Source organism: Pimephales promelas, chromosome 8 (genome assembly GCF_988280905.1).
Source record: "Pimephales promelas chromosome 8, fPimPro1.hap1.1, whole genome shotgun sequence".
NCBI classification, from domain to species: domain Eukaryota; kingdom Metazoa; phylum Chordata; class Actinopteri; order Cypriniformes; family Leuciscidae; genus Pimephales; species Pimephales promelas.
In genome coordinates, this window is record NC_142776.1 from 19647098 (window position 1) to 19751933 (window position 104836).

General features: G+C 39.2%; 4 protein-coding genes across 10 annotated transcripts; 1 reads left to right on the forward strand and 3 right to left on the reverse strand.

The window, feature by feature from the left end:
- Window positions 1-28616: 28616 nt before the first annotated feature.
- znf326 (zinc finger protein 326) lies at window positions 28617-37383 on the reverse strand. The gene is given in 14 exon segments (XM_039691419.2): window positions 28617-28997; window positions 28999-29067; window positions 29160-29255; window positions 33946-34076; window positions 34243-34342; window positions 34442-34589; window positions 34937-35018; window positions 35123-35168; window positions 35238-35254; window positions 35419-35584; window positions 35663-36026; window positions 36248-36320; window positions 36434-36480; window positions 37103-37383. Coding segments are annotated over 14 exon segments (1398 nt in total). The 5' UTR covers window positions 37108-37383; the 3' UTR covers window positions 28617-28943.
- Window positions 37384-39122: 1739 nt separating this feature from the next.
- Window positions 39123-47581, reverse strand: lrrc8db (leucine rich repeat containing 8 VRAC subunit Db). 4 transcript variants are annotated; one of them, XM_039691641.2, is made up of 3 exons: window positions 47447-47581; window positions 44382-44513; window positions 39123-43374 (listed from the first exon to the last, which is right to left on the reverse strand). In XM_039691641.2, exon 3 carries the CDS (start codon window positions 43370-43372, stop codon window positions 40847-40849), a length of 2526 nt encoding a protein of 841 aa, XP_039547575.2. In that variant the 5' UTR covers window positions 43373-43374; window positions 44382-44513; window positions 47447-47581; the 3' UTR covers window positions 39123-40846. The 4 variants fall into 4 exon arrangements, with proteins under 4 accessions (XP_039547575.2, XP_039547574.2, XP_039547577.2 ...); XM_039691640.2 differs by lacking the exon at window positions 47447-47581 and adding an exon at window positions 46897-47419; XM_039691643.2 differs by lacking the exon at window positions 44382-44513.
- Window positions 47582-54519: 6938 nt separating this feature from the next.
- On the reverse strand, window positions 54520-72577 carry lrrc8c (leucine rich repeat containing 8 VRAC subunit C). Its single transcript, XM_039691357.2, has 3 exons — window positions 72358-72577; window positions 62668-62809; window positions 54520-56950 (listed from the first exon to the last, which is right to left on the reverse strand). The coding sequence occupies exons 2-3, from the start codon at window positions 62803-62805 to the stop codon at window positions 54710-54712; spliced, it is 2379 nt and encodes a 792-aa protein (XP_039547291.1). The 5' UTR covers window positions 62806-62809; window positions 72358-72577; the 3' UTR covers window positions 54520-54709.
- Window positions 72578-77455: 4878 nt separating this feature from the next.
- Window positions 77456-85840, forward strand: LOC120493176 (kynurenine--oxoglutarate transaminase 3). 4 transcript variants are annotated; one of them, XM_089134124.1, is made up of 13 exons: window positions 77456-77610; window positions 81279-81343; window positions 81432-81576; window positions 81659-81808; window positions 81896-81982; window positions 82060-82185; window positions 82255-82375; window positions 82473-82549; window positions 84706-84795; window positions 84889-85075; window positions 85208-85281; window positions 85353-85439; window positions 85646-85840. In XM_089134124.1, the coding sequence occupies exons 2-13, from the start codon at window positions 81285-81287 to the stop codon at window positions 85700-85702; spliced, it is 1260 nt and encodes a 419-aa protein (XP_088990250.1). In that variant the 5' UTR covers window positions 77456-77610; window positions 81279-81284; the 3' UTR covers window positions 85703-85840. The 4 variants fall into 4 exon arrangements, with proteins under 4 accessions (XP_088990250.1, XP_088990249.1, XP_039547614.2 ...); XM_089134123.1 differs by lacking the exon at window positions 77456-77610 and adding an exon at window positions 81011-81078; XM_039691680.2 differs by lacking the exon at window positions 77456-77610 and adding an exon at window positions 81028-81207.
- Window positions 85841-104836: the final 18996 nt, after the last annotated feature.

A 104836-nucleotide genomic window follows, 5' to 3' on the forward strand; every position in this document is an offset into this window, starting at 1 on the left:
GGGAAGGCCAGTGAGGAGGCCATTACAGTAATCCACCCTGCTGGTAATGAAAGCATGCACAAGTTTCTCTAAGTCTTGACTGGAAACAAAGCATCTAATTCTTGAAATATTTTTCAGATGATAGTATGCTGATTTAGTTATTGCTTTGACATGACTATTGAAACTAAGATCTGACTCTAGTGACACACCAAGATTCCTGACTTGATTTTTAGTTGTTAGACCCCTAGCGTCAAGGTATGCATTCACCTTGAGAACTTCATCTTTGTTTCCAAATGCAATAACTTCAGTTTTGTCTTTGTTTAACTGCAGAAAGTTTTGACACATCCAACCGTTTACTTCATCAATGCATTGGCACAGGGAGTTAATGGGGCTGTAATCGTTAGGCGATAGGGCTAAGTAGAGCTGTGTGTCGTCTGCATAGCTGTGGTAGGCTATTTGGTTCTTTTTCATTATTTGGCTCATTGGGAGCATATACAGGTTGAACAGGAGTGGCGCAAGAATCGAGCCCTGAGGGACTCCGCAAGTCATGGATGTCCACTCAGACTTATGTTCTCCCATACTCACAAAATAACCTCTCCCTTCTAAGTATGACCTGAACCATTTTAGGACAATCCCAGAAAGCCCCACCCAGTTTTCCAGCCTGTCAAGAAGTATGTTGTGATCAACAGTGTCAAATGCAGCACTGAGGTCGAGTAGTACCAACACGGATAATTTGCCTGTATCAGTATTTAAGCGAATGTCGTTTATTATCTTTATGAGAGCTGTCTCCGTGCTGTGATGCGATCGGAAACCAGATTGAAAATTGTCAAAATATCCATTTGAGCTTAAGAATTTGTTCAGCTGATTGAAGACAACCTTTTCAATGATCTTGCCTATGAAAGGAAGATTTGAGATCGGTCTATAATTGCTCAAGATGGTCTTATCCAGATTGCTCTTTTTCAGGAGGGGCTTGACAACTGCAGTTTTCAGGGAGTTCGGAAAATTCCCAGAGCGAAGTGAGGCATTTACCACTTCTAGGAGATCTGCTTCTAAACAGTTTAACACACTTTTGAAAAAAGATGTGGGAAGTGTGTCAAGGGCGCAGTTTGATGTTTTAAGGTGCTGTACGGTTTCTACCAAAATTGTGTCATCAATTTCTTCGAAATCAGACATAGTAACTACTTTCTCAGGTTGTGGTCTGATCTGCCTGACCCCAGAGCAACTCAAGGATGTGCTGATCACCTTTCTGATGTTATTGATTTTCTCAGAGAAGAAAGAAGCAAACTCACTGCACTTGCTGTCTGAGAGCATTTCTTTCGGAATCTGGCTCGGGGGGTTTGTCAGTCTCTCTACAGTAGCAAAAAGAGTGCGTGTGTTGTTTATATTGCTGTTTATAATATTTGAGAAGAAAGTCTGTCTAGCTTTGCCTAGTTCCCTATTGAAAGCGTGGATGCTGTCTTTGTAGATGTTATAATGGACTACAAGTTTTGTCTTCCGCCACATGCGTTCTGCTTTTCTGCATTGTCTTTTCATATTTTGCACAGCTGTTGAGTTTCTCCAAGGTGCTTTTTGTCTGCCACTATTCTTCCTGACTTTCACAGGAGCAATATCATCAATTACACTCTTAACTTTTGAGTTAAAAGAATCAAGGAGAAAATCAACAGAGTCAGCAGATATGCTTGGTTTTAAAGATATAGCCTTCATAAATAGCACACCAGTGTTCTCATTTAAGCATCTCTTCTTGACAGACACAGCTCTAGCTTCAACGGCAGGAGAGATTAATATATCAAAGAAAATACAGAAATGATCAGACAGTGCTACATCCTTAATAACAATCGATGAGATGTTTAAACCCGTACTGATAAGTAAATCTAGAGTGTGTCCACGATTGTGTGTGGGACCGTGTACATGCTGTGTCAGATCAAAAGTTTTTAAAACGGTTTTGATTTCTTTTGCCATATTGTTTTCTGCGTTATCTATGTGAATGTTAAAATCTCCAGCAATGGCAAAACAGTCAAACTCAGAGGCAACTGTTGATAGCAATTCAGTAAAATCCTCAGCAAAGGCTGGAGAGTATTTTGGAGGCCTGTAAACAATGATGAGTAAAATACGTGGAGCACCGTTTAACACAATACCCAGATATTCGAAAGAGGGGTAATTCCCAAATGATATTTGCTTACATTGATAAACATCTTTAAAAAGAGCAGCTAAGCCGCCACCTCTCTTACCCGCTCTGCAGACACTCATATAAGTAAAGTTAGGAGGGGATGTTTCGTTTAGGACCGTTGCACTACAGCTGTCTTCTAGCCAAGTTTCAGTTAGAAACATGAAGTCCAGGTTGTGTGTGGTTATTAAGTCATTGACTAGAAGTGATTTATTTTTAATGGAGCAGATGTTTAAAAGTGCTAACTTTATAGTCTTACTTTTTGTCCCCACAGCAGTCTTAGTTTGGCGTGTAATGGGCACAAGATTAGATGGGTTTGCTGTACGGCTGTTGAAGGCCTTAGATTTTCTATCATGTAAATGAACAGCAATAGAGAAAGATTCAGGCACACTGGGTTCCCGCTTGTTCTGTAAACATTTGATAAAGTTATTGTTTTCATAGCAAGGAACCGAGATATTTCACTTAGAGCTGGTATCAGTTGTTTTTGGTTCACCTCGAGCCGATGGGGGAGGCTGTGGGCCCTGGCGCTGTGGCAGAGGCCGAAGAGCTCTCCGAGGAGGGGGAGGGGGAGGGCGAGCTGGGCCCGAAAGCTTTGGTGGTTTTGGGGCCTGTCGTTTTTTGGTTGGAATCTGGGGGCTTGCAGCAAAAGAGTGTGATAGTTTGGTTCCAGCAGACACCAGTTGTTCCATTTTCTCTGAGAAGCACAGAAGTGGAGATGCTGGAGAGAGTGATAACGTGTCAGGTGAGATGGGCTGTTGCTCTGGTGTTATTGGAGGGTGTAAAATGCTGTCCTGGTTTCCCTCGTTGTTTTCCAGAAAGTCGTCCTTGGGTGCTGAATCTGGGAGCAGTTCTGATATGTCACAGTCTGTCTGTGGTGAGCTCTGTGGGCAGAGCTCTGCTGAGATTGTATCCGTGAGCAGAGGTTGTTGTTGTGGCTGAGTGGTGTTATCATTGTCCTTGTGTGATGTGTCAGCAATATGTCCATTCAGGTGCTGAAATGAAGTCCTGTGGTCGTTCATACTATGTCCAGGTGTGTGAGTGCCATTCAGGTTGAATTGATTGGCACACACAGCAGAAGGATGATGGAGGGAGAAGTAGATATTGTCCTTTAGTACTCTTGAACCAAGTTTGTTTGGGTGATGGCCATCCCGTTGAAACAGTTGCCTCTGACTCCAGAAAAGATTGAAGTTGTCAATAAAGTTCACTCCTTTTATATTGCAGGTTTTTTGCAGCCATGTGTTGAGCCCAAGCAACCGTGAAAACCTGTTTGTTCCTCTTGCTGGGAGTGGTCCACTGATGAATGTTTCAACTTTCAGTCTTTTAAGTGTTTCAAAAAGTTCATTGAAATCCTTCTTAAGGAGTTCCGACTGCTCTTTATGAATATCGTTCTTCCCCACATGAATGATGAGTCGATTTGCAGTTTTATGTTTCATCAGAATGTTCTGAAGTTCCCTGTTTACATCAGAAGTTGTTCCTTGTGGAAGGCAGCATGTAGTTGTATCCCTGATACTAATGTTTCTGATTATGGAGTCGCCCACTATCAGAGTCCTGGGCCCCGCTGTGCTCTGAGCTGAGTGCCGCTGTCTGCTCGACCTTGAGCGCCGGTTAGCATCAGCGTTAGCTACAGGCTGACTCAGTCTGTGTTCGATCACATTCGTCAAATTCAGGGATTCCTCATTCATTAATACTTCGAATCTGTTCTCAAGATGAATAGGCGGTGGTAGGAGACCAGTGGTTGCAATCCTGGTCAGAGTCATATCTGGGGTAGATGATGCTACTGCTGAAATATGTGGTGCTCGTGACAATCTGATGTCTCGAGTGCCTTTGGGTCTCGCTCCCTGTTTGTGCCATCGATTTGTAAGTCGATCGGCTTGTTTCTCTACAGTCAGTATAGCTTGTCGAGGAGCACTAGATTCATGGGACTCACCGGCTGTGCGCTGAGGGCGTCCACGACGGAGCTCTGTTGTGCCTTCCGTCTGGTTTGTCGGTCCCGAATTTAACTTTGTTTCAAGAACTGCAATCCTTTGTAAAAGTCTGTGGCAGTTAGAGCAGCAAGTAGATTCCCGAAGAGGCATTTTCTTATCCTTATGAATGTAGGGAGTTGTGTTTTCTCTTCCCCGGAATGTAAGCAGTGAGAGGCTGGTTGAATAAAAGTGTGAAGTACTTTTTAAGTAATCCCAGCGTCTGAGCACTGTGCTGATTTGCTGAAGTTAAAATTAGGTGAAAAGGAGATAAAATATATAAAAAATATTAAAGCGATAGAGCAAAGCGCGGAGCAGTAAGCAGGAGCGTCCGAACAGTAGCTGAGCAGGAAGCACAATAAAAAAATAGAAGAACAATAAAAAAATATCGAAGTAAAAGTATTAAATTCATCGAAAATATCTACTGAAGTAAAAGTAGAATTATGAGGAAAAAAAACAATACTCTAGTAGAGTACAGATACAGCATTTTAGTACTTAAGTATAGTACTTAAGTAGCTCTACTTCGTTACTATACATCTCTGCAGACCTGCACATGAGACGCGTAGAACACCTTCCCCTCTGAGCTCTGAGTGAGCGAGCTGTGTCAGTGTGTGTATCTGTCAAAATAGTGAGAGCGATGGAGAAGAAACGCAAGGAATTAGTGCAGAGAAATAGCATGAAAAAAAAGAAACGTCAAGGCACTTCAAGTGGTTGATGAGGATAGTGAGGACGATAAGGAGAGAGATGAAGAGTGAGTGCAGAGAACTGTGGTAAGCAGAACTAGGCTACTTTCATAACAGGCTATCGTAAAATTTCAAATAATAGCCTGCGGGCTTTTATTTCCCCAAATCGTCAAACTGCAGAGACTGCTCATATAGGCTAGACATCTAGCCTATATGAGACTGGCCATTATAATTTAGTGTTGAGATGTTGTTCATACACTCTAAAAAAATGCTGGGTTGTTTTAACCCAACTTTGGGTCAAATATGGACTAACCCAGCCGTTGGGTTAAATTTTTACATTACATTTTTAACCCAACATTTTGGGTTTGTCCATATTTGACCCAAAATTGGGTTAAAACAACCCAGCATTTTTTAGAGTGTAGAGTCTCTGATCTGACGGTTTTAAAAGATTAACAACTTGAAACTAAAAAAACAGACCCGGCCTCTATTTGAGACCGGCCTTTATTTACCCAAACCTGCGGCCACACCAGGCTTCTATTTGGGACTCGGCTATTATTTGAAGTTTTACGTTATTTAGGAACCCACACTACCCGCATTATTTCCACATCTGCATATTTCACGATTACGCATTTTATTAGAATTGTAATGAGAAAAGTCTGTAAAGTGTCAACCATGTTTTTCGCCAAAATAAAAGATTGATGCCGTTTCCGTCAAAATAAATATCATGTGCTTGTCTCTTTCAAGTATAGAAATTAGTATGAAGCTAATTATGACCGTTGCTTTTATTTTTCAGTGCATTTGTTTTACAACATAATGGCTATTACTGCCATGGGATTAACATTATAACTAGTATTATGTAGTTTAATGTAAATAATAATACATTTAATTTATAATGCACTTTTCTTAAACCCAAAGCGCTAGACAGACACTATATCACAACTAAAAGAGTTTTGAGTTTTTCTTTGTTCAATTTGGGGAGCATGCCCCCAAACCCCCCTAGAGGGACAGAGGTGCACTCACCACATATTTCACAAAATACTGTGGGAAAAATAGGTATTGCCATCCCAATGCAGCTTATAGCTTGTTTTAGGATGACTGTGCCTATAGTTCAACTTAGTAGCTATTTCATCTGTTAACTTTTACTCACTCCTATTCACTTACACATATTCAAGGGCATGCAAAGTTTGGTTGTGTTTATGATCATAATGTAGTGGGCCAGTCTGGGCCAAAATGCCATCAATTTTTTTGTTCCAGTCCAGCCCTGGTCCGGCGTATAGGCAATTATATTTTATGCGATTTATGCAGCAAATAATACAGAGACAAAGGAAATCGTGAAAGAGATGGGAATGGAGATGTAGTTGTACAAATTAATTCTAAACATTACAAACATATTTTTTTATTAATTAAAAAATGCCTTTCTGTTCCGTTTAAACATGTTTAGAGTTAAAGAGTTTCAGTATGTTATGTGAGCACTTCTTGTGTCCTTGTGCCTAAATCAGATTACATTTCTTCACTCATTTTTAATTCTGGGCTGAGGCCAGAGTAATTCAGGAGAAAAACATCTGGCACAAGGACGACACCGCAACAGTATCCCACCTGGGATCTCATCTACACAATCCATTACATGCCTTTCAGTCCCACAACAAGCAGCTTAAATTACTAAACACATGCCAGAGCTTGCAAACAATAACACCAATAGTCAGCGACGCCTTGACATGCACAATTATCTTCATTGGCCATTGTCGGTGATGACACACACTTCCTCCTGTAGTATTGATTTGGTCTTCATCCTATGTTTTTTGAAAACCAACCAAGTAATATTAGCTGTCAGTTGGAAATCATATTCTTTTTGGCCACAATTCAAAGCATTCCTACTGTATGATGTTGGTATTCTGTTCAAGTGTCAAACTCTTTACCTATTTTGGCTCTTGCACATGGTTTAATATCACATTTCAAGAATCAGACTGAATGTAGGGTGGGAAGACATGCCTTGGCAAGCTATGGCCAGGTTTAGACTAGTATGGTCTTGTATTCATAATGTGACTGATAAAATGCAGCACTACAGGCCATTGATTTTAAAACTGGTCTCCCTGAAGGCCACAAGAAGATTCTAGGGGTTCTTGGAAAATTTGAGAGAGAGAAAAAGAGACTGGAAATAGCTATTACAAAATACATTTTAATGCTGTCTATAGAGAGTAACCCTAAAACGGTTAAAACATTATTTGGTGTGAAATAGGGCTGCACGATTTGGGCAAAATGTCATATTGAGATTATTGTGGTCAATATTGTGATTGCGATATGCGATTGCGATATGATAAACAAATGATATCATGAGTCAACTTGCTTGGTTCTCAAGGGAAAAAAATGCACACACATATAACCTTTGGCTTTAAAATTGTCGACCAACCGGACTACGCCACCCCCAAACAAAGGACCCTAACAAGTTTTTTTATTTATTTTTTTTTTTTCCTTTTCCTACACAGGCGGTTCAATTAAATGATCCAGAAGCCAAAGTACAAAATGTTGAGTTACTTTATTAAATGACAAACACCGTCCTTCTCTTATAACAGCATACTTGGTTGGCAACAATGTTAATCAATTAAATAAAAAACCCAAGCAAATTGAACAAACTACCACAGTTCACTCCACTCTCACCCAAGTTTCACTCTGAGAAAAAAATAGAAACTTAAAGGAAACTTCAAAAAAAATGAAAACAATGTTCAAAACCAACCAAAAATACAATTAAAGAAAATAAATCAATAATTTACACCTCAGATTAATGAATCTGACCAATCATAATTTAAAGAAAGAACAAAAGAAACAGGAATAACACTTAAAGTAGCACAAATCAATCTGAAATAATGGATGTGTACAGAGCAATTGAAGGGAGGGGGTGCTTCGCTCTCTTTCTCTATCCCTCACTCACAGAACAAAAGAAAAAAATTAAAGAAAAGTTAACTCTAATGCTTTTCAGTATTTTAGTTTTCTTTTTAAAACTCAAAACGGTTTCTTTTTTTCCCTTTCCAAATATTTTGGATTTTATCTCAGATTAATTTCTTTGGTATTTATTTTTTCCTTAAAGTTAACTCGGGTCAGTCTCCTCAAATATTTGAACAGCTTTACGGTCAGGTTCAGAATGCCCGCGATCCTAGCTAGTTACAAGGGCGCCTTTTATACTTGTATAACTTTAGCGTGTTACAATGTTTTAGGGATTACTCTGCCATCATTTTTAAACAGTCCCGCCACATTTAACCGCTTTGGTCAATCAAGTATCGCTTGTGTCACAGTTTCCTTGAAACGAATCTTCGGTGTGTTGGATGTTTTAGGGATTACTCTGCCATCGTTTTAAACAGTCCAGCCACTATCCAACCACGTCGCAGTTGTAACCAAGCCAATTTTACTAGCTTAACCGTCTTACAGCTAATTCCAAATTTTTCTAAAAAAGATCCACCTCTATCCCAGCATTTCAAATGTTGTTTGAGGTTTACTTTTCAGAGAAACTTAAATAAGCCAAATTAATTCAAATTACTTAATTTATATTCATTTTGATATATATATATATTTTACTATGTCTTATATTCATTGGAAAAACAACTGGTGCCTAAAATCACACAGTTCTTTTCAGCAGTTTCAGTCACTGTCTCTAATCATCAGGCAGACTTAGAACTTTTTATAAAGAAAAAAGTCTTACCTGCAATGACTAAGACGAATTCCTGGACATGCAATCCTGTTTGTGACGCCAAATTGTAGATTTAAAAAAAAAAGAAACTTCTTTTTGCTTTCCCCTTATTGTTGATTAATTTCATGAAAAGAGACAACAGTGATTTTGCCAAGAGATCTCTCGAATTGAGTTATAATATTTAGAAGACATAGGAGGAAGAGAGACAGAGGTACTACTGACCAAGATACTTACATACTTACCACAAGAACATGTGGTTCCCATGAACAATGGAATGTATATCCAATCCCAGTGGAAACTATACTCTGCATAAACTTTCAGTCTCACTCCAACATACATTCTTTCATACAGTCTAACTTATCACAAAGTCTCCTAAAGTCTCTCTCTCTCTCCCACATCTTCAAAACATTATAATTCACAAAATGCAATGATTACAAATGATTATGTGTGTATACATGTATTAAAACAGATACAAAATACTTCTGATTATGAATATTAATCAAAAGTAATAATAGTACTAAAAAACAACATTAAATTAAATAAAGAGATTTTCAATCTTCACTTCCACTATAACGTAGACGAGACACACCTTGTATGCGTTAAAGTCGAACTTCTTCATCAACTGGTGCAATCAATGGAGATTAAATTCCTGTCTATGAAGACAGCTCTGCTGGTTGTACTGGCCTCCATCAAGAGGGTAGGGGACCTGCGCACTTTCTCCGTTGACAAAGCATACCTGGAATTCGGGCCGGCTTAATCTCACGTGATCCTGAGACCCCGGCTAGGATATGTTACCAAGGTTCCCACCACTCCATCCGGGACCAGGTGGTAAACCTGTAAGCACTGGATAGTGGATGACATTGCTTTGGTATACCAGCAGCAAGCTCGACCGTGCCCCCTTGGTGTGACTGCCCAATCCACCCGGAGTGTGGTGTTCTCTTAGGCTAGTGCATGGAGCCTCACTAACAGACATCTGCAGAGCTGCAGAGGTGACACCCAACACATTCCTGGATTCCTCCTGTCTGCCCCGCTGCCTGCTGTGCTGTGTGTTTGTTTGCTTCAAGGCTGTACGCTTCGTCTAAACCTTGTATAAGCTTTGTATTTCTTTATATTTTAAACTATCATTTCTGGTTGTTTATAACACTAAATAGATCTTACCCAACATCTCAGATTAACCTTACACCGCTAGCTTCCGTTATTGTTAGCACAACACACTAGTAACTCGCTAGCCTGTTAATGTGCCACCCGTGTGCTTATTTATTTATTTATTTATTTATTTTATCTATCTTCCCACGCCTTTAAGTTCAGAAAAGTCTGAGTAAGAACCAGTTAACAAACACTGTGATTAAAGTCACGTCCTGTTATTGTCACCTGTGTCACGTTATATGTTTAGAATAGCCTTATCCGATGGCATTATAGGATAGACAGTACGGCTGACGGAGAAGATTTCAGAACTAGTGACACGCATCCAAACTTTAATTGAGGATTGTAAGAATGCTAGATCTTTAGATAGCATTTTGGATGCGCCTAGCATAGTGAACTCTTTCGATGATTTTGGTTCCGGCTGAAGTGCAGCAGGGCAGATGGGTGACGGTTAGGGGTCGCCGCTCTAGTCGCGGATCAAAGAACCACTCTTCCGTTCCGATTTCCATAACAAATCGATTTGCCCCACTCAGTGAAACACTCACTGAGAATCCTGTTGAATGTGCCCTGGTAATTGATGATTCGAACACACGGAACGTGAAAATAGAGACACCAACCACCATAGTCACATGTTTGCCGGGAGCCAGAGCACTGGCAAATTTAAAAATGCTGGCTTAAGGCGGGCATACACTGTGCGATTTTCGTCCGATTTTGAGCCGAATTCTGATTCGTGCGACTCTTTTTCGTGTCGGACCGATTTTCAGCTTTGTCGTGCGTCGTTTGCCGTGCAGTGTTCGTGCAGTGTACAGGGAGAAACGAGAGGCGATTAACCTCTCTCGATCGACAATCGGATGGTCGGATGAATTTCTGGCATGTCAGAAATTTTGGTCGCTCCTCGTGACTATATCGCACAGTTGAAGCAAAGCTACGAACCGATTGCCCTAAACTCAGTGTTTTTTCCCTCAATGCACCTGCGCGAAAACAGAAGTTTAACCATTCCACCTGCAGCACGAATAAAATTAAAATAAAAACGAAAAGAGGGAGATCTTTAAGTTCTGTAGTTCAAACTAGCTACAAATTACTGTTGCTTACCTCCAGTTCGTATTGCAAAATGGATAATATTACCCACGTCTTCCAAGCCACCTGCGATGTAACGCCTCTTTTATTATTTTGTCAAACAACGTTTTTGAAATAAACCTGTTTTTAATTTTCATTGATTATGGCAATGTTCGGACATATAGACTGCTAATAGTTATTTTATATGCCTATAATTCATTGTAATCGACCTTAAAGTTTTTGACAATTTTTAATGAGGAGTAAGATTATGTAATATTTTATTATCCTCACAGCACGTTGGTTATGTGTGAAAATATTGCGTGGCACATTAATTATAATAGTGGATCAATTTAATAATAAAATTAGCCTATAGGCCTCCCCTAATAATGATAATACAATAATACTACTAATAATTAAATACATAAATTGAAAATACTAAATCATCATGATACTGATAGCAGATTCTTGTTTTGACAATATCTCTGGATACATAGACGTAATTACGCGCGATAAATAGGCGCAGATATTACACGTATAGTGTGAGCAGTGAAGTCGCAGCTCGACGATCGGACCGTACAGTGTGAGCACATAAATCCTGAACTTTGACTTTGCATCGCATGCGATTTACTCGTTGAGTGTGAGTAGGTACCTTGCTGAAATCGTACAGACATCGCACAGAGTATGCCCGCCTTTATGCTAATCATAAAATCTCTAAGATCATTATTCATGTGGGCACTAATGATGTTCTACTCACTAAAATTAATATTAAAGAGGTGTGTGAACTCGTAAGTACGATGTCAGGCACTGTAATTTGCTCTGACCCCCTTCCTGTTTGCAGGAGTGATGAGATAGTTAGTAGACTATCCTCACTTAAAGGAGCAAAACGCAAGTATCTGAGTTTTTGCAGAACTACGCCCCCACTGACAAAAAGCGAAACTGCGTGCGCGCTCACACACACATACACACACGTTTGCACAAGCTGTTCATAACCAAAGGAGCATCAGCCGCACACTGTGCGGCACACATCTTTTGTTATAGTCATAATGAGGTAATACAGTTATAAATCTGCAGGTCATTTAAAATATATGAAAGGAAATGCATTCGAGTACACACTTATGTGTGTGTGAGGGTTTTTGTTTCCATCTATCTCCATATTGCTCCATATTGATTATGTGCTTACTGTATCCACGTATGATTGTATAATTATGGAAACACGTTCATGAACAATATAAGTTATTATTTTGTATAGGACCCTTTTGAGCACTAGAGCAGACCGGAGATCTCTCCGTTTGTTGAAAGCCTTCCCGATGTTGACTCTCGTCTTATTCCGACGACTGGCACTGGACAGACAGAAGTTGTTTTTTCTTTGTCTCATGTGGAGTTTGCGTTGGGGTTTGGAATGAACTACAAGCCGGTCTCTTTGGGGCTGTTTACACCTGGCCACAATGCGTTTTCTCAGATCAGATGCATCAAAACGATTCCATTACACCTGGTCACATAAATGTGTTTTTGCAAAACGGATATAATCTGATCTACAATTCCCGTGCTATATACAGAATTCATGAAGTGCACGTCACCGAATGCAACAGATATGAGCTGCATTTTGTTAATCATCGGCTAATTTCAAAATCAGCAAAGACAGCAATAAGAGAGAGCGGCAACAGCCCTGGTAAAGATCAGTTCTTTTCTTTACTTTTAATGAAGATGGTAGTGTTAAGAGTCTGCGACTTACTTTCACTTTGATTTGCGATAGGTTGCGGCGCGCTGTCTTGATGAATAGGCGCTCAGCTGCTCATCTGAGGTGATGCGCGTCGTCATATATGACTAAAATAACATGACATAACCTATAGCATGCTTTCAACAACCAGATGCATTTACACTTGTCCAGTTTTGTCTGGAATACGGCCCAGACCACGTCCTCAAGTGATTTGAGCGATTTTTTTTTTTTTTTTGGAAAGTTGACTAAAGTTGTGTTGCTCGAGTTGTCTTCTCTGACACAGAGAATGGCGGCGAATACACTACCTGCAAGACATAGGCATATACCCAGGCGAGCATGAACGCGTATGACGTCACGGTCAGTCTCAGATTCAAGCCCGAATCCCTCTTATTTATTTTACTGTACAGGATTATAGAGGAGATCTCAGTGATCAGAGAAGGGCTCATTCAGCCCATCAGGCTATTGTTTAAGCATGTATGGGTTAGAAAACGGCTATTTTTAACATGAAATGTTGCGCAATGCACCTTTAAGTCAACAGCATTCATAAACACGCTGTTGATATGTGTGTTGATAGCACGCCAAAAATGAAAATACGAATTGGCGTGTCATACATACGCCTTTTCATGAGATCAGTCTGTGGAGGTTGACGCATCAGAGGTTGGGGTTTATGCAGTCCTCTCCCAGGACTTCTCTGTGGATGGGAAGAAACCTTATTAAACCCAATGTCTTGTTTTGTGTTTTTGAACATTCTGAGTGCCTGGTCTTCCATTCTGCCCCAAAATTTGTGGTTTCAATGGTGAGTTGGGACTATTTCTGCACGGCCATAGAAGGGATAAAGCCTCCGTCTGGTTGCCCACTGGTTTGTTTATGACTAAGTTTGACTGTAATAAAACCTGTAATAGCTTAAAAGTTCAGGCAACTCACAAGGCATGAAAGAATAGGGAAACATTTTTAAATTAAAAGTAAATTTGTCCAACTACAGGAAGTTTCTGCAACAAACATAAAAGTCCTTTTTTTACAGTATATTATCTTCCTTATTTTTTGTATATTTCTCAGAAGCAATGTATATTCCTCATTCCAGTTGTTTTGACTGCGGTAGACCGGTTTTCAAAAGTGACTCACTTTATTAATCTGCCCAAATGACCTTGAGCAGAGAGAGACAGCGTTTGCATCATTGACGCATTCATGGCCTCTCGATAGACTTGGTCTCTGACAGGGGACGTCAGTTTGTGAACAAATTTTGGAAAGAGTTTTGTCCATTGCTGGGGGTGACTGTCTTTCCTATGGGTTTCACCCTCAGAGCAACGGTCAGACTAAAAGGGCCAATTAATATCTGGAGATCTCAAAGTTATTAACTAAGGATTTTTACAATGGAAATGAATCAATCAAAAAACTTAATTAAGCTCGACAATGACTTTCTCCTAGAGCTGTATACAGCCAAAACAGTCTTTGTTGGATTCAATTCTTATTATGAATGTAAAGCTGCTTTGAAACAATCTGTATTGTTAATGAAGGTGACTTGACTTGACATTCCTCTCCGCTCCATTTGTCATAAGCTTGCTCCTAAATTTATTGGCCTGTTTCCTGTCACCAAAATCATTAATCCAGTGGCAGTCCACTAAAACCCCCTCCAGCATACAGGATAATTTATCCCATCTTTCAACCCATCTCTCATGTTCTGACGTTTTCTGTTACTGCCCAGTTTCTGAGTATGGACTTGGACTTAATCGCTTGGATTACCCATTTGCTGTGTGCTATTCTTGGATTTCACCGGTCTGTTGGTCTGCTTACCTGCCCAATTCAGGCAGTCACCACGAACCCAAAGCCTGCTTCATTCATCTGTTTTCAAAATCTGACCATATGAGTTTCTGCACTGTTTCCAAAAAAATAAAAATAATTAAGAAAAATCTATTAAGTAAATCAAATAAAAAAGCAAATACAGATATTTATTTATTTTATTTAAAAAGCAGATGTTGAACAAAAACCATTTCAGGAATGGTGGAAAGGTACGTGATTTTTTCAAGTCTTTGTGTTTAGATCAGTGTGCTTAATAATGTGCCTCTTTGTCCTTTATTAGGTTTATTTGGATTAGGTTGTAAATAAAATGCAACAAATCAAAAAGCTATTCTTTTAATCTCCTTACATTCTTTCTTCTATAGTCCCATCCAGATGATAGGGCCATTAAAGGGGAGGGGCTCTTTGTCTTCCCAGGTATGAAGCATCAATTTTCATGATCATTCACGCCTCACCACATACAGCCCTTAAGGCCCTTGCACACTGAGTCCGAAATTTTCATATGCTTTTTTTTTGTATTCGTGATTCGGTGGCTCTGAATTGTCAAAACACCATTCAAAACTGCTTGTTACGGATGCGAAAAACACAGAAAATCGAACCCGATGGAAAATTTCGGATGCAAATTTCAGAATCAGTGTGCAAGTACCTTTACTTACACAAAACAAGTCTTACAAATTTTACAGTTTTTTTCAGTCGCTAACAAGCATTTGTCCAAACAGTTGTCACATTTTCAAAACTCTGAACACAATTAGCACAACATCAATCTTTTGTGGCCATACCATTCACACATTTCATGTTGTTTTCACACAATATGCAGTCAGTAAACAAATTTCCACAATGCTTACATTTTCTTAACAGACAAGCTATACCTCCCAACAAAATTATGGATTGATTTTGTAGTATTTACAAATGTTAACAAACACCATCCCAAAATAGCAAAAACAATATTCCAAACCTTAGATACAGTATAAAAATCCTCTGCTTCTGCAATGATATCAGTTCAAAAACAATATATCTCAGCTGATAATGAACAAATGATTGAATAATTGACAAAAGCTTATTTATGTTGGGTAAATTGGGCCAACCACAGCTGTTTTCAGTCTGGCTTAGATGCAGTGGCGGGGGTTATTTTTGTTCCCTTTCGTAGTCACTCCGAGTTACATTGGAATGACGGAGAATGGGGGTTTCGCATAGAAAGCCAATCCTCTTCGAGTATTTAAAAACGAGCCAATGGCATGAAAATGCCTTGGGTCTGCGAAATTTGCAGAGCATATCTCCGCCCCACCTCATGGTATAAAAGGAGGAAGCGGACGCAGCCGCAGTATGTTTTCGCTTCGGAGCCAAGAGAACTTTTTCACTCCACAAGCCACACAATCTGAGTTTTCTACGGTGACTCACCTCTTCGAGACGAGCGAACTCTCTGGTGTTGGTGTGACGGCGGTACCCAGCGAGTTTCACATTGCCTGCGAACTGAGCAGTGGTCTGCCAGTGTGTGTGTCTCTCCCTGGTCGCTTCAAAATCCACAGAGTTTTCTCCTCTCACTGAAAGAGTGTGCACGCGGCACGTCTTTTTAAAGACGCGTCTTTTTGAAGACGATCTGCCCGTGTATTCCTGAGTGTGGTATTCTGATAGAATCAGCTGATGGGCGCGAGCGCTGTTTGACGTGTTTGGGCTTTGATCACGCTCGGACAACGCTCGTGGGTGTGTCACGTTCTCTCAGTGGGAACGTGATCAACGCAATGTATAACGGTTGAGTGAGAGCTCAGTAGAGTGAGAGTCCCCTCATCCACAACCCAAACTATTTTCTCCACGTGAGATAATGTTTTGGCTGGTGGCCAGGGTGACCAAAAAGACGTCAGGTCTGGAACTAAACCGACGAAATTTCTGTCCACACCCCGTCTTTCACGTTGCAACCCACGTGGTCCAGAGTGAGTGGGCGGGGCAGTCCGCGGGCCCGCGTTCTCATTCGGTCCCCCAGCTGATGAAATCATGTTTATCGCCGCATCACAAGGTGAGCTGGAGTCCTCTGGAGATGGCTCGTCTGTGCTGCTGTCCTCGTATGTGCTAGCATAGCGAGTTTGATTCAGGGCTCACAGCTATGCTTCCTGGGCTGCCACGAGTATTGGGTTTGTGTGGAAAATTCTGCCATATCCCGTGCACTTAAGGCTGATGATTGATTTTGGGGGCTGGCGAACCCAAATCCTTTCTTCCCGGATGTGCATGAAGAGGCCGTGAGATCGTGGAAGTCTCCTTTGACTTATCACGATCACTCAGCATTCTCTTCCGTTTTCTCTGCCCTCGTAGAGGCCGCAGTCTAGGGTGCACTGGGGTTCCCCCCTGTGGAGTGTTCTGTGAAAACACTTATGTGTCCCCACAGTGCCTCCACCTGGTGTGGCAGCCCTAGGCACCCCTCCAATGCCTGTAGGTTCTTGTCTACTCCGGTGGCGGGGACCTATAGAGCTGCGGGGAAGGCTGCCACCTCACTGTATGTTATTGTCATTCTCATGGGTGTTCAATGACATGCACGAGGGTAGGGCTGATTCAGGGCTCATCCTTGAGCTGCCCGTCACCGACCTTGCTCTACGAGCGACGAAGGTGACCGCATGCTCCCTGAGTCAGGTGATGTCCACGCGTGTGGTCAGACATTTTTGGCTTAACCTGGTCGATGTGCGTGAGGCTAAGTGAACCAGTTCCTCAACTTTCCCATATCCCAGGCTGGCCTCTTCGGCAGCGCGGTCGAGAACACTGCCCAACAGTTCTCGGCCGCCCAGAAGCGGACTGTGGCTTATCTGACTCTGCGGTTTCTGCTACTACTAGCCGCCGGCTCAGATGCTTCGGTCCACTTGCCGCCGAATGCGCCTTCCTGCGACTTCCGCCCCCTCCCGTCCGGTCCCAGCAGCACCGGGCCGTGCCATGGAGGTGGTCGTAGGGAGGCGCCCCTGCCCGTACCAGCCCGCTGCATCGCTCCCGTTACGGGCAGCTCGGGTATGGCTTGCAGTTCTTCAGCGAGTGGTCGCAGGCCCACTCCTTCCCCCGGTGGAGGGCTGGGGGAGAATCTTTTCTTCAAAGAGCTGCATTCCATCTCCGAGCACACAGAGCAAGGTGAAAGTGCGCAATGGCCCCGTGCCTTGCCACTCTCATTCTCCTCTGTCTCTGAGGGTGCAGATGGGAGTCTGTCATCCCTGGACCACGCCACTCCCATCCCCCTCTATCGCCAAGCCCCCGGCAGAGCAGACCCCCGTGGAATGCTGGTCCTTCCCTGATCTTCTCTGTCGGGGCGCAGAGCTCGACTGTGCACCCGCGGGGGGGTAGCACCTCCGCGTCTGCTGGTCTCTCCGCCCCGCTGCCCCTCCGGGGGGACGTCTGTGGCTCGGATATCCCACTGCATCGGTTCTGGGAGCTTGGTTAGAGCTCCCCGGCCTGTCCCGCTGGGTCACCCGAACGATCAGACTCGGCTATGCGACTCAGTTCGCACGATCTCCTCCCCGTTCCGGGGAGTTCGCTTACGGTGGTCGGTGGCTATGCCCGATCATGAGAGCGGAGATTGCCGCCCTGCTGGCGAAGGGTGCAATCGAGACTGTCCCTCCAGCCGAGATGAGGTCTGGGCTTACAGCCTTACTTCATTGTCCCCAAGAAGACCAGTGGATTAGATCCTAGATCTTCGCGTTTTGAACCGTGCTCTGCCGGTCAAAATGCTCACGGCCAAACGCATTTTCGAGTGCGTTCGGCCTTAGGATGAGCCTTGGTTTGCAGCGATGCACCTGAAGGACGTGTACTTTCATGTCTCCATCTTATCTCAAAATCATGTGTTCAAAAGTCTTGTGAACAAATATTCAGTATGGGGTTATTAACTTATTTCAGGGGTATTTTTTCACTTCCACACAAACATAATTTCCTCAAAACAAAAAACTGTAACATATATGCTCCTCGCATATTATTGTAGCAGAGTTTGTGCTGAATACAATTGTATAAGTAACAGAAATAAGCACAAATGTCAGGGCATGTCAAAACACCTCCAGGGCCCAGAAAATACCTCAGACCCTATAGGGTTAAAAAAAAACTTTAAATACATTTGATTTTCTATTCAGGCAAATAAACTTGATAACTTCAAAGTGTTTTGAGAATGTCTATGTCCAATGGGAAAAGTCAGGCTGCTCTCCTACACCTCACAATTAGGAGAGTCATTCAAGGCATAATGAAGAAAGAGCTTTATACTTCACACGGCCAGTCAGTCAGAGATAATACTAACCAGAACACTCCTTTTTCCCCTCTCTTTCTACCCTTTACCTCTCTCTCTCTCTCTCTCTCTCTCTCTCTCTCTCTCTCTCTCTCTCTCTCTCTCTCATATATTCCAACACAGTCTCATGAAGATGCGTATCTATATCACGAGTGTCATTTCTCGTGGCATTTAAACGCCAAAAGTGTTTTTTTCGTGTATATGGTACGCACTAAAAAACCCTGGGTTAGGTTTAGGGGGGAGGGGGGTGGGGAGTTCGTGCGTATTATACGCAAAAAAGTGCGTATCATATGTACGCGAAAATCGCGTGCCAAATACACGCAAAAACTGTTTTTGGCGTATAAATGCCACGAGAAATGACATTCGTGCCATAGACACGAACTTTCATGAGATCGGGCTGTATATTCTGTCTGGCTCCCAATCTTTTCACATCAGCAACACTTAGCTTCCAGGCCTCGCTAAGGCATGAGACTCCTTGTATACTTTATTGATAATATATTTATGAACCGAACCTTAGAGGGAGGAGTATTAAACGAGTGAACGAATCGCAGCAGTTCACTTTGCCAAGCTGGCATATCCTTTTCATCAACAAAAATAACTCTTCAAAGGCAGTAAAAGCATGCTTAGAAAGTAAAGGGACATTTCAGCGAGTATAGAGAGAATTGTAGAGGTGGGGGTGGGACAGATATGATCCAGTATGAAACACCCCCACTCTCATCTAAAAGCTAAACCCAGCCTTTGAAAAACATACAGAGCCTTTAATAATTCAGTCTTTGGAGAGATTGAGTAGCTTCTTTAGCGTAAAAATCTGCAATCTCCTGACATAAGATCAGTCCCCACGGGGGCATCTTGCTGAGTCTCATGCAGTCTCCTTGAGTTCTCACATCACATCTAAGCACTGCGTTCCAAGACAGAATTCTGTTCTTACGGCATTCCCAATATTCCAAGATTACCTTCCAGATAAATAAGTATTGTTATAAACATTGACACATTTCAAAAATGGTAACAAGCTAATTCAGTGAAAAAGTTTAATGTATTGACAATTATTGAAGTTGACTGCCAACTTAATTGCTGTGCCCCTCCAATACTAGGCTGTAAATATTTTACAAATTTGCACCCTAAACACATTCATATTTTATCAGGTTTTTCAAGCAGTTTATTCTCAAAGCAAAGTGTTGGACTGCATAATTATTTCAGTTTAGCATTTTTTTTTTTGACCTATTACTTACATAAATACAAGAATTTTACTTATTGCTCCTTGGAGGGCTAATTTGAGCTAAGGCATGCATTAATTAATATAACCTAGATGTAAAAAGGATATCTCTAAATAAGCTCTTGGTGAACATCCAGGATGATTGCCTTCTTCAAAGGAAATTGGGACAATTATTGCACAGAAAGGTGGTTCATATTTTATGCTCTCAGATTCGCCCTCTTCAAATTGGTAGGTAGCCTGCCTTCTTGCAAATCTCAGGAGAACATGTTTCACATCTATCAGTAACCACAAATAATTACATTTCATTGGTGACGAAGGAGGTCAGAAGATGCTTGCAAAACACAGAGGGCCACATTAAGTTAGGGACCAGTTCAAGGACACACTACAAAACACTACCATGTGTTATTTAAAAAGTCAAACTGCTGATTAGGACACAAATAAATTTGCAAATGAGATGCATTCAATCTTAAATACTTCTATAAAAATATTCAGCCATTTTTAACCCTTTCTTTCCCATCCTAGTTTAGCATATTTTAGTGCCAACTGCCAGTGGAAGGCTTTTCTGCCAGACCCTGTTTTCTCTTTCTTTCTGTAACAAATGCATTGTCTGCTCATGCTAACCCAATCCATCACTCCTATTCTGGCCATGATAAAAGCACTTTCCTGGGGTGTGTTTTTTATTTTTGCCAGCACTGCTGTTCCTACAGCACTCGAGAGACCACACTGATGGACACTCTGGTCAACGTAGGCAAGGTGCAGAGGGATGGAGGAATACACTTCCTATGTGCGTCGCCTCCAAATATCACTCCAACACTCCCTCCCCCAGCCAACAGCTCTCCCTACAGGCCACTTCTATGTCCCTTGTGTCTCAGTATACTGACTCATCCTTATGATAACCTGTACACTATTAAATCCCCCAAAGGACCACAAGTCTGTCAATGTGCTGCTGTGACAAACAAGAGGGATGCTTTCAAGAAAAAAAAGTGGTGTTGAGGTGTTTATGAGTAAGCAATCAAGAAGCAAACAAAAAACACATTCTAACCAGAATTTACTCTGATAGCCTAGAATACAACTAAGGCCAGTGACATAAGAGTGTCCATTATTAAAAAATATTGTGTTCACATATGTAAGTGCATGCAACCAATGTATTCTTTAAGTTAATTTCCAGATGATTATTTTTTACCAGACGATTATCGTATCAATTGTCACCCTGGCATTTTAATTAAAATACTAAAATGTATTAGTCACTGTATATATAAATTGCATTTTAATGCATTTTTAAATAAAGATTAAAAAAATTGTCATGTCAATGAAGGGACTCTGTCTGAGATTTACTCCCATCTAGTGGTGCTCTCCAGCACCTCGCTTTTTCAAACGTGTGTTGCATCTACGGTAGCCGTCATGTACCAAAAACCTATGACAACCTATGTCTTCTAATAGCACTTTGTCGAGTTTTCCTTCAGGTGAACAGGTTTGTAATTTCAAACAAACTGCAACTTGACACAGCGAACAAACAAATGTTCCAGTATGAATTACTGACTGTGAAAAACATGAACTATTGTAATTGACGTTAGTCACACAGAAATAAATTAGGTCTGCTGTTAGGTTTCACAAAAGAAAGAGGATACACTTCTTCAGTCTCTGTTTATTTGGTAACTTCTTCTGTTTCTGTTTATATGGTAACTTAGTTACAGGACTTCTTTCTAAATGTGATTTAAATATGTCCTGTAACTAAGTTGGAGCTTTACCACTCTCTCAACTCCCAGTAGGCTACAGATATTTAGGCTACAGGAAACTCCTAAAAAGAAATTTGCTTTTTTTTTTTTTTTGGTAGTCAGGTATAAAGTGACGAGACGTAGGCTATCTGAAAAATAAAATAAAAACATGATTGTGATAGCCTTTATTACTGGTGTGATTTTTTCAAACGTTCACCATGTATTTTTTTTTTTTTTTACTATGCACAAACAGTGCAATAACACTATTCTATATTAAAATATATTCTTATCAAATTTTTAGGTTACAGAAAGTAAAATAACAAACCTTGTTTTTAATACCTTTAATACCTTACCTCTACTTTAGTCAAAAGCTGCTAACCGTTATTCATAATAGTCTGACGCTGGCTCTGAACGAAACCGTGTTGTGGAAACACGTTTGCCTAGTACTTTTTGATCCTCTCTGCTATTATAGTTTTTCAAGATGGTGGAATGACATGTATATAAAGATAATTAAGTCTTCATTTAAGAGGATAAGTCGGATAATTTGCAGAGGTATCTGTACACAACTGAGGACATAGTTATGAATAAAAATTGATTTTAGATAACAAATGACATAAAGTTACACACAGTCCCTTAAAATGGCCGCTAAGGATATTGCTAGATAATTAAATGGAAGCATGATCACAGAACTCTACAAAAAAATCTATGATAAGGCTATACATTTATGTAGGCAATTGCTTTACAAATTCTTTTGGCATTGTTTTAACAGATATCATTTAGACGTTTTAAAGCTTGTTTTTATGTGCAAGCTTTGAGTGATGTGGAGAGATGTGTGACTATGTATTTGCAGCAATTATGCTCTATTAAATCTATTCAAATTAGAGTCTGTTTCAGGTTCCCCCTGACAAAATGAAATGTGATTTCTAAAATGTTCTCTCGTATTTGCTGCACAAAGAAGCCATTGGGGATAGCGAGTGATCGCTGGAGAGGGAAGTGGGCTGGAAGGCAAATCTAGGTGATGTGTATGTTCTTATAGTGCCCCTGGGTCTATCTTGGGTAGGCAGGATCTGACAAAAAGATCTGTAAGGAGGAAAAAAATCCTCCACTCTGCTCAAGCACGGTAAATTAAGCCCAGCTAAAGATTCTTACTTAAAGCACACCCTCAACTCTCGTTTTCTACACCCTTTCTCCCAACAGTCGCAGGAGAAATTACCAATTGTTTCATTATATAAACTCCCAGAAGTACCTGCCGTTAAGACCTGTAGGTTCTGGCGCTGTCCCAGGCTGGCCTCCCTCGGGTATTTGTTCAAAGGGAAACTCCATTGAGCCTCCCGGGGATGTTTAACTGATTGCAACAATACGTATTTAGACTATTAACTTCTGTGGGAATTCAACAAGTTTGGTTCTGTCAGAAGCTGAATTTAACTGTCAGTTAGCTTTGCTTTCAATTGGCAGGTGTTTTTTTTTTTTTACTTGTATTTCTTCTAATAAACATGCGATTACCATTGGTGTGGTGAGACAGAATTTTAAGTTGAGAATTCTCAGTTTATCTCAATCAATTAGATGATGGTCAAATATTACAAAAATGGAAATTGAAAGCCTTATTTGATTCTTCATATCAAAGGTTAAGGTATTTTTTATGAGAGGAAGGATCAATTATTAAATGTTTTCAGGGGTGAAATATTAAGTTGAAGTATATCATTTAGGGTTTCACATGCAGATGTAATTCATATTGTTTAGGTTCAACATCTTTAAATATAGCAATTTGAAACTGAAATTGATTAAATTGAATTTATTTAAACCTAATTGTGCTAGTTGTGGATAAATGGATTGAATTCCCCCCTGCTATGACAGTGACATATGATGGAATATAACAAGAGCTTTACAAAAGAGAACAGTTATGTGTCAGTTGACATCAAAAGACAAAAGCCAGACTGACACTGAAATGAATCTTTGAATATGTTCAAAAAACTCTTCTGCTGAACACCGCAAAGCTATACTATAGCGCCCTCTGTCTTTTACAACTAGAACACAAATCTTCCAGCTAATAGAGACCAAAACATATTACAAATCACATTTTGATACCAATAAAAATATTCTCTTTATAGCTACTCCAGCTTTCTGACCTCACACAACCATCAAAGGAAAGCAAACTTACCACTTTGTATCCTTGAAAGTGGAGCGATGCATGCATGAAAACTGTTAGTTTGGTTCCATAATTCAATAAGTTTACATTTTGAATAATTTATGATGAAAAATGTAAAAGTTTAAGAAGCCATACAACACAAACAAAAGTTATTTCTGGGGGGAGGGGGGGAGCATGTCTGCATGGTGCCCTGCTGGTGTGTAATTTGTGGTGAGCTGTTCTGGCCTTTTCCAGGCCTGTTTGGGCCAATGATTTTCTCTTGTCTCTGTGTAGCACTGACCTTCTGAAAGGCAGCTGTGTGGTTAAAGCAGTCAATTTCCAAGGCCTTGTATCTGAACTGAAAACTCCATTATAGATTTTACCTCTGGGGGAACCAGAGGCCTTGCAAGGTTTTTCACAATTTTACCTGTGGAAAAAAACTAAAAGGACGGGCCACTCTCGAGAGGGCTGCTTAGGGTTGATAGGGGATTGTGAGGGACTGAGGGTGCCAGGTGTGTACCCCAGGACACCAGCCTCATCTTCATGTGATAAGAAGGGAGGGAGGCAAGAGCGAAAATGGAGCTTTAAAAACATTCGGATGGCACTGAACCCTTGACATGACAAGGCCAGCACCTGAGGGAGAGAACAAGAACATAGCTCAGAATCTGATAACAGCTACGTGGAGTTTAAAACACCTCCTAGCAGGAGCAAAAGAAGAGAGACGGAAAAGGATATATATATATATATATATATATATATATATATATATATATATATATATATATATATATATATATGAAGAGTTCAGATGCAAAAGCCTAAATGCCATTTGAAATTTTCTTCTTTAAAGGAACACTCCGATTTTTTGGGACTTTAGCCTATTCACCTTACCCCCCAGAGTTAGATAAGTCCATACATACCTTTTTCATCTCCGCGCGTGCTATAAGTCTGTTTGACGCACCCACCGCTAGCCTAGCTTAGCACAAAGACTGGATGTGAATGGTTGCAGCTTTCATACTAATCCAAATGAGTGACAAAATAACGCAAACGTTTTCCTATTTACATGTTGTGGTTTGTATAGTCACAGAGTGTGCAAATATCAAGGCCATATGAGACACAGACATCTTTTGACCGTATAAATACTATATTTTCTGAAGGCGAAGCACTGCTACTTGGGCAGAGTGATAACAATCACCTGAGACGCACCGTGACGAGGAGCAGAGAGTTCGCTTCGCTCAGCGTTGGAATAAAGAGTCAGCAATAACGTTAGATAGAAAAGCAAGGTTTATCATGGGTGTTTGCTTTATTGTATGAGCTGTGACAATAAACAGGGGAGACCAGGTAATACAGTACCATGTTTAATTGATTTCCAACCAAAAACGCACCCAGATTTATAAATATCACATGAATAAATAATTATTATTACAGGAATCAATATATTTTAAATGAAATTTATTAGCTGAACCGAATGTATTCAACAGTAGCCTATATAATATACAGTATTGCATTACTATAGGATAGAATAAGGGGAAAGTAATAGCACAAATTGTTTTTGCACAATGAACTCACAGCCTATCGTACCTTTTTGCACGCTCAAGTTCGTTATTTCCATGGTTATTTCAAATTTAGGCTACTAGGCGTGCCGCGCGCAGGGTGCAAGTTCAACGCGGTGAACGCGCTCGTTTTTTTCCCCAAGCGCGTCCGCACCGCATCAAGATAAAAACATATTCATACCCTAATCATATAATAGTGTCACTAACGTTACATTAGATCTGGCTAAAGGCACTGTTACAGTAGGTCATCTAAAAACATAACGGAACACTTACCTCAGCCGCAGGTGATCCACTTGTCCTGTCTGTGCTATCGATGGGATGGCCGTATCCTTCAGCACATTATGGTCCATGTGGCAAATTCCATTTTTTCAAAATAGTTGTCCTCATTGAAATGTACCGAGCAAACGTAATGTCCCTTGATAATCTTAGGTGTGTTTGGATAAATATCCAGAGTAAGTTAGCCATTTCTTCATCCAGTCAGCGTTTTTAGTTGGAATTCTGTAAAACATGGTATTACCTCCCCTGTTTACAGTCGCAGCTATTTACAATAGAGCGAAAACCCATGACTCTAAACTAGGCTTTTACTATTTATAAATTGCTGACTCTATTACCCAAACACTGAGCGAACTCTCCGCTCCTCACCACGGCGTGTCTCCGGTGATGCGGTTATTACGCCGTCAAAGTAGCAGTGCTTCGCCTTCAGAGAATAGTTCCCAGGTTTTATACGGTTAAAAGATGTCTGTGTCTCATTTGACTTTATTATTTGTACATTATGTGACTATACAAACCACAACATGTAAATAGGAAAACGTTTGCGTTATTTTGCCACTCATTTGGATTAGTATGAAAGCTGCAACCAGTCACATCCAGTCTTTGTGCTAAGCTAGGCTAGCGGTGGGTGCGTCAAACAGACTAATAGCACGCACGGAGATGAAAAAGGTATGTATGGACTTATCTAACTCTGGGGGGTAAGGTGAATAGGCTAAAGTCCCAAAAAGTCGGAGGGTTCCTTTAATGATGATTTTTATCAAACTTGTATATTTAAGTTCAGTAATTTCACTTAAATAACAATTAATAGGTAATTATCATTGCCATTTAAGTGAAATCACTGAACTTAAATATACAAGCTTTATAAAAATGATCATTATAGAAGACAATTTCAAATGGCACTTAGAGGCTTTTGCATCTGAACTCTTCATATATACATACATACAAAGAATGAGCAAGTAACAGAGGGTGGGAAAGATGGAGGCCTCCGAAGAATACAAGTAACAGTTATTAAGAAAACCAACAGTTTTCTTCCCTTGAACCATGTGTACTAACAAGCCAGGCAGGGGCCAAAGACTCAGCCAGATCCTATCAGGACATCTGTCACTTTGTGGTGACAACCTCCTTTAGATAAGTGACAGGGCCTTAGTGCTCGTGGGTGCATGCTGGGGGAGGGTTCCTTCACTCTGAGCAATAGAGAGACCACTACATCCATCAAAGTCATGCAGAGGATGCCCTTTTTAAAACAACTTGTCCCAATTACAGCCAATAATCACCAAATGGTGCCCAGAACACCCAGGCAGGGGCATCTGACATCAAAGACGCCAAGTGAAAATGCCCGCGTGAGGTTTGTGTGGCAATTAGAGGACGTAAGCTGCATTTCATCACCAAATGTTTTCAAAATAAGTCTTAATTTAGAGGTAGTGAGTAAGAAGAAAGACACTGAGAGAGAGATTGTAAGAGAGGGAGGGGGAGATGCCCTAAAGAAATCATTAAAGCATAATTACTGCTCATCATCTCTGCAAGTGCTTACAAAGTGCCAGTTCTGGATTTGTGCTCTTTACCCTTGGGCAGCAACACACACACATAAACATACACACAGACACAAATAAATCCAAGGCCATAGCCTAGATAAAAGTTTTACAATCAATCTCTCACTGGGTTTAATGCCCAATTAAAATTGTTGCTTCAGCATCTAGTCTATCTACTTGCCCCTGTCTCAAAAGCAACACTTAAAATCTTTGTATACTAGTAGTTATTTTTGGTCTTTTCTAATGGACTATCAACATACATTTATTGTGCCTGTCACTTGTCGGTAAGTTAAAGGTTATGCTAATAAAGTTAGTTTAGCATAGTGATAGTTTTACGATTTTTATGAAATCAAATTATTAAGTTTTTTTTTTTTTGTTTTTTTTTTGGTTAACTCTGGGAGGCATGCAAGACTGCTTTCTTTGCTATTCCTGATGACTTCATCAATAAATTGTGTGAATCCTTGCCAAACCGCATGGATGCAGTCCTTCAAGCTCATTGAAGTCATACAAGATATTAAATTTGGATCTCACAGCACCACTATTTAATTTGCTGACATATTTTTGTATATGCAGTTAATTTGTTCAGTTTCTGTATAGGCGACAAAACTTTTGTCTTGCCAAAATTTGACCTTTCTGTCTTGTTTAAATGATAAATCTTCTTTCAGTGAAACTAATTTATTTCAGTGCATTAAACATCATTTGGGAGAGTTTTAGCTTTTCATATGAGCTATTTCTAACACCAATTGATTAATTAAAAGTCAGGTTAATAGCAGGTGTTTCTACAAAATAGATAAGCGACAAGACTTTTGTCAGGGACTGTACATGAATGATTTAAAAACAAACCTATGTGAGCGGTCGATAGGACGTCTATCTATATGATGTCTATCCTGACAATACACAACAACAATAAAAATGGTTTGTCCCCTTCTGAGATTTCCGATGTAGACCTTGTGTTTCATTAAAATTATTATATATATATATATATATATATATATATATATTTTTTTTTTTTTTTTTTTTTTTTTAAAAAGATGCAGTGGAAAATGGCATGAGAATGGTGATCAGCAAATTGTTAGTCTGGTTGTTTAATAAGAACATAAATTCTGTGTGTCTTATTGTTTAACGGTTTTAATAACAGTATGTATTTTGGGCTGGTATTTTTTAAAACAGGTGGGTTTTAAGCAGTAGTTGGATGGAAATCTTTATCTGGGAACTATCACCGGAAATCGCCCGCTCCCCATTGAAATGAACAGTATCGTGTAGCTTTGTCGCTAGTGTGAACGGGGCTTAAGAGAAGAAAATAAGCTTGTGCATTTGTGAACTTAGAGATGCATGTATAAGGATGAAAACGCCTAGGTAGCATATTGGTTTCTTCCCTGTAAATAAAACAAGGTCAAAAAGAACTCGTCATCTGAGACTAAAATAAAGGAAATTAACTTTTATCTAATTATCTAATTGAATTACAATCTTTCTAATTCCTAACCGTCTTCACGTTTGGAACCATGGATTTGATTTTATACCATAGCAGATTTGTGTTTAAATTGCTTGTATACAGTAGCTGCCATTAGTTGTTTCCTCCAGAAGAGGGACCTCCAGTTTTCAGTTGTAATGCTCAATGTTGTAAAATATATTTTCACAGCAATCACATCTGGTGTAAAATGAAAATTGAATGGTCAACACATCTCATCCTAGAACAAACCTTGAAAAGGCAAATTTCCAATGCCAAAAATTATCGGGAGCAACAAAATCTAACACCTGCATTCAAATATAATACTGTAAAGTTTAATGGCACTCAAAACAGTGGTAAAAAAGTTTTACTCCAACCATGCATATATAGGCCTACTACAGAGACAGTACAACTTGACTCAAGTAGACAGAACTTTTCTCAGACTGCACTGTGAAGAGTACACTTTTATTTTAAAGAAAGAAAGAAATTGCCTACACTTTGAGAGGAAAACTAGCCGATACTAATAAGCATGAATCAAAGAGGACTGAATTATGAAAATCAAAATGACAAAAAATGTATCTTAGGCCTTTTACATTACAAGGTCATCTGAGCATTTTCAGTTATAGAACAAGAAACTACTGTAGAATGAGCCTTTCCCACTTTTCTCTTTTTCTCCATTCAATACTTATATCCATTATTAGAGTCAATGTTCTTTTCATCTTCCTCTGCCCTAATCAGATTTCTCTGGGTCCTGAGAATCCGAACTTGTGTCTTTGGCATCAGTTGCAAATGGATCTTCTCCCTGTCAAATCAAAAGAGAAATAACTTCACATATTCTTTAAAAAAAAAATTAAAACCTTATTTTGTGTTTCAATATGCCACAAATGTTGTTACCTTCATGTACCTCTCATAGCGCACTTTCACATTATCATTATTTATTATGGCTTTGGCTGTGACCACGCTGTCTCTTTTTAACTGCTCCTTGTAAGCCTTTGAGGGGGGAAAACATCATATACAAGATATATACACTATTATAATATATACAACCCAACCAAACACACCCCTCACTTCATTGCTCTGCCCCAAAATGCACAAACATGCAATGCAAGAGTGGATGTCCCCTTATCATAACTGAAGCGAAGCAAAATAATGATTCGCAAAATAATGTGAAGATGACGAACAAACAACAAGGAGAACAAAAAAAGAGCACACAGTACACAACAGTAGTATACAAACAAAAGTTTGTTTTTTCTGTTTTAACCGAAAACTCTTTTAAGTTCACACTACACAAACTTTAAAAACGTGAACCTGTGAGAATGCTGATGGCGTGCACATGCATATTAAGAGTTAATTCTTGAATATGTGAATTTACGTATTGAATATACCTTCCCTGAAATACCATCCCTCAACAAACTACTTGTCTGGCCTTAAAATTTATAATACAGAATTTTATCGCTTTGACGTAGCCATGTGAACCGGAATTATACCGACAACGATTATCTGTACAAAGGATGCCTTCACAGGAAGGGACTAGTGACACTTTTCAAACGAGCCAGGGAACTGCTGAGGGACAAACCTGGCGTCAAGTACGGTCTACAGTACCCAGAAAAATTAAGGATCTCATTCAATGGCAAGGAACATTATTTCACGGATCCAGACAAAGCCATCAAGTTCGCAGAAAACTGCTTTGGATCCAGGCGATTGCTTTAAAGATGTCACGCATCTGAGACGAGTGCCAACCATACAACACTCTCTAAGTGTAGTTATTTTGTTATGATAAGTGTAAAATTTTCATAACCATGATTCGCTACATATATTCCTATCTTTCCTTTTGATTTTTCTAAATGTTCTGAGATGTTCTTCTGAAATTCTCTGTGGAGTTGTGTTGATTATTGTTTGGTCAACAAATAAGATATTTATGTTAGATTTTATTTATTTTTTTTAAGAAATTTTATTTATCACTCATTGCTGTTCTGATACTAATTTGTTTATTTTCAATTTACCTTGTCTCGCGCCGCTGGTTCTAACTGTCAGTCAAAATGACGAGGTTGTTATACAAGTTGGCGATTGGGCGGGGTGGGATGTGGACCTGTTTAAAATATTTCAAGATGGTAATTTGCGTGGTGATAACGATATATTAGGTGTATATCGTTATCTGTTATCAGACACGATGATGTACATACAGTAAGAGCTTCGTTGTGCAGTGTAACGCAGTTTCTGTTCTCTCTAAAGCCCGGAACTCGTCCGCTCTCGTCGAGGTAAAAATCTGCACTTGAACCCACCAAGAGAAAGCAGCCAACTGTCAGCTATAATGTGCGTTCTGCACCTGCGTTTAATATGCCAACTGTCTATTTCTGCTGATATATTCGTCTATATTCGTCATTCAAAAAGGAAAACCGACGCTGCCAGCTGCAGATACACATAACGTAAACAAAGCAGCGCGTGCTTACCGTTTAGAATATCAATCCTGCTAAACACTTTCTTTAAATAAGATTATTTTCATCCTACTTAAAGAAACGATGTGAAGTTGATATTTTAGTCACTGGCTTGTACTGATGCATAAACAGTATCGAACGATTTTGAGAGAAAGATTAACTTACCTGTCTCCTGCCTGTTTGGACCAAAACTTTAGGAGTTGAGTCGGCGCATTTCCAGAGAAAATAAAATTAACCCATTGTTTCTTCAGAGGCGCGGATGAAGGAACTAAAAAATATATCTCTCTTGGAAATACTCAAATCTCCAATTTCTCTAGGAAAAAATAAAATAGCGCCTGCGCGTGTTCATACTTCCTGTGTTCCTAGCTCGTTTTCTCATGGTCGGGCCAAATTCTCTGGACGGGCAAAGCAGAGAAAGGGGAGTAACCTTTCCCCCGTATGACGTTATATAGGGGGAGATTCAAGATCAGCGCGTCTGAGATGCAGACGGATGCAGAGAAGAGAAAAATAGCCAAAGCTCGATTTACACCGATTGAAAATTCTAGACACGAGGGGACCAAATACAGTCTAGGGGAACTCATATTAATGTTAAAAAAAAAAACATCAGAAAATGAAAATTTCATGTCAGGGGAGCTTTAAGGAGGACTGGGAGAAAGAACTAAGAGTGGAAATTTCAGAGGAAACTTGGCAGAAGAGTTTAAAAGATAGTAATGGACATTCTATTAATTCCAGACACTGCCTTATTTAGTTCAAGGTCATTCACAGACTGGAAAATTCTATGCAGTTTCTTATTTGAATAATGCAAAGTGTTTTACCTCTTTTGCCGCTTCTCCGTTAGTACCAGTACCAGCTTGACTTGACTCGGCTTGCTTTTTGCTCCGTTTTCCATTGCAGGCAGTACCGCCACAAATAGTACCCGGTTGTCATAGCGACGCCTTTCGTTCCTAGTTGCCCCATCAAGCTCTCGCTGGATCCTCTTTTCGGCAACCAAACAAAGGAAAGTCTGCACCTCCTGGTTTGACCACGGCGTATTTTTCCGACTAGCCATAATAATAGTAGTAAGTTTAGTAACTATCTCTGGCCAAACTATTTAAAAATGGCGGGGTTATACTTGATACTCCATCTGGCACATGCAATGGTGACGCAGTGAATAGTGATGATTCTATCAGACCAATTAGCAGTCGGCATTGTTTTCATGTCACATTTTAGTAATGCCGCAGCTCGCTCAGAACCTCGTCGGAGGTGATACAAAAAAAAAAAAAAAAAAAACCTGAAAGCAGGTACAACTTTTACACAGTCGAAAACCAAACAAAGGCGAGCAGAGTTGAGGCGAGTCGAGCTGGTACTGTGTAGTGGAAAAGTGCCTTTTGTGATAAATGTAGTAGATGCTGATTTGTCTGATAGTTTTGTTTTTTGCTCCTAGATACACAGTAATTGGAATAAAATGTTTGATGTGCTTTCAGAAATTTTTAGGGTGCAAATGCAGCCGGACCCGGCGCCAATCATTCTGGGACATTCTGAACATATCCATCCATTGTCAGGAGCACAACACAAACTGCTTGCATCTAGTTTAATTACTGTTGTTCTGGAAGAAAAAGGAGGCTTCTACTGTCAAGTTACGGCTTGGAGAGATGTCTTATACTTTACATTTGGAACAAATTAGATACTGTTTGAAGGGAAAATTTGAGCAGTTTGACCAAATCTGGCACCCTTTCAGCTGTTATCTTGATGGAAACCATGTGGATGAATGCATCATTTTGTTAATGTTACATTTTAACATTCCTTCATTATAACTTTTCAAGTCAACGTAAATAGGTCAGGTATGGGATGGTTTGTTTATATTGTAAATTAGTATTTTTTTTAATTGTCTTACAATAAAACTTGACAAAAAAGTGATTCACAATTTAACAAAAATTGTGTAATTTAGCTCTAAAGTTAAAAAAAAAGTAAAAATAATTCACAACGTAAAACCAAAAATTATTCAGACACGATACATTTTTATATTTTTTTACTAGTGGATGCAAGACACTATAGTTCATTTATTTAAGTGAGGATAGCAAAATAAAGTAAACTATGACATATTATACCCAAAAATTATTCATACAGTGGACTACCATTCAATTTTATAAAAATGGGACCAATATTATTCACACTTTGACTTGACCACGTTAAGTGTTTTTTTCTTGAATTGCTAATGCGACCTTTTTAAACCACAGACTGAACAATATTAGGCACTGGTTGGAGCTAAATTGGGATTATCTGATTGTGTATTTAAATTGAACAGCTGACAGCTATTCAACCTAATTAATTTGAGAAAGTCAAACAGAAGGATGGCCAAAACCAGTGAAATATCAACTGATTTGATTACTCTAAGTTCTTGTCATATTTTATAACTATTTTCTAAACTATAGCGAATAAACTGTGATAATGTGGGAAATATTGAAGGTATCTGAATGAATTTAGGTTTGAGTGTATAAAACAGCAAAAATAGCTAAATATTCAGTGGTCTATTAATGGTCTTGACCATTTTTATCACAAATCATTAGATATGAAAGTACCAATAATTGCACAAATACTGTAAACAAAGTACCTGGCCTTCCCCAACTTTCAGACAGCTTTTTACCAGAAGAATATTCAGTGTTGTTCCACTCAATGTTAATGGCTTCAAGTAGTTGAAAAATGTCTCCCAGTTTGTTTAAGTTTAATGTCAGATTTTTTTGGCTTACTACTAATGTGAGCATTAAATGACTTTTCACAGTGAAGTAGATCACTTTTTTTAGATCAGCTAAAAAAAAAAAAGGCTCGCCACACAATGACGCCTCTTTCCTCTTGTGTTTCACCTCTCCAACTTTCATTGTGATTCAACTGTTTCATTGTGATTCATCACTCCACATTCAACTTCCCATATTCTGCCAAAAAACTTTATTCTGTCTTTGATGCAGTTAATTTTTAAGTAGTGCATTTGCTAAAATTTAGCTAATTTTCTGATCAATAATTTGCAATATATTTATACACACACGTACACGTTTTTTGTTGGATGCCATTCATACTGAAACTAAATGAAAGCATGCCGAGGATTGGTACGCAAACGGTAGCTCAGGTAGGTCAAAAACACAAGAGGAGAATTCAACAGTATATGCATATATATATATATATATATATATATATATATATATATATATATATAATATAAATAAACATGAAGGTTTTGGATATTTAGAAGAGACAGAAGAGAGATACCTTACCATTTTGCTCTTGAGGTGAGTGAGTGAATGAAGATGTTGCTGTACTGAGCTGAAAACCACAGGAATGTGACTGTCACATGGAACACAGTAAACCACCTCCATCCTTCTCATGTAATCATCTTCTGTCACCCCTGTAAGATAATGAAGTTTGAATAAAGTGTTAATAATCTTTTTTGTAGTAAGCTAATAAAGCCTATTTTCATCAAGTGGGGGAAATACCTGTATGTGTTGCAATATATTTTGCAATATAATACAATGCATTTTCATATTATGCGCATTTATAACGTTACGTCATACCTTCCATTATTTTCACCCACTCATCTTTGCTTCGTCCACAGGAAAACTTTAGTTTGTGTAGAGTAGAGACAGTTTTATGAAATTTGTGAACCATGCAATCCTGTGCAATATTAAAACAGGGTAAATGTACATCAACAATTATAATACAAATCCATACAAAAACCTAAAACAATTAAAAAAAAAATATTTAAAATCTTACATGCAAAAAATTGATGACCTTGTCATCAAATTTGGCTTGCCGTCTTATATAGTCAAGAGTCTCTTTGTGATGCTGGCTTCCAAAGTGTTTCTCAATGTCTTTGTCTTCAAACGTGTGGAATTTACAAAAAGCACATGTAAAAGCCAACCTAAAAAAAATAATAATAATAATTGTGAACACTAAGCTGACATAAATTTGTTTTTACCTTGACATTTTAAGTATTTTTATAACTACTAATGTAAACGTACCATTTGAACTATTTTGTATTAGCAAGTGAATTTAAATTTTTTAGCCTTTCTGCAGATTTCACTGTACACAATTCAACATTTCACTGCCTCCAAAAATACAGCAGAAATCCTCAAGTCCTACCTCAAATAATACATTTTAAAAACATATATTTTTTAATATTTTTAATAATTTAATTAATATACAACCAATGAATGTAGATGCGGGTTAAAAACAAGTGATGCCCTCACTTGAAATGTCAGTGTTCACCTGTGCTTATCTCCATATTTTTCATGATTCTTCTCTCGTCGCCTTCTGCGCTTCTCTCTGGTTCGAACTTTTTTACCAAGGTCTGCACGTAATATTAACCCATGCTTGCATTCAATTATAGTGTTAACAACAACTCCCCCCCCCCCCATATAATAAACAATGAAAATATTAAAGCTGTTATTATACCATGCTCTCCAATCGTTTCCTTGCTATTGGAAGAAAAGCAACGGTCCTGTGGAAAATAAAAACTGTAGTATCACAGGACTGATTATATAAGGCACCTTTGATTGTAGATTCTTACCTTTGAAATGTGTGGTCCTAAGAAAAGTAAACAAAGTAAAGCATCATTTGCATTTTTAGCATCACTGCAAAGCAGTATTTTTGAAAATTACAGTAAAGAACATGCAACAATTTAGCAGTGGAAACTTTGTTTTGCCATTTTTTAAACCATGTTTGGTCTATCAAAGCAGCACATCACATACCCACAATGCTGCTGATGCTGGGACCTGCTTTGACTATCCTCTTTTTTTTAACCAACTTGCAAGGAGGCACTGGTTCCATCATCTTCCTCTTGGTCCCTCTAAACACTAGAGCAGGTGATGTAGAGTGGTATCTTTCTATGCAAATAGATGGGTTCTGACTTGAGCACTGCAGAAGAGAACATACACAATTCAACACTAAATGTCGTTGATTTAGTTCAAATGATAAACTAGACACAAGGCGTACCCTAACAGCTTGTCCTTCAGCCTCAGGTACGACAGCGCCTCTCCCCCGGTAGGTTCTGTGCACGTATGGGTGCATGTCTCTGCCCCGTGAGCCAATCGGCGCTGGCTGGGAGTGTGAGGGGGAGAACAGGCTGGAGGAATCAGAGAGATTGGAAGTGGAGTATTGACTCTCTCTGCCGCTGTCTGAAAAGGGAGACCTGGACCTCTGGGAAGACATGGCATAGGGCATTTCCCAGTTTGACAAGAGGTCTGCAGCCCAGGTGGATGAACAGGAGTCAGTGTACCCTCCATTAGAATGGTCAAAAACACTATCTGCATCTTCAGTGCTCAAGGCCCTGTGTTCAGAAGACTCACTGGCACCATATCTGTGAAAAAAACAAAACAAATGGTGGCACATTACAAATATATAAAATGTTTAATTGAAATGTTCAACTTTAATTTTAGTATTTATTTTTAATTAAGTTTTTCAAGCCTTTGTGTTTATAATTATTAAGCTTTTTTAAAAGATCTTTAACAGTTTATATAGGAAAGCGATTTCTATTGCCTGCTAATAAAAGCACAAGGAAGATCTTCTGACAGTTCTTACCTGTCAGAGCTATTGGTCTCTAAGGACTCAGAGGATGCAAACAATCCAAATAATGGCTGACTGTAGCATTTCCCTGGACATTTGAAAAGTGAAAGTGATTATTTGAGAATGTACCTTATTCATAACAATAAACACAAGACAGCTGTAACATTTAGCAACATAAGAGTGAGAGATTTATGTAATTACCTGGATTTTCAGCCGAAGACGGGAACATTTCTTCTTTATCGCAAATCCTTTAAAACAGATTGTATTAAAGCCCTGCTTAAATATAGATTATTACCAGCAGCAGGACACAGCACAGCATAGCATCAGCCTAAGCAGGGGAGTGTGTTACCTACAAAATGTAAGCTTTTAATTCAATATGTTTTTAAATGAGCCATAAATAATGATAGAGCAGGGTAAACTTCCATAAGATTCAGATTTTAAGTGAGCCTTGTGTGAATTTTGCCCTTGTGTTTGCGTCCTCTGATCAAGATTTACTTGTCAGATCGACTGAAACTGGCCAGTACATTTTGTAGCCTACCATTACTTCTATTCTTTTTTTTCTTTTTTGAACAGAATGTGTTTTGTGGTGAGTGTGAAATGTTACATTGTGTTTCTTTACCAACTCCAGGCATACAGTCGATTTGAAACTTTTTGAATAATGGCTTCTTTCTCAAACATGTATGTAAACCCAAAGGCATTACATTTAATAATTAAATACAAATACCTTAGTTAAAGTTCTAAATACATGTGCAAGTCACCATAAATACTGAGCCCGTTCCCAATTTAAAACGTACGAATCCTTTCGTCTCAATTAGGCTATTAATATTTTATTTTTAACGAAAGCAACGTTATTTTCAAATGCACACTTACCACATAAACGAGGATCAATCAGTGTCCTACTCATAGGTCCTACTGCGCTAAATTAAAGCAGGTGTCACTGAAATCATTTCCCCCTGGAAACAAACTAAACAACAGTGTCAGGCAACTTTGAAACCGTTTTTTTTTTTTTCAACAACACTACTACTTCATAACCATTTCAAGTTGTCTTTCTCTAGAGGGCGCTTGTCGTTCACAAACAGATTTGAGACTGCCTCGTTCACGTTTTGTAAAACATATAATAGCCCTACTTATTTTAATACTCTAAATGTACGGATTGATACATAATTGGAATATAATAAAGGTAAAATTGAATTTATAAGTGTAAAACTGCCTAGAAAATCTTTTTCAGTAGACATTCTCTGTCACAACCACGTGACATGACCTTATGGGTGGAGTTTATATCTAGCTCACCCTCGCTAGACGCTGGACAATAATTTACACCCAGTAATAAAAAAAAATAAAAAATAAAAAGAAAATTACACCCAGTAACAACACAGAGTAACAAAACAGTTAAATGTGAGAATATGTTAACATAAGATACAATTCGAGGACTTCAGGCCCACCAAATTCCACCATGCTGTGGTAGCCTCTGCTTCATTAGAATTCACAAAAACATATTCATAAAATTAATACATAGTATGAATTAATTCATAAAATAGTATTAATCTTGTTATCAAAGATTGTTTATTATATGCAAAAAAAGAGCAACAAAACATTTTTTTTTTGTAACAAAGACGTTATTGTTATTCACCTCTAGAGGGAGCTAAACGACTGCAATAATTCGGCTACAAAAGCATATGAAGAGTTCAGATGCAAAAGCCTCTAAATGCCATTTAAAATTTTCTTCTAAAATGATCATTTTTATCAAGCTTGTATATTTAAGTTCAGTAATTTCACTTAAATATATATACAGTAACAGTTAAATATACAGTTTTTACATTATAAAAGTCGCCCACAAATATAAACCTAACTGCATTTGTTCCTGTATGTTTTGATAGCGAGGTCCTGTATTAAAAAGTTTTACTTTGGGTCTTGCGGCTTAACCTCCTCCTCGTATACTACATGGCATGGGTTCTACTTTCTTTAAACTGTAATTCAAATATAAATGTTTAAAACAGCACAGACACCAATGTATTTATTTTCAATGTATTTATTATATTAAAAATTGCAAGTTGCAAATTGAGCATACTTTAAAACAAAACATCTCAGATTAGGAGCAAAGCAGACTATACTTCACTCTCCTTTCCATCAAAAACAAAAAGGCTAAACCATGAAGGGATGCAGTATCAGGCTACATTCAAGACTGAAGTAGCTTTCTGAAAAATAAAATTCTGAAAATAAGTACTCAGTTGAAATGAACAATAAGTGTACCTGAATGGACACAATGTATTTGTTTTGATGGAATCATTTAGTTAAATTAAACTTTTTGTAGGCTATAGAAATTGAACATACATTAATAAATCTCTTATAAATGAAAACAAACATTCATTCAAAACATCAAACAGAACCATTTTAACAGTGCAACATAGTTACATTTTACAAAACCTACAAAGTAGTTTAATTTCAACTCACGCAAAACATTGAAACCCATCTTTAGATTGACATGTGGTTATGATTATTGTTAGTCACACATGTATCAAAAATGATTTTCAAGCCTCATCTGGCAAGACATCAACAAGTCTGAATATTCTTGAGGGGTCAAAAAGATACCAATTACAGATCAGACCCTGCAGCATTTCAGAGGGACAAATATAACAGTGTGGGAAGAATAATTCCAGAAAGTCTTCTTTGAAATGTGAAAAAGACAAAAAAAAATAAAAATGTGAAGTTTGTGTCCTTTTGAACTCCTTTTGGTTTGGTTTTAAAATAACAAAAACAACAAACTTTATTCAAAATTATTTAATTCATGTTCAAATCATTTGGAATCTCATTAACAACTCAATGGCTTGAAGCAAACACTACTTAATCTGATATCAACATTTTGTTCGTCAATACATTTTGTTTCAACAGATTGAGCACATAGTTGCACCCCCTCTTCACAAATCAATGGCTTAAAAATAGAAAATGGTTAAGGAATATTTGGGTGCAACAGTGAAACCATTTTTCTTAAAGGTATAGTTTACAAAAAAAAAATGTAATTATGTCATCATTTACCCTCATGTCAAGGGGTCCAAACAACTTTCAACTACTTTTTATGTTCCACAGAATAAATAAAGTATTATAGGTTGTCTGGAGTGACATTAAGGTGAGTAAATGATGACCATACTTATTTTTGATTGAACTATCCCTTTATATCTTGATCATGTTTCAATCATTTCTACATGCCAGATGTGTTACTTTGTCAAGAAAACTTTAACAAATAAACAAAGGTTCAAGAAAATTCATTCACTGGAGTGAATATTGGAACCTAACATCTGACAAGTCCTTTTTGTGCATTTGTCTCAAAAGTTAACAGCATGGGCATTCACAGCACAGAAAATGTCAATTGCAAGGTAAAACACTTAAAACACTGATTCACACAATGCAAGCATTTCCTTTACTTTTTCTATAGTCAGTAAGGGCTAACAGTTAAGCAGATGGTAGTCGTACACATTTACTGACTAAGATTTGATTTTAGAATATCTATATCAGGGATAGTTTACTACTATACATGTCTATTGGGTGTTTTTGAGCAGCAAGGACCATGCAGTGTACACATTACAGGTCTGTCCCATCATATAGTATTATATACAAAACATGCACAAGTCAAATGAGGTCACTGTAACATATGCATTACTTTTCTAGGCCACATAAAAAAGATGATGTTAGCAGGGCAAGACTATTTTGTTGCCAAGACTTGCATTGCAATGCACATTATTACCTTTAGTTTGTACATCATCAAATCCAAATTACAGGTTGCTGCAAAAGCATTAATACATTTTCACTGCTGAAAATTTTTATTACAGTTCAAAATAGTTTGTTTAATAGTAATGGACACCAACTCATTACAGAAAGGTGGAAGAGACTGTAACTAAAGTATAACATTTTCAGTTTGATTGAGCTAGATAAATATGGTAATTTTGTATCAATGCAAACGTTCAGTTCTCATATTAAATTACTGTATTACTCAAATAAGAATTTCTTTTTAAGGAATTCCAGGTAGACTCTTTTAACACTTACTCAAATCCAGTAGTTGTGACTAACTTTGTAATAAATGTCAGTTGTTCTGGGTTCTTCCAATCTAATCGTTAATGGCACCACAATGCACAATGCATATGATGCAGACTGTGTGGAAAACAGCTGGTGAAAACAATTAACAGAAATGCTCATGGAAAGTAACAGCAACAAAAATGATCTGAATTATATCTACACTGTAACATGGGCAGATAATAAAAATAATGATAATAAAGACCCATGCAAACAGGCATAATAATCTAAAAGATTTTAATAATTCTTACGAATTCTATGCACTGTGTTGTACAAAGTTTTATTATTGGTTTAATGGCAATTTGTTTTGGCCTGTGCAGAAAATTACAATAAATGATAACATAAGCTTTGATACTGGACTCATTCTTTATCTCTGGAACATCCATTCATGCCAGCAGTCCTGGATACAATTTATTTCAATTTAAAAAAAAAAAAAAGAGAGAGAAGAAGCAGCCTTAAAAAAAAATAAACAGAACTATTAAAACATTGCCTCTTGGGCTCTCCAATTTCGTTCCACTTTAGGTCTGAACATTTCTTCCCGATTCCCAATCACACCCCATTAGCAAAAGTAGCAGTGATTTCCTGACTTATGCTCTCTTTGACCTCTAGGGGCAGTGAATCAAAAAGGTGGTCCTCCACAATGAGACCATTGCGGCGCAAGAGTCGGCACTGGCCAAGCTGTGCAGGTAGGCGATCCAGGCAGTTCCCCTTCAGCTCAAGATGAGTCAGCTGCAGCAACTGTCCGATTTTCTCTGGTAGCGACGAGATGCAGTTGTGTCCAAGGGATAGGGTACGCAACTTTGTGCATTTGAACAGCTGCTTGGGCACCACTTCCACCTTGTTTCCAGTGATGGCAAAGTGCTGTAGATTTTGGAGAAACCCCACCTCTGGAGGAATCACTACGATGGAGTTGTTACTAACATCCAGGTATCTCAGTTTGAGAAGATTGAATAGAGTGGTAGGCAAGGTCTCAAGTTTGTTATGTGACAGATAGAGGAACTCTAGGTTTTTTACGTGACTAATGGACAATGGAATGGAAATTATTTTATTGTGCCACAGTTTGAGGCAATTAAGCCTTTTGAGGTGCTGGAAGCTGATGACCTCTTCAATGGTACGGATATTGTTCGATTTCAAGTCTAACTCCTGCAGGTTGGTCAAACTAAAAATTGCATGCGGTATCCTCTCCAGCTCACAATTGTGCAGCTCCAGCTCAGCAAGATTCATCATCTTTTTCAAACTATTTAATACCAAGAGTTTAGTACCATCGTTGTGAACCACAAGTTTGATCAGGTGGGGTGATAAGTCCGTAATGTTAGTTGGGATCTTGGTGAGGTTGCTCTTCAGATGTAGGATCTTTAGATGCCTCAAGTCCCTGAGGGAATCTAATCCTATCATTTTGTTGTTCTCGGAGTTCAAGTTTCCCACCAAGTAGAGCTCTCTCAGGTTCTTCAGCATGTAAACCCAAGTGGGAATTTCTGCTACATCCGTAAACTTGACGTGAAGGCACCGGAGGTGATCGCGGAGGAAACTGAACGCAGTCTGTTCGACTTTGGCGGGGCAGTGGTAAAAGTGCAGCTCGTGAAGATTGATCATCTGGGAAATTTTTGCTGTGATGCGTGCCTCTGGGATGAGTTCTAATTTCAGGACCTCTAGATCAGTCAGCTCAAAGACAACATCAGGAACACCTGAGAGCATGAAAAGATGCAGCTCAAGCTTATCCTGTGCATTACGAGTCACGTGTTGCCGTAGTTTCTCAAAGGTCCACTCGTGGTTTAAGCTTATTTCCCGCAGTTTGTTCTCACTTACCTCTGAGAGAAAGACACCAAAACGTTTCGAGTACAACTGGTCATATTGGTCCACCATGTGGAGGAGGAAAGCAAAGTCATTCTTCACATCTGGGATATCACTAAAACTGCTTTCTTCTCGGACTTTTTCGAAGGAATACTCCTTAAGAGGCCGTCTGAACAGCCAAAAAAGAGTGTAAATGCAAACCAAGCCATAAACAAAAATGAGGACAATGTAGCTAACGAGAAGCTTTTTCAACATGAAAGCCATGTTGTGGGTGCACTTAAATTTGGAGTATCCAGTTAAATGCTTAATGTCTGGCTCACAATCATGGTCGAATTTAATGGAGGTAACAAAGGTCATGGTGTAACACAGAATCAGAATGAATTTGACAGTTTTAATTATAGTCTGAGCAACATAAAGTTTGTAGATCAAGTCACTATCTTCGACATGTGTGCGGAATTTTCTCACTTTCTCAAAAAGTGCTTTAGCTTGCTCTCCATCTTTCTTATCAAGTATAGTCATGCTTGGAACTTCGATGACAGGCTTCTCTGTCGAAAACTTAATGCTAGATTTTACAAGCATGGGTGTGGACTGATTTGGACTTCCCTCTTCACTGCTGGTTGAAAAATGCTTTGGTAATGTGGAGGCTCCAATCAATCTCTGCTTATTCTCTTCTGAGTCTTCACAGGCTGTCTCAGACAATGCCTTGGTTGTCCAAGGGGACTCAAAACACTTCCCCAAAATAGACACAAAGTGCTCGATTTTGGAACTGGTCTTTGGATACTTGAACCAAAAGTTACTGCTTACCATAAGAACAATAGTGTGAATGAGAGCTAGATATGGAAAGTACTTTGAATACCATGGGAGTGCAACATGGTAGCACATCTGATTAACAAATACATACTGCTGAAAATCCAGATTTGTTCGTAAACCCGTAGGCTGAGGTTGCCTGACAGCAGACGACTGTGGGAAGTGTTGGACAACACTGTCGGTTTGTTCTTTGCTTGCGATAGGTGCAGCTGCTAATGTCACATGGCCTCCTCCAGTCCCTGAGCCAAGAGCTTTCTCTGATGGCCTTTCTGCGGGCACAGGGGTTCGGTCCTCCAGCGATTCCAGAACAGGAAGACAAACCACCTGATCTTTGGTTAACTGCATGGTCCCGGCAAATATGGCCAGCATAAGCATGACCACACCCAGGTAATCCATAAAGACGTCCCACCATGGTTTCAGTATCCGATAAGTTGGCTGGATGTCATTTAGAGAGGCAACTTCTGTGAGGGTAAACATTCCTACATGAAAACATAAAAACAAGTATTTAGTAAATAGTATTAGCAATGACAAATAAGAGTGTCCATGAAAATGACAAATCCTTTCCAGGAATGGTAAATCTTTAAAAAATCTAGTTGGGAAAACATGAAATCAGCATTTAAAAAAATGTGTGTATTAATGCTGATTTCTTATGGCTTAGAATGTGGCTTTGAATAGGCTACCTTGAATGTGAGTTTACCCATGTAAAACATTAAAAAAAAAAAAAAATGTAAGGCTACAATGACTTGAGTAAACAAATCAATTGTCTTCCATGTTACGCTCATTTCTATGTGAAAAACAGGCTTGACACAACATAAGTCTCAATCTCAAATTCCATTAAATCAATCTACAAATATAAGGAGTGGCCTAATACACCACTAAAGATAACAAATGGTCCCATCGCTTGGGGAGACACCCTAGTGTCTCTTCCCTGTATCACTTTCCTCAGCACAGAGCTTGATCAGTGCTGAGGCACTAAAGCACAGCATTAGACATCCTTATTAGATTATCAGCCTTAGTGGGTCCATAGTACTGTACTGCATCAAGACAATAGTACTGCAGTGGTGAGTCTTGCCAAAGACAATATTGTCTTTAATATCAAGTGGCAAGACTGCTCTAACATGCATGCATTTTGCAGGGGTAATATTGACGAGTGGAGCTCGACTTTCACATTGCTAAGACATAATCATAAACATCCAATAGGCAAAAGTGAAATGACCTTCTCACTGTCATAAACAATTGACTGAATGTCATAATGATTAATTAACTTTTGTTCACTTGGCTAATCAAGCTGTTATTTATATAAATTATAAATGTCAATGTTTTGAGTGAGATGAATTCATTGCTGGACGATTGAGTTATTTTCATTGAAACAGTGTTATCAGATTACATGTAGTATTACCTAAAACTTTTAATTTTTCTACCATGAGGCATAAGCACTTAATTTACAGCCTCTATGGTCTACTAATAAAACAAAGTCTAGACTTACTTCACAAGACAATCACATTCCTTCCATTCATCACACCAACTATTCAAGTCACAAGCACTTTGTTCTTGTGCTTTGCCTGTCCTGCAGATCTTTCGTTCAGGCTTTACACGGGCTTTGATGTCAACATGTCAACTGTAAGGAAGATGTAAGAATTTAAGAAGGGTAAGAAAAACTGTTTCAGTTCAAAATACATTATATTTTGAATTTCAGTCATTTAAAGGACAAGATCGGTATTTTACACTTAAAGCCCTGTTTTAAGATGCACATGCAGCTGGCCCAAGAATTTTCGGTTTCTGTGGTTGCCTGTGGTTGATTTGCCTCTAATTAGTCTCTAATTTAGTGCAATTACACAATAGCTTATTTAGTCAAGTCAGATTGCTGTAAACAACAATTATTACTTTCGTTCGTTTGTTGCCTTGGGTTAAAAAAATAACACACACGATTTGTTAAAAGACGCAACATAATTATGTACTGATGCATATATTACATGATAGCAAAGAGATACAGTGCATTCAAATCAAAAAACCCAAATTCTGGCTGGATATTCCAACATGTTGATCTATTTTGGCAGATTTGTCATTTTACAAGTGTGAACATCTGTAGAGTCAATCCTTATAAGTCTATCAAATAAAGGAGAAATTGAGATCACAGCCACCAGCGAGACAATGAAAAATATTGAGTCACCTAATAAATTTAATCCTCAAAGACTGACAAACTAAGGCTAAACAAGACTTCAGAGAACATCTGAGAATTGCTTTTCCCACTGCTTACCCAAAATAAGTTGCTATACACCGTGACCAGTCCCCAAGATCTACAGCTGGAAGGTTACGCACACTAACTCTATGAGCTGAGAAGTTAAAAAGGCTTGTTTTTTTTTTTTGTTTTTTTTTTTTAATTGTCTACAATAGGTCTTTTCTGTTCCACATCAGAAATGCAGTAATATACTATATATAAGACTATTATGATTATATATCAGACTATTGTAACTGTACTTGCACTAAGACAGGAAACGTAATACTTTTCACTGGTACAGATCCAACAAGTAATTGTCAATTTCCTCAACTACTCTCATCATTCAACATGCTCAACAACACAGCAGTGAACTTTACACACTCTAACCTTAACCACAACAATTAAATAGAAATGACTTATAAGTTGACTTCCCAAAAACTTAAGGCTAAAGGCTCTGTTTGGAAACCTGTTTGGAACGATTTACCATGGTATTTGGTGCTGATAGAGGCACAGAAATTGCTCACTTCAGTTTTCAAGACAATTTAAGGTAAACAAATGCTTTCATCTGAAAATGAATTAATTGTTTTCTAAAACAAAGTATGCCAAAATAACAATTATTTTACTTAGTTGAAAATAGTCTAAATAATTCCTTATTTCAAAACAGTCCTTGAAAATATAACTTTACTCTTTATTACTATCCAATCAGTGGATCATTTTGGATGAGCCAATAGATTTGGACTAATAAATCAGATGCATTATTAATTGTGGTCGTTCACAAATTTTTACCAGTCTATGGAGATAAGAAGCCTCAGTTTTTAACCTCACCTCGGTAACACAACCTAATCCACCAAAAACACAATTACCATCATGGCTAGCCTTATTTAACCTCCGTCTGAGCTTTTACCCCGTAACTAGGTCATGGCTGCCGCTGTTATTTTCATTTGCTGTGTCTCACAGAAATTTGAAATGACAATGCTACAAACCAATCGTGTCTTTTCATGTTATCCTGCACATTTCAGTGTTGGAGTAACCATTTATGACCATATAGCATATATATATTATATATATATACACACACACACACACACACACACACACACACACACACACACACAGACACACATAATGTTACAGGTTGCTGTAGTTCAGTGAGTTCAAATAAAGTGAAGTGTAGCATGTATTTCACGCTAAATATGACCAACACCAAAAAGGCTTGTGTCAATTAAAAAAATGCAAACATAGTTTGTATGCATATGTGTAGAAATAAAAATGGATGAAAGGCTGAATCTTAATTTGACTATATATGTTCACATCTGCCAAGTGTAAGAAGTCGAAATCAATTAATCTAGAATAGAATCAAGTTTATTCAAAAATTATGAATATATTCTGCTCATAAATATGGCAATTTGATATCAACAAATAGGCTGTCTCAAAAAGACAGCAAAATAAACTTTTTTTTTTTTAATTAACACTGACTTGACAACATTTGCAGAAAGCACAACTGTAGTCCAGCTGGATAACCTTTTGGCAAATTGGCAAAAATAAGTGTGCAATATAATAAAACAAACTTCTTATAAGAGACCTGAAATCCATATAATGTAATATTAGCTTGTGCAGTTACTGTACAATTTGTTCAGTCTGATCCAAAAGTGGCCAAAACATCTTGCTTTATGTGCTCTGAACGAACTACTCTGACAACCTCCACTAACACAACCTTAAGACAAGATACTCGACTAATTGTAATATTTCAGAAATGTATGCTTAGCATAACGTTTATACTTACTGTCTCATATAAACGTCATCAAACTTCACCCATCACCACTTTAATTCCTGAGAATCTGAAACACATTTCATCCACTTGTCCTTGCAGTAATGGGGACTGTCCGTTCGCATGGGAGACGTCACGCCATTGTGTTTCTATGCCGGGTCACGATATTTAAACGACAAAGGCTTTATATTCACGTAAACTGCGAGCACAACGCGATTTACAGGGACGGGATGGAAATATTCCCTATGAACGCAATCCAGTGTCCTGTCACGTCTTCGTGGTTCTGTGCAGATTAACGCCGCTCAGGCAGGAAACCATTGGAGGTCTGATGATACTGTTGTGTAAAAGCGGAAAAAGTATCGGTACAAAAGGACAATTTACTAATCATTTACCCGAGAGGGATTAATGAACATGTAAGGGTCCCCGCTCATCTCATTATTATGGTACAGTACATTCAGTGCCGCGCGCACAGCAGCAGAATCAACCAGTCTGCACCAGTTCTCCACACTGCATATCCGTCACATTTAAACCCCACACAAACACACATTCACAGGATGATACATACCTCAAACCAAAGCTGTCATTTTAAAAACACGCCAAACCTTGTACTATGTCCATGCGTGCGATATGAATGAGAAATGTCTGTAATAAACACATATGTGCTGTCAAATAGAAGAAGTGTGTGGGGGCGGAGCTAAAGTTTACGGGAGGGTTTACGCGCGAAACACCTGACCTGTTTTCTGAAGTTACTAAGCAACCAAAGCCACACGAACAGTGTTACAATATTTAATCAGAAATGTTCATTTCTTTTGAATTATAGACTGTTATGTAAATGGGGCATAATTGTATTTTTCGTGTATTTTCTATAGGTTATAAATAAATAAATAAATACATTTTTATCAAGCTTGTATATTTAAGTTCAGTAATTTCACTTAAATAGCAATGATAATTACCTATTAATTGTTATTTAAGTGAAATTACTGAACTTAAATATACAAGTTTGATAAAAATCATCATTAAAGAAGAAAATGTCAAATGGCATTTAGAGGCTTTTGCATCTGAACTCTTTAGCTATATATATATATATATATATATATACACTCACCGGCCACTTTATTAGGTACACCTGTCCAACTGCTCGTTAACACTTAATTTCTAAGCAGCCAATGACATGGCGGCAACTCAGTGCATTTAGGCATGTAGACATGGTCAAGACAATCTCCTGCAGTTCAAACCGAGCATCAGTATGGGGAAGAAAGGTGATTTGAGTGACTTTGAACGTGGCATGATTGTTGGTGCCAGAAGGGCTGGTCTGAGTATTTCAGAAACTGCTAATCTACTGGGATTTTCACGCACAACCATCTCTAGGGTTTACAGAGAATGGTCCGAAAAAGAAAAAACATCCAGTGAGCGGCAGTTCTGTGGGCGGAAATGCCTTGTTGATGCCAGAGGTCAGAGGAGAATGGCCAGACTGGTTCGAGCTGATAGAAGGGCAACAGTGACTCAAATAACCACCCGTTACAACCAAGGTGGGCAGAAGAGCATCTCTGAATGCACAGTACGTCGAACTTTGAGGAAGATGGGCTACAGCAGCAGAAGACCACACCGGGTGCCACTCCTTTCAGCTAAGAATAGGAAACTGAGGCTACAATTTGCACAAGCTCATCGAAATTGGACAATAGAAGATTGGAAAAACGTTACCTGGTCTGATGAGTCTCGATTTCTGCTGCGACATTCGGATGGTAGGGTCAGAATTTGGCATCTACAACATGAAAGCATGGATCCATCCTGCCTTGTATCAACGGTTCAGGCTGGTGGTGGTGGTGTCATGGTGTGGGGAATATTTTCTTGGCACTCTTTGGGCCCCTTGGTACCAATTGAGCATCGTTGCAACGCCACAGCCTACCTGAGTATTGTTGCTGACCATGTCCATCCCTTTATGACCACAATGTACCCAACTTCTGATGGCTACTTTCAGTAGGATAATGCGCCATGTCATAAAGATGGAATCATCTCAGACTGGTTTCTTGAACATGACAATGAGTTCGCTGTACTCAAATGGCCTCCACAGTCACCAGATCTCAATCCAATAGAGCATCTTTGGGATGTGGTGGAACGGGAGATTCGCATCATGGATGTGCAGCCGACAAATCTGCGGCAACTGTGTGATGCCATCATGTCAATATGGACCAAACTCCCTGAGGAATGCTTCCAGCACCTTGTTGAATCTATGCCACGAAGAATTGAGGCAGTTCTGAAGGCAAAAGGGGGTCCAACCCGTTACTAGCATGGGGTACCTAATAAAGTGGCCGGTGAGTGTATATATATATATATATATATACTGTGTGTGTGTGTGTGTGTGTGTGTGTGTGTGTGTGTGTGTGTGTGTGTGTGTGTGTGTCAAAATTGGTAGGAAGGCTATACATTTATTCTAAATTAAGCTGTCGCTCAAAAAGTGCTTATATAATTTTCATTTTTTGTGGGTTTTTCTTTTTTGTGGCAGATTCAAAACTTTTACATTTTATTATTATTATTTTTATTATTAAAATTATCATCAGAGATTATTAAAAGTGGCTGAACATAATGTTTATGGTACATCAGCTACTGTATACTTTTTAAGTTTGTAACCTTAGATGCAGGTAAACACATGCCTTTGCATGCATTCTGTGTTGTTTAGATGTAAATGAAATCCTTTATGTTTTCCGAACGTTCCATACAGTTGCAAATAAGATTAAAGAGACGTTGCCTCCCCCACTCCAGCCAGGTCCTGCTGAGAGGTTGTATTCAATTTCCACATGAACCTTTGGTGTGGGTCATATTTTGTGTTAAAATGCAGGTGGTTGTGAATGTTTTGTTTGATTAAGCACCTGCGTACACACACAGATGGAGACAAAAGACAGATATCTGAAAACCTCACAGATCTATAGTTTGATGGAAACAGAGGGTGACAATGTGAATCCCACATTCCAATTTGTGCTGCAGGCAGATTCTGGGTATGAGGACATTTCTTGGCACTCAAGATCTTGCCTTTTCACCTATAATGGGTGGGTCGGTCTAAAGATGATACTGTGAACGACCGACTTGGCTTTAGCTTTGATGACTCGTCTTTAAATGACAATTTAATGCCCAGTTTCACAGACAAGGCTTAAGCCTATAGTCTCAGACTAAAATGCATGTTTGAGCTGTTCTAACTGAAAGCAACTTGGACTATATCTTAAAATATGTCAGTGCCATTGTTTTGTCTCAAGATGCACACCAGTAATGTTTTTTAAGCTACTTTAATGTCCTAATTTAACTAAGGCCTAGCCCTGGCTTAGTCTAAAACCTGTCTGTGAAACACTGTGAAACAGCAATTAAGATTTTAGTAATGTTTAGAGATTTTGAATCTATACCTATGTATTTTGCATTAAAATATTTTATGTAAATAGCCTATTTATTTTGCAAATCAGTTTCTCAAATCACAAATTTGCAAATGTCCCTTTGCTTCTATTCACATCTCCACTTTGACAGCTGCTGCACCTTGCCTTTTCATGGTTGAACGGAGAGCCATCTACTCTTTAGGGTAAATTTTCAAGATCACACTATCCAAGGTCATCAGCTTGTCAAGTTTATAAAGGCTTGAATTCCGCTGCAGAACTTTCTCACTCCTTAATGCAATGCGAACCACAGGCCTGCAAAAAATTGATGAACTTACTCATTGCTATTGCAACATGCTCTATTTTGCATTAAAAACTTGCTAAAATAGTTGTAGTTAATACTAATAATAATAATTGATTCAATCCCAGCAGTATCGACGTGGTCCCCTTAGGGGTCGCGACCCCCTGGTTGAGATCTTACTATATTTGGGCTGCATCTAAAATCACATACTTCCCTACTAGGTGAAAAGTAGGTGAAAAACAGTATGTGACAAAAGTTGTATGTTCGAAAAACCCGGATGACCTATTTCTGTTTGGGCGATTCTGAATTGTGCATACGATGGACACTTTACCATCCCATGAGGCCACAGGAGAGATTTGTGAATGGCAGTGAAGCGACGCAACAGGCGCTGGTAGGTCATGTGATAAGGGCTACATGAAGACTATACGTCCAGATTACATTCACATGACACACATTCATTCAATATAGAACCTACTTTTTTAGTGGTCTTGAAGTAATTACCTATTCAAAATAAGCACCTACTCCGAGTTTGGACGCAGCCTTGGTTCATGGAATCCTTCAAGGCAAGAGTTAAACAACCCCATCTTGTTGGAAAAATAGTGTTGTACTCTCTATTTTAGGGTGCAAGCACTTAGCCGCCTGCTGATCTTTTCATGGTGTTGACTTTCAGGATGGTAATTATACAAGATGTGTTCTAAATAAAGGAATACGCTGTTCACTTTATTCATAGTTTGAAGACATGCCACGAAAAACTGAAAGCTGTAACAATATTAGTATCCTTATAGCCCTCTGCTGATGCATAAAGAACTTGGCCTAATTTGGAGAACAAATTGTAGAGAAAATATAGAATAGTTTGTTTTTACCTTAAAATGTATGATAATTTGTATCAAACAACCACATGCAAGGCAGAGGTAATGCCTTTAAAAGTGGCTGAAGCTATAGTATGTTCCCTCTCTCCCAGGCCATGATCCAGCTATCAATAGCCATATCCATCACCGCTGATCATGTGACTGAAACATGAGATATGATGGGAGACAACACCCACCTACAAATTATTCTGAAGGCCTAATGTTACACTGTTCGTGGGATTATTGAAATTATGTACTAGCATGTAATTTTCATTGTTTAAACAGATAAGACCCAGACTTATTCTAATAATGTCATCCTCATCAAACTGCCCTCTCTGCAAAAATGCAAATTCTGAAATTGCCAATTTGTTTGAAATTGCATTTTTTTAAAGCCAGCAACATTTCAGACTTTCCGGTGTGTGTATGCATTTGAGGTCAGCAAATTATCCTTACACATTGCAGACTAAATTGCATTTACTGCACAATACTGCCACCTGGGTGACAACTCTCCCTTGAGAATTACAAAACATTAACTGAACTCAACGCAATGGACAAGAAAATGCATTTTATTTATGCAGTTTTACACATTAAAAACACTTTGGTAGAATGCAAATTATACTAAAACAGGAAAATAAGGCATATGGTAAGCACTGCATTATGGCAAGAAACAACATCCTTCATTTTACCATCCACGTCATTAAAACCTTTAACATTCAGACACAAGACCAAAACAACAACTGACCTTCCTAACCATAGACAGGTCTACTGTTAAAAAAAATAAATAAAATAACAAAATATTACGCATGCTCCACACTATTCATGTAGATAATATTACTGAAATACAACATGAAAACACACAAAAAGGCCATGTAACTCAAGTATTCAGCCTTAACTTCTCAAAGCGCCTTAAGATGTATGAATTCCAAGACACTGGTAATACACATAAAACACTGATTCATTACCACTTTATGATGGCAATGTAACTGGCAGTCAGTAGAAAAAGGCCACATGCTGATCTCAATACATCAGACGAGTCACCTCTCTCGAGGCAATATCATATCAAATACAATGTAATTGCCATGTACATGACCTAAAGACACTCATAAACCATCTCCTCCAAGTATCTGAGAGAAAATACTAAGGAAACTAAAGTCTACCTGATTTGTTGGTGCATCTTGAGAGATCTTTGACTATTTCTTTATTTTTGCATAAAGGATTTAATAAAAGAATACATTTCTTAAAATGCATTTGCATATAATCTTAGAGCTTTGTTTCTGACAAATGTTTTCCTTAAGTTTGCATGAGATTTACAATTACAGCATACAATACAAGATTGACAAATACTGTTGACTAATATGATTAAAATATTAGATTACATTGTTGGTTTATGAGAAAAATGTTTGTATAAAAGGCCAAGTTAAGGTAATAGAAATCTCTTCTGCATGATTCTGTCTTGCACTGGAGAAGTCAAATCGTTAAACTAAGAAAACAGCAGTATACACAAGCCTTTAAAAAAACTATATGAGAGTTGAAGCTGGTACCACTAGTTTATAAGATGTTAATGTAATGCGGTTCTCTTCATCTACTTAGGATCCACTACCAACTCTAAACCTTAAAACAGCGATGCAAGGAAAAACTTGTCAAGTCTACCTGAGAAACAAATCCACAAGGATCCTGCTCTCCAAAAGCTTTATAAGAGTAAATATGCTGAAAGGAAAAAATAAAACACTACTAGTATCAATGATTACATGTATCCGTATATTTTCCTATCATATATACTTGAAATCATTGCAAAGTCCATACACATTAAAACGTAAAATGAAAGGAATGGTAAAGTTTCCAGTGCAAATTCTAATATCACCATTTCCAGTGCAAAACATGTTGTACAGTAATTGACCTGTAAAAGCTTTATGGATTATGAAAGCAAATGTCAGTCATAAGCAGTGAAAGCATACAATGGAATTGCATGCCACTGTCTGTAAATGAATCCCTGTCGTAAGTTGTCTTTTATGACTTACAGAATTAAAAACAAAACAAAAAAAAATATTACCTTAGAAAATTAAGATAGAGTTTTTAAATTTGTTTTACATTTTCATAATATACAATATAAGGCATTAAAAGGTGTTCATCACTAGATATTTCGATGTTTTTGTTTTGCATAAAAATACCATTAAAGGGTTAGTTCACCCAAAAATGAAAATTAAGTCATTAATTACTCACCCCCATACTGTTCCAACCCCGTAAAACCTTTGTTCATCTTCGGAACACAAATAAAGATATTTTTGATTGAATCTGAGAGCTGGATCACTCCTCCATAGACTGCCTAAGGGACTGGCTCTTGATGGCCCATAAAGTCATTAAAGAAAAGGTTTAAATATTCCATGTGCCTACAGCGGCTCAATTATAAGTTCAAGCGACGAAACTACTTTTTGTGCGAAAAAAACATAAATAACGACTTTATTCGCCTATTCCAATACTTTCTTATGGGCGCATGCGCGAGAACTGAGACGAGGACGTTCTCCTTCGACTACTTCTTGTTACCGGCTGCTCACCGCTAAGGAGTATTACCGCCACCTACCGTATAAGATGATGATCCATATATATAAGCGCTCCGGATTATAAGGAACACTGTCGTTTTTTGAGAAGATTAAAGGCTTTTAAGTGCACCTTATAGTGCGGACAATACGCTAATTGAAAAGCGTATGCATCTTCCTCTGCTTGTAAACAGAAAGTTTTGCGCTTCCAGCTATATCAGCACATCATCTTATACGGTAGGTGGCGGTAATACTCCCAAGTGGTGAGCAGCCGGTAAAAAGAAGTAGTCGAAGGAGAACGTCCTCGTCTCAGTTCTCGTGCATGCGCCCATAAGGAAGTAATAGAATAGTCGAATAAAGTCGTTTTTTATGTTTGTTTTTTCGCACAAAAAGTAGTCTCGTCGCTTGATAAAACTTATAAATGAGCCACTGTAGGCATATGGAATATTTAAACCTTTTCTTTAATGACTTTATGGGCTGTCAAGAGCCAGTCCCTTAGGCAGTCTATGTAGGACTGATCCAGCTCTCAGATTCAATCAAAAATATCTTTATTTGTGTTCTGAAGATGATCGAAGGTCTTACGGGGTTGGTATAGGATGGGGGTGAGTAATTAATGACTTAATTTTCATTTTTGGGTGAACTAACCCTTTAAGCTCAAGTCCAGCTTTAAACATGAAATGTAGGTACTCACCCATATAGTTCGCAATACATACTACAGGACGTCTACAACACCTGGAGTCTTGTCTCCTAAGGAGTCAGATTACAATATTTGGCATTAAAGCTAAGCAATCACTCTGCTTGCATTTGCTCCTTGATGTCTGAAGGCAGAGTCTCAAACAGCACGTCTTCTACAACAAGTCCAGTCCTCTTCAAGGCGCGACAAGAACCAAGTTCAGCTGGTAAGACCTCAAAGTGATTACCCTTTAACTCCAAGAGAGTCAGTACACTTAGGAAAGAAATCTTTGGTGAAAGGACAGACAACGTGTTTCTGCCAAGCTTCAGTGTCTTGAGTTTCTTACAGAAGAAGAGCTCATCAGGAATATTTTCAATTTTGTTGCAACTAACAGAGAAGTATTGAAGGCTCTGGAGAACGCCTATCTCCGGTGGAATAAAACGGATGTCGTTGTTGGAAAGATCAAGGAAGCGCAGTTTGTTGCAGAGGAACAAGTGTGAAGGTAGGATCTCGATCTTGTTATGGCTTAAGTAGAGGCGCTCCAAGCTCCCGAGTTTTTTGATGTGTTCAGGTATAAAAGTGATGCCGTTGTGCCAAAGCTTCAGACTGGTCAGCTTCCGGAGGTGCTGAAAGCTGAGGATCTCTTCAATGGAGCGTAGATTGTTCTCCTTCAGGTCCAACATCTGCAGATTAGACAGGCTGAAAATGGCATGTGGTATGCGTTCGAGGTCGCAGTGCACCAACTCAAGTTCTATTAGATTCACCATCTTTTTCAGGTTGTTAAGCATGACCAGCTTGGTGCCATCATTGCAAATACAGAGGCGTTGTAGATGGCTGGCCACATCCACGATGGACTGAGGGATCTTGGTGAAGTTGCTCTTGAGTGTCAGGGTCTTCAGTGCTTTGAGCTCTCGTAAAGAGTCCAAGGTTACGTTCTTTGACGCATCAGAACTCAAAGAGCCAATCAGATGGAGCTCTTCCAAATTCCGCAACACATAGAGCCAATGTGGAAGTTCACGGCCATCATCAAACTTCACTCGTAGCACCTTCAAGTTCTCCTTGAGGAATGAGGTTGCTGCACTGTGGATCTTGAGCGAGCACTGGTAAAGCGAAAGCTCCTGGAGATCCTCTAGTTGGGCAATGGCTGCTGGTATGGTAACATTATTAATGATCTCAAGCTTCAAAGACTGCAGCTCTGTCACCTCAAAGATGGTGTCCGGGAGGCCAGACAGCATGAAGAGTTGAAGTTCTAGCCTGTCATTGCTGTTGGTTTGCAGCTTCTGCCGAAGCTTGTCAGCGGTCCACTCGTGGTTAAGGTTGAGCTGTTTCAGCTTGTTTTCGCTCACCTCTGACAGAAACACGGCAAATCTCTTGGAATATAGGGGATCATACTGATCGATCATGTGCAACATGAAAGCAAAGTCGTTCTTTACATCCGGGATGTCATCAATTCCAGTCTCTTGCCTAACATATTCAAAGGAGTACTCCTTGAGAGAAATATAGAACAGCCAGTAAGATGTATAAAGGCATGTGAGTCCATAAACACCAACAAAACACAGATAACAGTAGGAGAGCTTTGAGAACAAGTGGGCCATAGTATGATTGCAACAGAAGTACCGGTAACCCGTCATATCCTGCATGTTCTCAGTGCAGGTAACATTGAACCTAACCTTTGACACCAGAGCACTGTTATAAGCAATAATAAGGATAAACTTGAGCACTTTTACAACAGTCTGACGGACATACATCATATATAATATATCACCCTCCTCCACATGCAGGCGGAATTTTTTGACCTTTTCAAACAAGGCTTTGGCTTGTTCTCCTTCCTTCTTGTCAAGGACACTTGCTGCTGGCTTGTCAACGACAATCTTTTCAGGAATTGATCTTAAAGACGAAGTCCTCTCCAGGTTGCCCTCTCCAATCGGAGTATCAAGGTTTAACCTACTGGCACTGTTCTTCTTGTTGTCCTTCTCTTCAGGATTCTCCCCAGACACTTCTGACAATGCTCTGGTAGTCCATGGAGAGTCGAAACACTTCCCCAGGATGGATATGAAGTGCTCAATTTTAGAGCTGGACCCAGGAAACTTGAACCAGAAATTGCTGCACACCATGAAAATTAGGGTATGTATCAGAACCAGGTAAGGGAAGTACTTGGCATACCAATGCAGTGCCTTTTCGTAACACATTTGGTTTATGTAGTTATACTGCTGAATATCCAAGTTGGTCTTCAGACCTTTCAACTCATGGACAGGCACGATCGCTACACGATTTGTGGAAGGAGGTGGGCACATCAACTCAGTCTGGTTTGGTGAGAATGTCCTTTGAGGCAGGCATATGATTTTGTCTTGCATCACCTAAAAGCATAAAAGAGTGTAGCTATCAGAATCAACACATTGAAATCAAGACATGCTTAGGCTATTGCTGATATTCAATCCAAATGTTTAGCATTTTTGATTATATCACATTTATAAAATCTCACTAAAGAAGAGAACGCAACATTGCCACCACATGCATTACGGACATTATCTTTAGGGATCTCGGCATTTATGTTGCATGGAGCTGCTGAATAAACTTGCGTCAGGGAGTGTTTGCCATTCTGGAGCAATACTACAATACTACCCGCCAGGAGATATGCCGAATCATACAGAGCATTAGCTCATATATAATGAATGCCATCAGACATCAGAATGTATGTGGATACTAGGGGTGTAACAGTACACATTTTTACAGAACATTTTCATAACAGGCCTTTTGGTTTGGTATGCATATGTAGTGAATACATGTACTGAACTTCTCTGTGTGTGGAACTTTATTTCAAACTCGATGTTTGCCCCCTAGGATGGAACAATATCGTTAATATTGATATACTTTGATGTTGCGAACACATCTGAAAAAAAAAAAATTACAAAAGACAAAGAGTGATCTTCTGCCGGATAAGTGTACGATACAAGTTGTCTTAAAATTGAGACATGCTTTATATAAAGCGCTTCAAACTAAGTCATAAACCTAAAACCTAAGTTATTAAACTTATTTGGTCACACCCTCATTTAAACCTAAAAAAAAAAAAAAGTTTAAATTCCCCCTCCCCATATGCTTTTTTTATGGCAAGGCACTTCTATTCCCGGGCTTGTTTAGTCGGTGACAAGTCAATGGTCTGAATAAGAACCATTCAGTGGAACTGACATGTTACTGCCTATTTATAATGGCAGAGCGACAACCGCCATTCACGCACTTGAACACTATTGCGACATCGTTTTTCTGATTTTTTTTCCTGCTGATCTCCCACACCCCCTCCCATATTTAAAGACTTTTTTTGTAAAGACAGACATGGTTTGTCCAGTAAAACATTAATTACTAAAAAGACAGGGTTTGTTTTCCCCCTCTGGACAACTGACATACTGAACTTTGACTTCAAAACCGAGGTACTGAACCATCATTATTGTGTACTATAACACCCCTACTGCATACTCACTTATTATTAATGGGTTTCGTTATTCCAGTGCTTTCTGTGAGGGCAAATCTTAATATTATGTCATACAATAGCATGAACTGTGGGCTTTTTAACTTTGCTACAGCTTGGAGGGGTGTTTAATAGGGGTTCAGGTCAGGTTTTTGTGCAGGCCAGTCAAGTTGCACTGTTTATGGACTATACTTTGGGTAATCCAGAAAAATCTACCTTTGAGAGTTTACACACAGATTAAGAGCCCCTTAACATAAAAGTAGCATTCATCCATGTTGTAAAGTCATTCTAAATATACGGATATGCCCAAATAATTGTCCTTGAATAAAAAAAAATAAAAGATGAAAGCTAATGAACCTCAAAAACATCAGAGAGCAAATAAATAAACCTCCAGTGTGTAAAACGGTAGATGAGGCTCATTTTTATATGTATTGAATTTCCAATCCCTTACCACCTTTAGATTGCCAGGAACAGTGTAACAGTATCTGATGAGGAGAATATCGTTTAAGATAACCAATTTGGTGCTCTGACATTAGTGTTGTGACTCAGACAGGAAATGATTAATCATTGCACTGGCCACTTGAATTCCAGAAAGAGGTGAAATACCTTTGAGTTAGCAAGAAAACGTGCGAATGAACTACTCAATTTTGCATTAAATAATTTTAAAGGACAGACCAAAAAAGTATTTTCACTAGAAGTGAAAAAAGCAGTAAACAAAAAGCATTGTAAAGCACTGTATTCGTTTCAAGATGTGTGCCCTGCCTCCCCTTTTCCTGCTTAACAGTTTAGTTTGTCTGGTAATTGCCATGTGGTTTCTGCCTGCAAAGGTACCGGTAATGAGAAAAATCAGCTAAAAAGCCAGGGAAAGAGAATTGTGAGAGCTCTATACAGCACTATAGTGTAATACAAGCACTATAGGCAGACTGCAGAGTAAAGCCTGCTAATGAAGTATCAGCAGCTCTGAACATGGCTTCTCTGCAGCAAAATGGATGAGGCGCAGCAGACCCAAGTGGCTAATAAAACGTCCATTATGCATTACAGGCCACTCAAAGTGTCCCCAGCCAAACATCGTCACTTAGCAAACCACAGGATTATGCAATGGCATTACTAAAATAATTCATTAGGATCATTTTTACTACCCTCACAGAGATCACAATGAACATCCACAATTTACAAATTGCAATTCATCATACAACTGTGCCATTCTTTGATGCGCACCTCCAGGGACAGTGGGGGATATCCCTGTCTTAACAATGGCTTCCTGTTAATGTTGTTTGTTGAAACTAAAAATAATTCAGGATCATCTAGGCGAATTGCAACTAAAGAGCAAACTTGCTGCTTAAGCTCCACCTAGTAGTTTACGAGGCCGAGTAGCTAACCTACAGGAGTCATTTTGTGTTTATAGAGGGGCCACCATGAGGGGAAGAAGGGGTAATCTTTTCGTGTGGGGTGACTGGAATTTAGCTATTTTCCGTTAGCAAACTCCCACTTTATGCAGTATGCATGCACTGACCAACAGTGGGCTGTTTATGCACAGAGGAAATACATCGATGGTGTGAAGTAATTTATTATTCCATTGCCGTTGATCAAGGAAGACAGTCCACCCGGCTGTCACTCACACTGGCATTTCTTAAATTATGTCAGTGCCATTGGTTTGTCTCGATGCACATCACTAATGTTTTTTTTTTGTTTGTTTTTTTTTCAAAGGCATATTCATAAAAACTACTTAAATGTGCTATTTGAACTAAGGCTTAATCTTGCCTTAAAGGGTTAGTTCGCCCATTTAAGACATGAAGTTGTATGCAATCCTTACAAACACTATAGTGTATACACACTGACCCACTCTGTTGTGACTCCCCTGGTCAGAGTTCTGACCGCTGGAAGTTTTTCAATGAAGTACTCCCGGCTATTTTCCGGGGCCTCAAAACTGTGCGTTTTTACGTGAAAAAATGATTTGCGTTTCAATGCTTGATTAATTTACCACACAAAAAACACGCTGGGCAAAATTAATACCTCAGTTTTAATGCGGCACTATTTTCTATCCATTTCTATCAATCCGCGCTGCCGCAACGTCAACAGTGAGCACGTTACGATCAGCTGTTCCATAGTTTTTACACAATCGATCGACAACTAACGTTAGGTAAAAAGTATTAAATTAACAATAGTGCGAACTTGTAAATTCCCAGGCTGTGACCACAAGGATGTTCGAGGATCAAAGTTCATATTCCATCGTTTTCCTGTTTCCTATGAGACAGCTTTGGCTGGTTGCCATGGGAGCTAAAATATCCCGAATAAAGGATTTTCGTGTGTGTGCTCACTTCAGCAAAGACGATTACATCCCCAACCAAGGAGGAAAAGGGAAAAAAAAATATTTTAAAGAGTTTCGCTGTTTGCTACCAGTACCACGGGTAAGCTAACTTTATGGTCCCATGTCTAAACTATACGGTAAACAAGCTGATGAGACATTTGGTGTCAAGACAGTAATAAAATTATTAATTTATTAATAATTGTATTACTGTCCACTCAGTATAATAATAATGCAGTCAGATAGACTAGGCCTATTATATAGCCAACTAGTCAAGACAACGTTAAATTCTTAAATAAAAAAACTACAAAGCAACATGAGCGATCACACTTACTCAGCCGACATCTGACCGTCAAGTCCAGCTGGTTTGGGTCGCTTTTTCCAATTGAGTTTAGGCATGTAGAAGAACGTCTCCAGGACACCTGCATTTAGCATTGCAGGGAAAATGTCATTGGATGTAGCTAATGCAGACAGTTGGCCTCCTCGTCAATCGATAGGTTAGTTCGGCATCGGTATACTCCGGTTCATAAGGTATCCCTTTGTCGTTGTGCTAAAATTACTTTCATCATCTGATCAGTCTGACATTGTGCTAAAATTCGTTTCATCATCCCAAGTTTCGCAGTCAGACATGTTGTCAGCGAGTCGCGCGCTATCAACAGCTGATCGTAACGTGCTCACTGTTGACGTTGCGGCAGTGCGGATTGATAGAAATGGATAGAAAATAGTGCCGCATTAAAACTGAGGTATGAATTTTGCCCGGCGTGTTTTTTGTGTGGTAAATTAATTAAGCTTTGAAACGCAAATCATTTTTTCACGTAAAAACGCACAGTTTTGTGGCCCCGGAAAATAGCCGGGAGTACTTCATTGAAAAACTTCCAGCGGTCAGAACTCTGACCAGGGGGGTCACAACAGAGTGGGTCAGTGTGTATACACTATAGTGCTGGTAAGGATTGCATACAACTTCATGTCTTAAACGGGCGAACTAACCCTTTAATATAAGTCATGTCTGTGATTCCAGGCCTGTAATGTTTTGGAACTGCTTAAAGAGGAAATGAAGCAGACAGTCAAGTTAACATTAATTAGTCAATACAGTTCCACTCTATTTAAAAACTATATTTAACAAACACAATAAATGTAACCATTTACAATAAAAAAAAAAAAATGTTTTGTTATAACTTTTGTAGCAAGGTCACAGCCATCTTGCAGTACTACATCCAGTGACATTATATCGTAGGTTGGCTCTGTTGCATAAATTAAGATTATAATAGTTTTGATTCTGGTCTTTGATTTTTCTGCTTAGTTTGGGGATATTCAAATTAAATGACCCATCATACCATCGATCAGCTCTACCAATCTTGATTGTCTTTTTTCATGAATAAACAAACACTGTTATGTTGTCTTGATTGATACTGTGAAGCAGCTTTGATACAATCTGTATTGTGAAAAGCGCTATATAGATATATTTGACTTGACTTGACTTTCTGTAATCATTTCTAGTAATAGATAAACTCATAATTTCTGTCACCAAGAAGATTTCTGGGCTGATAAAGAAATAGAAAAAAAACGGTTAGGAAGGAAAAATTGGTTAAAAACTTAATTGCATTGAATGCAAAAGGATAAAAAAAGAATGGTAAGGGAGATGACGGGATTATAGATAACCTTTAGAGACAATCCAAAGTATGGTGTCCTGATTGGTAAACGTGGAATCATAGTAATAAATATTTATTTTGCTGCTGGGTGTTAATTTTGGTTGTGGTTGATTTTCACTTCTGACAGTCTTTTCGGCAACATGCTGTATCCAAGTGTAACTATGGAAATATTGTGGCAGTGGGTGTGTCTGAATGTGTTTCAGGAAATGAATCAACTCCCTTTCAGGCAGTTTATGAATATTATGGACTCTTTTGTCCTTTGAAACACTGTAAAAAAATACATCCAGGACTAATGCAATAGTGGTCCAGTTTCCATCTTTCATGGTCTTTGTCTTTATCTTTCACTATCTGTCCTTCACTTTATCTGTCTCCCTACCATTGTATCTGATGAACTCAGGCAAGACAACCAACCCTGTGACATCACAGCGAGTGAAATAGTACTGCAAGAAAGCGGTGCTCTTGCTACTGTACAAAAGCTAAATTTCTTTTAAATTGTTACATTGATTGTGTTTGATATATCATTTGATTAGTAATGATTAGGAATATTGATAACTTGACCGAATGCTTGATTTCTACTTAAGACTCGATTTTCAGCTGTAAAAAATGAAATGGTTATATTTTGGTATTTGGTTTAAAGAGAATAATAGTAATATTTACCTGCAGAGTGCATCCAAAGACACCTATCATGAGCATGACCACAGAAAGGTAGTCTGTGAACACATCCCACCATGGCTTCAGAACCCGGAAAGCCGGCTGCTGTTCTGTGAACTGCCGGAATTCGGTCACTGGAATCATTCTCCTGTAAAGGCACAATGGAGAATTATGAATAATGATGAGCTATGGATATTTTGAATAACATATTATACTGTAGGGTTTACAGTAAGATTTTTGCTTAATGACTTCAATGACCAGCCGAACTTGATCAAATTACAGCACAATACATCCTTACTAAAGGGCTGATATGCTAAACTAGAGTTGTCACAATACCAAAATATCAATGGTTCTCGTAAAAATGGCTGTATATAGCAAAAACTATTATAATTATTTAATTATTAAACTATTTGAAAATAAAAATTAAATGATATATAATTATTATTGAAAATAATAGAACATGATGGAAAAGACATGGGTTAATGCCATTATGCATTGACTAATAAAACGTATTGCACTGGAATAAAAGTCACTGTAAATAATCACACCACAATCCAACCATCACTAGTATGTAAGGCTTTAACCATGTCTTGAACATGGGTGGGATAATGGAGTGCAGAGCAGCTTCATGAACATCAAATTGAGGGGGACAATTTAGCCATTTCTAATTGGGGTTGCTCTACACTCTCGCTCACTTTGCCAAGATGGGCTACTAACATCTGTCCCCCCAACAACGAGCAAGACATCACTGATAATCTGTTTATGTATTTAGTTCTCTTTTGTTAATGTTTTTAAATGGTTTGTTCCTAATGCAATTTCTAATGTTCTGAGCTTTTCCGGTTGTTTTTCCATACTTCTATGTACAAGGTTACAAACCTAGACTATTCTGCCTATTAGTGTTGTCACGGTACCAAAATTTCAGTATTCGGTACCGATACCAGTTAAAATTCACGGTTCTCGGTACCAATTTCGGTACCAAAGCTTAGTTTAAATTTACATATATTTAAGTGTTTATCACGGTTACAAGTATGGAAACTGTACATTTGTATTATAAACACTTTAGAAAAAGATTAGATAAAATGACCTAAAATAAACAATAGTATAGGCCTACACTAACACATTTTTAAAGTTGTTTGTAAAGTTTTAATCCATTATTTATTTAATGCACAATGAATTAAGTGAACAAACATGAACAATCAGGTGTTTGTAATAAATAACATTTTCAAACATTAATTAATGTTGTAAAAATATATTGTTCACTCAATGTGTTGATAACTAAGTAATGTTTATGAATGGTATCTTTGTAGCATTACCATACAACATGTTTTATTTGACTTGACTGTCCTTTTATTAATCTAAAACTGCATTCATATTTAATTTTAAAAAGGCTTTTTAAACCTGCTGAGTTATAAAGGCAAGAATACGCCTAGAACTGGCATTGACATTAAATGACAATACTAATACCATAGTACTCTGGTGTCGGGTAGATACTACTGTGCTCATGTAGGCTACTCGTAAAACTACCCCGAAAGCACTTTAGAGGCCGTTCACATGTCGCGCGTGTTTTTTAATTATATTTTTGCGCGTGCTTATTCTTTCCAAAGCGCTTGCTCTCACGCGGCGTCTGTCGTTGCTATGCAACGCCAACGAGTTTTTATTAGGAGCGCGCTTGCCTCGCGCCTATATTTGAAATTGCGAATTTGCATGTAATCGGCCTCTTATGGCAACGTGACATTAGCCTAATCCAAAATATTTCCATATGTGGCTCTTTCCTCCTTTCGTTTCAACAAGTGGATTCAGAGAGAGAGAGCCATATCAGCGTTATAAAGAGGACGCAACTGTGCACGTTTCAGACATCGCGTCTAGAACAGAACTGGATTAACCTGGTACTCGGTACCTAGAAAAGCTGGTACCGTAACATTTTTTTTTTTTAGTACCGACTTGGTACCGAAGTACCGAGTTTTTTGACAACACTACTGCCTATCATTTTTTTTTTAACGGCCAGTTGATTTGAATTGTTTTCTGATGTTCTGGTTCCTTTTCCAAGCTTTTACATTATTCCCCTGTACCAACTTCTATATACAAAAAAGTTACCTTTACAAACCTTAACCAGTGTGCCTATTAATGTTTTTTTTTTTATGTTTTCTTATACTTGTTCTGGTTCCGGTATATTAAATTATAAAGTTATGAAGGAAATCATCCATGTGTAATACAATTGTACTTTATTGTTTAGATAGATACACATCCAGTAGCTTATACATACACACACATACATGTAAAACAATCAAATCACTCACAGGTATGTAAAAGGAAAGGCATGAGAAGTGATTTTAAGGTCTGACAGGGACTGATCCTGTTACACACATATTTGTATAGATTCATAAAGAATAAAAATAATGATGGTTATGGATTTGTATGGATTCTAATAGTACACAGTCAACAACTCCATATTACAGCTTCCTACAAGCTTGCAGAAACTGAGGTAAATTGGCGTCCATTCTTACGTTCAATGTCGTGGATAAAACCTCCGATACTGTATCCCTTAATTAACACAGCCCGGGGGATGTTTCAGTCACTGGCACTTTGCTTCACATTTTGCATCGTTAATTCGGGCGGACAGGAAAGATTGGTGGTCCACACTGCGAGTTTTCATTGCTGGTGCTGCTGCGTCGCATGCATCCTTCCGGGTGAGTGTACCCCTCAGCCGGCGTTCCGTTTTCAAAATGGCTGCCAATGGCTCGTTTCCACTGAGTGGTACGGTACGGTACAGTTCGGTTCGGTACGCAATTATTTGCGTTTCCACTGTCAAAACTTGTGAATGGTACCAAAAAGCCGAACCGTACCGTACCACTTTTTAGGTACCCTTCCGTTGGGGTACCTAGAGGCGCTTTTCCACTGCATAGTACGGTACGGTACGGTTCGGTACGGCTCACTTGTGGTGCTTTTCCACTGCATGGTACGGTACGGTTCGCTTCAGGACGCTTTAAATGGTACCTGGTCTGTTGAGGTTCCAAGCGTACCGTACCGGTACTAAAATGTGACGTGAAACACTGCAGATCACTGATTGGTCAGACAGAATCGTCACTACCAGCGTCACTACTAGCGTCATTGGATTTGCGACACGAGACACTTTTTTAACAGTATTTTTGTTTTGCTGCCATCAGCCTCATTTTAAACACATTGTTCCGTCTAGCAGTTAAAAACAACCACATACCAAAAATCAGGAACACCATCCCCTCGATAGTCTCCATTGTTCCTGTGTTGTGGGTTTGAAAATGTGGCGCTTTTAAGATGATGTCATGGCAGTAGAGGCGCGCGCAAATAACGATCAGTCCCACACACTTTGAAGGGGTACTACTGCAGTGGAAACGCAAAGCGAACCGAACTGTTCCGCGCCGAGTCGAAGCGTACTGAGCCGAACCATACCGTACTATGCAGTGGAAAAGCGCCATAGCACAGTGAAAGGGTACTAAAAGGTGGAGCTAGACTCACTGCAGAACGCTGATTGGTGGACAGAGTATCTTCACTCGCGCGTGCTACAAGGGCATTAGCATACAGTTGAAATATAATCCTACTGTTATTTTGTCACGAAATGTAGTTGTAAGAATTTTTCAGGCGAGAAAGTAGTTTTTTAAAGCTCAAATCTGTGGTTTATTTATAGATTTATGATCATTTGACTGAGATCCATTCCAAGCGATCACCGGACGCTCGCGCTCGTGTCCCCTGGAACAGCCTTTCCTCGGCTAGTCGTTCTGATGTTTGCCGCTGATTCGGACGTCTCTGTAGTGGTTAAACATGAGATATAGTTCGTCTTGTATAAACCTAACAGGCGATCTTTGGTCTCGTGAATCTATAATTCGTTCCCTGGCCAATAGTTTTGGCAGAAGGCTACGTGAAGTTTCATATCTTTCGGCGCTGAATTTGTAGCCTATTTGACTGACTGAATTGTTTCTTTATGTTATTAAAGCTTTACTGTATATATTTTTGTACCTTTTACTTATACTTTTATAATGGCTATTATTGATAAAACTGAAATTCAACAAAAAGAGATAGTTTTGTAATTTTTTTTTTATTTTATTACAAGATCATCTGTTGTTTATTGCAACATTTGTACCAATGCGATATGCAATACATTGCATTACACATTGCCTGGAATATGTTTAATATTTTTAAATTTAAACGAAAAGAGGCCGGGTTGTTTTATATTTAGTTATAAATATAACGTTACATACATGCAGTGAATATAATCAATAGGCTATGCGTTGCCTGAACCACATTTATGTGCTTTAGAATGTTTAAAATGTATTGAAATGAAATCGAAAAGAAGCAGAGTGGTGTTTTATAACATATTTCGTTTTATTGTTGCCTAAAATGAACATACAGAGATAACCGGAGTTGCAGAGCGAGCAGAGTGCCGCGTTCAAGAACGCGCTGTTCCATTAACAGAATTACTGGACTCGCGTCCTCGGGATCATTCTCCTGAGTCGGACTTTGCGTTGGCTTCTTGGAAACGCCTAATGCCAGCGCTTGTTTCTAGTGACAAACATGCCGAGAAGCAAGAACAAGATCTGCTGTCTGTCATCCATTCTTGTTTACTATGTCACTTTCTTCGCGCGAAAATTACGTCGATCGCTTCTTTCCAGCATACCACGCCTATCAAGTAAAGGCCAATTTATACTTCTGCGTAGGGTGCGCGCAGTAGGTACGGCGTACCATACGCACAGACGCGTCCCATACCGCGTACCCTTCCGCGTTGCCTGAAGGCCAATTTATACTTCTGCGTCGAGGGTACGCCGTAATGTGCGGCGTTGGCTACGCACGTAGGCGACGCCGTTATGAGCATTTATACTTCTGCGTTCAGGTCTTGGTTGCTCTGCAGTACTGCTCCGAAACGCTAGTTGGCGGCGGAGAGTTTTAATGTTCCACTGTGTTTAGATTCCTCGCGGCTAGGTTACTACAAGCAATAGCGATTGAAAGAGAGTGGATCATGTTGGAGTTGGAGCTTATTGAGGTGGAAAAACAGTTCACTTTAGTGAAATTACTAAAACTGAAAGGCAGAAATGAGAGAAGACGTCGGAGGAGATGGTACGTGTGGAAATGCGTGAGAAGGTACGTGCGGAAATGCGTAGGAGGAAATGCGATGCTACCAAGCCGACCAATCATCGATCTTGCGGTCCGCGTCGTCGCGACGTGTAGTTACATTTTTGAAGAGGTGCGCGTCAGGCAACGCGGAAGGGTACGCGGTATGGGACGCGTCTGTGCGTATGCTACGCCGTACCTACTGCGCGCACCCTACGCAGAAGTATAAATTGGCCTTGACGCGCACCTCTTCAAAAATGTAACTACACGTCGCGACGACGCGGACCGCAAGATCGGTGATTGGTCGTCTTGGTAGCATCGTATTTCCTCATACGCATTTCCGCACGTACCTTCTCACGCATTTACACACGTACTATCTTCTCCGACGTCTTCTCTCATTTCTGCCTTTCAGTTTTAGTAATTTCACTAAAATGAACTGTTTTTCCACCCCAATAAGCTCCAACTCCAACATGATCCACTCTCTTTCAGTCGCTATTGCTTGTAGTAACCTAGCCGCGAGGAATATAAACACAGTGGAACATTAAAACCCTCCGCCGCCTCCTAGCGTTTCGGAGCAGTACTGCAGAGCAACCAATACCTGAACGCAGAAGTATAAATGCTCACAACGGCGTCGCCTACGTGCGAAGCCAACGCCGTATACTACGGCGTACCCTCGACGCAGAAGTATAAATTGGCCTTAAGGGTACTGTTGGCGGTGGAAACGCAAGCCTGATCATGGTGTACCCGACCTGTACCGTACTGTACCGTATCGTACCCCTCAGTGGAAACGAGCCACAAGTGAATAAGGCGAATGACATTTCGGATGCTAAGGAAATACTTACTCGTATGACGGACCATAGCCATACAATTATGACTTTGCTATGCTGCCAAGAGAGCGAGGACAGGCTAGGGTTAATGTTAGACAGAATGATCCGAGACAAATTGAGTTGTGGTGTGAGAAGAGAATTAGTGGAGAACAGGACAGGTGCTTGGTGAGAGAGTGCAGTACTGTACAGATTATTAACATCATATATCAGGCCAGCAGACATGAGTATGTTTAGGGTATATAGGCCTACTATTAAATGTATATAAACTATACTTGAGCATATTTCTTGTACTAAAAACAAACTCAAAGTACATTTAAGTACCTATTTTTCACCTGGGTTATAACATAAACAGAACATTTCAATATTTAAACAATCTGAGTAATTTTGTTTTTAATTACAAGTTGCCTCCATTTAGGGCATGACTAAGTTACCTATCACATGCCATTGGTACAGTATAAGACAATCAATATTCTTGCTTCAGCATCCCATTTTAAACTCCATCATATCGTCGGGATGATAATCCTCCGATCTGAAGTGATCGCTACACACGTTTTTTGGGGGGTTTTTTTTGCATTTTTCGAAGCCGTTGCGAAGCCGAGACGAGAAATCCCATCTCTTCACCTGCACAAACTGCATCAGGCACAGAAGAGTACCATCCTTTTTCTTGTTAGGAAACCTGTGGACTCGATGTCCGGACAGGCCAAGGTTTTTGCAACCTCCACAAACACAATTTACATGACGATGATAAATTGAAATACAAAAGCTATACCGAAAACACACTGATTGTTGACCGCCCTTACTGAATACCAGCCTATTCTGCACTGAGCTGAGGCTCCCTATCGTGATGTAAAATGTTGAAAAAAAGCAGTTTTTACGAGCAATCAAAGAAACTCAACTTTATCTACTAATTTATCTACTAAGGGCATAGTGCCCTTATGTCGTTGCAAAATATTTTAAATCCTGCATTAACTTCTCGATATGATATTTTCATACAAGGTTATGTTAATTTTTCTTTAAGTATTGAAGACGTGACATAAAATGCCCGTACTGACTCCAAATGAAGGCAGTCCAGCAGGCTTCATCTACTCTCTTTTGATGCACTTTTTCCATCACGCCGTACACAATGCATATTCCACTGATCTAATTAATTATTGAGATTAGTGCTGCATTGGCTTCACTTTGCAGCAGTCAGCCAGTAAGAAAAAAATGGTTTACATTGATGTAGAAAAGATGGAGAGCAATGACAACACAGTAGTGAAACATAAAATGCAACAAGGAAGGGGAGTAGTACTAGAACGTGTCATCATTTAAAATTCCCCTTGTAGTCAATCATTTTGTCCCTTAAAGCTCACCAATCACCAAAATCACATATTTAAACGTTTTTTTCCTTGATTTTTTTTTTTGTCATGCCATAAAATAGCTTAAATGTAACTCTACACCCTTGCTTCACTTAGTATATTTGGTTCTATGAATATGCAAATTAGCCCAGCCTCCAGTCACAACAGAGCCACTCGCTGATAATCACACATAGTTTGTGACGTCATAAACATGATTTCAATAAGCATTTTTAAAATTGTCTTTGGTCCACTGCAGTTAAGGTGAAAATACTCAGCAATGGTGTTGACTTTAAAAAGCTTGATTTTCACAGAAGGGAGACTTTAAACACCTACAATGCACCTTTCACAAAATGCAGACAAGTACCCAGTTATAGTCCTGCACTTGATATAACACACCAGAAAACACACTAAATTATGCTTTCTGATCGGTTGTCAGATAACTAAAACAACCCTCATATAATTTACATGCAAGACCAAAACAAAAAACACTTCACAGTCTGTAAAAGGTCCCAGAGTCAAAATGTGATCGCACCAAAATAAAATGAACACTAAAACTACACTATTGTGTATAGGGGTGGGACAAAATATCAGTGCCAAATATTGATATTTTAATTAATAAAATAAAGTGCTCTAAGTAGATTTCTCTACTCCCAGCATAGCTACATCAAATGTTCTTTGCTAAACTTTAATCCTTAAACAAACGTATTGATATTCAAATTTTAAAAGCTAAAACACAATTTGACTGATTTATGAGTCTGTTTAAATAGTGTCTTCACAAGCCAGTTGTCAGGGAAATTCACACACACACACACACACACACACACACACACACACACACATCCTTTACAAGTATAGCAAGTACAAGTACAACAACTCTAGTAGCTTAATCATCACAAACCTGTCAGCAAATGAATTAAAAAAAACCTAACCTCAGCTGACAATAAATCCTTAAGTTGTGTACCTGCTGAAAATGTTAAGTCATTCAATGGTGCTTACATCAGAGTAAACACAATCAGTCTTCTACAGGTTAAACACAAGTATCCACATACTGTTTGTACTTTTATAAATATTTCTCAAGAAAAAAAGACAACATAAAAGCTTGCATACCCGTATTTAGATGCAATCTGCTTGCACTGTGCACAGAATGAGTAACCGTAACCATTATTTTAAAAAAAGAAACCCAGGGCTAATAAGATCTTCACTGTATGCATTATGCAACAAGCTTCAACAGGCAGCCTTCTTTAGGCAGGGCAAAATATTTAGACATTAGTGAACAGCTGCAGGAGTTCAAGTATCTGGAACTCCTGATTACAGCTGATTTGTTACAAGATGTTTTACACACACAGGTTTTGACACACACAAATAAGCAAATAATGGTCAATAATATTAATTAAATGTTAAAGGATAAAATGCCATGACTTAAATGCTAAACTACATACAATGTTCAAACACTACAAGACAGACAGTAATAAAATGTTGACAGACCGAATGGAAAAAAACAACTTATACAAAAACCTGGTATACAATAAAGCAGTGCAGAAATTGATGGGAGTATAGGCTATGCATGTTCATGCAGACCTGCTTATTTAATCTAATAGCTTTAAGTATCCTACTAAACTCGGATCTGTCCAATCTCCTGAAGCAGCTCTTCCTGCCAGGAAATGGGGAGATTCTCAAATATAGTAGGCTAGTGGGGGGGAAAAAAACAGTAGGCCTACTGAATCACATCCAGTCAGCAGCAGCAGGACGACGAAGAAGAGCTCACTTTCAGATAGAGATAGCTCACGGATGAAAGATGTTTTGTAACGATAGCTGGAGCTGATTTCCTCTACTGCTAATTACGGAAACCGAAATAAACAACATTAATTTAGCTACTCTCACGGGACAAAACAAAAAAAAAGTGCACGTTCATTCTTGCGATATTAATTTAATTTAAAATCCACACATTTGATTTAAATCTCAAGAGACATGAAGTTATTTGGAATATTTTAAATGGAGGCCTGTATAATGAATGATCATGGGTAGGCTAATATAACAACCCTATAACAGCCTAATAGAACAATCCGAATGTAAAATAAATAACTAAACAAAGAATCATTCATGAACTTCAGTGACGCAAAAATCAAATTGATATTCTAAGAATCTATACTTTCCTCACAGTCCTCAATTTTCTTTCGTCTCACCTGTCTGTTTTAACGTTAGGTAACGTTACCGTTACTAGTTTCAACAAATTCGCTCTAACACGTCTTTGGAACAATAAGTTAATTGTAGCACGTTTCCTCACTGAGGTGGTTTGAAAAGTTAAACGCTGTCCCGAGCGCGTTTCACTGCTTCAACGACTATCACACAATTACGTCACGAAAATAAAATAATTCAGCATTAAACATTTGCAATCTTAATTTTGGTCGCAAAACACTGATAACGTGAAACAAACGGTCAACGTTTTCTCTCACCTTTAAATGGGTTGAAGGTGTCTGGAGTTGAAGATTCTAGCGGGGACTACAGCATGTCCTTGTGGCTGCGGTTCTCAGTCTCTTCTGCCCTCCTCTGGGCGGGACTTCAGTACATAGGGGAAAATGAGAGACACAATAGCGTTCCCAGAACCGCCTTTCTCACTTTCCGTTTAGATTTCGCGTGTGTTATGTCGCGCTACATCTGTCCATGACTTATAAGCAGCACCTCATTGTTACAGGAATTCTCAAGGACATATCCTCGGCTCCACATCCCCAGTTCCTCACCATGTTAACTAACTAAATAAAGACATTTCCTATGCGTCACGCTAAAGTTAATTATGGTTTGTTTGTGTTTATGGTTCTTGTTTAACCAAAAAGCTGTGAGAACGGGCTGGAGAGATTATACGCTATGGCAAGGCGGTAGGCTAAAGTAAAACACTGTAATTTGGACAGGGTTTCTGACTACATTGAATGACCCTGTGCAATTATAGAGTGGAACTGCTGAACAACAAATAGACATTGTAAAATAGAGTAAAGGAACTTTATGCATAAGTGTGCATTTTTAGTGGCCTATATATCAGAAATTGAAACTAACCGCAATGATCATGCAAGTTATAAACTATTCAGACTCCTCCACACCAGGCAGAACAGACATTAACTTTGTCAACCCACTGTCTCCATAGCCGCTTTACTAGATCATATGTTTACAGCATGTCTGATTGGCTGCACCATCTGCCTCAGGCTTGCTTGCACGCTCCCTCTTTGTTCTACGGAAACCCTCTTTGACATTGGGCAGCAGCAGAGACTTTAAAAGGTCTTCCTCAACTAAAAGCCTATTCGCTGTAAGGCTGACATTTTATGAGCTATGTTAGTTAAAAGACTGGTATCTTAGAATAGAGATGGGTTAAAGAACTTACTGTGGTGGAATATACAGAATGTGGAGTGTGGACTAAATATGACTAAACTTTATTTTCAAAGGCATATGCTCAGACAACGTTTCAAAGAAGAGTTCTGTCAAGGGCAGAATTCACGACCCACCAAATGGTTGTTTCAAAGTGATCTATTCCTTGCAAGTGGGAAATTCCAAATATAGTCTTGTAATGTTGCTTTACTCCTACATATAGCCTAGAAGTCCAGTCTAGAGAACATTGCTGTGGGCTGTCTTTAACCAGCTACTAAATCATAAAGGAAAAAGTCAGAGAGAATATAATTTTATTAATTTTTATTTTCTTTGGTAATTGAGGGCCATTGTAAAAGGTATAATGTGTATGCTCTGGTTTGGTTTTGTGTTCCTGTTTGTCTGCATTTCTTATTAGGTTCCTTAGTTAAGTTCTCTTGTTACTGTTCAGGTCTCTGTTCTCATTAATGAATGGATTGATTGAATGGATTTGGAGTTTAAAGCCTGCTATTTGAATTGTCTTTGTGAGTGCTACTTGCATGTGACAAAAGGTTTATGCTATACATTTTAAAGCGATAGTTCACCTCTACTAAAACAATCTTTATCACTCCATCATTTCAAATTCCTTTCTCTCTTCTGTGGAACATGAACGATATTTTGAAAAATGTATCAATGTTTTGTATCCGTAAGTCAGTGGTAGCCAATATTCATCTTCCTCCCTCCCTCCCTCCCTCTCCAGGGTTACACACACACACAAACACACACACACACACACACACACACACACATATAATATATGGCCTACTGTGTGTATATATATATCAATTTAAACAGTTAAAATATACTTTTAATGCACTCAGTGAACAGATTTTATCAGTGCGTGTTAAAACTAACCTTATTAATTAGTTTACATTATTAAACAATTTCTTTTATTGTGACATTGCCTTATATAATGTTTGATAACATTGTAGCTCAGACGATGAAGCATAATGCAAGCGATTATAAGGTCTATTCAAATTTGACGCTAAAACAAAACTGTGAAGGGGAATATATTTGTAGTTGCCACTGACAATATGTTTCCATAAATGTAGAGCTCTCAGAAGTTCTGCAGGCTAAAGATTCTATTAATAGGATCTTGTCCAATTCTGTGAACAAACTTGAAGTCCAGGCCAAGGCCATTGGTCTGCAGGTGCAAGTCTATCAGTATTTCTTATGCAAGTTTCTGTGGTAGAATGGGACCTATTATTTTAAATCTTCTAGTTCCCTTATAGTTCAAAAACAGCATTTCTGAACAAAAGGTTGATGTCTTCTTCACCCTTAGAATTTCACTAGCTTCTGAATGAACTTTGCCAGAGGCTGAAACGCAGCGGTTTCAGCTGCTTTTTTGATTGATCCCAAACAGAAACTATGAGAGTCTCTCAAGAACAATGGATACTGATCCAGTGAATGAAATGAAAGCAAAGTCATTCTTGACATCAGCACCACTATAGCACTATAGCTATACCCTCATCCCACATTAGGTCAAAGGATACTGGCTATGAGAGTTTTTGATCATCCACAAGAAACTATAAATGCTAGTTTGGCCTCTGCATCTACTGTCCAAAACACCCTGCAGCATTTATTTTGTGTCCTCCTTATGAACAACCAGGTCCCCTTTGACAATGATCTTCCATGATGAGCCACGGCACTTACAATGGATATATTTGTCCAGAGGTGGTTTAGAGTTGTGCTTCGGTAAGCGAGCCAAAAAATAAAAAATAAAAATAAAAAGAAATAAACAAAAACAGTTTGGTTCATGACTACATTGCTGACAAAATCCTACTGCTCTATGTCAAGCTTATTAACCCATATATGGTTGGTCGGTGTAAGTGACATAGGCCAAATATGTTTAAGGACATGCCTCTTCCCCAAGGCTGTTTTGTAAACAAGTGTATGATCTTGTAGATTGTCATATGAAGTGTTCCTCTAAGCACGTGAGCATGTGAGTTAATGACAGAATACGTCTCATCAGGGCTAAACAACAAGGTAGACTGACAGACTGACAAATGTCTTCAGCTTCCCTGTTCTGGTCATTTCAAACCAATCAACAAATTGCTTTCAGATGGTTGGACTGCTGTCGAAAGATTTCAGATATCTTTAGGGTTCACCCATTTATGTCAAATGAAAGTCAACATGTTAAAATGTGTTCCCCAAAAGGCACACACTCTTGAGATCATCTATTATTTAATGTAAAGGTTTTATGGACCCCTGTGGGTCTGTGAAGGTACTGCATAGGGAGAAGGTACGGCATAAAGGACTAAATTATGTAATAATGCTAGTTTTTTATTTATTTATTTTCTACATTTAGGAGTTGGGTCTACTGAGGGCCTTTCAACTGAGGAAGCGTCAAGCGACTGCAAAAAGTGCAAGCATAACACAAGCTTACGCAGTGTTCCCCGTTTATCTCCAAGGTTACATTGCTAACTGAAACGTTCCCTTTCGATAACGGTTCACTCACATTGCGTCAATAGCTGATGCTATGGAGAATGCAATCCAACAGCACTGTGTCATAAGTGCACGACTGTCCAAGCCAAAGGCAGAGAATAGGCCCTGCGAGTCTGCCTCAGCTCTCAGGGATGGCTCCGACAGTGGTACTCCGGGAGCTCTGACTGACCTTAGACTCTGCCTTGGGGTGGGGCTGGGCAGGTGTGGGGGGGCACGCCACAAAAACCTCTGGAAAAAAATGGGCGGGGGGCTCGGGGCTCACTGGCAGCTTATCGACTGCCTTTGAGAGGACTCTGGTGAGCTCGGAGTCCAGCCAGGGCTGAGAATCATCAGCACTACAATCCTCAGTGAGGTTCAATCACTTCTCTGCATCTGAAGCAACCAGGGACATGGCATCATCTTTCTCAGACCCTCGAAACGAGACCAATCCACCCACACCGGAAGAGGTCTTCGCAGGTAAACAGCACAAGGGAATCCTCTTGCTTTGGGGAGAATGAGACATGCGGGATGTGGGCCGGCGTGAGCTCTCTAAGTCCCGTTTGCCAGGCCCCTCGGCTCTGACTTTCTTCCTCCTTGGCTTGTGAGAGGAGAGGGTAGAGAAAGGATGAGCATAAGATTACTTCTGTTACAGAAAGTGATCCATGAGTGCAGCGAGGTGAGACATTAGTGGTGCAACAATTTGCAACAAACATCAATTGAAATGCTCTTTTATCGTTAGTAAACTTGCTCAATCACTCGCCGGGTGGCCACATGGGGGTGGTGCCTCAAAGCCGAGTTAATGATATCGCTGCTGGGCTCTTCAAAACGCAAACAGGTAGGCTTCTTTTCTTCGCGAGATCAGTGAGGTGATGGTCTTCACACTTGAGTCAAGATTCTGGTGAAATGGCACTTATGTAGTTTGGCTAATGTAGGCAAATGTACCATCCCATTTGTTGGCTGCGCTGAGACGCCATTGGTCTGTGCAGTTGCACATGATTCATGATTCAACATGATTCAGTCAGGCTTTAGTATTGTCAGAGACAGAGATTTCCCATAGCGTCAGCTGTCAATGAAATGTGAGTGAACCGCTATCGAAAGGGAACCCTGATTTAATGTAAGACATTATCTAAGTTACATATCTAAACAAAGTTGGCGATTTAACCGGAAAATAATTCTAAGCTAAAAAAAAAATTATTGTATGAATTTAAATAACACCAAAAGTTGAAATATGATAGTTAAAAAAAAATATTAGCAGAGAAATTAGAGCTAGACAACTAGAGTTAACATAGTTTCATGCAGTTTAATAGAGAATCTCCAGTGCATGCTATTTAGCAGTCTCAGGAAGTTTATTTCAAAATTAGAAATGTCAATGACTTGAAAGGATGTTTATTAAAGTGTGAAGAGAAACTGTTTAACTCTTCTTTACTTTACAACATTAGCAGGATTAGCCCAGTGAACCTGTAGCCTAAATAAATAGGTCTTATCATAAATTAGCCTACATTCCAAGTCGAAGAAGGAAAGTGTATTCTTGACACAAAAACTTTTTACAGATTGTGCTGAGCCTGAGATGTGTAATGTTAATTTATTTACTGAATTATTTATCCTAATCGATAACTAATAAAAGTAGAAGGCAAGTGATTTGTCTGTGGTTGGTTAGAGCGCCACCTGCTGAGGAAAAATAAATGTTGACGAATGATGTAAAATGCTGCTCTCACTGCACTGCCATTCAGTTTTCCAAGAAAATATGGACTTTGTGTCGACATTTGGTGACATGCAATAAGTAATATATTGTCTAGGTAGGAGGATAGGTTGGATATCAAGATATCAAAATTGCTTTTCCAGCAGGAGCCTTACTTTAAAGGTGTTAATCAGCAAGTGAGACAATCAGAAAAGTGAGTATAACATTGTTACTGCGAGCAAACCAAGTCAGTTGTAGCTAGTTCATGTGTCCTTTAGCATTAACTAAAAGGTATAAACGCTCGATCAGGGGCCCGTTTCAATAAGGAGGCTCAACCAACTCTGAGTTAAAGCTTGAACTCTGAGTTGACTTACCCTGAGATGGGAAACTCTGAGTTTTCGGTTACAGAACAGCTGAAATGAGTTAGTTCAATCAACTCTGAGTTGACTGACTCTGAGTTAAGCGCGTGCACCACAACTATAAAAAGCCATTATCAATGGAGCGCAGATATTATGAGTCACCATGGCAACAGCGCCAGACAAAAAGAGGTGTTAGGTGTAATTAATTAACAAGTGATCTAAATATTGTAATTTAATTAAGGGGGTTACTCTTAATTCTTCTGTAATTTAAAATAAAATATGATGCAATTACATTAAAAAAGCTACTGCATAAACTATAGAACAATTCAGTATAAAACAATAGTGCATTTAACATACATTTTTAAAAGTTATATGTTTTATGTAACCTTCTCCCTCTACACACTTTGATCAATTCAAGAATAATTCATGCAATTGTATATTGTTAATCTGAAAGATTTAAAAGTGCTGTTTCTTGTCTCTTCTCTTTGTGTTAATCAAGTAGTTGAGGTTGATATAGGATTTAGTAATATGTAGACCAATACTTTCTAGAGATAGTAAGTATTACATTAATCTAACTACACTGTTTAAGATGTCATTTGTGGTTAATAATTCATAACTATTTTACAGTAACTTACTGTTATAATATCAGAGGTGAAACTGGAAGAATGTTATTCAACCTAAAGTAGGCTACTATTACTTTGATACATTTTTACTTAAGTAAAAATACCAGTCTAAAAATCTAAAAAGTAAAAAGTAGTTAATTTAAAACAGTAAAAGTTGCTGAGTAACTTGTTTAACAGTGGGGGTGGTGTGCGGGACTCCCCCATGTGGGGTATGAGAGTTTCACAGTATAAGAACCGTCTCAGAAAATATCACGGTTTATGGTATTAAACAATTATTAAATATATAAACAGCATTATTAAATTACGGTTATTATTATTATCATCAGTTAAAATGAAAATGAGTTAAATAAATTAAACATTTGTTCAATAAAACATATGTAATCAACTAACTTCAATAATTGATTATGAATAAGATTAACATCTTATTTTTATCATTAATAACTTATTAAATTATGTTTGAAAAACAATTGAGTTCTATAAAATGTTTTTTATTCCAATTTTTTTAATGATTTAATAGAAATATATTATAAAAAATGGTGGTAATCAAATAAAAGTTTAGCAAACGTTTTAATCCTTTTACTTTTTGGCAAATTGCTGCAAAACAGATTTAGTCAATTAAAACATGGACAAACAATATATATTCCTTAAAGAATGTGTAAATACATTTTATTGTTAGTGTTTAAACAGCACTTCCTCTTTAAAAAAGGGGAGGAGACCGCAAGAAACTCTGAGTTTACTGAAGAAAACCTGCTCCCGACCAGGTTAGGTTCACAGAGTAAGTTACCATGGTAACTGACTCTGAGTATATGTTACCTCTCTTTCAGAAACGGGCTGAAAAAGTGGAAGTGCTGTTTAAACACTAACAATAAAATGTATTTACACATTCTTTAAGGAATATATATTGTTTGTCCATGTTTTAATTGACTAAATCTGTTTTGCAGCAATTTGCCAAAAAGTAAAAGGATTAAAACGTTTGCTAAACTTTTATTTGATTACCACCATTTTTTATAATATATTTCTATTAAATCATTAAAAAAATTGGAATAAAAAACATTTTATAGAACTCAATTGTTTTTCAAACATAATTTAATAAGTTATTAATGATAAAAATAAGATGTTAATCTTATTCATAATCAATTATTGAAGTTAGTTGATTACATATGTTTTATTGAACAAATGTTTAATTTATTTAACTCATTTTCATTTTAACTGATGATAATAATAATAACCGTAATTTAATAATGCTGTTTATATATTTAATAATTGTTTAATACCATAAACCGTGATATTTTCTGAGACGGTTCTTATACTGTGAAACTCTCATACCCCACATGGGGGAGTCCCGCACACCACCCCCACTGTTAAACAAGTTACTCAGCAACTTTTACTGTTTTAAATTAACTACTTTTTACTTTTTAGATTTTTAGACTGGTATTTTTACTTAAGTAAAAATGTATCAAAGTAATAGTAGCCTACTTTAGGTTGAATAACATTCTTCCAGTTTCACCTCTGATATTATAACAGTAAGTTACTGTAAAATAGTTATGAATTATTAACCACAAATGACATCTTAAACAGTGTAGTTAGATTAATGTAATACTTACTATCTCTAGAAAGTATTGGTCTACATATTACTAAATCCTATATCAACCTCAACTACTTGATTAACACAAAGAGAAGAGACAAGAAACAGCACTTTTAAATCTTTCAGATTAACAATATACAATTGCATGAATTATTCTTGAATTGATCAAAGTGTGTAGAGGGAGAAGGTTACATAAAACATATAACTTTTAAAAATGTATGTTAAATGCACTATTGTTTTATACTGAATTGTTCTATAGTTTATGCAGTAGCTTTTTTAATGTAATTGCATCATATTTTATTTTAAATTACAGAAGAATTAAGAGTAACCCCCTTAATTAAATTACAATATTTAGATCACTTGTTAATTAATTACACCTAACACCTCTTTTTGTCTGGCGCTGTTGCCATGGTGACTCATAATATCTGCGCTCCATTGATAATGGCTTTTTATAGTTGTGGTGCACGCGCTTAACTCAGAGTCAGTCAACTCAGAGTTGATTGAACTAACTCATTTCAGCTGTTCTGTAACCGAAAACTCAGAGTTTCCCATCTCAGGGTAAGTCAACTCAGAGTTCAAGCTTTAACTCAGAGTTGGTTGAGCCTCCTTATTGAAACGGGCCCCAGGCCTATATGTTTTGTTGTTGTTGTTGTTGTTGTTTTTAGCTTAGCGTAATAGGCTAGATTGTACTCCATACACATGTCAAACTATTTGACCTAATTATATATATATATATATATATATATATATATATATATATATATATATATATATATATATATATATATATAATTAGGTCAAATTATATATATATATATATATATATATATATATATATATACTTATTAACGTAAGTTAACTTGAACTGAAAGACAAACGGACACACTAGGTTTTACAATAAGCACCCTAGATTTAAACTTTAATTGAAAAAAGAAAAAGAAAAAAATTACATTTAACGTTACCATTCCAGAATAGAAAAGAGCAATCTGATTGGTCCGTTTTAGAGGCGTGGGACGTTTGCGTCAGGCAGAATCTGCTCCCGTCAAACACAAACTAGATTTACAACTACAGCAACAAACTGAAAGGAGTCTCATCTGTGACCGCAATGTTTTGAAGTGAGCAATGAATATTTGATTGGATTTCGATTTTTTATTTCTTTGGCAGAAATGTATCTACTCCCTTTTTTCAGATCTGCTCCACGCATATTACAAACCAATAGTTTTAGAGCTTTATCATCCTGCAAAGTGAGTGCAAGTTTGACCGAATTACTCATTTCTCTTTGACATTCCTTTATTTTGTTCTTTCACTTTTTTAGTATAAGATGGCTTCCATAAAACACAAGAATGCGAAAAGAATAGAAGGTCTGGACAAGAATGTATGGTAAGAATCAAGCTTTATTTGAAAAAAAAAAAAAAACTTTCTCACAGACATGTGTTAAATGTTCTGAATAGTGTGTCGTGTTATTTAGGGTGGCCTTCACGTCAGTGGCAGCAGACCCTTCCATTGTTAATCTTGGACAGGGTTATCCAGACATCCCTCCTCCCTCTTATGTGAAAGAGGGTCTCGCTCAGGCAGCAATGGTAGACAGGCTGAACCAGTACACACGTGGCTTTGTATGTTCTATCCACACTTTATTATCATCCTGCATTATGTGTTGATAAAGCACCCAAATGGTTATTTTTTTTTTGTTTTCAGGGCCATCCAACACTGGTTAAAGCCCTGTCAAAAGTATATGGAAAAGTCTATAACCGTCAGCTCGACCCCTTTAAAGAGATCCTGGTAACAGTGGGTGGATATGGATCTTTGTTCAGTGCTATGCAGGCTCTAGTTGAGGAGGGAGATGAGGTGAAAACATAAAAGCACATTTAGTACTCATTGTACTTAGCATTTCTCTAGATTATGATTCACTCACTTTCCATTTTCTCCATTCAGGTTATTATTATAGAACCTTTTTTTGACTGCTATGTTCCTATGGTGAAAATGGCAGGTGCCAAACCTGTTTTCATACCTTTGCGACTGGTAGGTTAGCCTTCTCTATTAAAGTTTATTATGAAAACACAGCATAAAACATAACACTTCAGTGATCTGTTCTGTAGAAGTCACCCGCAACAACCAGTGTAAATAGTGCTGACTGGGTTCTGGACCAGGAAGAACTTGCTAGTAAATTCAACTCCAAGACCAAGGCCATCATCATCAACACTCCTAATAACCCTATTGGAAAAGTAAGGTGACATTTTGCATTTAGTTCCAAAATGGCATATTAATATCCTAAAGCTCTCTTCCACTCCCAGATATTCAGTAGGAGCGAGTTGCAAGCGATTGCAGATCTCTGCATCAAACACGACACCCTGTGCTTCAGTGATGAGGTATATGAATGGCTCATATATAAAGGCCATGAGCATGTAAAGATAGGTATGTGATATTTCTCCAGTTGTGCATCTTATCTTTTGTGTAATGGATTACATGTGCTATTAAGAGGTGATGACTCTGCAGTATTCTCTCTGAACAGCAACCCTCCCTGGAATGTGGGACAGAACCATCACTATCGGCAGTGCAGGGAAAACATTCAGCGTGACTGGATGGAAGGTATTTAACCATTATCTTCATTGTTCATAGTTCATATCTGGCTTTACCTTAAAGGAACAATTCACGCCAAAAATGAACTATTTACTTACCCTCCTCCTGAAAATGTTAACCCATTCCTTGTTATTTTTCTCTTTGGAATAAATAGAGATTTTTAGACTTTAGATTTTTTTTTTTTTTCAGTCTCCAAAAAAGTACAAAACAAAATCAATAAAAACAACATACAATTTTGAAAAGAGTTAAAAAAATGCATCATGGCAAGTTTGATGCCAACGCATTATGGAGTTTAAGTTCCCATTCTTTTTCTCTATAGGGGAATGATTTTTAAGAATAACTTATAAACCTTTAACAGACTTATTGTGAGCTATGAGGTGGTAAATGGTGATAAATGCTTTTGTTTAAGCCATCAACACACAATGTTTAATTTTTCTTGGTGAAGAACTACATTACCCACATAATCTCCAACACTCAAGGAACCAAAACAAACAAATTATAATCAGTGGCAATTTAGGGGCCTAAAGCAAAAGGGCCTTTTACACAAAACCGTTTTCTACTAAAAAAAAATTTAATGCATTTTGGTCATTCATTTGGACGACAACAGCGTTGTGGGGGCCTGAAAACAAACTTTTGAAAACCGGTTTTATAGTGCAAGTTTTAAAAAATTATACTCTTTTCTCTTACGAGAGTACTCTCCTGTTGTGTAAGCTAGCTTACGCTATGGGAAAATCCCTTTTCTCGAGAATACTGAAGCTGAAAAATGATTGTATAATTATTCCTATATGTAAAACGCATTGTTGCACAGAGCAGAGCTAGGTGAGGCAGCTTGCGCGCCTATTCGTCGCTCTGTGGAAAATGCTGAAACCTATCGGTGGACTGGTCACTGCTGAAATAGGCGTGGCTTATCCCTATATAAGCAGAGTCTAGATAGGTTGTTCTTCGATTTTTTTTTTTTTTTTTTTTTTTTTTTTTTTCATCTCTTCAGCGAAGTGATCTCTCCATGTCACTGACTCTCCAGTAGAAGCCACGCCGTCGACAAGCATCTCTGCTGTTCGAAGCCACCATCGCTGCTTCTTTGCCGTTCCTGCTGTGCTATCCGGCTCGTATATCCTTTTAATTTTTGCTTCTCTACTTGTCTTAAAGAGCCGAGGTGTTGTTTCAAATGCCTCGATTCGTCAAGTGCCCCCTCAACGACGAGGACCGCCACATTCTGTGGATTTCCTCTCTGGGGAAGAACCATTTCCGTCGGCGGCTGCCCGGAATGCGACTCGATGGAATTGTCGACCTCGACTCGCCATCTTCCAAGTGGAGCCTGTGACTCCGCTTCTCTCTACTGGGCTGTGCCGTAAAAAGCGCAGACAATCCCCAAGGCTACCATTGTGAGCGAATACACGCTGGCGCCTTCCCTGTTTGCATCACTCTCTGTTTCCCCCGTCTCGATCGCGGCCGGTCAGTCTGTTACGCCCGCTGTGCTTCTGGAGTCTGAAGGGGACGGATGATGCCTGCTCGCTCACCGCTTCAGGCAGTGAAGGATGGTCGGTCTCCGAACCGGGCGCCACCCCTTCCGTGCTGACATCTGGTGAAGTGTGGTCGAGTGTGGACTTACAATGCTTACGACATGACCAGTCCACTAATAAGAAGCAGCATTTGCCACAGAGCCACCAATAGGCACGCAAGCTACCTCGCCTAGCTCTGCTCTGCTCTGTGCAACAATGGGTTTTACTTATAGGAAAAATGAAAGGATAATTTTTTTGGCTTCTGCAAGAAAAGGGATATTCCCTCTTCTAGAGAGAACCGAGGTTACATTCGTAACCGAGTGTAAACAGGATCCACAAACATTGTCGTCTGTACGTGATAAATGCCAAGGAAGAACATTTCTGGTTTAATATATGTCGTTGTCATGTAAACACACCCTAATTCGACAGTGGTTCCCTCAAGATTTTTCCCATGGGTTTTATAGTATTTTTTTTTTCTTCAATTTACGAGTAAAATAATGTCTGTGGTAAACTTGTAGAAACTTTGCTCTGCATAAAATTATCAAAAACGTGAATTTTAAAGCAATGGTCATTAAAAAATATAAGTAAAGTGATAAAAACATTTTTGTGTGTGCAGTTTATGTACTATACTAAGATACTTTTTTTTATACTTTTTTTTTTTTTCAGTTGGGTTGGTCAATCGGACCTGAACACTTGATCAAACACCTGCAGACTGTAATGCAAAACAGTCTCTATACGTGTCCGACCCCATTACAGGCAAGTTTTGTCTGTGCTATTGGATTTTACGGTGTTGCAATGCACTATTCTATGTATTCTATGGGTTTGTGACATAATTGTACTGAACAATAGGAGGCTGTTGGCCAGGGTCTTCTTCGAGACTATGAGCTGATGGGTCAACCCGACTGCTACTTTTCCTCTCTAGCATTAGAGCTGGAAAGCAAAAGAGACCGTATGGCAGCCATGCTGAGACAGATTGGCATGACTCCAGTGGTCCCTGAGGGAGGATACTTCATGATAGTGGATGTCACAGCACTCAGTAAGCGGGTTGAAGGGTTGAAGGGTTGAAGTCATGTATGTTAATAAGATTATATTTACAGTGGCAAAGGGGACATTGGTTGTGGGGGGTTTAATCTGATTGGTGTTGTTCTGTCTTGTCTGCTAATTATAGATCAGGACCTGTCACATATGGGAGACGAAGAACCTTATGACTACAAGTTTGTCAAATGGATGATAAAAGAGAAGGTACTCTTTTTTTATTTTAGGAATATATAATATAACAGAACAAAGCATAGTGATTTTTTTTACTTTTTAAGAAACTGGCTGCAATTCCTGTAACAGCTTTTGTGGGGGAAGATTCAGTAAAGCAGTTTGAGAAATACATTCGTTTGTGCTTTATCAAGGTAAGAAATGGGTTTACGTCAGGCTTTTACTGTAAATACAAAAGATCATTCGGCTACCTACAGACCACCAAATCTATATTTAGCTGTATTTCCTTTCTGTATCTGTCTGAATGTTGCAGAGATCATTTTCTTATAACAAATTACATTAAATGCCTCACCAGTGCTAATAGTATGTAATGGATTTTGTTTTGTTTTTTTCACTACAGCAAGACAGTACCTTGGATGCAGCAGAAGCCATTCTGAAGAGCTGGAACAAAAGCTGATTTGTGAAAGCCTGATAATCCAGTAATAAATGTGCAGCACCTGTCAGATTTGTAATATATTTTACTTGTATATCGTCGTTACATCCTCTCACAATGACTAAACAGTGGCTGAAGTGTCTTTTAGAGCTTGTATTTACAGTTCTCTTACGAGAGGTTCTCTCGTATTGCGTAAGCTAGCTTACGCTACGGGAAAGATTCATCTTTGCTGAGAAGTTGAAGCCAAAAAATTATTCCATAATTTTGTAATCATTGTCAACGCAGTCTCTTCTGAGGCAGACCATGAGCGGGCTAGCTAGCGGCTCATTGGTTCGCTCAGAGAGAATGCACGAACCTATGGGAGAGCGGCGCTGAGTCCGCGGCCAATGAGCGGACGGCGCTCGCTTACTGCGTCACAGCCCGCCAAAAGGGGCGTGGCTACAGTGTATAAAGGTCGCTCTCCCAGCTCGTTCGTTGATTCTGTTCATTTCAGCGAGCTACACGCATCCGCTGTCCTGGGAAGAAGCCGCCGTCGTTGAGAAGGCACCGTCTAGCGAGCTCCGGAGTCTGAGGAAGCCGGCCGTCTGCCACCTTCAGCCGCCCAGCAAGCTAGCGCCATCCGACGCGTATCCTTTTTGCTATTCCATATTCCTAAAAGAGCCGAGCGTCTTTTTCAAGATGCCTCGTATTTCCTGCGGCTCATGCCGCTCTTCACTCGAGGAAGGAGACCGCTTCTGCGTTCTCTGTTTCGGAGTGGAACACGCAGAGCTCGCCCTCGCCAACGGAGGATGCGACCACTGCGACGACCTGCCTCCGTCTTCCCTGCGGGCTCGACTACAGGCAGTCAGAACCGCTCCCGCGCCGCCTCTCACTCCGCCGCGGAAGAAGAAACGCCGCTCCCAGAGGCCGCCGGAGCCCCCTGCGGATCCATGTGGGCCGCCGCCGCCGCCCACCGACCGCTCTCCCTCTCCGCCCCTGCCGGACTTACAGTTGCCGCCGCATGGCCGCTCTGTCGCCTCCGACGACACCGCGGATGAGAAGGACTCTTGTTCGCTGCACCCTTCTGACAGCGAGGATTGGTCGTCGATCGGCTCATCGACGAGAGAGTCTGCGGGGACCCGCGCCGGCATCGAGGAGGGACTTTCGCGCCTCCTTTCGCAGGCCATCCACCGCCTGGGTCTCGAGTGGTCTCCTCCCCCAGAGCAACCACCGAACCAGCGCCCGGCCCCCGCCTGCAGCCGGGCTGCACCATTCCTGCCTGAGCTTCACTTCGAGCTCACTAAATCCTGGAATGCCCCTCTTTCGGCTCTTATCCGCTCCGAGGGGCCCGCTTCGCTCAGTGGACGGAGCCGCCGAGATGAGTTATACTGCCATGCTGCCCGCGCCTTTGACGCCGCCGAACAGGCCGCCTCAGCGCTGCATTCCATCCAGGCGCTCCAGAGCGACATCTCGTGCGAGATGGCGAACAGCGGTAGGAACCCCCCCATCCTTTCGGATCTGAGAAGCGCGACGGAGCTTTCCCTTCGCGCCACTAAAGCCGCCGCACAAGCCTTGGGAAAATGCATGGCCGCCCTCGTTGTCACTGAGAGACACTTGTGGCTCACGCTCACCGATATGGGAGATTCAGAACGCGCCCTGTTCCTCAACGCGCCTATATCTCCTACCGGGCTCTTCGGATCTGCCGTCACGGGCATCGTTGACCGCTTCTCCGAGGTACAGAAAGCGACTCAGGCCATGAATCTGTTCTTGCCCCGCCGCTCTAGTTCTTCGACAGGCCGCTCTCACGAGCCTCCTGCCAGAACCCCACAACAGCGCCCGCCTCAGCAAGCTCAGCAGCGCCTGCCTCAGCAAGCTCAGCAGCCCCAGCGCAGACAGGGCGGCCGCCCTCGCTCTCGCTCAGACAGCCGCCGCAGACAGCCTCCTCCAGGGGGCCTCGACCCAAGATCGCGCTGAGGCCCGATCAACTGAAGTCTGCCTAGCACAGCTGAGAAAAGGACGGCTTTCTCCCGCTGCGGCCGGATCGCCGTAAAAGCTTCGCCCACTGTTAGTCCCCGTTTCACCGCTGACTGCAGTAGTGTTTACCGCCACAAACAAGCCGGTTTCCCTGCCCGCTTGCGAGCGTCTAAATGCCGTTTTCACGGCTACCCAGAGAGTTCACAAAAAGAGCATAAAAGCCTCAAGTGTAATAAATGTGCCCACAAGCTGTGCTCACGTACACACACAAGCACCTTATGCCCAGGGTCTCACAGAGCCCATTCTCACGGAGCGAGCACTTCCGCTCCAGTAGCAGAGTACATAAGCACGCCCACGAGCCCGTGCGCGTGTCCCCCCTCTGCCCGCTCTGTCACACGGCCCATAAAACTCCTCTCTGAGTGTAAGTCCCGTTGCCACCCACATTATAAGCGTGCCCACACACAGTGTCCAGCCCGCGACGTGCAGCAATCAGGGCGAAATATCCATTCAACCGCTTACGAAGCGTGGGAAGCCATCCCCGGCATCTCCCCGTGGGTTTTTAGCATAATAAAGAATGGTTATCGATTACAGTTTCGTTGCCGCCCGCCACGCTCGCGCGTGCGGCTCGAATCCACTGTCAGCTGCCCGCTATGAACACGCTTCGCTTAGAAATAGCCAAGCTACTGCAGAAGGGCGCTATAGAGAGAGTCCCACCATCTATGACCGAGTCGGGGTGTTTACGGCCGTTATTTTCTGGTTCCCTAGAAAGACGGCGGCCTCAGGCCGATCTTAGATCTCAGGGCTTTGAACAAAGCGCTCATTAGAGACCGTTCAAATTGCTCACAGTCAGGAAACTCCTCGCGCACGGCCGCCAGGGGGACTGGTTCATCTCTCTAGACCTGAAAGACGCATATTTTCAGATCCAGATAAGCCCTCATCACAGGCCATTCCTACGTTTCGCCTTCGAGGGCCAAGTTTATCAGTATGCCGTGCTCCCGTTCGGCCTATCCTTAGCACCCCGTACGTTCACGAAGTGCATGGGGGTGATTCTCACGAAATCTTGGTTTTAAAAATTTCAAACATGAAAATTTAAAAATGCTTGAATTCACAAAAAAACAAATCAGACATTAGAAACCAAGTCTGGAGAATTTGTGAATATTAATTTAAAAACATTTACTTACAATTTAAGACCTTTTTGAGCATAATTTCCAAAACAAGTCCTAAAAAATCTCATTACCGCAACAGTGTGAAAACATCAACACTCTTAGAAAATAAAATAAAATTTCACATTTTTAAAAACAGATTATTAACAGTCATGCACAGTTACTTAGAAATCTGAAATAATATTTATTTTTAAATTAGCATTATTTAAATTTTTTGTTTAATTTCTCTCATTACCGCAACACCTTCCACAATTTACAATCTTTTTTTTAATATATTTTAAAGAAACCTGACACATTTTCAAAATGATGTGACAAACCTGAAAGAACATAATGTGTAGATACTGTACATGCATTTAAAATCAAACTACACATTTTATATTAATTAAATTAAGATTTAATAATCATCTGTTGCGGTAATGAAACTTGAGTTTTGGAAATGAGGTTGATTATTTCGGTAATGATAATAAGTTTACTATGTCTAGATTTAATATGGAAAAATGTATAATATATGCAAAATCATGGATTCAATTTCAAATCTGTTTTATATTGTAGTGCTTCAATACATAACATTAGCAACAACAACAAAAAATACAAAAATAAATAACTTTAATATTTCGTTAAACAATAACTTATAAAAGTTCAGAGAGGGACAAACCTCTTCATTCTTCTACCTCTTCATAACTAAGTAAATGCCTATTGTTGGAAATATTTGTCAATGTATACACCTGGCTGCAAAGAAGAGATGAATGAGAGGAAAATATTGCCAAAAAAGAAGAGAAAGTATTTACAACATAAATTAGTTTTTACTGAATCTTTCTTTTTAATGAATGTAGAGGGAATAGTAGGGCTGGGCGATAAAACGATAATTATCGCGATATATTTTTTCTCAATAAAACGATAATCAAGAGGTTGATAAATGTTCGATAATGTTTATGCGCCAAAAGCGGAATGAAACTCATTTGAACTGCGTGTGCCAGCCACACGGAGCATTTATCCGCTCGGCTCAAAGTCCAAACGGCAGCGCACTGAGCGCGGCGCGAGCTCATGCAGACTTAGGGCCGGTTCACATATCGCGTCTTTTGCGCCCTCAAGTTCGTTATTTCAAATGCAGGCGCGCGGTATGCGCACTCATAATGGAAGCGGTGCGGTCGCGGTGCGACGCGCTCGTTTTTTCCATGCGCGTCCGCGCCGCGTCTAGATAAAAACATCTAAACTTTTCAGAATACCGCAAGCGCACCATACGCACACGAGAGGTCATGTGACAAGAACCAACTGAAGCGCAACCGCCCTGGCGCTTTGAAAAATAGAGAATGCGGCGCGCCCAGCGTTTTCTACGCGTTTTTAGGCGCTATATGTGAATCCGGCCTTACACTCTGATCGTCTTGCTCATGAGATCCAGTGAGAAGCGCTTGAGTTCAGCGAAGAACACAAATGTAAAGTTAAAACCAGTTTAAAGGCAGATGAAACACCGCTGACAAAAAGGAAAAACAATGCGTGCAACGATCCAGTCAGAATCTGAATTGATACTGAATCCATTTAGCCTACCATGGATTTACTGTAAGGTTAGCCTAGTAATATTAACTGCACCATGAAATGTGGGATATACATATTGAATTGTATAATATTATTAATGTAGACAATGTATTAAACGACTAATCGAATATAAGTACAGTATTTAATAATGAATTTAACTGTTAGGCTACTGTTTTTAATACAAATACCACAGAAACCATAAAGTTTTGCCATGACAGTGAGGTGCTATGTTATAGGCTACACCTGGTTTTATCTGTGGTTATCATGATCTAAATACATGAGACTAATTTTAATACTACTCAAACAGTCAGAATATTACTTTTTACCAAATAAAATGTAGTCGTTACATTTAAAAAAAACAAAAAACCGATCTTACTGTTTTTGTTAATGAACATACATTTAAAGAGTAGTTTAAAAACACAATTAACACTGGTTTATACAACTTTCACTTAGGAGCAAAAATCTGTCTTTAAACTTGAAAGAAATAAAGATTTGACATATATCGTTATAGTTATCGATATCGATATCGACTGATATAAAAAAATTATTGTGATAATTTTTTTGGCATATCGCCCAGCCCTAGGGAATAGTATAGCTGTTCTTAAATATGGAGAAACTGCCTGATGAACGTTACTGTGAACTTGTTCATTCTGGTGTCTGTGAACGCACGCTCTCTCAGTTTAACTTCGGACAATAGGGTGCCAGATTTCTATAGAGCCTTCCGAAAACCCGGCTAAAACACACGTAAACAGGCCTTAGTATGTACAGAAAAAAAACCATTCAATCTGGCAACACAAGACACGAGTGTCGCACCGCGCGGCCGCCGTCGACAAAGCAGCGAGCGAGGAGGAATCGTATGGTCATTTAAATTGATTTTATGACAAGGTTGGTGAGGATGGGAATATACAGACCGGAAGTCAAAAGACAACGAGCGCAGATCTGAAAAGGGGCGGGGCTACATAAGGTCTATAGTAACTGAGTGTTTATAAAAGAATTATGGCACTAAATTCATGGAAAAGTATGAATGGGTGTTGATTGTTAAAGATTCATGGTGACAATCATCATTTAGAGACTTGATTCACTGATCTCATTCAGAGACTAATCTCTGATTAAAAGAGCAATAAACAGTTTGTGCAGCAAAAGTTTTACAGACAATGTATTGAATTACCAAGACTCACACAGACAACAAGGATCAGCATATGAATCTCAACAATGGTGACCATTAAAAATGACTCAAGCTGCAATGCATGCTGGGTACTAGCATTATACAAAACTTATCCATGGCTCCCAGCATGAATTATTTTTTAATGGTCACCATTGTTGAGATTCATATGATGATTCACAGTTCTACTATAATGTATAATACAAGTAATACATCAATGTTTATTCAGAGATTAGGCTCTGAAAAGATCAAGGAATCAAGTCACTAGTTAATATTTTTTATCATCAAAACATAACCATCAACACAGGATCATATTTCCTCACAGGATCATATTTCCTTTCCCTATTCATTTAACAAATGTGTTTTATAAACACTCAGTTTCAACAGCCAGAGAAAATCTGGTGTTATAGACCATTTCACAAGATGTAAACAACACTGGTCCAGAAGCACTTCCTGATTCAGTTTGTAACTGTTTTCTTTATTTCACATGTAAAGAAAACATCTTAAAGATGTTTGTTTAACTTTTTGATTCAGTTTTAAATGTTCTGTTGGTTGTATTTTATCCCAGCTTTTATGTAGTGTTAAAACTGAAACAGGAAGTGCTTCTGGACCAGTGTTGTTTACATCTTGTGAAATGGTCTATAAAGTCAAGGGTCAAGAGCCTAACTAAAGCAAACACTGACCACTGTCATGGTGTCTTTAAATGAAACAATACATCATCATCACTATCAAAAAATCATCTAAGCCTCTGTCCATTCTCAATAGCAACTTATGTAGATGTCTGACAGATATAAAGTCAATCTGGTCAGTAGTAATAATCTGCAGAGATCTTCAGAGATTTAATGTCATCTTTTATCTTCATTTGATTTCATCTAAGACTGTGTCTGAAGACAGCTTTACTTCTTGGGTTTATCTTTCCCTCTGTGATTCTGCTGGTTAACAGCAGGTGTTCATCACTAATGCTCACTCATAACTATTGTTTTCATCAACTTAATTGAATTGAGGCAATTGGTTACCTCAAATGAAACGAGTTAGCTCAACTTATTGTATTTTACTTTATGTGTGATATTGGGAGCTAGCAGTAACTGCAAGTGCTCTGATTTCATTTAAAGTTTGTTATTTCACTGTTTTTACTCAATAAATGAAGTTTCAGCTATATAAAGTATTTAAATGCAGTGTAAAGTTTAATTGTGTATTAAGAAATATCATTGTTTTAGTGGACTCGAGTAAAATAAGTTCAGAGTACTCCGTCATAACTATTGTTTTTATAAACTTAATTGAATTGAGGCAATCAGTTTCCTCAAATGAAACGAGTTAGCTTAACTTGTTGGGTTTTGCAGTGAACAGAAGAACAAATAAATACAATAGAATAAAGATACAACGGAAATAAAGCGTGTTTCAAGTTTTTTAGGTAGACCTAACAGACGTTTTCAGGAACAGGATAGTTAGGGTTAGAACTATAATTATTAATGTATTATTAATTAAAACTATTGAAGTTTTTAAAGTTTTTTATTAATATTAATCTGCTGAAAATTTATTTATATAGCCCTGTTATTATAGTGGCTAAAAGGCTGTGTTGTGTGTTGCTGGGTGGGTTGGTGCACACTCCTGTACATTTTATAGGACTGTAAAGTGTTTATTGCTGATTACACCTGCAACATCTCCAAACCTAACCGCTCTCTCTCCTTCCTTCTGTACTCCTCGAGCAGTTCTGGGTTGCTGTATATTTTTTCCCTGAACTTTGTCAACCTGGCTAAAACTTTTTTTTTCTCACTTGCTGACTGCCTACAATGAAACAAATCATGTAGCAAAATATCAACAGTTAGAAAAAAATTAAATTCATATTTAATCCATAAGGTATATTTAAAAGTAGTACGCAATGATTGAATTCTCATTTCCGAAACAGAAGTTCTCTCTACCGCAACTTGCCCTAAATGGTTGCAGTATATGAGAATGGTGTTTCGGAGGATGAGGTACCTTGGTATGTTTTGCTAACAAAAGAGAATCCATGATGACTTTCTAATTTTTTACTCAGTGCATATAATTAGACATTAATTAAGTACATTTTTATAAAAAAATTGTAAATCTATCCTTTTTCTAAATGTAGAAAACTACTCGTTTCGGTAATGATAATCAAAATGTCGCGTACACATTCTGACAAGTGAATATTTACATTTATTTGGAGAAATATAAAGAGATCTTCTTACCTAGTAGCCATCTTGAAGGAACTGGCCCATGTCCTTCTTTATTCAAAATCATACTTTATTTAAATTCTGAATGTGCGTTTTAACAGTCCTCAAAAAATGTTGCGGAGCATGAGAACCGCAGTCATGGACAAGTCATTTTCCTGCTTTTTTACATTTTTATTATACATGAATATTCAGTAAATTATTTATTCTGCCATCTGAAATAATCTAATAGAACATCCATTTATTGTTTTTCTAATTTCTTTTTATTTTAATTTGTTTAAACTGCAACATAACATACATTTAGTTGAGTTGGACGCATTACGGTAATGAGAATTTTCGCAGAAAATACAGTAAAATAGAAAATAAATTATTCCCATGTTGAAATTACACAGTGTGCAAGGTAGAGATCAGTATTGTCTTTATTGTGGTGCTTTTTTATATCACTAAATACCATGTTTAATATTTAAAATCATTAGTGCCGTGGTGTTTTAATGGTTTCGTGAGAATCACCCATGGATACAGCGCTCGCCCCCCTGCTAAGTCAAGGGCTGCGCATACTGAATTATCTGGACGAATGGCTGAGCCTAGCAGATTCCCAGACGGAGCTGCTGTCGCACTGCACAGTTCTCCTCTACCATCTGGAAGCGCTGGGACTCTCTGTCTACTGGACAAAGAGCTCTCTCCAGCCCAGTCAAACTATTTCGTTCCTTGGAATAGATTTGAACGCTATCACGATGACGGCTCGCTTATCCACACAGCGCGCGTGCCGTGTTCAGCGACTGGCCGCCTCGTTTCAGATGGGTACCCATACATCCCTGAAATCGCTTCAGAGGATGCTGGGTCATATGGCTTCAGCCTCCGCTGTGCTACAGCTGGGTCTTCTGCACATGCGCCCCCTTCAACTCTGGTTAAAGAGCCGCGTATCCCACCACGAGTGGACGACGGGCCGCCAGATGATCAGGATTACTCAGACATGTATCACTGCACTGCAGCCATGGGCAGTAAGCGAGTGGTTTCAGAGGGGCGTTACCATGGGAACCTTCTCTCGCCGGAAAGTTATCTCGACAAACGCATCCAACTCGGGTTGGGGAGCGGTTGCGAGGGCTCACCGGCCGCCGGCCAGTGGTCGAGCCACGAGAGTTCCATGCACATAAACTGTCTGGAAATGATCGCGGTCGAGAACGCGCTGCTATGCTTCCTCCCGCGCATAAACGGTCACCACGTCCTGATTCACTCCGACTTTATGGCCGTGGTATCATACATCAACCGTCAGGGCGGCGTCAGATCCAGGAATCTCTTCATCTGACACGCCGCAGCCTATTGTGGTCCCAGAGTCACCTGCTATCGCTCAGAGCGACGCACGTGCCGGGCCATCTGAACGACGGCCCAGACAGGCTGTCCAGGAACCTGGTCTCCCCCGGAGAATGGTCCCTGCACACTCAAACAGTCCAACACTGTGGCGCCTATTCGGCAGAGCGGAGATAGATCTTTTCGCGTCAGAAGAGAACGCTCACTGCCCAATATTCTTTTCAAAGAGCGAGGACGCGCTAGCCCAGGATTGGCCCCGCCGCCCGCTCTATGCTTTTCCCCCGATTTCTCTGCTACCGCAGGTCATTCAGAGAATCAGGGACTCACGCCACTCGGTGCTCCTCATAGCCCCGCGCTGGGAGAATCAGATTGGTTCCCGGAGCTAACGCGGCTGTCACAGACAGCCCCGTGGCCCATTCCAATCAGAGCAGATCTCCTCACTCAAGCCTGCGGCTCGATCTGGCATCCCCATCCACAGCGCTGGGCGCTTCATGCATGGGTGACCAACGACTACGCGTCGAATTGCCAGAAGGGGTTTTGAACACGATCAAACACGCCAGAGCGGGTTCTACCAGAAAGCTCTATGCTGCAAAATGGTCTGTGTTCTCCAAATGGTGCACCGACATGAATTTGGACCCACGGACGTGCGAGGTTTCGTCTTTGCTAGTGTTCCTTCAGGAGATGCTGGATCAGGGCAGGTCCCCATCCACTCTTAAGGTTTACGTGGCAGCCGTCGCGGCGTTCGCTGAACCCCGGCGCGCCCAGTCTCTGGGCAAAGACGAGCTAATCATCCGCTTCCTCAGGGGAGCCAGAAGGATGAACCCCCCTCGCCCCCCCCCCCCCTACGGTGCCGGTCTGGGATCTTTCTATAGTTCTAGAAGCTCTGAAAGCCCCACCGTTTGAACCACTTGAGTCCGTGGAGCTAATACCTCTCGTTTAAAACCGTTCTTCTGACGGCTCTCGCCTCAGTAAAACGTGTGGGGGACATTCACGCGCTGTCTTCGAGCGCCGCGTGCCTAGAGTTTGGACCGAGTGACTCCATAGTCATTCTAAAGCCTAGACACGGTTAGGTTCCAATAGCGATTGGTACCCCTTTCAGGGCGCAAGTGATCTCTCTATCGGCGCTGCCTGCATCCGATAGCGAACGTGACGCTGACCGCCTCTGCCCGGTTCGGGCTATCAGAGTGTACACTACACGCGTTGCCGCGTTCAGACGCTCGGAGCAGCTGTTTGTGTCGTTCGGTGGCCGCGCTAAGGGACTAGCCGCCTCGAAACAGACCCTATCCAGGTGGATAGTAGACGCGATTGCCTCTGCTTATGCCGCTTAAGACCTGCCTTGCCCTCTGGGCATCAGGGCTCATTCCACCAGAGGCATGGCCTCATCGTGGGCATGGTCCTGCGGGATTTCCATCCACGACATTTGTGTGGCTGCGGGATGGGCCTCCCCCTCCACCTTGTCAGATTTTACAACTTGGAAGTTCCAGCCTTACAGGCTATAATTCTGGCGGTCTAGTACTCACAGCCCTCCTATAGAAGCCGCACTATCGGGAGTTCCATCACAACCGGCTCACCCCTTGTGTTCCCCTATGTGCTTATGCATTAGCCTACACATCACGGCCCGCCTTCGCCGGCCGCCTTGGGCGTTTTTGCACTAGATAGTAACGGCCGCTATGCTGGCCGCCGTATTATCTTCATCCACTTATAGATTCCCCCGGTGTTCCCCTGGGATGCTTAGTGGTTACTTAGCGCGCACGGCGTTGACCAGGTGTTCCCGTAGCGTAAGCTAGCTTACGCAATACGAGAGAACCTCTCGTAAGAGAACGAATCGGTTACCTAACGTAACCTCGGTTCTCTCTAGATGAGGGAACGAGTATTGCGTTCCCGGCCGTGCTTGCGCCACTAGCGTTTCGCTTCATGCTACAGAATCAACGAACGAGCTGGGAGAGCGACCTTTATACACTGTAGCCACGCCCCTTTTGGCGGGCTGTGACGCAGTAAGCGAGCGCCGTCCGCTCATTGGCCGCGGACTCAGCGCCGCTCTCCCATAGGTTCGTGCATTCTCTCTGAGCGAACCAATGAGCCGCTAGCTAGCCCGCTCATGGTCTGCCTCAGAAGAGACTGCGTTGACAATGATTACAAAATTATGGAATAATTTTTTGGCTTCAACTTCTCAGCAAAGATGAATCTTTCCCGTAGCGTAAGCTAGCTTACGCAATACTCGTTCCCTCATCTAGAGAGAACCGAGGTTACGTTAGTTAACCGATTCGTTTTCTGGATCAGTCACTTTTAAAACTTGTTGGGATTATGATTCAATTTTAAATTAATATTTTGTCACAGGCTTCTAGTTGTATTACATTTACTGAATTTCAGTGTTGGGGAGTAGTTAACTACAAGTAGCGACGCTACTAACTTAACTACATTTTTCAGTAGCTTGGCAGTAGCTCAGTTGCTTTTTAAACAGTGTAGCTTTTCCAGTAGCTAACTACTTTTTGCAGCAAGTAGCAGTGTAGCGCGAGCAAAAGCTACATTGCGTTTGTCGAGCCTGCGCGAATCAGCGCGATGCAAGGATATTCTTCTTCTCGTTAGATTACAAACTAATTTTTTTGCCATTACCGCCACCTGTTGTTTAATCACGCGTCTTGCGGCTAACGCTTCACTGACCTAAAGAAGTGGGTTGACAGTCAGTGACACACCCATATTATGATTATCCATGATGGAGCAAGAGGTGACGGCAGATTTGGATGATGGAGAAACAAATAACATTAATTACCCATGGTCTTATTTGTCCAAGTTCAATCGGTATTTTTGAGAAAATGTTCTAAATGCAATTTATGTTGAATGTATATTTTGTTCTTGCAATGTTTTAGGCTATTTGTTGCTATTTTGCACTTTTGACAAACAGTCTGAGATATTTGAGTGTTGTGTGTAATAAAACAATACTTTATGAAATCATAATTGTATTGCATTGTTTTAAACACTAAATATTTTAATTAAAACATTCATCAGATACTTATTCAGTTATTTATAATATATAATTTATAGCATGTTATAATAATAATATGTAATATAATAGTTATAATATGTTGTTCAAAAAGCAAAAGTAGTTTCAATGTAGCTAGCTACTTTTTGATAGTAACTTGTAGTGTAGCTAGCTACTTTTCCAAAAGGGTAACTTGACTGTAGTTTAACTACTTTAACTTACAAGTAGCTTGTAGCTTGTCAAACTACAGTTGAGTAGCTTCCCCAACACTGCTGAATTTAATGCTTGTATAAATAAAATCCTCTCTATGTGGGAAATCACAATTTATGTCTGGATTTTTTAAGGTACCTTGTCTACATATAAAGTCAGTGGTGGAATGCAACGAAGTACAAATACTTTGTTACTTTACTTAAGTAAATTTTTCACGTATCTTTACTTTACTTAAGTAGAATAAATAGGGCATACTTTTTACTTTTACTTCGTTACATTTTGCAGCAATTATTATACTTTCTACTCCACTACATTTCTACAACTTCTGTTACATTATTTCATTACATTTTCTGATCAGTTTTTCCCCTGCCAAAACGTAATCTGACCGTTTGTTCGTTGCCCGTTTGTCTCACCAGTGACGTTTGGGTGCCACAGATCTATCAACCCGTTCACACTAAATGCGCCTCGCACGCAGTGTGTTTATCGTGCAATTTATACGTGAAAATTAGTTTTTACGTGCATAGGAAACGCACCGTATACGTTTGTTTAGGATTATGGCAAACCAAGAGGTTCAGAATTACACCATAAATTAATCGCGTTTACTGCCAAACATAGTTATTAACATATAGTAAGGATAAGCATGGTTTATATTGCCTAATTGCAAGCTTGTTTCAGAAATGGTGGCAACAATTTTTTTTCCATCATTATTGAACATCATTATAGGAGTATTAGGTTGAATGAGTTTGAATTAAATGTTTTATTAATCATTAGAAAATATACATTGTTATGCAAGTACTTTTACTTTTAATATTTAAAGTACATTTAAAATCAGGTTTACTTAAGTATGGTTGCCATTGTGTTACTTCTACTTTTACTAAAGTAAATATTTATCTGGTTACTTGTACTTTTACGTGCAATGTGTAACAAAGTTGAGTATCTATTAACAGAAATGCAATATGACATCCATAACTATGTTTTCAGTGGTGTATAAAGAACTTACTTAATTAGCCGTAATGTTTTTATTACCTTAGAATGAGACATTAATAGCTCCATAACCGCGGGAATCCCCTTCTATGAAGGTCGCCATGTTGTGACGTCATATTCCTACCGTAGCCGAACGCGAACAAACAGCGCTACAGAACGCGTTTCATCACTACCTTGAAAGAGAAGTAGCGGAAAGCTGGAAGCTAGCCTTAGTGACTTTTCCCTTGTGAGTGGTGTAAAATATGTAGTTGGGATTGTTTCATGTAACTTAGTTCTCCCTCGCTGTGTTATGGGTTTGTTATGTTGGGGATAGATGTGCTGTTACGTTCGTGAGACAGCTGATGATTAGTATTCATGTCATTGACCGTACGTTACAGGAATCACTAACCCGTCGATAGAGACTTTTACTAAAGTCTTTTATCACTAAAGTCGATCGCGAAGAATTTTAAAAATCAGAGAAAAAAGCCTATTGTGTGTAGTAAATAGTATCTATGGGATGCGGAGATGACATGATTGTAACAGCGCGCGCAGTTCCGACCTTTGGACTCATGCGGACGCGTCCCAGCTCAGCCACAGTAACAGCTCATATTAGCCAGCTAAACTATTACTACCCTGTTAGAAAAAATATATAGCTGCTCCCTCGCTGTATTATGGGTTTGCTACAGTATGTGGGGAGAAATGTGCTGCTGGTTACGTTTGTGAGACAATCAGCTGATTATTATTTTATTAAATTATATATTAAAACCCTTGATCCTCACCCGACTATGGCTTTGTAAACAGACAGTATTCATGATGTGGTTTATAATGGACTGTGGTACAGAAACAGTGACAATGTTACACACTCTTGGCTTACTCTGGCTATTCTCTGCTGTCTCAGCCGACGAGATGTTTGTCCCGTTTCCGTAGCTTCTTCGAAAGGGAGCGGGAGGGGTAAACAGTGGGCTGAGCCCTTAGTGCAATCCTGGTGCAAACTCGCAACCGAACCACTAGATGTCGCTAAAAGTCACACATTGCTCCTTTAAGTACTGAGATTCAGTACTTCCTCCACCACTGTATAAAGTTGACGGCACACATACACTGCCATTATAACATTTGTCAATATTGAAGACTGCAGTTGATCCATTGCTGAAAATTCAGCTTTGGATCACATTACATTTAAAAAATGTATGTATATATATATATATATATATATATATATTATATTTACCCCAAACGTTTCAATGGTAGTTTAGGTAGAATAAAATGTGTAAAAGGTGCTGTTAGTTCAGGGCTTGTGAGATAGAAACAGCATGTTTAATGTAGCACCAATCTAATTTAGCTGCATTTCTAATACCAGTTTCCATCGGTATATATCACAATTTCTGTGACCCTCCATGCAAAGTCAGGAATTATGTAGTCCCAGTGTTTGGATTATTTTACAATGTTTAATATAATTACATTTGCCCACAGAGTTCAACTCATATCATAGCTATAATGCAGGAGTTAGAAAACATGAAAACAGGTTTGAGTCTGACCTGCAACATGTTCTGGTCCTATTTCCCTTCTCAATGTTTTTCTTTTATTCTCCAATGTCTCGTTTTTTTTCCCCAAAACAATATCAGTAGTCAACCTCAAGATGGCATTATTCAACCGAAAATGTTTCACATAGGTTGAACATTAACCTGTTTGAACATTAACAGACTAAAATGCATGATTGAGCTGTTTTAACTAAAAGCAACTTGCACAGAGATATCTTAAAATATGTCAGTACCATTGTTTCGCCTGATTCACACAAGTAATTTTTTTAGGGCACATTTATAAAAGCTACTTAAATGTCCCAATTGAACTAAAGCCTAATCCTAGCTTAATCTAAGCCCTGTCTATGAAACCAGGCCTGAGTAATATAAATGATATTATCAGACAATTAATTCGTATTTGACTTCTTGGGTCTTTTCTGTTAGCAGCAAATGTTCAATGAAGATAAAGTCTCCCTGTAGTCAAATATTGTAGCCTTTAAAACTCATCTTTGATCATCAAATGTATGCGGTTCAATAAATATACAAATTAGCTCTGCCTCCACTCACTCACACCAGATCACACATTGATGTATTGTTTCTGACATCAGAAACACCAGCGATTTCACACCGCGTTTTTGAGACTCTTTGGTTGACTGCAGTATTTAAGAGAAAATACTCAGCAGTTGACATGCATTTGTACATGGTTTGTCTTAAAGCAATTTGAAAAACACCACATTGACACATGGACATTAAAAGCTTGATTTTCACCACAGGGGGACTTTAAAGTCTTGTATCAGTGATACCCTAATTTCCTCCTATATTTTTGTTCACTTCCTTTCAGCAGATAAAAAAAAAAAAATCTCTGAAGCACTAGCAATTGAAGGGCGCAGCCTCTCCTCTCCAACCTATTTCCCAGCTTCCCTTTCCTCTTCCTGTCTGTAAATCTGTCCCATGTCCTGACTATCCCCTAGAGAGCATGTAGCCTATGACAGTTTTTCAAGATAGCATCTGGTCACTTACTATCAGACAGAAAAATCATATTTACAGCACTGTTTAAAAGTCTGATCAGCTTTGAAAATCTGGTTTAATCTAATTTAAACCTGAAAATTAAGTCAGACATGCCCCTTTTTTATTATAGGCTTACTAATATGTTCTGGATGATATACAATAAATATTTATGATCTGTCACTAATCAAATAAGTACATTTTGACATTTGCCCTGTGAACTCGTATAATGGTCAGATGATCTAGCGTCCACTGAATCGCAAGATGCTCTTTGGAATATTCTCAAATCATGCTGGATAACATGGTGCGTTTTCAAACACCCGACCCTTTTCACCATATAGTTTGTTTTTCAAATACCTCAGAGGGAGTATTTCATGTGTTTATGATACTGTGCAGAGGTTGTTAAATCACATTAGACATTACCTTAACCTTGCACACAGAGGATGGAGTTTTGAAAGTTCACAGAGTGGAAGAAGCTTTCCATGGGATACACACCCAGACAGGACCAGTTAGACCCGCAGAGCGATAGTTTGCTTCTTCCCTGCAGCAGTCAGGTGAGCACAGGTGACTCAACCATCAACTGCTTCTGCTTTTTGCAAATGTCACATGCCACCCACTGCAGGAAACGTTTTTTTAAAAAGTGGCTTATTGGTAATCCTCTAGACTGGTTTGCATTTTGTCACTGATACAAAATCCCATTGTAACAGCAAGTACTAAACCTATACCAACAGGTTTGACCAGACAGGTACATCAGTCATCTTCCACCTGTTGTAAGATTTACATTTATCAGATATAACCCAGCAGTGAATCTGCCAATTCTTATTTTATAACAACAGACAGCCCACCAACAGGTTTAAATGCAAAGTTATATTTATACAACATTGTCCAAATGTGCAATCAAATGTGAACTATTAAACATGTCTGTTGTTATGGCCAGCCAATCATTAATTTTTTTGATAAAGCATGCTTATGGTGTCCATTAATCCAACACACACACAAACTAAAAGAAAAAATCTAAATAAAGAAATTACACTAAAAAAATTACACTACACACAATACTAGACAACATTGTTTGAGCCTGCCTTAAAGGAGTTCACTTTAAAAAAAAAAAAAAAACTTTTGCTGATAATTTACCCCCATGTTATCCAAGATGTCCATGTCATTCTTTCGTCAGTCAAAAAGAAATAAAAGTTTTTGATGAAAACATTCCAGGATTTTTCTCCATATGATTTACTGGTAACCAAACGGTTCAAGGTCCAAAAGACAGTTTCAGTGCAAATTGTTCAAAGGGCTTTAAACGATTCCAGACAATGAATAAGGGTCTTTTCAAGCGAAATGATCGCTCATTTAAAAAAATAATACCAAAGTTTAAGTTTTATAAGCTCAAATGCTCGCCTTGCTCTGTTCTGTGATGCGCGTTCTTGACTCTCCTGTTCGAACTCGTTCATCAAAATGAATGAATCTTTTTTCGAGTCATTTGGTTCATTCATGGTATCGCAGTACAGAGCAAGGTGAGCATTTGATCTTATAAAACTTAAACTTTGTGTTTTTTTTTGTTTTTTTTTAATGACTGATCGTTTCGCTTGATAAGACCCTTATTCATCATCTGAAATCGTTAAAAGCCCTTTGAACAGTTTGCAGTTTGTACTGAAAGTGTCTTTTGGACCTTGAACTGTTTGGTTCCCATTGAAGTCTATTATATGGAGAAAAATCCTGGAATGCTTTCATCAAAAACCTTAATTTCTTTTCGACTACAGAAAGAATGACATGAATATCTTGGATGGCATGGGGGTGAGTAAATTATCAGCAAAAGTTTTTTTTTTTTGAAAGTGAACTACTCCTTTAAGTCTAATTTTGAAGTGCATGTAAACCATAGACTGTAAAGAAAAAAAAATGTGCACAATTAAAGGTATAGCGGAGGATTTTCTTTTTCCGGGTGGGTAGTCTATACTATTGGTCGATCTAAGTGTCAATCATTCTGGTGATATGTTTACGTATGGCCGTCGTACGTGCTCGTCCCTATGTAGTTTTCACTTTCAGGTGTATTATGTCGGAGTTGCGATTTCAGCCACTCCTTTGAAAATGGCTGAGGGTCGAAAGAGAAAAAAAAATTTATACGAAGTGTATGATAAGAAGAGAAAGGTCGCAGAATATTGAAACAAGACCAGAGTGATTTTGGGTGAATATCACACGCTGGCGTGCGCTAAAAGCACAGGTTGGGCTTCTCACTGATGCCGCAGTCGCGAAGATTCTACTAGACAGGTAAAGTTTGTCATGCTATTTGGAGAAATCCATTTAAAATCACTAGTAGCCTAAAAGTTAATGCAAGCTACTTAGCATAGCAATGCTAGCCCTGGCACAAGTCATGCACCGCATAGACACGGTAAACATCTCAATTTGTCTAAAGTAGCCTTTTGACCAAAATGGTAAATAATGGTATCACGCTGAAATATTCTAAAACCTTGCGTGTTCATGTGTTCATATTCTAAAACCTTGTGTGTTTATTATTACACAAATGCAACAAGCTACTTCTCCATAAGCAACTATGTATAAAAATAACTTATTAATACCTACGTATTAACAGTGAGACATATTAGGTTAAGGACCAACGTAATAGCACTGCTTATATGTTGCTATGTAACGTAATTGCGATTTGCAAAATAGTTTCCTCAGATCGTATTTTGTGTGATACAGGGTTGGACATACCATGTCTTGAGTCCTCGGTCACTCAATCGATCAGTATAATAAGTAAATAAAACACGGAAGGGCATTTGACGTGTTGTCTTTTTTATGAATATTTTTGAGTTAGTTTACAATTTGCAACATAATTGTGCAAGGCGTAATAGGTTGTGTTGTGTTTGTGCATGTGCATTTTTTTTTTTTTTTAAATTGGAGAGGGCGGGTCTTCTCTAAAATTCGGAAAGATCCTCCGCTATACCTTTAAGCCCCTTTTTCACACAGTGCGTTGATCCCGGGAAATTGCCAGAACGCCTTCTGTGTGAACGCAAACACGACCCGGGATTGATACCGGGACCGATGCCGGGTTGGGGACCTAGTAACATTGCCGGGATCAGTCCCGGAACGCGCGCTGTGTGAACAAAAGCCAGGACCAATGCCGTAAGGGGTGTGTCATAGTGATGACGCTTGTGCAATCGCGCGACTCTGTTGCTCTTAG

What these genes read in the sequence shown, in the direction of transcription:
- lrrc8db (XM_039691643.2), bottom strand. Translation starts at nt 43,372, where the DNA reads ATGTTTACCCTCACAGAAGTTGCCTCTCTAAATGACATCCAGCCAACT.
- lrrc8c (XM_039691357.2), bottom strand. Translation starts at nt 62,805, where the DNA reads ATGATTCCAGTGACCGAATTCCGGCAGTTCACAGAACAGCAGCCGGCT. An exon ending in TCTTTGGATGCACTCTGCAG is followed by an intron (nt 56,951 to 62,667) that starts GTAAATATTACT and finishes TTATGCTTTTAG; the next exon opens with GTGATGCAAGACAAAATCAT.
- LOC120493176 (XM_039691680.2), top strand. Translation starts at nt 81,130, where the DNA reads ATGTATCTACTCCCTTTTTTCAGATCTGCTCCACGCATATTACAAACC. An exon ending in CGTGTCCGACCCCATTACAG is followed by an intron (nt 84,796 to 84,888) that starts GCAAGTTTTGTC and finishes ACTGAACAATAG; the next exon opens with GAGGCTGTTGGCCAGGGTCT. An exon ending in AGTGGATGTCACAGCACTCA is followed by an intron (nt 85,076 to 85,207) that starts GTAAGCGGGTTG and finishes TGCTAATTATAG; the next exon opens with ATCAGGACCTGTCACATATG.